A 139,760-nucleotide genomic window follows, 5' to 3' on the forward strand; every position below is an offset into this window, starting at 1 on the left:
ACAATCAAGCAAGCTCCTGGAAAATATACAAATAATTAACATGTACCCATTAACCATTTAAGTGAAAATGTACCTGACAGTAGTTTACTGAAGAAAGTCCTAGTACTACATTACCTGTAAGCAAAAGTTAGTTATCACTAAATATACAATTTACAACCAAATGTACATTCAGATCCAGTCAACTTTGTAAATGCAGTTCACGGATGGTCACAATTGCTCTTGATAAGCTACAGGTTTATGTAGGCTTTTTTGTTCAAGCCCAGTTCACCAACACCTGATTCTACTATTCATGTTCTCGATGAATGAACAGAAAATAATGCACAACACTGTGGATCATCAATGGCAATTTTGGTAACTCCCGATACAAGCACTGCAAAAAATAACAAACTGTCGAGAAACAGCTGTAATATAGTCATGAGACAAGTACAGAACTTTTTTACACATCTGAAATTGGATAGGTGCTCTAAATCCTTCAATATTAAACTTCAGCTACAAATGTCCTAAGTAATGGTGTACACAGCTGTCCTACTCCAGTAAAAGAGCCCTCATTTATAAATACCAGTATAAATATGAAAACAGATGGGAGTACTCAGATTTGGAACAGAACATACATTTTAAGTATTGATAGTGTGCAAAGTACCATGTGTACTGCGTGCATTTGAGTTGGTGTAAGCTGTTTGTCAGTTCCACATGGGCCAGCTTGCATTTCTCATTGACATGTGCATGCCCACGATCTGCCACTCTGCCATAAAGCACTGTGTCCCTGGGCAGTACTGTTCAGATGGCGTGCATCTCACCGATGAGGGCAACGACCTCTTTCTTCCTTGAGAGTCTGAGAGCTGGTCTCTCCTCTGTTCTAGCAAGACTCAAGAAGTTGTACACACCACCATTGTCACTTGCCTGCCATTCCACAAAGCCAAAGGCTATTTTAAGAGCCACCTAAGCAATGCAAATAAGCACTGTGTGTCAAAACTATACACTAAAGTGAGTGGTCAAAATGTATCCTCAGACAGGCAAACCCAGGACCTTCAGTTCCAAAGGCAGTGACACTAACTGTTACACTACAAACCTTGTTATAAACACAGCAACTTCACAGTATTTTAATGGGCAGTATGGTGATGACAGGAAGCTTTAATTGCACAATTATTTTGTTCATTCACTCAATAGTGACTACACATTTTATCTTGTTATCTTAAAAAAATGTCTAAAACAGTTCATTTGTTGAAAACAGACTAATTTCATTACTTTTTCATTTCATTTTTTATTTTGACTGATGCTGCTGCAACCTGATCTCATAGCATTTTGTATTGTTTGGTATGTAAATTGAAGACACCCTGTTAGTATAATATGTTATATTTCGTATGGTATGTATGCATTTGTGGATGTCAAGCATCCATTTCACATAATATGTTGCGAATTGCAATTCGTATGATATGTTGCAAATTTCAATTCGTAAAATATGTTATGAATTGTCATTACGTATGATATCTTATGAATTCCAATTCGTTGTGGCTAATGCTAACACTAATGTTAACTAGGTGGCTAAGGTTAGTTAGTCTAGGCCCGGGGTTAGTAATTGACCATGATGAGATCGGAACACTCAACCTTCGGGTTGCTAGACATTCACATTATACACCCATCCTTCCACCCTGACCAAGCACCCTTGTTTTTGCCTTAAGTAACCTTCTGTCTTATGTAACCTTACCAAACGTACATACTGTATCATACTAATTTCAGTGTCCTGGATTTACATTTACTATGTTACATCTAGTGTATGAGACCAGGCTGTAGCATGTGATCATCCTGGGAAAAAAATCTAAGGGAAGAGAACAAAAGAGAGCAAGGAAAGGAAAGAGATGATACAAATGAAAACATTTCAATCAAAGACAGTGGTGGGAAAAGTACCTAATTGTCAAACTTGACTAAAAGTAAAGATACCTTAATGGAAAATGAGTCAAATAAAAGTGAGTCACCAAGTAAAATACTACTTGATTAAAAGTCTAAAATAATTTGTTTTAAAATATACTTACGTATCAAATTAAAAGTATAAGCAAACAAGACGGCACGATTTTCTTGTTTTTATTTTATTTGTGTCTAGCCAGGGGCACACTCAAACATCATTTACAAACAAAGCATTTGTGTCTGCCAGATCAGAGGTAGTAGGGATGACCAGGGATGTTCTCTTGACAAGTGTGTGAATTGGAACATTTGCCTGTCGTGCTAAGAATTGAAAATGTACTTTTGTATTTGTATTTATTATGGATCCCCATTAGCTGCTACCAAGGCAGCAGCTACTCTTCCCGGGGTCCAGCAAAATTAAGGCAGTTTATATCATTTTAAAAACATTACAATACATTCACAGATTTCACAGCACACTGTGTGCCCTCAGGCCCCTACTCCACCACCAACACATACCTACAGTACTAAATCCATGTGTATGTATAGTGCGTATGTTATCGTGTGTGTGTGTGTGTGTGTATGTGTGTGTGTGTGTGTGTGTGTGTGTGTGTGTGTGTGTGTGTGTGTGTGTCTGTGCATGTGTCTGTGCCAATGGTTGTGTTGCTTCACAGTCCCCGCTGTTCCAAGGTGTTTTTTTATCTGTTTTTTAAATCTAATTTTACTGCTTCCGTCAGTTCCTTGATGTGGAATAGAGTTCCATGTAGTCATGGCTCTATGTAGTACTAGTCTTTCTGGACTTGGGGACTGTGAAGAGACCTCTTGACTGTGAAGAAATGTCTTGTAGGGTATGCATGGGTGTTTCCGAGCTATGTGCCAGTAGTTTAGACATACAGCTTGGTGCATTCAACATGTCAATGTCTCTCATAAATAAAAGTTGGGATGAGGTCAATCTCTCCTCAACTTTAAGCCAGGAGAGATTGACATGCATATGATTAATATTAGCTCTTTGTTTACATCCAAGGGCCATCCGTGCTGCCCTGTTCTGAGACAATTGCAATTTTCCAAAGTTGTTTTTTGTGGCACCTTACCACACTACTGAACAGTAGTTAACCTGCGACAAAACTAGGGCCGGTAGGACTTGCCTTGTGGATAGTGTTGTTAAGAAGAAAGAGCATCACTTTATTATAGACAGACTTCTCCCCATCTTAGCTACTACTGCATCAATATGTTTTGACCATGACAGTTTACAATCTAGGGTTACTCCAAGCAGTTTAGTCATCTCAACTTCCTCAATTTCAACATTATTTATCACAAAATGTAGTTGCGGTTTAGGGTTTGATGAGTGTTTTGTTCCAAATACAATGCTTTTAGTTTTAGAAATATTTAGGGCTGACTTATTCCTTGCCACCCACTCTGAAACTAACTGCAGATCTTTGTTGAGTATTGCAGTCATTTCAGTCGCTGTAGTAGCTGACGTGTATAACGTTGAGTCATCCGCATACATAGAAACTCTGGCTTTACTCAAAGTCAGTGGCATGTCATTAGTAAACATTGAAAAATGCAAGGGCTTAAACAGCTACCCTGGGGAATTCCTGATTCTAACTGGATGATTTTATTTGAGAGGCTTCCATTCTGTGTTCTGTTAGACAAGTAACTCTTTATCCACATTATAACAGGGTGTGTACAGCCATAACACATACATTTTTCCAGCACCCCACATGGTCTACGACAGTGTCAGCTATACTTTACTTTGTATGCGGTACAAATCACATTATTTTGGAAGCACCTTCTTTGAGTATGATTTAGGCTGTTTGATAAGTTTGAAATCATAAGTAACCTGCCTACACATACTTTGAAGTACAATACCAACATAGCTAATGTAGTAGGTCCAAGCTGTGTGCTGGAAAACCTTGGTAGATGATGGGTGGAATAGGCACTGTTGTGCTCATGTGAATTTCCTTTATTTTTCACCTTCAGACCAATGCCTATTCTCTCTTAAAATGTATGCAGTGGCTGGCTGGATATATAGCCTTAAAAGTCAACTATGTCCGACTCCCAACCTATGTATTTACATTGCTGTGAATGTGTTTATTACCAGGATGATTTGGGTTGTATTATTTTTCTGTATACTTAATCTCAAAGGAAGTGTCTTATGTAGGTGTGCATCCTTTTCAGACAAAGCTGCTGCTTGTTAATGTTTCCTCAGGAGCTCAAGTAAGTGGAAATTGTTCATCAAACATTTCCCTTGTATTATGTCGGCTGGGAACCCTCCCAACTCGCCTACGGGCCTGTATAAAGTGGATTCAGATGTTGGAAATAAGGCGTAATGCAGCAAGAGGTTAGAATAAGTGTTATGATTTATGAATAGGTCATTTATAGTGAGTATACAAAACCATGCTCTTTCCATGACATAGATTGACCAGGTGAATCCAGGTGAAAGCTATGATCCCTTAAAGATCTCACTTGTTAAATCCACTTCAAATCAGTGTAGATGAAGGGGAGGAAACAGATTGAAGAAGGATTTTTAAGCCTTGAAACATGGATTGTGTATGTGTGCCATTCGGAGGGTGAAGAGGCAAGACAAAATATTTAAGTGCCTTTGAATGAGGTATGGTAGAAGGTGCCAGGTGCACCTGTTTGTGTCAAAAACTGCAACGATGCTGGGTTTTTCACGCTGAACAGTTTCATGTGTGTATTAAGAATAGTCCACCACCCAAAGACCAGCCAACTTGACATAACAGTGGGAAGCATTGGAGTCAACATGGGCCATCACCCCTGTGGAATGCTTTTGACACCTTGTAGAGTCCATGCCCCGATAAATTGAGGATGTTCTGAGAGCAAAGAGGGGTGCAATTCAATATTAAGAAGGTGTTCCTAATGTTTGGTATACTCAGTGTAATTGATGATGATTGTGGTAAATTATCACTTCTATAGCGAATAGAGCCTCGATTCCACTTCATTTAAAGCTTACTACATTCACTCAAGATCAAGACTGCATTCACAGGCCTGGTCAGTGGCCTTTTATTTGCTTTTCCAGCTAGACTCACAGTGGCTTTGGGGCTTTTTAAGTAGGACAGTCTGGGATATGTGCCCCTGTGGTGATCACAGTAAAAGTAGAACAGTAATCATGGTGGACTGAAAATGGCAAAATTCCATTGTGCATCATCCTTTAAAGCTTTAATATGTCACTTTTTGGGCGACCTGACCAAATTCACATAGAAATGTGAGTTATAGATCTGTCATTCTCATTGAAAGCAAGTCTCAGACGCGGTACATCTGTCCTACTGTATGTGTGCTATTTCTATGCTTCCCGTTGTTAAAGTACGTTTTTGCATCTTTTACTTTCAGTTTTCTACACCATCTTCCAACATCTGAAAAAACAATATTTTGGGTTATCGAAAATATATTTCACAGCGGTTTAGATGGTACAATGACTTGCAACACTGTTTGTTTTGTCACAAACTGAAATTAGACAAACTATTAGAATTTTAGCAACCAGGAAATGGGGGAGAAATGTATGCATATTGCACCTCTAATACAAATTTCACTTGCCATCAAGAGCACTGGGCAAATGGGAATTTCCTCCGATGGAGATGAATCCAGAGGAAATGTGACTCCAGTGGAGTCTGCATTTGGGAGAGAGGGATGCCTTGTGTATGGAGGGGGTGTGTGTTACGGTGCGTGAATGAGGACCCAAAAGCAAATTAACGTAAACAGAGCTTCTTTAATGACAAAACATAGGTAGGCTCAGATGGACCGGCAGATTCCGACAGGACAGGACAAGGTTAGATGAACAGGCAGATTCCGACAGGACAGGACAAGGTTGCAGCAAACACGACGATAGTCTGGTTCAGGCATGAGTAACACAAACGAGAATCCGACAAAGACAGGAGCAAAAACAGAGAGAGATATAGAGGACTAATCAGAGGGAAAAAGGGAACAGGTGGGAAAAGGGGTGACGAGGTAGTTAGGAGGAGACAAGGAACAGCTGGGGGAAAGAGGGGGAGAAAAGGTAACCTAATAAACGACCAGCAGAGGGAGACAGGGTGAAAGGAAAGGACAGAAACAAGACACAACATGACAATACATGACAGTACCCCCCCACTCACCGAGCGCCTCCTGGCGCACTCGAGGAGGAAACCTGGCGGCAACGGAGGAAATCCTCGATCAGCGCACGGTCCAGCACGTCCCGAGAGGGAACCCAACTCCTCTCCTCAGGACCGTACCCCTCCCAATCTACTAGGTACTGATGACCACGGCCCCGAGGACGCATGTCCAAAATCCTACGGACCCTGTAGATGGGTGCGCCCTCGACAAGGATGGGGGGGGGGGGAAGACGAGCGGGGGCGCGAAGAACGGGCTTGATACAGGAGACATGGAAGACCGGGTGGACGCGACGAAGATATCGCGGAAGAAGAAGTCGAACTGCGACAGGATTAATGATCTGAGAAATTCGGAACGGACCAATGAACCGCGGGGTCAACTTGCGAGAAGCGGTCTTAAGGGGAAGGTTCTGAGTGGAGAGCCAAACTCTCTGACCGCGACAATATCTAGGACTCTTAGTTCTACGCTTATTAGCAGCTCTCACAATCTGCGCCCTATAACGGCAAAGTGCAGACCTGACCCTCTTCCAGGTGCGCTCGCAAGGTTGGACAAAAGCCTGAGCGGAGGGGACGCTGGACTCGGCGAACTGAGATGAGAACAGCGGAGGCTGGTACCCGAGGCTACTCTGAAAAGGAGATAGCCCGGTCGCAGACGAAGGAAGCGAGTTGTGGGCGTATTCTGCCCAGGGGAGCTGTTCTGACCAAGACGCAGGGTTGCGAAAAGAAAGACTGCGTAAGATGCGACCAATAGTCTGATTGGCCCGTTCTGCTTGACCGTTAGACTGGGGGTGAAAGCCGGAGGAGAGACTGACGGAAGCCCCAATCAAACGGCAAAACTCCCTCCAAAATTGAGACGTGAATTGCGGACCTCTGTCCGAAACGACGTCTGACGGAAGGCCATGAATTCTGAAAACATTCTCGATGATGATTTGTGCCGTCTCTTTAGCAGAAGGAAGCTTAGCAAGGGGAATAAAATGAGCCGCCTTAGAGAACCTGTCGACAACCGTAAGAATAACAGTCTTCCCCGCTGACGAAGGCAGTCCGGTGACAAAATCTAAGGCGATGTGAGACCACGGTCGAGAGGGAATGGGAAGCGGCCTGAGACGGCCGGCAGGAGGGGAGTTACCGGACTTAGTCTGCGCGCAGACCGAACAAGCAGCCACGAAGCGACGCGTGTCATGCTCCCGGGTGGGCCACCAAAAACGCTGGCGAATGGAAGCAAGCGTACCCCGAACGCCAGGGTGGCCGGCTAACTTGGCAGAGTGAGCCCGCTGAAGAACGGCCAGACGAGTAGGAACGGGAACGAAAAGAAGGTTCCTAGGACAAGCGCGCGGCGACGGAGTTTGAGTGAGTGCTTGCTTTACCTGCCTCTCAATTCCCCAGACAGTCAACCCGACAACACGCCCCTCAGGGAGAATCCCCTCGGGGTCAGTGGAGGCTACTGAAGAACTGAAGAGACGAGATAAAGCATCAGGCTTGGTGTTCTTAGAGCCCGGACGATAAGAAATCACAAACTCGAAACGAGCGAAAAACAGCGCCCAGCGCGCCTGACGCGCATTAAGTCGTTTGGCAGAACGGATGTACTCAAGGTTCCTATGGTCAGTCCAAACGACAAAAGGAACGGTCGCCCCCTCCAACCACTGTCGCCATTCGCCTAGGGCTAAGCGGATGGCGAGCAGTTCGCGGTTTCCCACATCATAGTTACGTTCCGACGGCGACAGGCGATGAGAAAAATACGCGCAAGGGTGGACCTTGTCGTCAGAGAGGGAGCGCTGAGAAAGAATGGCTCCCACGCCCACCTCTGACGCGTCAACCTCGACAACGAACTGTCTAGTGACGTCAGGTGTAACAAGGATAGGTGCGGATGTAAAACGATTCTTGAGGAGATCAAAAGCTCCCTGGGCGGAAACGGACCACTTAAAGCACGTCTTGACAGAAGTAAGGGCTGTGAGAGGAGCTGCCACCTGACCGAAATTACGGATGAAACGACGATAGAAGTTTGCGAAGCCGAGAAAGCGCTGCAGCTCGACGCGTGACTTAGGAACGGGCCAATCAATGACAGCTTGGACCTTAGCGGGATCCATCTTAATGCCTTCAGCGGAAATAACAGAACCGAGAAACGTGACGGAGGAGGCATGAAAAGAGCACTTCTCAGCCTTCACAAAAAGACAATTCTCTAAAAGGCGCTGGAGGACACGTCGAACGTGCTGAACATGAATCTGGAGTGACGGTGAAAAAATCAGGATATCGTCAAGGTAAACGAAAACAAAGATGTTCAGCATGTCTCTCAGGACATCATTGACTAATGCCTGAAAGACAGCTGGAGCGTTAGCGAGGCCGAAAGGAAGAACCCGGTATTCAAAGTGCCCTAACGGAGTGTTAAACGCCGTCTTCCACTCGTCCCCCTCCCTGATGCGCACGAGATGGTAAGCGTTACGAAGGTCCAACTTAGTGAAAAACCTGGCTCCCTGCAGGATCTCGAAGGCTGAAGACATAAGAGGAAGCGGATAACGATTCTTCACTGTTATGTCATTCAGCCCTCGATAATCTATGCAGGGGCGCAGGGACCCGTCCTTCTTCTTAACAAAAAAACCCCCCGCTCCGGCGGGAGAGGAGGAGGGGACTATGGTACCGGCGGCAAGAGCTACAGACAAATAATCTTCGAGAGCCTTACGTTCGGGCGCCGACAGAGAGTATAGTCTACCCCGGGGGGGAGTGGTTCCCGGAAGGAGATCAATCATACGACCGGTGTGGAGGAAGAGAGGTGGCCCTGGACCGACTGAACACCGTGCGCAGATCGTGATATTCCTCCGGCACCCCTGTCAAATCACCAGGCTCCTCCTGTGAAGAAGAGACAGAGGAAACAGGAGGGATAGCAGACATTAAACATTTCACATGACAAGAGACGTTCCAGGAGAGGATAGAATTACTAGACCAATTAATGGAAGGATTATGACAAACTAGCCAGGGATGGCCCAAAACAACAGGTGTAAAAGGTGAACGAAAAATTAAAAAAGAAATGGTTTCGCTATGATTACCAGAAACAGTGAGGGTTAAAGGTAGCGTCTCACGCTGAATCCTGGGGAGAGGACTACCATCCAGGGCGAACAAGGCCGTGGACTCCCTTAACTGTCTGAGAGGAATGTCATGTTCCCGAGCCCAGGTCTCGTCCATAAAACAGCCCTCCGCCCCAGAGTCTATTAAGGCCCTGCAGGAAGCTGACGAACCGGTCCAGCGTAGATGGACCGACAAGGTAGTGCAGGATCTTGAAGGAGAGACAGGAGTAGTAGCGCTCACCAGTAGCCCTCCGCTGACTGATGAGCTCTGGCTTTTACTGGACATGAAGTGACAAAATTACCAGCAGAACCGCAATAGAGACAGAGGCGGTTGGTGATTCTCCGTTCCCTCTCCTTAGTCGAGATGCGGATACCTCCCAGCTGCATAGGCTCAGCTCCCGAGCCGGCAGAGGAAGATGGTAGTGATGCGGAGAGGGGGGCAACGGAGAACGCGAGCTCCTTTCCACGAGCTCGGTGACGAAGATCAACCCGTCGCTCAATGCGAATAGCGAGTTCAATCAAGGAATCCACGCTGGAAGGAACCTCCCGGGAGAGAATCTCGTCCTTTACCTCTGCGCGGAGACCCTCCAGAAAACGAGCGAGCAAAGCCGGCTCGTTCCAGCCACTGGAGGCAGCAAGAGTGCGAAACTCAATAGAGTAGTCTGTTATGGATCGATTACCTTGACATAGGGAAGACAGGGCCCTGGAAGCCTCCTCCCCAAAAACAGATCGATCAAAAACCCGTATCATCTCCTCCTTACAGTCCTGATACTGGTTAGTACACTCAGCCCTTGCCTCCCAGATTGCCGTGCCCCACTCACGAGCCCGTCCAGTAAGGAGAGATATGACGTAGGCGACACGAGCAGTGCTCCTGGAGTAAGTGTTGGACTGGAGAGAAAACACAATATCACACTGGGTGAGGAACGAGCGGCATTCAGTGGGCTCCCCAGAGTAACACGGCGGGTTATTGATTCTGGGCTCCGGAGATTCGAAAGCCCTGGAAGTGGCCGGTGGATCGAGGCGGAGATGGTGAACCTGTTCTGTGAGGTTGGAGACTTGGGTGGCCAGGGTCTCAACGGCATGTCGAGCAGCAGACAATTCCTGCTCGTGTCTGCCTAGCATCGCTCCCTGGATCTCGACGGCTGAGTGGAGAGGATCCGAAGTCGCTGGGTCCATTCTTGGTCGGATTCTTCTGTTACGGTGCGTGAATGAGGACCCAAAAGCGAATTAACGTAAACAGAGCTTCTTTAATGACAAAACATAGGTAGGCTCAGATGGACCGGCAGATTCCGACAGGACAGGACAAGGTTAGATGAACAGGCAGATTCCGACAGGACAGGACAAGGTTGCAGCAAACACGACGATAGTCTGGTTCAGGCATGAGTAACACAAACGAGAATCCGACAAAGACAGGAGCAAAAACAGAGAGAGATATAGAGGACTAATCAGAGGGAAAAAGGGAACAGGTGGGAAAAGGGGTGACGAGGTAGTTAGGAGGAGACAAGGAACAGCTGGGGGAAAGAGGGGGAGAAAAGGTAACCTAATAACGACCAGCAGAGGGAGACAGGGTGAAAGGAAAGGACAGAAACAAGACACAACATGACAATACATGACAGTGTGAGCCTGGGGTGTCTCCTGTTCCTCAGTTGCACTGTGATTACACAGCGGACACACCCCTGACAAAGGCACCAAGACACACTCCCACATACATTGATACACCCATGAAACACAAACCCACAGTGATGGCCTAGATTCAGGCCCGTGCAGGAGCATGCGCATAAAGGCACAGGAAATATATTACACATGCCACATATCCAGACAGATATTCACATAGACATTCACACATAGCAAAATAGCGTTCATGCCAGATTCTCACACACACGTCATCTGCTAAAGTGCTTTGTGAGAATGAGAGTTCTGGTAGGTTATTTGAGAGACACACCCAGGTCACAGAAAACTGCCCGAGTAGGGCCCATGTGGCCATACAACAACACTCCTTTCCAATGAGTGAACTACTGTTCACAATATGACTTTGAGGAAACACTTGGTTCCTTTCTGACAAAAATAAATAATAGGTCTACCACTGGTCAAAAATGTGGGTCTGGTTTCAAGGTCTGACATGTCCCAGCTCAGCTCACAGCCCCACACATGATCACTGACAGACAAAGAGGCCAGACTGTCCAGACTGTCTCCCAAGTTAAGCTCTAACTCAACAACACTGGGCTGCGTACATAATCAGTTCCCCTATAACCTGAGAGAGAGACAGAGAGATGCTTTGATTATATATCATTCATAATTAGACACATTTTTGTATCCCAATTGTGAATGTCTCAATAGAATCATAGCTCGCTGTAGAAATTCAACAACATTCTCTACGTCCCTTTTCAGTCATCATAGACATAATTCCAAAACTTCACAAATGCTGAATTGTTTACCTCGTCTTAGCTGGTTGACTCTGATGTCAGGACACACCCCCATGGCACAGAGGCAGTTTTAACATGTGAATCTTGGTGGGGCAAACTTAACCTTTTTGCTTTTTAGATGCATGCCAGCAAAGCCACTACACAACATTTAACAACACATTAGTTGCACTATAACGGTGACAAACGGTTCCCACAAACTGTTAGGGCCTACCTAAAGATGGTCCAACAGCAGAGCTTTCTTTTCAGCACCATAGAGTGAATCCTTACCACTGCTACACCTGGTTATCAGCAGAGCCTTGTCTGGCAGTGAAACAGTTCATTCAGCCTCATTTACTGCCTTTTTAAAAACTATAGCTGATATGACTGACTTGCTTAAACAAATGTGGTTACTACCGACTCCTTGTGGATTTGTTTAAGTCGATAAGAACCGCATTCTCCTTCAATAATAACGTATGCCAACATGAGTTTTGTACCTTACACAATCAGTCAATTCATAATGTTTATTCTTATATCATTAACACTTAGCTGTAATTATAAGCAAGTGCAAGCAAACAAGCTGCGACGAGGTAGGCCTTTTTGTTCAGCACTTTCTAAATGGACACCCACAGAAATTCAGATAGGTGTTAGTTCAGATAAATTTAGCAAGATGTTGAAGCCTGAACTTTGCTCTTCTTGAAGTCACCGCACAGAGAGAGATGGAGGGAGGGAGAGGGAGAGGGAGAGGGAGAGAGAGAGACTCTGTTAGCCTACCATTTGAATAATTTTATTAGGCCTGTTTGGTCTAAAAAATAAGGAAAATACAAACATTGGGATACACTTTTATATACAATATACGCAAACAAAACAACCCTCGCAATATCAACTGGAAATGCATGGGTACTGAAATTCTGAACTTTTTGAGACTGTCACTGGCAAACATGGTTACAGACAGAACAACATCATATAGAATCTCCTCCTCATCAAGAAAAGTACATGAGCTAATTATAATACACAAAGTAAACAAAACAATGAAATCATTCCAACATTGCCTTAAATGATTAATAAGATATTAATGAGATAGACCTCTATAAGCAATAGGCCTCTAAAAATTGAGAGGTACTATCTGTTGCATAAGGGAATGATGAGCAGATAACAGGCAATCCATGACTTTGATTAAGACATTAATGAACGAGCTAAGATGGATGTAGTCAATATAACTATTTGTTCAGTACTTTTGAAATGTACAGCGACAGAATTCAGAACATGGGTCGTTCTTACAGTATTCTCCCTGTACACCAAGTCAGAACTGTAGGATCAATAAAGGGGGAATATAAGCAGACAAAGAAAGCTCTTACAATATTAGATTATTACATTTATCTAATACAGGCTATAGTCTACATGTGCGCCACCAAATCAGAACAGTAGTTTAAGTTATGAGGGGGAAAGGGTGAAAGGGTTATTAGGGTGAGGCACATGGGCTACTAACAGCTTGTTACACAACATACACTTAGTATTACTTTCTTAGCTACTGTATACATATCCCCCTGGCATATTATGTCATTTTTGCAGCAGGCTACAATATATTTTTGGACTTACCGTTGTTGTGGTGTGTTAATTTGAACAGGAAGGTGGCGCGGTGGTACTTGTCATCAAACTTTGTCATCAGTCTGGCATTCTCTTATGGTGCTTTCAAGACAACTGGGAACTCTGAAAAAACAAGGTTGGTGATCTAGAAAGAGGCCAGAGTTCCCAACTTCGAGTTCCAAGTTGGATGAATGTTCAAAATGTATTTTCCCAGTCAGAGCTTGTTTTTTCCCAAGTTCCCAGTTGTCTTGAATTCACTGAAGTCTGAGATTTCCCAGTCCCTAGTTGTTTTGAACACAGCAGAAGTCATGATGAATTGATGGATTTTCTGGGCCCCTGGTGTTGCGTGTGAAAGTTTATCCTTTTAAGCTTGGAAAAGAGATCCTTTCAGACAGATGTTTTATATCCTTAAACCCAGACTTGGACCACACACCCTCTCCACCGAATAGCAGGCAGGGGAAGCAAAATAGTGATTGCTTTGCAATGCTTGCAGTTAGCCACTGATTCCTTCCAAACCTCTCATTGTTGAATTTGCGATTTCCGACATGTTGTGTAATGTTTATGTCCAATGGCCAATGAGCATCAATACGTTTTATTTATAATTTCTCTTCATATGACAAGGATTTGCCAGTAGATTGTCGACGTGATTCATGATGATTTCTTGTCTAGCTTGATAGCTAAGATTTTGAAAGTATGACATTAACATGATCAGTCCAATAAAAGCTACCGGTGAAAAGTGTAAGAACACCTACACCTGCTCATTCAAGGGTTTTTCTTTATTTTTACTATTTTCTACATTGTAGAATAATAGTGAAGACATCAAACTATGAAATAACACATACAGTGCCTTGCGAAAGTATTCGGCCCCCTTGAACTTTGCGACCTTTTGCCACATTTCAGGCTTCAAACATAAAGATATAAAACTGTATTTTTTTGTGAAGAATCAACAACAAGTGGGACACAATCATGAAGTGGAACGACATTTATTGGATATTTCAAACTTTTTTTAACAAATCAAAAACTGAAAAATTGGGCATGCAAAATTATTCAGCCCCTTTACTTTCAGTGCAGCAAACTCTCTCCAGAAGTTCAGTGAGGATCTCTGAATGATCCAATGTTGACCTAAATGACTAATGATGATAAATACAATCCACCTGTGTGTAATCAAGTCTCCGTATAAATGCACCTGCACTGTGATAGTCTCAGAGGTCCGTTAAAAGCGCAGAGAGCATCATGAAGAACAAGGAACACACCAGGCAGGTCCGAGATACTGTTGTGAAGAAGTTTAAAGCCGGATTTGGATACAAAAAGATTTCCCAAGCTTTAAACATCCCAAGGAGCACTGTGCAAGCGATAATATTGAAATGGAAGGAGTATCAGACCACTGCAAATCTACCAAGACCTGGCCGTCCCTCTAAACTTTCAGCTCATACAAGGAGAAGACTGATTAGAGATGCAGCCAAGAGGCCCATGATCACTCTGGATGAACTGCAGAGATCTACAGCTGAGGTGGGAGACTCTGTCCATAGGACAACAATCAGTCGTATATTGCACACATCTGGCCTTTATGGAAGAGTGGCAAGAAGAAAGCCATTTCTTAAAGATATCCATAAAAAGTGTCGTTTAAAGTTTGCCACAAGCCACCTGGGAGACACACCAAACATGTGGAAGAAGGTGCTCTGGTCAGATGAAACCAAAATTGAACTTTTTGGCAACAATGCAAAACGTTATGTTTGGCGTAAAAGCAACACTGAACACACCATCCCCACTGTCAAACATGGTGGTGGCAGCATCATGGTTTGGGCCTGCTTTTCTTCAGCAGGGACAGGGAAGATGGTTAAAATTGATGGGAAGATGGATGGAGCCAAATACAGGACCATTCTGGAAGAAAACCTGATGGAGTCTGCAAAAGACCTGAGACTGGGACGGAGATTTGTCTTCCAACAAGACAATGATCCAAAACATAAAGCAAAATCTACAATGGAATGGTTCAAAAATAAACATATCCAGGTGTTAGAATGGCCAAGTCAAAGTCCAGACCTGAATCCAATCGAGAATCTGTGGAAAGAACTGAAAACTGCTGTTCACAAATGCTCTCCATCCAACCTCGCTGAGCTCGAGCTGTTTTGCAAGGAGGAATGGGAAAAAACTTCAGTCTCTCGATGTGCAAAACTGATAGAGACATACCCCAAGCGACTTACAGCTGCAATCGAAGCAAAAGGTGGCGCTACAAAGTATTAACTTAAGGGGGCTGAATAATTTTGCACGCCCAATTTTTCAGTTTTTGATTTGTTAAAAAAGTTTGAAATATCCAATAAATGTCGTTCCACTTCATGATTGTGTCCCACTTGTTGTTGATTCTTCACAAAAAAAGACAGTTTTATATCTTTATGTTTGAAGCCTGAAATGTGGCAAAAGGTCGCAAAGTTCAAGGGGGCCGAATACTTTCGCAAGGCACTGTATATCATGTAGTTACCAAAAAAGTGTTAAACAAATCTAAATATATTTTATATTTGAGATTCTTCAAAGTAGCCACCCTTTGCCTTCATGACAGCTTTGCACACTCTTGGCATTCTCTCAACCAGCTTCACCTGGAATGCTTTTCCAACAAACTTGAAGGAGTTCCCACATATGCTGAGCACTTGTTGGCTGTTTTTCCTTCACTCTGTGGTCCAACTCATCCCAAACCATCTCAATTTGGTTGAGATCCGGGGATTGTGGAGGCCAGGTCATCTGAGGCAGCACTTCCTCACTCTCCTTCTTGGTCAAATAGCCCTTACACAGCCTGGTGGTGGGTTGGGTCATTGTCATGTTGAAAACAAATGATAGTCCCACTAAGCCCAAACCAGACGGGATGGCGTATCACTGCAGAATGCTGTGGTAGCCATGCTGGTTAAGTTTGCCTTGAATTCTAAATAAATAATAGACAGTGTCACCAACAAAGCACACTCACACGATTTATATTATTTTATTTAGCCTTTATTTAAACTAGGCAACTCAGTTAAGAAGTTAAGAAGAAATTATTCTTTACACTGATGGCCTACCCAAAACCTAACCCGGACGATCTTGGGCCAATTTTGCGCCGCCCTATCCCAATCACAACCGGTTGTGATACAGCCTGGAATCGAACCAGGGTCTGCAGTGACCCCTCTATCACTGAGATGCAGTGCCTTAGACCACTGCGCCACTTGGGAGTCAGAGTGGTGCATAACACCTCCACCTCCTCCATGCTTTACGGTGGGAAATACACTTTATCCATTCACCCACACCGCATCTCACAAAGACACGGCGGTTGGAACCAAAAATCTCCAATTTGGACTCCAGACCAAAGGACAAATTTCCACCGGTTTAATGTCCATTGCTTGGTTTTCTTGGCCCAAGCAAGTCTCTTCTTCTTATTGGTGTCCTTTTAGTAGTGGTTTCTTTGCAGCAATTTGACCATGAAGGCCTGATTTACACAGTCTCCTCAGAACAGTTGATGTTGAGATGTGTCTGTTATTTGAACTCTGTGAAACATTTATTTGGGCTGCAATTTCCGAGGTTGGTAACTAGGGTTGCAAAAGGTCAGAAACTTTCTGGGACATTTCTGGAATTAATTAGGACATTTTCCATGGGAATTATGCATAAATTCATCAAAAAAGTTAGTTTATAACAGTGAACCTTTTTTGTTGGATACACATAAGGCAATTCTAGGTCTTGTGGCATATTTTGGTTAAACTATCCCCAATTCAATGGAATTGTAACCCTCTACATTAGAGGTCGACCGACGTCGATACCGATACCGATTATTGGAGGACCAAAAAAGTCGATACCGATAAATCAGATGATTTTTACATTTTTACATTTGCAATAATGTCAATTACAACAATACTGAATTAGCACTTATTTTAACTGAATATAAAACATAAATAAAATCAATTTAGCCTCAAATAAATAATGAAACATGTTCAATTTGGTTTAAATAATGCAAAAACAAAGTGTTGGAGAAGAAAGTAATATGTGCCATGTAAAATATGTGCCATGTAAAAAAGATTACGTTTAAGTTCCTTGCTCAGAACATGAGAACATATGAAAGATGGTGGTTCCTTTTAACATGAGACTTCAATATTCCAAGGTAAGAGGTTTTAGGTTGTAGTTAATATGGTATTTATAGGACTATTTCTCTCTATACCATTTGTATTTCATATACCTTTGACTATTGGATGTTCTTATAGGCACTATAGTATTGCCAGTGTAACAGTATAGCTTCCGTCCCCCTCCTCGCCCATACCTGGGCTCGAACCAGGAACACATACACAACAGCCACACTCGAAGCATCGTTACCCATCGCTCTACAAAAGCCGCGGCCCTTGCAGCGCAAGGGGAATAACTACTCCAAATCTAAAAGCGAGTGACTTTTGAAACATTATTAGCGCACACCCAGCTAACTAGCTAGCCATTTCACATCAGTTACACCAGCCATTAGGCTGATAGGCTTGAAGTCATAAACAGCGATGTGCTTGCAAAGAGCTGCTGGCAAAACGCACGAAAGTGCTGTTTGAATGAATGATTACGGGCCTGCTGCTGCTCAGTCAGACTGCTCTATCAAATCAGACTTAATTATAACATAATAACACACAGAAATACGAGCCTTTGGTGATTAATATGATCGAATCCGGAAACTATCATTTCGAAAACAAAACGTTTATTATTTCTGTGAAATACGGAACCGTTCTGTATTTTATCTAATGGGTGGCATCCCTAAGTCTAAATATTCTTGTTTTACATTGCACAACCGTCAATGTATGTCATAATTACGTAAAATTCTGGCAAATTAGTTTGCAATGAGCCAGGCAGCCCAAACTGTTGCATATACCCTGGCTCTGCGTGCAATGAACGCAAGAGAAATTACACAATTTCACCTGGTTAATATTGCCTGCTAAACTGGATTAGTAGTTATAACTAGTGATTATGATTGATTGTTTTTTATAAGATACGTTTCATGCTAGCTAGCAATTTACCTTGGCTTCTACTGCATTCGCGTAACAGGCAGGCTACTCGTGGAGTGCAATGGTTAGAGCGTTGGACTAGTTAACTGTAAGGTTGCAAGATTGGAACCCCTGAGCTGACAAGGTGAAAATCTGTCGTTCTGCCCCTGAACAAGGCAGTTAACCCACAGTTCCTAGGCAGTCATTGAAAATAAGAATGTGTTCTTAACTGACTTGCCTAGTTAAATAAAAGGTATAATATATATATATTTATATTTTTTAATAATCGGAAATCGGCGCCAAAAAATACTGATTTCCGATTGTTATGAAAACTTGAAATCGGCCCTAATTAATCGACCATTCCGATTAATCGGTCAACCTCTACTCTACATCCATCACATGTGCAGTGCACTCTTCCATCACATGTACAGCTGATTCTCAAAACCTTGCACACAAATTAGATGCTATTGAGCCCACACTACTACACTGTCTGAGCCAAGGACTACATGCTTTCTGGTAAGTTTTGATTATGATACTGGATGGGGTGAATATATGTTTTATGACATACATTATTTTTTTGTTAACTAGTAAATAGTAGTCTACAGCAAAGTGTGTTTAAATCATTTATATTTACTTGTTAACAATTTATGCTACTTAGTTTTTGCTACCATGTGGATTTTAGCTTGCTTGAACCTGCTAACTGAGGAGTGTTAATTCACCTGTTTCCATACATGTTTCATTTGAAAACATTTATCTTACTAAGGAGTTGTTTTCTAATCTTTACAGGAAAACGCCACAGGCATTATCTGATATGTGGAGACATGTCACTGCAGCTAATGTGGAAGGAAAAGCTGTGTACATTTGCAAATACTGTGCAAAATCTATTGTGAAGAATGCAACAAAGATGCAGAATCATCTGGCCACGTGCAAAAGTTTCCTCAGCGCTCACAAGAAGCAATCTCTGACAAAAGTCCCTCTACTTCTATTCGAGGTGGAAATGATGAATCAGACACCTTATTGATAGCAACAGCTCATGGTCCTCCTGGAATCAATGGAGGAACATAGTCAGATAAATGCTGATGAATGTCTTCCTCGAGCTGTGTATGCAACTGGTTCACCTCTGATGTTCACAGACATTTGCAGAGATTTCTGAATGTTCTTTGCCCAGCATACACCCCTCCAACCAGACATGCTTTGTCTACTAATTTGCTGGATGCAGAGTTCAACAGAGTTCAAGTGAAGGTCAAGCAAATCATAGAGAAAGCAGACTGTATTGCAATCATCTCAGATGGGTGGTTGAAGGTTCGTGGGCAAGAAATAATTAACTACATCATCTCCACCCCTCAACCAGTATTCTACAAGAACACAGACACAAGGGACATACACACTGGTCTCTACATTGCAGATGAGCTGAAGGCAGTCATCAATTACCTTGGTGCTTGCACTGGTGACAGACAATGCTGCAAACATGAAGGCTGCTTGATCTAAAGTGGAGGAGTCCTACCCTCACATCACACCCATTAGCTGTGCAGCTCATGCATTGAAACTGCTCCTCACGGACATTTTGGCACTGAAAACAATGGATACACTCTACAAGAGAGCCAAGGAAATGGTTAGGTATTTGAAGGGTCATCAAGTTATAGCAGCAATCTACCTCACCAAGCAAAGTGAGAAGAATAAGAGCACCACATTGAAGCTGCCCAGCAACACCAGTTGGGATGGTGTTGTCATCCTGTTTGACAGTCTCCTCGAGGGGAAGGAGTCTCTCCAAGAAATGGCCATATCACAGTCTGTCGATATGGACAGCCCCATCAAGAGGATCCTCCTGGATTATGTATTTTGGAAGAGAGTGGTAAGCAGCCTGAAACCTATAGCAGTAGCCATTGCCCGGATTGAGTGAGACAATGCCATCCTGTCTGATGTTCAGACTCTGCTTGCAGATGTAAGAGATGACATCCATACTGCCCTGCCCACTTCACTGTTGTTCCAAGAAGAGGAAACTGCAGTTCTGAAATACATCAAAAAGTGTGAAGACTTCTGCCTGAAGCCCATACACGCCGCAGCATACATGTTGGACCCCAAGTATGCTGGCAAGAGCATCCTGTCTGGTGCAGAGATCAACAAGGCCTATGGTGTCATCACTACCGTGTCTTGCCTCCTTGGCCCGGATGAGGGCAAGGTTCTTGGCAGTCTGGCAAAGTACACTTCCAAGCAAGGGCTTTGGGATGGAGATGCAATATGGCAGTTGTGCCAACATACTGTATCTCATTAGCCACCTGGTGGAAGGGACTTTGTGGATCTGATGCTCTTTCCCCTGTTGCCTCCATCATCCTCCAAATCCCACCAACATCAGCTGTCTCAGAGCTCACCTGGTCTTTGTTTGGGAACACACACACACCAAAGCACGCAACAGGCTGACCAATACAAGAGTTGAAAAAATTGGTGGCCATTCGGGCAAATTTGAGGCTTTTTGATCCTGACAACGAGCCATCCTCAACAAGGTTGGAAAGTGACAGTGAAGATGAGGCCTCAGAGTCTGATATTCAAGAGGTGGACATTGAGGAGGTCCAGGGAGAAGACATGGAAGCCTGAGAGGAAGACAACCAAAGCTTTAGTTTCTAGACTTTCATTTTACAGATGTATGTTGAAAACATTTTTGGGAGATGCGATGGATCATTGGGGATCATTCAATATTCACTTCAACTCATCTAATTTAAATTAAATTCTTAACTATTTTTTAAACTATTTTAACTATTTAACTATTTTAACTATTTGCAATTATGTCTACTTATGATAAGGTAAAAGGGTTGTTTCTGTCTCCATATGAGGTGTTAAATATATCCAATGCAAAAAACATCTACATTTAAATGGATGTTTAATATTCATATTCATTTGCATATATTCCCGTTAATTCCTAAATATTCCTATATATTATACATTAATTGCCACAGAAAGTTTCCACCTCTGAATTTTCCCCAAAATGTACAACCCTAATGGTAACTCTAATGAACTTATCCTCTGCAGCAGAGGTAACTCTGTATCTTCCTTTCCTGTGGTGGTCCTCATGAGAGCCAGTTTCATCATAGCGTTTGATGGTTTTAGCGACTGCACTTCAAGAAACTTTCAAAGTTCTTGAAATGTTCCATATTGACTGACCTTCATGTCTTAAAGTAATGATGGAATGTCATCTCTCTTTGCTTATTTGAGCTGTTCGTTGCCATAATATGGACTTGGTCTATTACCAAATATGCCTATGTTCTGTATACCACCCCTGCCATGTCACAACAGAACTGATTGTCTCAAATACATTAATAAGAAAACAAATTACACAAATTAACTTTTAACAAGGCACACCTGTTAATTGAAATGCATTCCAGGTAACTACCTCATGAAGCTGATTGAGAGAATGCCAAGAGTGTGCAAAGCTGTCATCAAGGCAAAGGGTGGCTACTTTGAAGAATCTCAAATATAAAATACATTTAGATTTGTTTAACACTTTTTTGGTTACTACATGATTCCATGTGTTATTTCAGTTTTGATGTCTTCACTATTATTCTACAATGTAGAAAATAGTAAAAATAAAGAAAATCCCTTGAATGAGTAGGTGTTCTAAAACTTTTGACCAGTAGTGTATAATGTGATTTGACGTAATTTTACCTGTGGCCAATGACCTTAAGCCTTCTTGGATGGGCACTTCTAATGTAAATCTATGGCAGCACCCAAGGGGGCTTGAACTGCCTTGCTCTCCCTGTAGATTCTGCAGCGACGTAGTGTCCCCATGATTGACAGAACACTGAGCCAATCGCAGCGCAACTAGTGAAGATTACCAATGCCTATGCTCTGTATTCTCTGCTGGCTGCCCCTCCACCACAGAAAGCACTGAGCTAGGCTGAAACACCTGCATGTTGAAGCTACCTTACTCAAGGAAGAAAGAAAGAGACCATGTTGGTGTGCGACTTTATTCCCTCAATAAATTAGTTGAACTGATATGTGACACAAATTAATGCCAAAATAACATGCAAAATAGGCCCCACCTGCCCTGAATGACAAGTCACCACTGCTATGGCGTCATCTTCAATGAATTCAGATGAGTTTTATCAGAGATACTTTGAGGAGAAACTCCATTGGAATAGTATTAATGCTCATTGTGTACGTTGCCCATAGTGCTGAGTGATTAGTGCTTTTGATGTCGTTTCGGATTCAGTTCGATTATGAAAAAATGATCACTTTTTACGATTTATTATTTTTAGAACATTAAATACATTTTGAAATATAGCATTTTAATGGAAATACCAAAAGCCCAAAATAGTGAGTGTCCACTTGCCAAAACATTGAAAATATTCCATTGTCTCTGTCAGGTCCACATTAGGTAGACATCAATACAAAAATAAGAAATTACTATGAAATAATAAAATATTTCAGTTGTGTATATTACTTCGTTTTTATTTAATGACTTAACTGATTTTCATTCTTTAAAGTCACTTCATCTCTGTTCAGGCAGTAGCAGTCTGCCAGCCAAACCTAACGCAAACTGGCACTAACCAGACTAGGAAAGAGTGATGCTGGCCTTGTAGGCAGAGTTCCTCTGTCCAATGTCTGTGTTCTTTTGCCCATCTTAATCTTTTCTTTTTATTGGCCAGTCTGAGATATGGCTTTTTCTTTGCAACTCTGCCAAGAAGGCCAGCTTCCCGGAGTCGCCTCTTCACTGTTGACATTGAGACGAGTTTTACGAATACTATTTAATGAAGCTGCCAGTTGAGGACTTGTGAGGCGTCTGTTTCTCAAACTAGACACTCTAATGTACTTGTCCTCTTGCTCAGCTGTGCACAAGGGTCTCCCACTCCTCTTTCTATTCTGGTTAGAGACAGTTTGCTCTGTTCTGTGAAGGGAGTAGTACACAACATTCTACGAGATCTTCAGTTTCTTGGCTATTTCTCACATGGAATAGTCTTAATTTCTCAGAACAAGAATAGACTGACAAGTTTCAGAAGAAAGTTCTTTGTTTCTGGACATTTTGAGCCTGTACTCGAACTCACAAATGCTGATACTCAACTAGTCTAAAGAAGGCCAATTTTGCTTCTTTAATCAGAACAACAGTTTCCAGCTGTGCTAACATAATTGCAAAATAATTTTCTAATGATCAATTAGCCTTTTAAAATGATAAACTTGGATTAGCTAACACAACGTGCCATTGGAACACAGGAGTGATGGTTGCTGATAATGGGCCTCTGTACGCCTATGTAGATATTCCATAAAAAATCTGCCGTTTCTCGCTACAATAGTGATTTACAACATTAACAATGTCTACACTGTATTTCTGATCAATCTTATGTTATTTTACTTAGCTGTGGCTAATAACAGCCCTAAGCCGTGGAATATTGCCCATATACAGTTGAAGTCGGAAGTTTACATACACTTTAGCCAAATACATTTAAACTCAATTTTTCACAATTCCTGACATTTAATCCTAGTAAAAATGCCCTGTCTTAGGTCAGTTAGGATCACCACTTTATTTTAAGAATGTGAAATGTCAGAATAATAGTAGAGAATTATTTATTTCAGCTTCTATTTCTTTCATCGCATTCCCAGTGGGTCAGAAGTTTACATACACTAAATTCTTATTTGGTAGCATTGCCTTTAAATAGTTTAACTTGGGTCAAACGTTTTGGGTAGCCTTCCACAAGCTTCCCACAATAAGTTGGGTGAATTTTGGCCCATTCCTCCTGACAGAGCTGGTGTAACTGAATCAGGTTTGTAGGACTCCTTGCTCGCACACGCTTTCTCAGTTCTGCCCACAAATTTTCTATAGGATTGAGGTCATGGCTTTGTGATGGCCACTCCAATACCTTGACTTTGTTGTCCTTAAGCCAATTTGCCACAACTTTGGAAGTATGCTTGGGGTCATTGTACATTTGGAAGACCCATTTGCGACCAAGCTTTAACTTCCTGACTGATGTCTTGAGATGTAGCTTCAATATATCCACATAATTTTGCTCCTCATAATGCCATCTATTTTGTGAAGTGGACCAGTCCCTCCTGCAGCAAAGCACCCCCACAACATGATGCTGCCACCCCCATGCTTCACGGTTGGGATGGTGTTCTTTGGATTGCAAGCATCCCCCTTTTTCCTCCAAACATAACGATGGTCATTATGGCCAAACAGTTCTATTTTTGTTTCATCAGCCCAGAGGACATTTCTCTAAAAAGTATGATCTTTGTCCCATGTGCAGTTGCAATCCGTAGTCTGACTTTTTTATGGCGGTTTTGGAGCAGTGGCTTCTTCCTTGCTGAGCAGCCTTTCAGGTTATGTTGATATAGGCCTCATTTTACTGTGGATATAGATACTTTTGTACCTGTTTCCTCCAGAATCTTCACAAGGTCCTTTGCTATTGTTCTGGGATTGATTTGCACTTTTGCATCAAATTACGTTCATCTCTAGGAGACAGAAAGTGTCACCTTCCTGGGCGGTTTGACGGCTGCATGGTCCCATGGTGTTTATACTTGGTACTATTGTTTGTACAGATGAACGTGGTACCTTCAGGTATTTGGAAATTGCTCCCAAGGATGAACCAGACTTGTGGAGGTCTACAATTTTCTTTCTGAGGTCTTGGCTGATTTCTTTAGATTTTCCCATGATGTCAAGCAAAGAGGCGCCGAGATTGAAGGTAGGTCTTGAAATACATCCACAGGTACACCTCCAATTGACTCAAATTATAAGTGAAATAATCTGTCTGTAAACAATTGTTGGAAAAATGACTTGTGTCATGCACAAAGTAGATGTCCTAACTGACTTGCCAAAACTATAGTTTGTTAACCAGAAATATGTGGAGTGGTTGAAAAACAAGTTTTAATGACTCCAACCCAAGTGTATGTAAACTTCTCACTTCAACTGTACCACAAACCCCTGAGGTGCCTTACTGCTAATATTAACTGGTTACCAACTTAATTAGAATAGTAAAAAGTAATTTGTCATTCCCGGGGTACACAGTCTGATATACCATGGCTTTCAACCAAATTAGGGCACAAACAACACAGTTTATAATTGTAAAGTAGAGATACTGGGGTGCAAAGGAGCAAGATAAATAAATACAGTATGGGGCTGAGGTAGATTGGATGGGCTATTTAAAGATGAGCTATGTACAGGTGCAGTGATCTGTGAGCTGCTCTGACAGCTGGTGCTTAAAGCCTAGGCAGGTCAATGAATACGGCTGCACAGTAATGTCTCTTATCGATGATGGTTATGATATCGTTAAGGACCTTGAGCGTGGCTGAGGTGCACCCATGACCAGCTCTGAAACCAGATTGCATAGCGGAGAAGGTACGGTGGTATTCGAAATGGTCCGTAATCTGTTTGTTAACTTGGCTTTCAAAGACCTTAGAAAGGCAGGGTAGAATAAATATAGGTCTGTATCAGTTTGGGTCTAGAGTGTCTCCCCCTTTGAAGAGGGGGATGACCGGGGCAGCTTTCCAATCTATGGGAATCTCAGACAATACGAAAGAGAGGTTGAACAGGCTAGTAATAGGAGTTGCAATAATTTCGGCAGATAATTTTTAGAAAGAGAGGGTCCAGATTGTCTAGCCCGGCTGATTTGTAGGGGTCCAGATTTTGCAGCTCTTTCAGAACATCAGCTATCTGGATTTGGGTGAAGGCTAAGTGGGAGAGGTTTGGGCGAGTTACTGTGGGGAGCGCAGGGCTCTTGAGCGGGGTAGGGGTAACCATGTGGAAAGCATGGCCAGCCGTAGAAAAGTGATTATTGAAATTCTCAATTATTGTGGATTTATCGGTGGTGACAGTGTTTCCTAGCCTTAGTGGGCAGCTGGGAGGAGGTGCTCTTATTCTCCATGGACTTTACAGTGTCCCAGAACTGTTTTGAGTTTGCACTACAGGATGCAAATTTCTGTTTGAAAAAGCTAGCCTTAGCTTTCCTAACGGCTTGTGTATATTGGTTCCTAACTACCCTAAAAAGTTGCATATCACGGGGGCTATTCGATGCTAATGCAGAACACCACAGGATGTTTTTGTGCTGGTCAAGGGCAGACAGGTCTGGAGTGAACCAAAGGCTATATCTATTCCTAGTTCTAAATGTTTTGAATGGAGCATGCTTATTTAAGATGGTGAGGAAGGCACTTTTAAAGAATAACCAGGCATCCTCTACTGACGGGATGAGGTCAATGTCATTCCAGGATACCCCGGCCAGGTCAATTGGAAAGGCCTGTTCACAGAAGTGTTTTAGGGAGCTTTTGACAGTGATGAGGGGTGGTAATTTGACCGCAGACCCATTACGGATGCGGGCAGTGATCGCTGCGATCTTGGTTGAAAACAGCAGAGGTGTATTTGGAGGGTGAGTTAGTTAGGATGATATCTATGAGGGTGCCCGTGTTTACGAATTTGGGCTTGTACCTGGTAGGTTCATTGATAATTTGTTTGAGATTGAGGGCATCAAGCTTAGATTGTAGGAAGGCCGGGGTGTTAAGCATGTCCCAGTTTAGGTCATCTTGCAGCACGAGCTCAGAAGATAAATGGGGGGCAATCAATTCACATATGGTGTCCAGGGCACAGCTGGGGGCAGACGGTGGTCTATAGCAAGCGGTAACGGTGAGAGACTTGTTCCTGGAAAGGTGAGTTTTTAGAAGTAGGAGCTTGATTTGTTTTTTGTACAGACCTGGAAAGTAAGATAGAACTCTGCAGGCTATCTCTGCAGTAGATTGCAACACCGCCCCCTTTGGCAGTTCTATCTTTGCGAAAAATGGTATAGTTATGGATGGAAATTTCAGGGTTTTAGGTGGTTTTCCTAAGCCAGGATTCAGACACGGCTAAGACATCCGGGTTGGCAGAATGTGCTAAAGCAGTGAATAAAGCAAACTTAGGGAGTAGGCTTCTAATGTTAACATGCATGAAACCAAGGCTTTTACAGTTACAGAAGTCAACAAATGAAAGCACCTGGGGAGTAGTAGTGGAGCTAGGTACTGCAGTTCCTGGATTAACCTCTACATCACCAGAGGAACAGAGGAGAAGTAGGATAAGGGTACGTCTAAAGGCTATAAGAACTGGCTGTCTAGCACATTCGGAACAGAGGGTAAAGGGAGCAGGTTTCTGGGCACGATAGCATAGATTCAAGGCATAATGTACAGACAAAGGTATGGTAGGATGAGAGTACATTGGAGGTTAACCTAGGTATTGAGTGATGAAGAGAGAGCTATAGTCTCTCGAGACGTTTAAACCAGGTGATGTCATCGCATATGTGGGAGGTGGAACAACATGGTTGGTTAAGGCATATTGAGCAGGGCTATAGGCTCTACAGTGAAGTAAGACAGTAATCACTAACCAGGACAGTAATGGACAAGGCATATTGATATTAGGCAGAGGCATGCGTAGCCAAGTGATCGTATGGGTCCAGTGAGTGGTTGGGCTGGCAGGGGACACGGCGATTCAGACAGTTAGCAGGCCGGTGCTAGCAAGCTAGCAGTTAGCAGGCCGGGGCTAGCAAGCTAGCATAAGAGCCTTAGAGGCGATGGGGAAAAGTCTGTTTTTGCCTCCTCGTGCGGTGACGTCGATAGACCAGTCGTGGAATTAGTAGGGTTTCAAGTAGCAGAGGGGTCTAAGTCCAATTGGCAAAATGGGTATAGTGGTCCAAGAAACCATCAGCTTACAGTTCAATATGCTATAGATAACTAATAGGCATTAGAAGTCGACATTAGAATGCAGTTTATTTTAAACCACCTCTGAGCGAATTTACCTAAACAGCTTGTGCACCTCAAGTCCTTTTCCAATGCTTTGCCGACTTAATATCAGTTTTAGCACTTTAATATATATATTATGGAAAATGGGTGTCTCCTTAACGATCAAACTAAATAGCCTACCTACAAATGGTAAAAGGTTATCACTAACAAATGTATTTATAAAGCCCTTTTTACATTAGTAGGTCGCAAAGTGCTATACTGAAAACCAGCCTAAAATCCCAAACAGCAAAGCAATGTACGGCTTGCGCTGCTCTGTCTCAGTAACTCAGCTGCCTCTCAATCAGTGCTCTCAACGTACGCACACACCCCTCCCTCTCCCTCCCCAGCATTCAGTCACCTACTCACACTGCCTGATAGTCAGCATCAGCAGGTCCCAGAGAATATGTTTTTTTATTTTTTTTTAAAGAGAAATGCCAAGACGGCTGCAGTGCAATTTAGAAGTAGGCCAAAAACCCGCTACCAAAACACTTTCACCCGCGACACCGTTTTCAAAGTACCCCAAGTCATAAAACTGCCAACATGGCAACCCTGGTCGTCAATGGGACGCGCGGTGCATTCAGGACAACATTAGCATGAATTTCGTGAACAAGAAGTACAACATCACACATATTTTCACTGTAATATCCTATCGTTTTGGAATCGTGACATTACGTACATAAGAGGAAAATAGGCAGATGAGACTCATAACTCGTTCAGATGGTAGTCGAAACAAATGAGCCACTCGGAAACGTCCGAGTTTCTTTGGTCCGCCTAGCACGTTAACCGAGCATCATCATACACTGGCTTTGGGAAGGTGTTGCGTGACGATAATTTAGCAACCTTGTGACGCACCATGACAACCGGAACGCGATTGGTCGACAGTCTGCAGGGTGGAGCGTTATACGCATTGAATTAGGATAGGAATTAGAATACTAGAATAAGTTATACGTTCTTCCATTCATTGCCCAATGGGATTTCCTTCTCCTCCTTTCTCTAATATCGCGGGTTCTATTCGACCAGAAAAGTGAGCCTGTAATACTCATGTCCAATTAAAATAAGATACTATTCTTACACGTTAGTTATGATTGGTTGCTGGCGGTGATATATGTATAGATGTGCAATTTCTGCTGAACTATGGGGCGGGACGAAGCAGAATGGTGTTTATTCAGGAATAGACTAAAGACGTACGTACCTCTTCGTACTGATGGATTACCGTGAGTTGTTTTGCGAATGAGTTTACCATTTGGCCTTGCACGTTTCAAATACATTTGATAACGATGCGCTGGCTGAGCAATGTGTTTTTGTTGCGTTTGAGACTGAAATGATTGGCTCGCGTAACGCTGTACGCTTGAACAGCGCGGCTAGCGCTCTTGCTAATGTTGACAGAATGTAGCTAACTGTCATTTTAGTGCGATCAATTTGGTTATGTTAAATTGTGTATTCTAGCATTGTAATATAACTACTTAGCAAATATGGTTATTGATGGGATATCAGAGTAATGTTAGGTAACTTTTGTTATTATACATAAATGTTGCTTTGATTTATCGTATCCTACTCCTAGCTAGCCGATTGACGTTATCTTTGTGTAACGCATTGCCATTTCTTTCACAGTTAAACACCAGAAAAGTTTCCATTGAACGAAGAATACGTTCACCAGATAACGTTACCAAACCTTTAGAGAATTCTTGAACTGGCTTCAAGTTTCAGTCACGATACCCAGCAAAGTAAAGGGCGATATGCCACATCAGGTAAGAAAATTGCTTTCAAGTTAGCTCGCCAGCTTGCATAAGGATAGCTAACGTTAGTTACTCAACTCGATTAATTCACAGCAGAGACTGCAAGCCAGCCACAGCTAGCTTTGAAGCTAGGACCCTTGGTAGCGCATGAAAAGCCTTCTGTATGTAGGGTTTTCAGTTGTTAGCTTCGCCCACCGTTGGCTGCGTGTGAACAACTTCTTCGTGTGGCTTTCTGGTAGACTAGACGCTAATTCTTCTTCTGTGGGTTTTTTGGCAGACTACAACCCCCAAAAGTTTATTACCTCCACCAACTGGACGGGGTTAACAAACCAATGTAAAAAGAAAACCCCCAATGTGATAAGGAACCTAATTTAATCCACCCAAAATAAAGCAATAAAAAAAAGTCCCTTCAAATCTCTCTCACTTCTCAGGCTCTATGACTTACTTGAGGGTGGTACTGCTTGTGACAATACTCCATGCAAATCCTCGGCCGAGAATTCTTTCAGTCCCAGGAACCGTTCCACTGCATCCAAAATGTATATATATTTCTTGGACTTTCTCTCCACCTTGGCAGTGCCATTAATCACCAAAGGCCACAAAGTCCACCTTCTTAACCTTGAACATATCTGGCACCTGCTGTTGGAAGGGCAAACAGTGAAGGTTTGTCTTTGGACTCTTCAGGCGCACCATTCGAAACCTCAACCATTTTAACAGCCTCTGCATATGAAATGCTCTGGACAGCCCTGACTTTGGCCACCTCTTCTCTTTTACCCTTGTTGGGCATTCCAAAGCCATGGCTTCATGGTTCCCACCAGAATTGCAACATATCACATTCATCACTTTTAAAATGAATGATATGATCTTTTCCACAACTTGGACATCTCGGCTTCTCCCTTCTGCAAAAACTTGAAACATGTCCAAAAGCGTTACAATGATCACACTACGTTGGTATTGGAACAAGTGCTCCGACTCCAGTAAATATTATTATAATATATATTTTTAACCTTTTATTTAACCAGGCAAGTCAGTTAAGAACAAATTCTTATTTTGAATGACGGCCTATTCAGGGGCCATCAGGGGCAGAACGACAGATTTATACCTTGTCAGCTCGGGGGTTTGAACTTGCAACCTTCCAGTTATTAATTAGTCCAACACTCTAACCACTAGGCTACTCTGCCGCCCCATATAACCCAACTGCACTTGAGTAGGGAGAGACTCCATATAAAAAAACAGAAGAACAGATACTCTTAACTTTTTCTAGATTCATCTGACAAACATGAATAACTCCAGGAATATTTTCATGTCTGCAACATCAAATTCCCACGAAACGCCAGATATTACCCCCCTGAGGGGTGCCCTGTTCCGAAGAGACACACAGAACACATCAAACTTCTCAAATCGGGTGAGACACAACACACTTCTGATACTCAGATTATTCATACCCCTTGACTTATTCCACATTTTGTAATAGCCTGACTTCAACATGGAAAAAATATTTCTCACCTATCTTCATGCATTACCATATAATGACAAAGTGAAAACAATTTTTTCATTTATTATTATTTTCTTCATTTATTGAAAATTAAATACAGAAATGTCTCATTTACATACCGTAAGTATTCACACCCTGAGTAAATGCATGGTAAAATTTCCTTTGGCAGAGATTACATCTGTGTCTTTCTAGGTAAGTCTAAGAGCTTTGCAGACCTGGATTGTACAATATTTGCCCATTTATTAGTTTCAAAACTCTGGCACTCTGGAATGTTCATTGTTTTCTTGGTAAGCAACTCCAGTGTAGATTTGGCCTGGTGTTTTTAGGTTATTGTCCTGCTGAAAGGTGAAATCATCTCTCGTGTCTGGTGGAACACAGACTAAACTGGGTTTTCCACTAGGATTTAGCCTGTGATTAGCTCCATTCTGTTAATTGTATGGCCTGTAAAACTTTAACTATTACAAGCATACCCATAGCATGACGCAGACACCCACCAATATGCTTGAAAATATGGAGAGTTGTAGTCGGTAATGTGTTGAATTTGCCCCAAACAGGACAACTCAGGACAACAAGTGAATTACTTTGCCATATTTCTTGCAGTATTACTTTAGTGCCTTGTTGCAGACATGATGCATGTTTTGGAATGTTTTATTCTGTACAGGCTTGCTTTTTTTCACTCTGTCTATTACATTAGTATTGTGGAGTAACTACAATGTTTTCACCTATCACAGCTATTAAACTCTTAACTGTTTTAAAGTCAGCGTTGGCCTCATAGTCAAATCCCTAACTGTTTTCTTTCTTCTCCGGTAACTGGGTTAGGAAGGATGCCTGTATCTTTGTAGTGATAGGGCGTATTGATACACCATCCAAACTGTAATTAATAACTTCACCACGCTCAAAGGGATATTCAATCTTTTTTTTTTTACCCATCTACCAATAGGGGCCCTTCTTTACAAGGCATTGAAAAACATCCCTGGGCTTTGTGGTTGAATCTGTTTTGAAATTCACTGTTCGACTGAGGAACCTTACACATAATTGCATGTGTAGGGTACAGAGATGAGGCAGTCATTAAAAAAAATCATGTTAAATACTTATTGCAAACAGTGAGTCCATGCAACTTTTTACTCCTGAACTTATTTAGGCTTGCCATAACAAAGGGTTTGAATACTTATTGACTCAACACATTTCACCTTTACATCTTTATTTAATTTGTCAATTTCAAAAAACATAATTTCACTTTGACATTATGGGGTATTGTGTTGATATCCTTGATGTTTCTACAACTTGATTGTAGTCCACCTGTGGTAAATTCAATTGATTGGACATGATTTGGAAAGGCACACCTCTTGAAATAAGGTTCCACAGTTGACAGTCCATGTCAGAGCAAAAACCGAGCAATGAGGTTGAAGGAATTGTCCGTAGAACTCCGAGACAGGATTGTGTCGAGGCACAGATCTGGGGAAGGGTACCAAAACATTTTTGCAGCATTGAAGGTCCCCAAGAACACAGGTTCCTCCAAGTTTGGAACCTCCAAGACTCTTCCTAGAGCTGAGCCAAACTGAGTAATCAGGGAGAAGGGCCTTGGTTAGGGAGGTGACCAAGAACACGATGTTCACTCTGACCGAGCTCTAGAGTTCCTCTGTGGCGATGGAGAACCTTTTTCAGAACGACAACCATCACTACAGCACACCACCAATCAGGCCTTTATGGCAGAGTGGCAAGATGGAAGCCACTCCTCAGAAAAATGCACATGACAGCCCACTTGGAGTTTGCTAAAAGGCACCTAAAGGACTCGCAGACCAGGAGAAACAAGATTCTGGTCTGATGAAACCAACATTTAACTCCTTGGCCTGAATGCAAAGCTTCACGTCTGGAAGAAACCAGGCACTATCCCTACGGTGAAGCATGGTGGTGGCAGCATTATGCTGTGGGGATGTTTTTTCAGCAGCAGGGGTTGGGAAACTAGTCTGGATCGAGGAAAAGATGAATGGAGCACAGTACAGAGGTCCTTGACGAAAACCTGCTCCAGAGCGCTCAGGACCTCAGACAGGTGAAGGTTCACCTTCCAACAGAACAACGACCCTAAGCACACAGCCAAGAACACTCAGGAGTGGATTTGGCACAAGTCAAAATGTCCTTGAGTGGCCCAGCCAGAGCCTGGACTTGAACCTGAATGAAGATCTCTGGAGAGACCTGAAAAAAACTGAGAAACTCTCCAAATACAGGTGTGCAAAGCTTGTAGTGTCATACTCAAGGCTGTAATCGCTACCAAAGGCGCTTCAACAAAGTACTGAGTAAAGGTTCTGAATACCTATGTAATATTTGTTATTTTTTTTGTGCAAAAATATCTAAATTGGTTTTTGCTTGGTCATTAAGGGGTGTTTATGTTGCTGAGGAATTTGTTTTAATTAATACATTTTAGGATAAGGCCTGTAATGTAACAAAATGTGGAAAAAGTCAAGGGGTCTGAATACTTTCCGAATGTACTGTACCTCTGCCAGCTAAGCCTTTGTAGTTAACATTTAATTGAGAAAACGAGTCATAAAGTATTTCCAGAAGCCCACGAAGCTTATCAAATCAACTGGCCACTAGTAATGGAGATTCTGTGTCTTTCTGCGAGCTGGATCATTTTGCTCCCAAACTGCTCTTTGCTAAGTTAATGCTTTGAAATTGACCATAAATCATGAAAAAATACTCACTCTAAATTTTAAAGCCTAAAACGTTGCCTACTATTTTTACCTTACCACATTATTAGATGGCATGCAAAAGAAAAAATGAAGACAATGAGTCTCTTCTCACTATATTGTTCCTGCGCTGAGGAATTACTATCTTGAGACTGTTTTTATAATTTATCTGTAGATAATTGATGTCTGGAGCTCAAACCGCAGTAGTAAAAGTATGCATATCAGGGTGCTAAATGAAGGGGTCTTTTTACTATGTGATTTGGTTCCCGTCTTTCACCAAAAAGTTGTTAGTTCAAATGACCAATCACTACTGGCTACACAGTCACAGACAAACGTCTGCAACACACAGACCAAAAGGGGCAATATTGCTGGAAATGATTAGCCAGATATTGTGTGCGGTTTGGCTTTTTAAGGCAATAGTGGCTAACCAGGGGGGGGACAAGGTACATTTTTGCATTGGTTAGATGGGAGCTTACGGTCTCTGATCCTTAAATTTGTTTATGACTCGTTTTGTTGGAACACATGAAAATTGCATGTACTTTCAGAATAGTTTGGTGGGCTACTCTTAGGTGGTCTGTGAGCTACTGGTAGCTTGTGATCGACCTGTTTGAGAGACCCCTGTTCTAGTGTTGGGGGTCAAAATGAAACTTTGGTTCTGGTGTTATACTTTGTATTCCATGTTTTCTAGAGAAGCTTCTCAGGAACACAGAACACTATTTCATGAGGATGAGTCTTTATTTTGTGGGGTAAAATGACTACGGTACCTGTAGTTTAAATAATTATGCATATTCCTAATTCAAGTCCTGGATTTTCACTCGCACTGGCCAATCTACGATTCATTCTGATCTATACTCCAACCCTCCGATGTCCACAGAGTAACCTGTCTTTCCCAGTATAAGGCCATTTTGCCATTTCTATTTACAGTTCATCCCTCCATTTTAGTATGATATCTTACGAGGGTCCTGAACCTCCCTAATTTGTAGCACTTCTACCAATATTGCTCTACAAATAAATACTTTACCCAAGTCTATAAAGATATTATGCCCTAACAACCATTCCTGGACCTGACTCTAAATGCAAGCCACTGATAGAACATCTTTAATGGTATTGTATATTGGGACTCCTGAGTGGGGCGTACTCCCTTGGTGACAGGCAGTGGCTGAGACCGCAGATGTGCAATGTATAAAGTCAGAACTTCTTGAGAGAGGTAGTTAGCAAACCAGGCCAGAGACCTGGTTTGAGACACCAATACTCCTTAGCCGGCCCACAAGAATGGAATGGTCTACCGTATCAAAAGCTTTAGCCAAGTCAATAAAAATAGCAGCACAACATTGCAATGGTGATATCATTTAGGACCTTTTTTGAGGTTGCAGTGACATCCATAACCTGAGCGCAAACCAGATTGCATACCTGAGAGAACTATAGACATCAAGAAAGCCAGTCAGTTGATTAGTGACTCAATTTTCTGGACAGAAACTGATAAATGTAACTAAGGCTGGGAATGTCAATACACTCAAACTTAGCAAGGGCAATGATCACAAGGCAGTCATAATGTAGCTAATAGGCTAGCATATCTATGTAGCAAGCTGATCACAGAGCCTAACGTTAGCTAGCAAGGTGTAAGGAGGATGTCATGCCATTGGAGTGGGTGAGTGAATGACTGACTTTTTCCACTCATTGTTTTTTCGGTGGCTACAGCTAGAGATGCCAGTTTCATTTGGTTAGCAAGAACTTGAATGACTGTTACAGTTAGCATGTCTTTTGCGTTAGCAAATTCACTCTGGCTATGTACTCCGATTTCAGAGAACTCTGGTCTGAATGTGCCAAACCACAGAACTGATGCATTTTACGACCTGCTGTGTCAGTAAACCTAGGTTTAAAAAAAGTAATAGTTAAGAACACTCTAGATAACATGTAACCAGCTCTGCTTCAGCAAGTAAAATGGCCAGAGTAAGGTGTTCTCTCATTTGTGACTGGAAGTAGCTTGCTAGCTAGCCAGTTTGTCTGGGTGCTTGGTTGGGACAAGCATGCAGAAGGACGAGGAGGCTACAATTCCCCATTGTTTATTAGTGCAATTTTGACGGCCAATTAGGTGAAAGTTTGGTTTGTCAAATGTTCCTTTTTTCTCCCCAATTTCGTGGTATCCAATTGTTAGTAGTTACTGTCTTGTCTAATCGCTGCAACTCCCATACGGACTTGGGAGAGGCGAAGGTCGAGAGCCATGCGTCCTCCGAAACACAACCCAACCAAGCCGCACTGCTTTTTGACACAGCGCCCGGCCAAACCCTGGGCCAATTGTGCGCCGCCCCATGGGCCTCCTAGTCGTGGCCGGCTGCGACAGAGCCTGGGCTCTAACCCAGAATCTCTGGTGGCACAGCTAGCACTGCGATGCAATGCCTTAGACCACTGTGCCACCCGGGAGGCCTTGTCTAATGTTCCTTTAATGAGAATTTAGCTCATCTTGCTCTAACATTAGTTAATCTTGTTGATATGCATAACTGTGGGAGAGAGCCTAACTTTTCATGTTTTTATCAATAGGACTGCAAAGTTCTCAAATATAAGAGGACTCCTGTGGTGACATATTTGCAGACATCCATTCAAGTGTATTTTGTGGCTTTTGGCGAATGCGTTCTAATGATCTAAAGTCGCACTGTTACAACTGCCTGTAAACACAGTCCAGTTCAAAGTGAATGATGGCTGGCCCGTGTGGCAAATGGCTTGTTGGTGTAAAGGTCTACTGTAGCTCTGATTGGCCATGGCACACTGGTCTGTGTAGACTCCAGTCCTGGACAAGACGGCTGTTTTATTTACTGCAGTGCCTAATTGTCCAAATGCACGACCGCTTTCCCACTCTATTGCGTTCACAAATGCCTTAGTATACGTAATTCCCAAACATTCTAAGAATTTATGAAAACGTGAAAATTACAATGTCTGTTCTCGTCTGAATTATTTTTTGTTGTCATAGTCATCCTGGGGCTGTATATGAATATATTTGAATAAGATTTAATGTTGCTAAAATGCTGTCAGTTGCCCTTTAAATGCAACAATTTTCCCAAGATATTTTAATAGAGATGGTTAACTGCAAGCGTGCTGCAATAAACGCATTTCCACTAACCAGTTGATGATCATTTGAAACTGAACTTCTTATTGAAAGTTATTCTTGAAAAGGGAGAAGTTAACAAATTAGCAACCGCATCCTCTTCGATAACACCTGCTGCAGCCGCTGCAAACTAGCCGACAACAAAAGCTAGCTAGCAAGACCGTGGGAAAACTACTGCTCGCTATTGCCTGTTGGCCTTCAAGAAGGCAGACGTTTCCATACGTTTTTGTAAAAACGGTCCTATTCATTAAGTCAACCTGATTGGTTGATTCCACTGTCACTCCAAAATGTTGCCCTAATAAAGTTGAATGGCAGATGCCTTTTATCTAGCTTCTGATGTTCTAGCCAATGGCTGACTTGGCTAGCTAGATTGTATCTCCCCAGAGACGGCAAAGAAAAATCCTGATTGGATCTTTTTTTCTCTTCAATCTTCAGTTTTTGTTGGAAAGTAAAGGATTAAGTCAGAACATCGTTGAAGATAATATTTCAAAAATATATATATATAAATCCTTAGCCCTTCTCTGAAGACTCTGTAGAAGGACTGAGAAGCTCACTTCTAGTGACTTTTTAAAAGGACATTCTACTCCAAAATGAATGAAAATAAAAGTATGGTGACAATAACACAAGTATGAAGTATGGGCTAATCATTAGCCAGATTCCAAATGTGATCTTTTAACTAGTTATTATGCTATTGATTTATTTTGGTCCCAATAAACACAGTGAATATAATGTAGGCCTAAGACGCCACTTGCTTGTACTAATTCGTGTCACTATTCCCCCCCCAACACTTTCCCTGGTTGCATTACTCGTTCTCAACTAAAATTGTTTCGTCACTCCTAAACAAATGTTTTTGAGGTAGATGGCGTTTTACCCTACAATTGACCGGTGTTACATTTAGCCCCACTCTCCCTTATGCACTAATTGTGGAGCGGTGATGTGCTTAACCATGCAGATGCTAAGACTATGGTATTAAAATGTTTTTAAAATGGTGCAGCATATTTAGAAGCATTTAGAAGCCTTTTGTTTTAAGAGGGATCCCCCATTTTAAAACCTGCTGTTTTCGCGATTGCTATAATTGTTGTGCATTGACTGCTTGTAAGAATGCATGTTTCCTTCCCTATGATACTCATTTATATTTTTCATGTTCTATATTTTTTTGTGTGGCGGCAATGATTTTGCCATGGCACAGCGCCACAGCAAAAATGAGTGCAGCAGAAACCGTTTGTTCCACACACAATATAGGTAAATGCATTATTCAATACTGTGTATGTTACCTTCGCTAAGAGCCACGGCTCATGACAACTCAGTTGGCTAGTTTAGCTATCTATCAAGACGTGGGCGGATTGTAATCCTACTGCTATGACTGGATAGAGCGAGGCTAACCGCTCACTTTCACATATCCCCTTGCATGTTTTGGTCAGATCACTTTCTGCTGCTACTACAGTGTTTCTGAACATACTAGCTACATACAGTGCCTTGCGAAAGTATTCGGCCCCCTTGAACTTTGCGACCTTTTGCCACATTTCAGGCCTCAAACATAAAGATATAAAACTGTATTTTTTTTGTGAAGAATCAACAACAAGTGGGACACAATCATGAAGTGGAACGAAATTTTTGGATATTTCAAACTTTTTTAACAAATCAAAAACTGAAAAATTGGGCGTGCAAAATTATTCAGCCCCTTTACTTTCAGTGCAGCAAACTCTCTCCAGAAGTTCAGTGAGGATCTCTGAATGATCCAATGTTGACCTAAATTACTAATGATGATAAATACAATCCACCTGTGTGTAATCAAGTCTCCGTATAAATGCACCTGCACTGTGATAGTCTCAGAGGTCCGTTAAAAGCGCAGAGAGCATCATGAAGAACAAGGAACACACCAGACAGGTCCGAGATACTGTTGTGAAGAAGTTTAAAGACGGAGTTGGATACAAAAAGATTTCCCAAGCTTTAAACATCCCAAGGAGCACTGTGCAAGCGATAATATTGAAATGGAAGGAGTATCAGACCACTGCAAATCTACCAAGACCTGGCCGTCCCTCTAAACTTTCAGCTCATACAAGGAGAAGACTGATCAGAGATGCAGCCAAGAGGCCCATGATCACTCTGGATGAACTGCAGAGATCTACAGCTGAGGTGGGAGACTGTCCATAGGACAACAATCAGTCGTATATTGCACAAATCTGGCCTTTATGGAAGAGTGGCAAGAAGAAAGCCATTTCTTAAAGATATCCATAAAAAGTGTTGTTTTAAAGTTTGCCACAAGCCACCTGGGAGACACACCAAACATGTGGAAGAAGGTGCTCTGGTCAGATGAAACCAAAAGGGAACTTTTTGGCAACAATGCAACACGTTCTGTTTGGCGTAAAAGCAACACAGCTCATCACCCTGAACACACCATCTCCACTGTCAAACTTGATGGTGGCAGCATCATGGTTTGGGCCTGCTTTTCTTCAGCAGGGACAGGGAAGATGGTTAAAATTGATGGGAAGATGGATGGAGCCAAATACAGGACCATTCTGGAAGAACCTGATGGCGTCTGCAAAAGACCTGAGACTGTGACGGAGATTTGTCTTCCAACAAGACAATGATCCAAAACATAAAGCAAAATCTACAATGGAATGGTTCAAAAATTAACATATCCAGGTGTTAGAATGGCCAAGTCAAAGTCCAGACCTGAATCCAAACGAGAATCTGTGGAAAGAACTGAAAACTGCTGTTCACAAATGCTCTCCATCCAACCTCACTGAGCTCGAGCTGTTTTGCAAGGAGGAATGGGAAAAAATGTCAGTCTCTCGATGTGCAAAACTGATAGAGACATACCCCAAGCGACTTACAGCTGTAATCGCAGCAAAAGGTGGCGCTACAAAGTATTAACTTAAGGGGGCTGAATAATTTTGCACGCCCAATTTTTCAGTTTTTGATTTGTTAAAAAAGTTTGAAATATCCAATAAATGTCGTTCCACTTCATGATTGTGTCCCACTTGTTGTTGATTCTTCACAAAAAAAATACAGTTTTTATCTTTATGTTTGAAGCCTGAAATGTGGCAAAAGGTCGCAAAGTTCAAGGGGGCCGAATACTTTCGCAAGGCACTGTATATACAATCTTTGGCTACTATGCACTTGGATTTGTTTTGGAGAGGGATAATATATTGTGTAAATATCGTCTCGTCCGATTTATCGGTCGTTCTGTCAGGTGGCAGCCAACTTGTCGGGTGAAGGAAGGACGGGGGAAAAATGACAGCTTGTAACACTGTGACATCGACATTCTAACAACGACGATGTGTTCAATAGGCTTATTTGTAGAAAGTTAAGGACGGGGGGACATGACTGACATGACATGACTTCTCTTGAGCTGATGGTCGTTGGGCCGGAACATAATTGTAAATCATTTGTAGACTGCAAAATTGGCCGCAAGAAGCCCAAACAGATGTAATATTTGACTAAAACTTAATCATTTCAAACCTTGCTTACATTTTGTATACAATCAGTCTCTTATGCGTGGGAACAGATTTCCATAACTCAAATCACGTGGAGCTGATTTCCTGGTGTTTAGTCTTATGCCCAAAACTTGGGGACAAATAAAACCACCCACCGGTCAATTCAGTTGGACGCTGTTGTGTGGTTTATGATTTGATTAGGGTTCCCTTTTGAGTGGCCATAATAGAACCCCATTCAGTCAAGTGTTCCCAGCTCATCGGAGTTATTTCCTAGTAGCTGTAAAAAAATCAGTAAGCTTAAGTTAGTTCAAAGTGTAGTACAAACTGTCAAGCAAAAATGTTTCAAACACTGTAAACATATCCATGTTCAGCCATCTTGGCTATAGCTGAGCTACAGCAGTTCCCTGGTTCTTGTAGTACAGATTAGCTTTCTCTTGAGAGCTCCTAGATGGTCAAGGCTTGTGAAATATTCCCATCTACATGCTTTGAAAACAGAACTGAAGGTGTATCATTCGTTGTGTTCCCTCTACCACACATTGGGGAAACAAATGGCATGCTGTACTGGCGTGCCCCTGACTCGCAGCGAGTGACATGGGAGATCATTTGACAAGATGAAAAACATTTTAAAAAACTATGAGTAGAGACCCATGCCATTATTAGTTCTACATGATTACCCTTTTGCCTCACTATCTTTTGCTATTTTCCTTGAAGATTGAGTTTAGGTATAAGTATTTCACTGTTGTTCAATCACTACACCCCAGTAGCCTTGCAGCCTTAGTAGTGGTACCATTTCTTTAAAGGTGCTAATGGTTTCCACAAGAGTGTAATTGCAATGGAACAACATAAGTGTAGGTATAATTCAGGCATTTAAGAAAAAGCGTGGATGTTATGGTTTTGTGATTTAGGCCTAAGGGGCTTTGTAAGGAGTTGCCGTGTTTGTAACAGGCAGGCCACGTGGCTTGCTGTGGTGGATCTGGACACCTTGACACTGTTTGTCCCCAAGCACATTGACAGAAGCCACATGGCTGGTTAATCATGTGCTAGCATTCAATGCTGACGAAAAAAGTTGAAGTACTCCACTGAGAACAATTGAGCCTTCACTTTGTCCAGCTTGGCTTAGTGATAGTTGACTTGACATCTTGAATCTTTTTTTCTTCTCTCACTATATACCTAAACTCAGCAAAAAAAAAAAAGTTATGTCCTCTCACTGTCAACTGTGTTTATTTTCAGCAAACTTAACGTTGAATCTTATGTTCATACAAATATTTACACAACTGAAACATCATAAACGGAACGAGTTCCACAGACATGGGACTAACAGAAATTGAATAAAGTGTCCCTGAACAAAGGGGGGGCTCAAAAGTAACTGTCAGTATCTGGTGTGGCCACCAGCTGCATTAAGTACTGTAGTGCATCTCCTCCTCATGGACTGCACCAGATTTGCCAGTTCTTGCTGTAAGATGTTACCCCACTCTTCCACCAAGGCACCTGCAAGTTCCCGGACATTTCTGGGGGGAATGACCCTAGCCCTCACCTTCCTATCCAACAGGCCCCAGACATGCTCAATGGGTTTGAGATCCGAGCTCTTCACTGACCAAACACCAACATTCCTGTCTTGCAGGAAATTACGCACAGAACGAGCAGTATGGCTGGTGGCATTGTCATGCTGGAGGGTCATCACATGAGGGAGGAGGATGTCTTCCCTGTAACGCACAGCGTTGAGATTGCCTGCCATGACAACAAGCTCAGTCCAGTGATGCTGTGACACACCGCCCCAGACCATGACGGACCCTCCACCTCCAAATCGATCCTTCTCCAGAGTACAGGCCTCGGTGTAACACGCATTCCTTCCATCACCCCTGGTGAGACAAAACCACGACTCGTCAGTGAATAGCACTTTTTGCCAGTCCTGTCTGGTCCAGCGACGGTGGGTTTGTGCCCATAGGCGACGTTGTTGCCTGTGAGGACCTGCCTACAAGCCCTCAGTCCAGCCTCTCTCAGCCTATTGCGGACAGTCTGAGCACTGATGGAGGGATTGTGCGTTCCTGGTGTAACTCGGGCAGTTGTTGCCATCCTGTACCTATCCCGCAGGTGTGATGTTCGGATATACCGATCCTGTGCAGGTGTTACACGTGGTCTGCCACTGTGAGGACGATCAGCTGTCTGTCCTGTCTCCCTGTAGCGCTGTCTTAAGCGTCTCACAGTACGGACATTGCAATTTATTTCCCTGGCCACATCTGCAGTCCTCATGCCTCCTTGCAGCATGTCTAAGGCATGTTCACGCAGATGACCAAGAACCCTGGGCATCTTTCTTTTGGTGTTTCTCCAGAGTCAGTAGAAAGGCCTCTTTTGGTGTCCTAAGTTTTCATAACTGTGACCTTAATTGCCTACCGTCTGTAAGCTGTTAGTGTCTTTACAACCGTTCCACATGTGCATGTTCATTAATTGTTTATGGTTCATTGAGTAAGCATGGGAAAGTGTTTAAACCCTTTACAATGAAGATCTGTGATGTTAATTCGGAAAAATCAAAATATCTTTGAAAGACAGGGTCCTGGAAAAGGGGATGTTTTCTTTTTTTGCTGAGTTTATTAGATTTCACTCACTCGGCCCGGTAACGCCGCTTCCTTCCCCTCATTTTTGTAGCTAACTCAGCCTGCTCTCTTTTACCATCAGATGTGCCCCAGCCTTCAATCTGTAAGTTTGCTTTTGATATGCGGTTATGTTGTTGGTTGACCAGGCTAAAAGCTAGTTTGCTCAATAGCTAACGTTAGCTGCCTGGCTCGCTGGCTTGGTAAGATCACTGCATATAGCGAACATTCTTTGGTAACTGGTTAGATGGCGTTATTTATTTCCAAAACATTGGTTTACTTTAATGCAGCTCTAGCTAGGTATTGATTGCAACTGGCTGACTCCTGCAGTGCTAATGTAACGTTAGAAGGCTAGATGGCCACCTTGCATGTTGATTTGTTATAATAAATTCGAAGTATTTGCTTGTAAGTTGGAAATGGGAGGGATTTGGCTTAATTTGAAGCTATACATTTGAAGTTATTTCAGTTTATAAAATAGGGAATAGGCTGGCTTTTCGGGCCCTTCATGTTACAACGCACCCGTAAAAAAACATTTTCTAACATGACTTAGGCTTTCTTTTGAATTCTGAGGTTTCATGTAGTGGCTCGAATATTTGGTGTAACTTTGCAAGGGGGACTTTTGATGTGTGTAGTAATGAATGAGGTTACATTTATTCTACCTACCCTTTTTTTAATGTTTTTACTGCAACAACAACCATTTCTGGTAGTGCTACTACTGCTCATTAAGCCGTAATGGACAGTGCTGATGTGTAAAGTGTCATTGTGGTCTGCAATGCAGTTGTTCACATGCGTTTCCCCTGCGCAGTGCTTTTGAAAAGGCCTCTTGGTTTAGCTCTCTCTGACCGGTTGTCATCTCTCTGAGGCCCAAGGCTTGGGGGCTATCCACTCCCCCTCCCTCCGCTTCCTCTCTCTCCCTTCTCTCTCCTCAGCTACTGCTGCAGCTCGTGGATCAGGGAGGGACTGGGTGTAAACCGAGCCCAATGGATGGGATTGGCTGAGAGACCACAAGCCCCCCATTGTAGCCCCCTCCCCTTCCTGTTTGTGTCCTATTCATCTGCTGTCATGCGCACCCTAGCCCCCTCCCCACTGCCACTGCTGCACAGAAGAGCTGCAGACTCCTGTGGAGCCTACAGAACACAGGGGTAAGCCCATGGGACAGGACCGAGCACGTTTGGTGTTTCCTTCCTCTCCGGTCTCCTCTCTTCCCTCCTTTTTTGAATGGTTCTGTTTTTCATTTTGTTTGTCTCAAATGGAGGTGTGCAATATGAGGTAGCTTGTGAAAACATTCTCACTCTCTTATTTATATATTTATGGCAAGTTCATTACTTACATTGTCAGTGTATATATAATAAATAAATGGTGGGACCAACAGCAATAATAGTAGTAGTTGAAATGGGATTCCCATTAACCGCAACTACAACAACAATATTGATGAGAATAACAATGCATCAAAGCAAGTAGTAGACCAGTCTCAACATGACTGAGAAGATGCATGACATGGTATGAACATGTTCAATTTGGTTTAAATAATGCAAAAACAAAGTGTTGGAGAAGAAAGTAAAAGTGCAATATGTGCCATGTTAGAAAGATAACGTTTAAGTTCCTTGCTCAGAACATGAGAACATATGAAAGCTGGTGGTTCCTTTTAACATGTGTCTTCAATATTCCCAGGTATGAAGTTTTAGGTTGTAGTTATTATAGGACTATTTCTCTCTATACCATTTGTATTTCATTAACCTTTGCCTATTGGGTGTTATTTTAAGTACTTTAGTATTGTCAGCCAAATCTCGGGAGTTAATAGGCTTGAAGTTATAAACAGCGCAATGCTTGAAGCATTGCGAAGAGCTGCTGGCAAACGCAATAAAGTGCTGTTTGACTGGATGCTTATGAGCCTGCTGCTGCCTACCACCACTCAGTCAGACTGCTCTATCAAATCAGACTTAATTATAACATAATAACACAAAGAAATACGAGCCATATGTCATTAATATGGTCAATTCCGGAAACTATCATCTCGAAAACAAGACGTTTATTCTTTCAGTGAAATACAGAACCGTTCCGTATTTTATCTAACGGGTGGCATCCATAAGTCTAAATATTACTGTTACATTGCACAACCTTCAATGTTATGTCATAATTATGTTAAACTCTGGTACATTAGTTCGCAATGAGGTTGGCAGCCCAAACTGTTGCATATACCCTGACTCTGTGTGCAATGGACGCAAGAGAAGTGACACACTTTCCCTAGTTTAATATAGCCTGCGAACATGAATTTCTTAACTAAATATGCGGGTTTAAAAAAAATCTACTTCTATGTATTGATTTTTAAGGAAGGCATTGATGTTTATGGTTAGGTCTTTCGCAAATGCGCTTTTGTTAAATCATCCCCCGTTTGTTGAAGTTGGCTGTCTTTTGTTAGGAAGAAATGGTCTTCACACAGTTCGCAACGAGCCAGGCGGCCCAAACTGCTGCATATACCCCGACTCTGTTGCACAGAATGCAAGAGAAGTGACACAATTTCCCTAGTTAAAATAAATTAATGTTAGCAGGCAATATTAACTAAATATGCAGGTTTGAAAAAATATATACTTGTGTATTGATTTTGAGAGGCTTTGATGTTTATGGTTAGGTACAAATTGGTGTAACGACGGTGCTTTTTTTGTGACTGCGCTTGTTAAATCACCTGTTTGGCGTAGTAGGCTGTGATTCAATGATAATTTAACAGGCACCGCATTGATTATATGCAATGCAGGACAAGCTAGATAAACTAGTAATATCATCAACCATGTGTAGTTAACTAGTGTTAAGATTGATAGTTTTTTATAAGAGATGTTTAATGCTAGCTAGCACCTTACCTTTGCTCCTTGCTGCACTCGCATAACATGTAGTCGGCCTGCGTCGCAGTCTCCTCGTGGAGTGCAATGTCATTGGCCGTGATCGGTGTCCAAAAATGCTGATTACTGATTGTTATGAAAACTTGACATCGGCCCTAATTAATCGGTCAATCTCTAATTTAGTCCTAGAAACGTGTAGTTTTTGGTGTGTTCTATTAGAATTTATATTTGTCATCCTGATTTCCTGACCTTTTTTATATTATCATTTATTTATTTTTAGATTAACGGTCAGAGCCCAGGTCTGACAGAACCTCTGCAGATGATCTAGGTGCTGCTGAAACTCCTCCTTAGTGGGAGACGGTAGCACCAGGTCATCTGAATACAGCAGACACTTGATTTCAGTGTTGAGTAGGGTGAGACCAGGTGCTGACTATTCTTCTAATGTTTTTGCCAATTCATTAATGTAGTTATTAAATAGTGTTGAACTTATTGGGCAGCCATGTTTCACTCCATGTCCTTGAGAGAAGTCTGTTTGCTTGTTGCCAATTTTAACCGCACATTTGTTTTTGGTGTACATTGATTTAATAACATGTTTCCCCTCCAATACCACTTTCTATTAGTTTATAAAAAAAATATCTTTCTGCCAAATTGAATCAAATGCTTTCTTAAAATCTACAAAACACAAGTAGATTTTGACTTTGTTTTGGTTTACTTGTTTGTCAATTACAGTGTGGAGGGTGTAAAAGTGGTCTGTTGTACGATAATGTTTGCTCATGCTGTTCGTTAAGGAAATTATGTAGTCTGCTATTTATAATACTGCAGAGAATTTTCCCCAAGTTGCTGTTAATGCAAATTCCTCTAATTATTTGGGTCAAATTTCTCTCCATTTCTATAGATTGGTGTGATCAATCCTTGGTTCCAAATATCGGAAAATACCTGCAGTGAGGATAATGTTGAAGAGTTTGAGTATATCCAATTTTAATTTGTGGTCTGTATATTTCATATTTTGATTTGAAATACCATCAGCACCACAGGCCTTTTTGGGTTGGAGTGTGCATTGTCTTTCCAATAATTATTTTGTAATTGGGGTATCCACAGGATCCTGATAGTCTTTGACTGCTGATTCAGGGATTTGTAATTTTTCTTGAAATCTTACTAGTTTATCTAGCTTGTCCTGCGTTTGATTCTATGGATTACTCAATTCCTTTGAGGGGTGGTCTGTGCTGCGCTGGCTGTGGTGGGTATTGAGGTTGGCGCTGTGGTCGTGGGTGGAGGGTCCGGGGTGTTTCGGTGATCTCGGAGGGGTGGTGAATGCTCTGATTTTCCTGGGTGGAGAGGTCGTGCTACGGTTTAAAGTAGAGGTTGACCGATTAATCGGAATGGCCCATTTTTAATTAGGGCCGATTTCAAGTTTTCATAACAATCGGGAATTTTGGACACTGATTTGGGCTTTTTCCCCCCCACACCTTTATTTAATCTTTATTTAACTAGGAAAGGCAGTGAAGAACACATTTTGTTATTTTCAATGACGGCCTAGGAACGGTGGGTTAACTGCCTCGTTCAGGGGCAGAACGACAGATTTTCACCTTGTCAGCTCGGGGGATCCAATCTTGCAACCTTACCGTTAACTAGTCCAACGCACTAACCACCTGCCTCTCATTGCACTCTATGAGGAGACTGCCTGTTACGTGAATGCAGTAAGCCAAGGTAAGTTGCTAGCTAGCATTAAACGTATCTTATAAAAAAACAATCAATCAATCATAATCACTAGTTAACTACACATGGTTGATATTACTAGTTTATCTAGTGTGTCCTGCGTTGCATATAATCAGACACACTCATTCAGATCTAGGATGTTATTTCAGTGTTCCCTTTATCTGCATTTATTGCAGATTTCATGTGTGCTATGTTATTTCCTACAAAACCCTCTAGAGGGCATAATTTGAAAAGATGATAACTATACCACACCACAGAAAAAAGAATGGAGAAGACTTTATTTTTTCCCCTGAAAATGTTCAGGTTTTTGCTCTCATCACATTTTTTTATTTAATTTTTAGAGCATAACTAAATTCGATGTTCTGTCGTTTTTCACCGCAGATGTGGAAGTGCGACATCGGCGGATTTGGCATCCAATGAAATTAAAAAATAAATATAATATTTAGATGTTAATTAGATTGACCAGTGCATCTGAATCTAGGGGGTTAAACCACATCAGGGGACCATTTTTTGAGGTGTGAAAAATCTGAGAAATTTCAACATTTTAGTGGTGGTTGCCCTTTAATTTAGGTGCACACCCGCCAGACTGTTCTGTTTAGCTAGCTGTGTTGTAGCACACTTGTGATGGAGTTTTCAAAAGAAATGGCCAATGAATTGACGAAAATCATGATTCCGCCTGGTATCTAGCTTTGTAGGTACCTTTTTTTAATTGCCTGAGCCTAACCATTTTTGGGTAGATGCAATCATTAGCAACGCTAATGATTGCGTCTCGACATTCAGATAAATTTGCCAGTAGCACACTGGGTCACGAAAGCTACTGGCCCGAATGGGGGAGGGGGTATACATGCTGTCTTGCTCATAATAACCACACACAGTTTTACCGCAACACTCTTCAATTGAAACGGCGGGAATCAAACAAAAGTGCCGACATCTCTCCATAAAACTGATCAGAAATTATTTATTTAACTGTTATTTTCTCCTGTATTTATTTTAATTTCACTATCTATGAACTAAATATACTTCCCTGCAACCCGCCTCACCCAATGTGGGATGAATCTGCTATTTGTATTCCTTATAACTGGAACCTCCATCAGGAGCTAGCCAGCTAACTAGCTACTAGCTATCAGTCTTTGTTAACCACGGCTAGCGGTCTTCACATTAAGCTCGGACACCAGCCAGCTTTAGCTCGGCAATACCTGCCAGTCTGCACAGCGCAATATCACCCCAGAGCATATTGGACTGCTTCTCACTACCACATCACCGGATTCCTGCCTCAAGCTCTGGACCATTACACCGGCTCATCTCAGCTAGCTAGCTGCAATCGAGTGGCTTCTGTTAGCCTAATGCCTCTGTCCTGAAGAAAGCACCAGATAGCCTTGAGCTAGCCTCAACCTAGGCCCATATACCAGCTAGCTTCTTGGCCTACAATGCCTCTTTTGCCAATTGTCCTGGACCCTTTATTGTCGACACAGCCCCGCCGTCGTAATCGTCCGATGTGGTTTCAACAGGCTTTTCTGTTGCGACGTCACCGAAGAACCGGCTCACTAGCTTTCTGAACACCGTGTCTCCCGCTCGCCTAGCATAGTTGTCTACCGAATTGCTCCCCAACTCACCCATTGCTACTCATTGGACCCTATGATCACTCGGCTACACAGCTGATGCCTGCTGGTCTGTTCATTAACACTGTACCTCATTTGGTTTTTCTGTTGGCCCCAGCCTCGAACTCAGGTCCTGTATGTACCCAACTGACCCTCTCAGCCCGTTCATCGCCATTTACCCGTTGTTTTAGCTCTCCCGACCAACACCTGTGATTGCCTTATTGCCTATGTCTTTGCGACTGCTTTTTCGGTTAGTTGTTTTATTTCACTGTAGAGCCCCCAGTCCTGTTCAACATGCCTTAGATGGCTCTTTTGTCCCACCCCCCATGTAGAGACCTCACCTGGCTTAACTGGTGCCCCCCAGAGACGCAACTGCTCATCGTCACTCAATGCCTAGGTTTACTTCCACTGTACTCCTATCCAACCATACCTTTGTCTGTACATTATGCCATGAATCTACCACACCCAGAAATCTGCTCCTTTTATTCTCTGTCCCAACGCACTAGATGACCAGTTCTTATAGCCTTTAGCCATACCCTTATCCTACTAATCCTCTGTTCCTCTGGCGATGTAGAGGTTAACCCAGGCCCTGTAGCCCCCAGTCCTACACCTATTTCCCCAGGTGCTCTCATTTGACTTCTGTAACTGTAAAAGCCTTGGTTTCATGCATGTTAACATCAGAAGCCTCCTCCCTAAGTTAGTTTTTTATTCTCTGCTTTTGCACATTCTGCCAACCCTGATGTCCTAGCCTTGTCTGAATCCTGGCTTAGAAAGGCCACCAAAAATTCTGAATTCTCCATCCCCAACTACAACATTTTCCGTTAAGATACTAACTCCACCCCCTTTGGTAGTTCTAAGACAGAGCTCTGCAGACGATCCTGGTCTGTGCCCAAACAGTTTGAGCTTCTACTTTCAAAAATCCACATTTCCGTAATAAATAAGTCTCTCACTGTTGCCGTTTTGTTATAGACCCCCCTCAGCCCCCAGCTGTGCCCTGGACACCATATGTGAATTGATTGCCCCCCCCCCCCCCCCCCATCTAGCTTCAGAGTTCGTACTGTTAGGTGACCTAAACTGGGATATGCTTAACATCCCGGCCGTCTTACAATCTAAGCTAGATGCCCTCAATCTCTCACAAATTATCAAGGAACCTACCAGGTACAACCACAAATCCGTAAACATGGGCACCTTCATAGATATCATCCTGACCAACTTGCCCTACAAATACACCTCTTCTGTCTTCAACCAGGACCTCAGCGATCACTGCCTCATTGCCTGCGTCCGTAATGGTCCGTGGTCAAACGACCACCCTTCATCACTGTCAAACGCTCAAAAAAATACTTCAGCGAGCAGTCCTTTCTAATCGACCTGGCCCGGGTATCCTGGAAGGATATTGACCTCATCCCGTCAGTCGAGGATGCCTGGCTATTCTTAAAAAGTGCTTTACTCCCCATCTTAAATAAGCATGGCCCATTCAAAAAAAAATTGAACTAAGAACAGATTCAACCCCTGTTTCACTCCTGACTTGACTGCCCTTGACCAGCACAAAAACATCCTGTGGCGTACTGCATTAGCATCGAATAGCCCCGTGATATGCAACCTTTCAGGAAGTCAGGAACCAGTATACACAGTCAGGAAAGCAAAGGCTAGTTTTATCAAACAGACATTTGCTTCCTGTAGCAGAAATTCCCAAGTAAGTCCATTGAATATTAGATCACCTCCTCCCAGCTGCCCACTGCACTGAGGCTAGGAAACACTGTCACCACCGATTTTTAAAACTACGATAATTAAGGATTTCAAAAGCACTTTTCTACAGCCTGCCATGCTTTCCTCCTGGCTACACCTACCTCGGCCAACAGCTCTGCAGCCCCTGCAGCAACCTGCCAAAAGCCCCTCCCCTCCCGCTTCTCCTTCACCCAAATCCAGATAGCTGATGTTCTGAAAGAGCTGCAAAATCTGGATGCCTACTTATCAGTTGGGTTAGAAAATCTGGACCCTCTCTTTAGAAAATTATCCGCTGCAATTGTTGCAACCCCTATTACTAGCCTGTTCAACCTCTCTTTCGTATTGTCTGAGATCCATAAAGACTGGAAAGCTGTTGCAGTCATCCCCTTCTTCAAAGGGGGTGACACTCTAGACCCAAACTGTTACAGACCTATATCCATCCTGTCCTGCCTTTCTAAAGGCTTCGAAAGCCAAGTTAACCAACAGATCACTGACCATTTTGAATCCCACTGTACCTTCTGCGTTATGCAATCTGGTTTCTGATCTGGTCATGGGTGCACCTCAGCCACGCTCAAGGTCCTAAACGAGATCATAACTGCCATCGATAAGAGACATTACTGTGCAGCAGTATTCATCGACCTGGCCAAGGCTTTCGACTCTGTCAAACACTGCATTCTTATTGGCAGACTCGACAGCCTTTGTTCCTCAAATGACTGCCTCGCCTGGTTCACCAACTACTTCTCAGAGTTCAATGTGTCAAATCGTAGTGCCTGTTTTCCGGACCTCTGGCAGTCTCTATGGGGGTGCCTCATGGTTCAATTCTCGTGCCGACTCGCTTCTCTGTATATATTAATGATGTCGCTCTTGACTTTAAGGGCAAATTGTCTATAGGAAGTATCTAATTTTCCAAGACTTAAATACCAAGTTTGCATCCCCATTCCTGCCTTAGCATTTAGTGGTAGATATAATAAATTAGTACTTCTCCTCCTACCCCTTCTGCTGTCGGTTTTCGCTCCACGCAAGAACCAGCTGCTTGAGAGCTGAGCATGCTCTCTTCCTGACAGATTATTTATAGGTTAAATGTGTGCAGCGCACGTGTGATAAATAATTAACATAACAAATAACTTCAGTAATCCATAAAAAAAAATGCATTATTACAAACGGGCCATTGGTGGGGATGAGGCCTGACAGACACCGACCGGGCATTCCCATGCCGTTGTTGCCTATTCAGAAAGTTGGTTGATTTTTGGTCAGTTGCTGTTTTTGAATAAATCATGATAAAATAATGGAATCCAAAAATTAACGTGACCAGAAAAAATATCACTGGCAACCTTGCGACCAATTACAAATGTGTGCCGCACTGCCAAGTCAAGCGGCTGCAAATGTGACTATTTTTGTTGCAGTATCAAACCCTGTGTGCTGCTTTTGCGTTAACAGACCATCAGTCAGACGCTTTGTTTCTGAGGGTGTCCTTTTACTGAAGGAGGGAGCAACACTAGGCCAATACCAAATAAAAGTGAGGTAATGATTTTCAGAACTGCCCCTCTCGTTCTTTTCCCCATATGGACTTGGTTGTTGTATTTCCTCCCTCAGTCGGTAACATGTGGGAGAGACTTCCTGGCTGAGGAATACAGAGTGAGAAACATCCAGCTCCACCATGGACTGGAGGGACAATGTAGCTGTGTGTGCTTTGCCAATTATCTCCATAAGGCCTTGTTTACACTTCCGTTCAATAGAGGTGGTGTACCAGATTGAGATTTGATAATTCAGCTTGACTGTTGAAATTTATTTTGTACTGTGACATGTTAAGATTTTAAATATGATGGATAAATCTGATTTAATGCTTCTGTTATAATTCTCAGTGATGGAGAACTTTGGCTCAGTGGCAGGCAGCAGTGTTAGGCCCTGTGGTCAGATCCACCTGTATGTGTAGTTTGGGGCCTGGATTTGTAGAGCAGATGGCAGCTTTCACTGCAGGTACCACCCACACTGTACACTACTGCTGACTCTGGCTGTGTGGGAGGTATTTTTCTGCTATACTAATCAAGTGTGGTAAGTGCAGTGAGTGGGTCTTGAATTAGTGGCGTTAATGTGCTCCCCCCACTTTTCCTCTTCCCAGTTCTGCTATAAATCTGCATGTGAGCTGGCATGTTGGCGTCTTGACTCGCTCGCACTTGCTGTTCGTTCCTAGAACAGGCTGTAGATTTGTGGCTTTTTTATTTAACAGATGTAAGGAGCGATGGATGAGTAATTTCCTCCGTTACACGTGAGCCTGTTTTCTACGTTACACGTGAGCCTGTTTTCTACTTAATTTTTGTCATTATTTGACACCATAGGGAGCGATGGATGAGTCATTTCCTCTGTTAAACGTGAGCCTGTTTTCTGCTTCTTTTTTGTCATTAATTGACACCATGGTTGCGTGGTGGAAGGGGGATTATTTTAGGGGTAATTATGTATTAGTGAAGCTGTGTGGCGGGAGTTTTAGGGCATGTTGAATCCCTGAGTGGCGGTGGTGTGTCTGGACACGTGACTCCAGGAAAGTTTAATATCAGAACTCTGCACACTGAGTGGAAAGCAAAGGGGATTAACCTCTCTGGGATATGTGGGACGCGTCCCACCTGGCCAACATCTAGTGAAAAATGCAGAGCACCAAATTAAAGCTACACTTGTTGTGAATCCAGCCAACGTGTCAGATTTTTAAAAAAATGCTTTACGGCGAAAGCAAACAGTGCTATTATCTGAGGACAGCACCTCCGTAAACAAAGAGAAAAGCATATTTCAACCCTGCAAGCGCGACACAAGGCAGAAATAAAAATATTATTAATGCCTTACCTTTGACGAGCTTCTTCTGTTGTCACGCCAATATGTCCCATAAACATCACAAATGGTCCTTTTTGTTTGATTTAATTACGTTGATATATATCCAAAATGTCCATTTTATTTGGCGCGTTTGATCCAGAAAAACACTTGTTCCAACTTGCGCAACGTGAGTACAAAATATCTCAAAAATTACCTGTAAGTATTGTCCAAACATTTCAAACTACTTTTGTAATACAACTTCAGGTATTTTTTAATGTAAATAATCAAAAAAAAATTAAGACTGGGTACACTGTGTTCAATACCGAAGGAATACAAAGTGGAGCGTGCTTTCAGGTCACGCGCATCTAACAGAGTACACTTCCCTGGAGCCTCATTCTGAACAGTGTTACTTCTTCATTTCTCAAAGGAAAAACCTCAACCAATTTCTACTGACTGTTGACATCCAGTGGAAGCGAAGGGAACTGCTGGAAAGTCTATTAGAAATCTGGATTCCCAATGAAAACCCATTGAAGAGTGGCCTAAAAAAAATAAAAAATCTGAACTGTTTGTCCTTAGGGTTTTGCCTGCCAAATAAGTTATATTATACTCAGACAGGATTCAAACAGTTTTAGAAACTTCAGTGTTTTCTATCCAAATCTACTGATAATATGCATATCTTAGCTTCTGGGTCTGAGCAGCAGGCCGTTTACTTTGGACACGCATTTCATCCGGATGTGAAAATACTAGCTCATCAGCATGCTTTCTGAAAAAGCTTTTCGTAAATCCAGATGCCCTGATTTTTATAAGTGGGGACAAGATCAATGAGGGCACCATTCAATGTACTTATGCATACAGCAAATAATTATATTTAGAAGAGAGAAGATTTGTATTCTTTTTTTTTTAGTTTGATTGAATCATTTAGCTAAGCTGTGTGATAACAAAAGATCCTCTAGACTACCACTCCTTCAGTAAACCAGGCAGAGAGAACCGGTTTTTCTGGTTGATCGTCACCGCTGGTGGGGGTTCCTGCTCAGCCCAAGCCGTGTTACAGCTACATACTTAGCTGTCTAGATGGAGGGTGTCATCATAGTGCTCCCACAATCATTACAGTGGTGATACTTAAGGTGATGTTGGGGCGGCAGGTACCCTAGTGATTAGAGCGTTGGGCCAGTAACTGAAAGGTTGCTAGATCGATTCCCCGAGCTGGCAAGGTAAAAATCTGTCGTTCTGCCCCTGAACAAGACAGTTTACCCACTGTTCCTAGCCCGTCATTGTAAATAAGAATGTGTTCTTAACTGACTTGCCTAGTTAAATAAAGGTTAAACATGTTTTGCCGTCATTACTCTCAGCAACAGCATTGGTAGCAATTGATGGGATTAATTATCCCGGCCTTCACACGGTGTCTGAGTCAGGTGAAAGAATCAGGAGGCAGGAATCTGCTGTGTGTGTGTGGTGTGTACCCATCCGTCCATGTTTGCGCCGTACTTATGTTTGTTGTATTTGGGTACCCAAATATGACTGTGCCTGAAGCTGCTCTTCTGTCCTCAATGTCCTTCCCAGTGTCTGTTCATTCAGATATATGGAGGAAAAACCTAAACCTTCTGACTGTTCCTTGGCGTTGCATAGCTACCCGTTGGACTGACAGTGGCACCAAAAAGTATGTGAACCCTTTGGAATTACCTGAATATCTGCATAAATTGGTCATAAAATTTGATCTGATCTTCATCTAAGCCACAACAATAGACAGTCTGCTTAAACTAATAAAACAAACAATTAAATGTTTTCATGTCTTTATTGAACACACCATGTAAACATTCAGTGTAGGGTGGAAAAAGTATATGACTTACATTTTAATAACTGGTTGACCCTCCTTTTGGCAGCATTGAACTCAACCCAATGTTGTCTGTAGTTGCGGATCAGACCTGCACAACGGTCAGGAGGCATTTTGGACCATTCGTCTTTACAAAACTTCAGCAAAAGTTCAGCAATATTCTTAGGATGTCTGGTGTGAACCGCTAAATCGGGTTGAGGTCAGGACTGTGACTGGGCCTCTCCAGAATGCTTATTTTCTTCTGCTGAAGCCATTCTGTTGATTTTACTACTGTGTTTTGGGTTGTCCTGTTTCATCACCCATCTTCTGTTGAGCTTCAATTGGCGGACAAATAGCCTTACATTCTCCTGCAAAATTAATTTTAAAAAGCCCCAAAAATTATGCTCCTGCACCATACTTTACAGTTGGGATGAGGTTTTGATGTTGGTGTGCTGTGCATTTTTTTTCTCCACACACAGTGTTGTGTGTTCCTTCCAAACAACTCAACCGTAGTTTCATCTGTCCACAGAATATTTTGCCAGAAGCGCTGTGTAACATCCAGGTGCTCTTTTGTGAATTTTAGACGTGTAGCAATGGTTTTCTTTCGGACAGCAGTGCCTTCTTCCGTGGTGTCCTCCCATGAACACCATTCTTGTTTAGTGTTTAATGTAACATAGACTCGTCAGCAGTGATGTTAGAATGTTCCAGAGATTTCTGTGTCTTTAGCTGACACTCTAGGATTTTTCTTAACCTCATTGAGAGTTCTGCACTGTGCTCTTGCGGTCATCTTTGCAGTACGGCCACACCTAGGGAGAGTAGCAAAGTGCTGAACTTTCTCCAATTATAGACAATTTGTCTTTCCGTGGTCTGATGAAGATAAAGGCTCTTATAGATCCTTTGGTAACCCTTTCCAGCATTATGCAAGTCAACAATTCTTAATCTTAGGTCTTTTGTTCAAGGCATGGTTCACATCAGGCAATGCTTCTTGTGAATAGCAAACTCCAATTTTCTGAATTTAAAAAAAAAAATGTATAGGGCAAGGCAGTTTGCACCAACATCTCCAATCATGTCTCATTGATTGGACTCCAGGTTAGCTGACTGGACATCAATTTAGCTTTTGGAAAAGTCATTAGCCTAGGGGTTCACATACGTTTTCCAACCACAATGTTTAAATTATGTATTCATTATGACAAGAAAAATACAATTTGTTATTAGTTTAGGCATACTGTGTTGGTCTATTGTTGTGACTAAAATGAAGATCAGACCAAATTTTCTTGACTAATTTATGCAGAAATCCAGGTAATTCCAAAGGGTTCACATTTTCTTGCCACTGATACTGTACTGTTGGCTTCCTCCACACAAGATGACCAACTCACCATAGCTCACCTGAGGTTATCTAAGTAGGTCATGTTTTCCCCAATACACAGTAGTCTGAAGTGGACTGATATATGGGTCTTGTTAACCAGGGTTATGTGTTTTTCACGGAGAAAGGGAAAGATAAAACACCGAAAAAAATCTTGCTGCGTCTTATACAGTTTTTAAATTTTTTTTATTTTACCTTTATTTAACTGGGCAAGTCAGTTAAGAACAAATTCTTATTTTCAGTGACGGCCTAGGAACAGTGGGTTAACTGCCTGTTCAAGTCGGAAGTTTACGTACACCGTAGCCAAATACATTTAAACTCAGTAAAAATGAATGTCCTAGGTCAGTTAGGATCACCACTTTATTTTAAGAATGTGAAATGTCAGAATAATAGTTATTTTATTTCAGCTTGTATTTCTTTCATCACAATCCCAGTGGGTCAGAAGTTTTCATACACTCAATTAGTATTTGGCAGCATTGCCTTTTTAAATTGTTGAACTTGGGTCAAATGTTTTTGGTAGCCTTCCACAAGCTTCCCACAATAAGTTGGGTGAATTTTGGCCCATTCCTCCTGACAGAGCTGGTGTAACTGAATCAGGTTTCTGGGCCTCCTTGCCTGCACACACCTTTTCAGTTCTGCCCACACATTTTCGATAGGATTGATGTCAGGGCTTTGTGATGGCCACTCCAATACCTTGACTTTGTCCTTAAGCCAATTTGCCACAACTTTGGAAGTATGCTTGGGGTCATTGTACATTTGGAAGACCCATTTGCGACCAAGCTTTAACTTCCTGACTGATGTCTTGAGCTGTTGCTTCAATATATCCACATAATTGTTTTCCCTCATGATGCCATCTATTTTGTGAAGTGGACCAGTCCCTCCTGCAGCAAAGCACCCCCACAACATGATGCTGCCACCCCCGTGCTCACGGTTGGGATGGTGTTCTTCAGCTTGCCTCCCCCTTTTTCCTCCAAACATAACGATGGTCATAATGGCCAAACTGTTCTATTTTTGTTTCATCAGACCAGAGGACATTTCTCCAAAAAGTATGATCTTTGTCCCCATGTGCAGTTGCAAACCGTAGTGTGGCTTTATTATGCTGGTTTTGGAGCAGTGGCTTCTTCCTTGCTGAGCAGCCTTTCAGGCTATGTCGATATTGGACTCGTTTTACTGTGGATATAGATACTTCTGTACCTGTTTCCTCCATTATCTTCACAAGTTCCTTTGCTGCTGTTCTGGGATTGATTTGCACTTCTTGCACCAAAGTACGTTCATCTCTAGGAGACAGAACGCGTTTCCTTCCTGAGCGGTTTGACGGCTGCGTGGTCCCATGGTGTTTATACTTGCGTACTATTGTTATGTAAATTAGCCTGTCAGAAGCTTCTAAGGCCATGACATTGTTTTCTGGAATTTTCCAAGCTGTTTTAAAGGCAGTCAACTTGGTGTATGTAAACATCTGACCCACTGGAATTGTGATACAGTGAAATAATCTGTCTGTAAACAATTGTTGGAAAAATGACTTGTCATGCAAGTAAATGACCTAACCAACTTGCCAAAACTATAGTTTGTTAACAAGAAATGTGTGGAGTGGTTGAAAAATGAGTTTTTCAAATCAAATCAATTTAATGACTCCAACCTAAGTGTATGTAAACTTCCGACTTCAACTCTGTAATGTCAGAAATTAGCACTGAATGCTGCTGATTCCTTCCTGTCTCTTCTCTTTCAGGAAGCTTTTTAGAAGTGAAGTGATGGAATGTAAGTTCTTTGCATCTTTAGTCTGTCTCTCCATTGATAGAAGCTCTGCAGATTTATTATTTTCAGTTTTCAGTTACATTTGAAGCTTTTCATTCCATAAAGCAAGCTTTTCCTCTCCCTTTGCACAGTTTCACTGCATTTGTGAGATTCATCTATTTTTATTCAGTTTATCAATACATAATCAAAAATCTGCACCTCTGCATGCATTCCTCCCCATTTGAAATGGGCTCCGCAGCAATAGTCCTGGAAAGAGTAACCTTGTCAGTGTCACCCTACCACTCCAGCTCAAAACCGCTAGTCGGGAAAATATGATTGATAGAAAAATGATTTATGACGAAGCCAAAGTGTCAAATGCCAAGGTCTCCAGAAGACTACTGTGGACATGTAGGACCGCTCAGTTCTCTGGGTCCTCATGCTAACCCAAATGCAGCCTACAGGATACAATGTAAATCTTCTATCAATGAAATAACTGCACATGACCTTTTCTTTTTTTTATACACTATTTTCATTTGAGTAAGACCTACAGTGCCTTAAGTATTCACACCTCTTGACTTTGTTCGTTTTACAGCCTGAATTTAAAATGGATGAATGTGTTTTTGTCATTGGCCTACACACACTACCCCATAATGTAAAAGTGGAATTAGGATTTATTTTTTTTTATTTTTTTATAAATGAGTTAAAAATGAAAGGCTGGAATATCTGAAGTCAATAAGCATTCAACCACTTTGTTATGGCCAGCCTAAATAAGTTCAGGAGTAAGAATGTGCTTTGTTATGGCAAGTAGATCACAAGATGCATGGATTTACTGTGAGCAGCAGTGTTTAACCTGCTTTTTGTATGACGACCTCGTCTCTGTACACCACACACAGTTATTTGTAAGGTTCTTCAGTCGAGCAGTGCATTTCAAACACCGATTCAACCACAAACTGAGGTTTTCCAAGGCCTCGCAAAGAAGGGTCCCTATTGGTAGATGGGTAGAAAGAAAAGCCGACATTGAATATCTCTTTGAGCGTGGTAAAGTTATTACTTACACTTTGGATGGTGTGTCAATACAAAGATATTTAGGCATCCTTTCTAACCAATTTGCCAGTAAGGGATTTCACTGAGACCAATGTTGACTTTAAAACAGTTTGAGTTTAATGGCAGTGATGGGAAAAGTGAGGATGGATCAACAACATTGTAGTTACTCCACAATACTAACCTAACTGACGGAGGGAAAAGAAGGAATCATGTACAGCAGGTATTCCCAAACTGGGGTAGGGGGTACGTGCGCATTCTTGGCATTTCTTTTCTTCACATTTTCAAACTGTACATTTTATATTTTACAACAGGGCTATACATTTGGGTGAGTTTTTTTTTCTTCTCTTGCCGTTGTAGCCTCTTTTTTTTAATTCTTCCTGCTGTTGCGGATATGGATGGGACAATGCTGGGGAAAGGCCCAAAAAAACTACAGACAATTCCTTCATCAAACAACACTGTTTCACGACGCGTCAGTGACATGGCAGGAGATGTTTTGAAACGATTTACTGCTTTGCATATAAGCCAGTGAATTATGTGTTACAGCTGGATGAGTCAACAGACTTGGCGGGCCTGGTACAGCACCTGGTATATGTCTGTTACGTTTATGGGGAGGGGGTCAATTAAGGAAGACATCCTCTTCTGGAAACCAGGACAACATGAGAGGATATTTACTGGACAGCTTTGTGACATCAAATGGACATTGGAGGTCAAGATGTGGTGGTATCAGTACTGATGGCGCAATCGCCATGACAGGGAGACACAGTGGAGTGGTAGTGTGCATTCACACTGTAGCATCCAGTGTACCCAAGACACTACAGTGAAAATGGTTAACTTTGTTAAAGCAAGGCCCCTGAACTCGTGTATTTTCTGTATTATGCAATGATATGGGCAGCGACCATGTAACGCTTCTACAACATACAGAAGTGTGCTGGTTATCAAGGGGCAAAGTATTGACACATTGTTTTGAATTGAGAGACGAGCTTAAAGTTCTCTTTACTGACCATTTTCACTTGTCTGACCGCTTGCATGATGACGAGTTTCTCACACGACTGGCCTATCTGGGTGATGTTTTTTCTCGCCTGAATGATCTGAATCTATGATTACAGTGACTCTCCACAACTATATTTAAATCAAATTCTGTGTCACATACACATGGTAAGCAGATGTTAATGTGAGGCTATGATTAAGAAGTTGGAGCTCTTCTGTCTGCATTAACAAGGACAGCACACAGGTCTTTACATCGTTGTATGATTTTTTTTTTTGTGTGTGCAAATTAACTCAAGCTTACGGACAATGTCAAATGTGATATAGCGAAGCACCTGAGTGAGCTGGTTGCGCAATTACACAGGTACTTTGTCAAAACGGATGACACAAACAACTGGATTCGTCATCCCTTTCATGCCCTGCCTCCAGTCCACTCACCGATATCTGAACAAGAGAGCCTCATTGAAATTGCAACAAGCGGTTCTGTGAAAATTGTATTTAATCAGACGCCACTGCCAGATTTCTGGATTGGGCTGCGCTCAGAGTATCCTGCCTTGACAAATCATGCTGTTTAGACACTGATGCCCTTTGCAACCACGTACCTATGTGAGAGTGGATTCTTGGCCCTCACTAGCATAACTAAATACAGGCACAGACTGTGTGGAGAAAGATTTAAGACTGAGACTCTACTATACAGAGTAATGTGCATCCTTTAAAGCACACCCTTCTCATTAACCTGTGGTTATTTGGTCATCAAAAATTGTGAATAACTCAAGTTTTATATGTAAGATGGCTAAATAAAGAGCAAAATTATTTATTGTTATTATTATTTTCCCAGGTCCAATAAGAGCTTTGTCACTTCCCACGAGCTGGATTGTGACGACAACTCTTCTCATTCTCATGTTTAGTAAATGTATTGTTTAGTGTGTGTGTGTGGAAGGCTTACAATGATGGTAAAACATTTGAGTCCACTGACCCTGGTTCTAGGGGGATTACACAACTGGAGGTTGAATGTTTGAAGGGGTACGGGACAATAAAACGTTTGAACCACTGCTATTCAGAATCAAAATATTCCAAAACATGTATTCTGTTTGCAACACGGAACTGACGTGATAATGCAAAAAAATGTGGCAAAGCAATGAACTTTTTGTCCCGAATACCAATACAACTCATTACTGAGTACTACTCTCCATATTTTCAAGAATGGTGGTGTTTGCATCATGTTATGTGTGTAACTTGCAATCATTAAGAAATGTCGTTTTTCAGGATGAAAAATAAAGGGTATGTGCAGGCAAAATCCTAGAGGAAAACCTTGCTAGTGGCAGGTAGCCTAGCGGTTAAGAGCATTGGGCCAGTAACCGAAAGGTTGCTGGTTCAAATCCCCGATACAACTTGGTGAGAAATGTCTCTATGCCCTTGAGCAAGGCACTTAACCCTAATTGCCCCTGTAAGGTGTCTGCTAAATGACTATAATGTAAAAATGTTGTCTGCTTTCCACCAGACGCTGAGATGAATTCACCTTTAATTTAAAACAATACTTAACACATGGCCACATCTAAGCTGGAGATGCTTACCACAAAGACGGGGTATGTTCCTGTGAATTGCTGAGTAACAGTTTTGACTTATCTGCTTGAAAGTATATGGTGAGACTTAAATGGTTGTTTTAGTAATGATCAATAACCAATTTGACAGAGCTTGAAGAATGCTGAAAAGAATAATGGGCAAATATTGAACAATCTAGGTGTACAAAGCTCTTGGAGACATTCCCAGAAATACTCACAGCTGTAATCGCTGTCAGAAGTGATTTTAACATGTATTGACTCCGAGGTGTAAATACTTATGGAAATTAGATTTCTGTATTTAATTTTCAATACATTTGCAAAAGATTCTCAAATGTTTGCATTTTGTCATTATGGGGAAAAATAATCAAATTTTCAATTCAGGCTATAGCACAACAAAATGTGCAAAATGTCAAGCGGTATGAATACTCTCTGAAGGCACTGTAACTAGGCCCCTACATGCAATGTACAGCAGATGGTGCATATCATGCCCTATAACAGTTCAAGACTCAAATTGGGTACATTTTGTTATGCTTAATGAAACTCAACCACTTTAGTAATTGTTCTATTATCACTAAAGATGCAATGACTGGAAATTCTTGAAGGGTAGGTAGCATAAACGTAACATGGATTTGCATTAGAATACGCATCAAAAGTCCCAATGCAAAGTTACACCTCATTTTTCGAGTTACTACATAAAAAGATCTGTATTCCAAAGAAGTCATATCGGAAAAGTTTTTTCCAGGTGCGATATAATATGGAGGACCCGGCAAGCCAGCCTATTCCCTATAATGCAAGTAGCTGATTTCCTGGTGTTAAATGAAAATTCAACAATTGTATTTATTTTTTTGCTTAAAACCGGCCCGGGGGTCGCCCGTTGGGGAACCATGTTATAATGTAAACTCCAAAAGAAATAACTTCAAATTAAACCAAATCGTTTGCACTCATGGTTTCAGTTGAATTTGCAGCCAACTTTGAATTTATTGTTAAAAATCAACTTGCGAGATTGTTAGCCAGTTAGCCTGCTAATGTTAGCCCTACCAGACTGCTAACATGACATTAGCGCTGCATGAGTCAGCCAGTTGCTGTCAACATCTAGCTTACAGCTACAATAAAATAAACCAACATTTTGGAAATATATTAAGCTATCTAACCAATTATCCAAGAATGTTCGCAATAAGCTGTTAGACTATATGACCAAAAGCTTGTCAAACATCTCATTCCAAAATCATGGGCATTCATTTACAGTTGGTCCCCCCTTTACTGCTACAACAGCCTCCACTCTTCTGGGAAGGCTTTCCTCTAGATGTTGGAACATTGATGCGGGGACTTGCTTACATTCAGCCACAAGACCATTTGTGAGGTTGAGCACTGATGTTCGGCAATTAGGCTTGGCTCGCAGTCTGCGTTCCGATTCATCCCAAAGGTGTTTGATGGGGTTGAGGTCAGGGCTATGTGCAGGCCAGTCAATTTCTTCCACACCGATCTCGACAAACCATTTCTGTATGGACCTCGCTTTGCGCATGGGGGCATTGTCATGCTGAAACAGGAAAGTGTCTCCCCCAAACTGTTGACACAAAGTTGGAAGAGCAGAATCATCTAGAATTTTTTTATTTATTTTTATTTCACCTTTATTTAACCAGGTAGGCTAGTTGAGAACAAGTTCTCATTTACAACTGCGACCTGGCCAAGATAAAGCATAGCAGTATGAGCAGACAACACAGAGTTACACATGGAGTAAACAATTAACAAGTCAATAACACAGTAGAAAAACAAAGGGGGGAGTCTATATACAATGTGTGCAAAAGGCATGAGGTAGGCGAATAATTACAATTTTGCAGATTAACACTGGAGTGATAAATGATCAGATGGTCATGTACAGGTAGAGATATTGGTGTGCAAAAGAGCAGAAAAATAAATAAATAAAAACAGTATGGGGATGAGGTAGGTGAAAATGGGTGGGCTATTTACCAATAGACTATGTACAGCTGCAGCTGTCATTGTAGGCTGTAGCGTTAAGATTTCCCGTCATTGTTCGGGCTAGGCTCCTTAGTTCCAATGACAAACATCCCCAGACCATTATACCTCCACCAAACTTTACAGTTGGCACTGCATTGGGGCAGGTAGCGTTCTCCTGGTATCCGCCAAACCCATATTTGTCTGTCGTACTGCCAGATGGTGAAGCATGATTCCTCACTCTAGAGAATGCGTTTCCACTGCTCCAGAGTCCAATGGCGGAAAGCTTTACACCACTCCAGCCAACGCTTGGCATTGCGCATGGTGATCTTAGGCTTGTGTGCCGCTGCTCGGCCATGGAAACCCATTTCATGAAGCTGACGTTGCTTCCAGAGGCGAGTTTGGAACTCGGTAGTGAGTGTTGCAACTGAGGAAAGACAGGCTTCAGCAACAACGCTTCAGCACTCAGCCTTTCAATTCTGTGAGCTTGTGTGGCCTACCACTTTGTGGCTAAACCGTTGTTGCTCTTAGACATTTCAACTTCACAATAACAGCACTTACAGTGAAATCGGGGAAGCCCTAGCAGGGCAGAAATCTTACCCCATTGAAGTTGACATTTTTAAATGGTTAGGGTAGGGTTTAAGTGTAGGGACGTCCCAAGGTTCCCAGATAGCATTAACCCTCGGTAAACAGTGTCAAGCACTCGTCATGGAAATGGCGGTGGTGAAACGTGATTTTTGGACCAGTCCCTGACAAGTGACAATCCATACACCAAAATGTTGCTTCAAAGTGCTATTTTGTAACCTGCCATGTTTTTTTGTGTCTCTGAAAATATTTAAATGATAGAGCTTGAGGAATACCCTACGCAAAGGTCAAATTTAACGCACCATATTTTGCGGCCTTCAATAAAGGGCTGTAGTCAACGTTACCACAGAGATGAACGTTTAGCACGGCACTTGCTTTTACATTTTGGCATAGCATCCATGGTTTGCTACGACACCCCACCATGACACTTCACCTAACTGTATATAGCCAGTGCACATTTTTGGCACTGTTGAGCTGTCAAACTTCTATCTACTCGGCACTCACTGTAGAAGCACCATCAGTTCGTTTGCAGTAGTTCACTCCTCTTCGACTGGGGTGATGTGAAGTAAGCAAACAATTCATTATTTTTGAATGACTACTGACTCGAGAATCCTAATGAGTTTTTTTCTGAGTGACTTGTTCATTTTAGTCATTTGTCTGACCTGCTGGTGAGCAATGCATTCCGCCAAAAGTCGTTCACAATCCAGTCCAGTTGCGGCCACTACTAGACCCAGTAATCAACAAATGTACATTGTTTTTAAATTACACTTTCACAAGTGTCAGCCACATGACAGCTCCAGTAAGCCCTTTTATGGCAGAGATATGTATATAATGATGAGATGGTCATGTCTCCACCCTAACAATGGGAGTCGTTGGCGGGAAGGCAGGCGACCAAGTTTATGTCCAAAATATTTTGGGCAGATTTTGGTGAGAATGAAAGCACTAGCTTCGCCTATTCCTCTCTGCTTATGGTGAACGAGAGGCTTGTAGAATCATGACTCTTTCGAGTTTTCAGTTCATTGTTTGCCGGTAAGGGGTCCTATGTTCATTACTTTCTCAAATTAGCGAGATTAGTCGAAAGATGTTATTTTGAGGAGTCTCAGATCAGTCAGTAAAAAGAGCCAAACTTCCCATCACTATCTGACTGGTGTAGTTGTGGTCAATGGTAGTGTCAGTCTTACTGTAGCGTGCCAAGACGAGATGTGTTTATAGTCATGTAAAGGGCGCGCTCTTAATGCAATTTCTTTTAAATTCTATTAAAGACAGCGTTTTCTACATCTTTATGTAGGTTATTTTTGGTGTATTAAACGCAGACAAATACATCCATAAAAGGCTAATATCAGCATATTTTGTGTTTTTTATTATGTTGGTCTACTGATAAATCGGTCAGGCTAGTTGAGATGAGCAAGATGCAAGTCTGCACTCACACAGTGTCTGCAACATGGGTTTGCTTCACGCTCTTCAGTGTGGAGCCACAGGACCAAAACAGTGGAGAAGTTGAGCCTCACTCTTCAACGCTCTTAGTTGTGGAAATTGACCCACTATGCTGTTTACTTTCTGCATCTACATCCTATCACGGAGTCTACCTTTTTGAGTGGCTGAAGTGAAGATGAATGTGTTCTTAATCATACATCTCATCAAGTTGTCTATAGGGCTATTACTGCCATATTAAGCATATTTTATTTCAGCAGGCTAATATGTTTGTTTGGCTTGGTGCCTTTTTTGGCATAACGTGAAGTTTTGGGAGTGCAAAGCTCAGATCTAAATCTGTTCCCCTTTTTAAACCAAGTAAACCTCAATGTTCTTGTTGGGTCCACCCCATTAGACAAAGTTTAGGTCTTTGTGCTGTCCAGAGAATGTGATGTTGGAGTTTTCCAAGTATGTTTATAAGAGACTCATCACCTGATTGTATCTTTTGAAGTGCTCATCCTCTGCCCCGTCTGTCTTGAGATGGTGTGCACTCCCCTACACTTTCCATAATCTGTTTTGTTTTTCTACTACTGTGCTGTAATAAAATATAAGCCTTCCTTTTTAGTGAATTTTTAGTACATGGCAGTTTTATGAGCATACGTTTGTACGGTCTTCCTATGTTATTAGCACATTTGTCGTCCTAGTCTCCTATGTTGGGGTAAAAGTGGGCCGCTCTCTTTTCTCCATGCCAGTTCTGGAGTTTGCCCTGCTGACCACATGAGTATGTTAAACATTAGCTATCACCACTCACCCCTCTGGCTTCACTATTGAACAGGTATAGACTGACATTACTGCAGCTGAGGGTAAAGAAGGAGAGCAGGTGAGGGTGGATAAGAAAGCCACTAAAACGAGGACGAGGGAGAGAGGAGAAGACAGGGATTTTTCTCTCTGACCTTGGGGTATTTTGACTGGAGTCTATCTGTATTTTCTAATTGAGGAAATGGATCCACAGACCCCTCTCTGAGTCGCTCAGGTCAGTGCTGCTTTATCTTACCCAGTTTGACGAAGTCTGACTGGCTTATCAATACTATCTTTATAGTATACGGAGCAAAAATATAAACATGCAACAATTTCAAAGATTTTACTGAGTTAGAGTTCATATCAATTCAAATGAATTCATTAGGCCCTAATCTAATTAATTTAATTTGACTGGGAATACACATATGCATCAGTTTGTCACAGATACCTTTACAAAAAAAAGGTAGGGCCATGGATCAGATAACCAGTTAATATCTGGTGTGACCACCATTTGCCTCATGTAGTGCGACACATCTCCTTGGCATAGAGTTGATCAGGCTGTTGATTGTGGCCTGTGGAATGTTGTTCTACTCTTCATTGGCTGTGCGAAGTTGCTGGATATTGGCGGGAACTGGAACACCCTGTTGTACACGTCAATCCAGAGCATCCCAACCATGCTCAGTGGGTGACATGTCTGTTGAGTATGCAGGCGCTGGAAGAACAGGGACATTTTCAGCTTCCAGTAATTATGTACAGATCCTTGCGACATGTGGCCGTGCATTATCATGCTGATACATGAGGTGATGGCGGCGGATGAATGGCACGACAATGGGCCTCAGGATCTCGTCATGGTATCTCTGTGCATTCAAATTGCCATCGACAAAATGCAAATAGGTTTGTTGTCCATTGCTTATGCCTGCCCATACCATAACCCCACCTCCACAATGGGGCACTCTGTTCACAACGTTAACTTAAGCAAACCGCTCGCCCACAAGACGCCATACGCATGATCTGCGGTTGTGAGGCCGGTTGGACGTACTGCCAAATTCTCAAACTATATATTTTTCTAGGCGGCTTATGGTAGAGAAATTAATGTTCATTTATCTGGCAACAGCTCTGGTGGACATTCCTGCAGTCAGCATGCCAATTGCACTCTACTCTAACTTGACATCTTGGGCATTGTGTTGTGTGACACAACTGCACATTTTAGTGTGCTTTTATTGCTCACAGCACAAGGGCACCTGTGTAATGACACACTTCTTAATATGCCACATCTGGATGGATTATCTTGGCAAATGAGAAATGCTCACTGATGAGGATGTACGCACATTTGGGCGCAGAATTTGAGAGAAATAAGCTGTTTGTATGTATAGATAGTCTCTGGGATCTTTCAGCTCATGAAACATGGGACCAACACTTTACATGTTGTGTTTATATTTTTGTTCAGTATAGTTTTAGGTTGTCTTGTGGTTTCTGCCTAACAGGGCCTATGTGAGGTGCTCTACCTTTATTTCAGCAGATTTATTTTTACGCTTGGTCTCTTCAGCAGTTTCTTTGGGAGCTTATCTTGTTTGTGCATTGGGCTATTAAACAAGCCTGTTTTAGATTCCCAGCCAATGAATGTGTGAACACAAGCTGTCGCCCAACAAAGACCACCCGGTGAGCTATGAGCGGTGAGCGTGGTGAGTGCTCATTGACAGCTCCACTCGCTGAATGCTTAGTGAGCCCTTCTAGTGCTGGAATGTAAGTGCCTAGCTCCTTGGGTTTTAATGGGCATGTTAAATGTGACTCTTCAAGGAAAAGTGATGGTGGCCAAAATAAAATCTTAGATTATTTTTATCATTGCCGGACTTTGCTGCTCAACATTTGCTTTAGTTCAGTTTATTTGTTCATGGACTGTGGCTGCCTGCTGGGTGTTTCATTGATGTTTGGTTCTATACTGCAATTCTATAATTGACAGAATTCTATGGATCTTTGCTGGATCTCCACTCAGCAGATGAGTTCTCACTTGGGTTGAAGTCTGACATGAAGAGACCCCACATGACTTTCCAGTTTAGGTGGTATTGTTGTTCCCCACAGGAGGATCACTTTACTACGACACAGGCCTATTTTTGTATTTTGGCAAATCCCTGTCAGGTGTTTTGTTTAACATACAGTGCCTAGTGAAAGTCTACACATCCCTTGCACAGTCTTCACATTTTGCAGTTTCAAATTAGGATTAATTGGGATTTTGTGGTTGTTCATTTGGATTTTTTCCTACCGTTCTACACAACCTACTCCACATTTTTTTACTTTTTTTTTTTTTAATAGAAAAAAGACTCCCAGCAATAAAATATTGTGTACAGTACCAGTCAAAAGTCTGGAGACCTACTCATTAAAGTTTTTCCTTTATTTTTACTATTTTCTACATTGTAGAATAATAGTGAAGACATCAACACAACACTATGAACTCGGACTTCAGGGTTGAATTGCTGCAAAGAAACCACTACTAAAGGACACCATAAGACGAAGAGACTTGCTTGGGCTAGGAACACAAGCAATGGACATTAGGCCAGTGGGAATCTGTCCTTTGGTCTGATGAGTCCAATTATGAGATTTTTGGTTCCAACTGCCGTGTCTTTGATACGCAGAGTAGGTGAACAGATGATCTCTGCATGTGTGGTTCCCACCGTGAAGCAGGGAAGAGAATGTGTGATGGTGTGGGGGTGCTTTGCTGGTGACACTGTCTGTGATTTATTTAGAATTCAAGGCATTCTTAACCAGCATGGCAACCACAGCATTCTGCAGCGATACACCATCCTGCCTGTCCTTCAACCCAAATATCTCCAAGCCTTATGAGCTCTTTTCTATGCTATATAAACAAATGTGTTGAAGGACAGGTGGAAACACATGAGGTTTGCCAGACTTTTACAGGATTGCACAGGCGTTATAACAGCAAAAACAAGTACAAATAAAAAGTCCTGTTCTAGGATGATGGTCTAGGATGTGAAGATTGGTGTACATTATTAGTCTGTATCTTGTTATACTATAGCTACCGTCTGGCAGATGTGAATCAGAAACAATAGAATTTAAATCAATAATATGAACACATTTAGAATGGGGCTATGAGAAGATAAAGGATTACTACAGTAGAAATGGTTAATAAGTTGTCCTAGGTTCCACACTACAGTATACGTTCCTATTTAAAAATCCTCAGCCTTTTTTGGGGATACTAAGCTAACATACAGTATGGAATTGTTTTAAGATCGTCATATTCTGGATTATTTAGGTATTTGATTTTGAATTTTAGGACCCCTTTACGTATCATTTTTCTTTTGGATTTATTTGATAAAACATTTAATTTGGCTTTTAGCCCATAGATACGCATTGAATTACATGCTCATAAATGGCTAAAAAGGCAGTCAAAAAATAAATAATAAGGAATATATTTTTGAAGTGTCTGTCCTATATCTAGGAGATATAAGAAAGGTCAGGATTTGTTATTTTTTTGTTGACATATTTAACCTCTTTTTTTGCGGGGACACAAAAACCCTAACCCAATGGGTTACCCTGAGATGACTCCCATGACACTTGTGGGGGTCGTAGAGCACAACGGAGAACACTGTTCGAGTCTTCCCTTTCCATGGTGAGGTCATATTAGTTGGTAGCTCAAACGGTTCAGATGCTACAGACCGAAGTTGGCACAGCATTACCAACTTCAGACGAGTCCTGTGACACTTGTGGGGATCGTAAAGCAAAATGTAGAACACCACCGTGTGGTCATATCAGTTTGTAGACCAAACTGTTCAGCCGCTACAGAAGTTTTCGTGAGAAGACCTATGTCTCATGGTCTGACAAACACTGCTGCAGCTCGGCGATGTTCCACTGCAGATGCTGATGGCAGACATAGGCGGATGCGGTGTATTGCAAATAACCCGATATCTGTAGTTTAAACTGACAGATTTGTATTATAGTATTTAGATTGACTCATGGGTGTGTCAATGGATGTTAAAGGATTAAAATTGCTGTCACTATTTTAACTTTATAAATGTAGTTTAGGAATGTAAAGGATTTCACATTGTTCCGACACGCTCGCTGCTGATAAATATGCACTGGGTTAAACTAATGGTAGACAAAAAATATATATAGAGCCAATATAATAACTGGCTTATGAAAACACTTCTCTCAGGATGCAATGTTTTTTTTTACAAATATTTTGTGATCTTAAAGATGTATCTATGCTCCCCCAAATCTTTCTACCCCAGGTCCTCATTTAAAAAAACAGCCCGAGCTATAGGTTGGCGACACGGGTGATTTTTAAAAGGAATGTCCTAGAAAAATAATAGAATTTGGTAAATTTGCAGTTGGCCTGAATATGTAGTTATATGTGCATGCATATTCACTGCAGTGTACAAAACATTAGGAGCACCTGCTCTTTCCATGATAGACTGACCAGGTGAATCCCGGTGAATGCGATTATCCCTTATTGATGTCATCTGTTAAATCCACTTCAATCCGTGTAGATGAGCCCTGCGACGTGGACTGTGTGCCATTCAGAGGGTGAATGGGCAAGACAACAGATTTTAGTGCCTTGAAAGGACTGGGGTGATTATCAGAATGGGACTAAGTGAACCACATGTTGTCAGTCAAACCTGTCTAAGATGGCTGACGTATCAGTCTTACTAGGAGTAACAAAATGGCTTGCTGCTCTAAAGGGGAGTTCATCTCCCTCCAATTTACCACACGCTATGATAATCTGTCAGCCCAATGGGCTATACCGTTGGACATGTCTCACGCTAGTTTTAATCTTAAAGGTTAGGTGCCAGTCTGTTTTTGTTAACTGTGTTCTGTGCTTATCTGGGATATCAGAGTTCAGTCAATAATTTCCACAGAGAGGGACTCTGTCTTTTACTGTGTGCTAATCTGATTTGCATGTCTGTGTGTCGATCCTCTGACCGCTGTTCTCCTCTGATGAACTTTGAACTATGAGGGAAGGCAAATAGAGGATGGGCTGAATGCACATTTTTGGAGATGGGACAGGATGGGAGATTAGATGTTGTGGTCCCAACTGTGATCTAGTTAGTGGTAACAGATGATGCACCTTGACCCCGGTCTGAACAGAGCTACCATACTTCATCCTGTCTAGTTTTGGAGACCATGAAGACTACAGTTCTGTTTTTAGTTTGCTCTTAAATGTATGTTATCTGCTAATGTAATGTAATGTCATAAAAGCTTGATCAAAGGGAGAGATCCTAATATATGTATGTACATAGTGGGGCAAAAAAGTATTTAGTCAGCCACCAATTGTGCAAGTTCTCCCACTTAAAAAGATGAGAGGCCTGTAATTTTCATCATAGGTACACTTCAACTATGACAGACAAAATGAGAAAAATATGGTTCCCAATCAGAGACAACGATAAACACCTGCCTCTGAGAACCACTTCAGGCAACCATAGACTTTTCTAGACAACCCCACTATACCACAATCCCAATACCTACAAAAACCCCAAGACAAAACACACCACATAATTAACCCATGTCACACCTTGGCCTGACCAAAATAATAAAGAAAATACTAAGACCAGGGCATGACAAGCCTAGCATAGCATTATGCCTTGCTAGCAGCAGGCAAACTTGTCACGGAAATCAGAAAAGCAATCAAATTAAATTGTTTACCTTTGAACATCGGATGTTTTCACTCACGAGACTCCCAGGTAGACAGCCAAAGTTCATTTTTTTTCCCCAAAAGATGATTTTTGTTGGCAAAATAGCTCCGTTTGTTCTTCACGTTTGGCTGAGAAATCGCCCGGAAATTGCGGTCACCACAACGCCGAAAAATATTCCAAATTAGCTCCATAATATCGACAGAAAAATGGCAAACGTTATTTAGAATCCATCCTCGAGGTGTTTTTCTAATATCTATTCGATAATATATCCGTTGAGACAATTCGTTCTTCACTAGGACCGATTGGAATAATGGCTACCTCTGTATTTTACGCGAGAATCTCTCTCGGAGCCACCATGTGACCACTTACTCAATGTGGCCGCCTATGCCTATTCTTCAACAGAAATGCGTAAAACTACCTCACAATGCTGCAGACACCTTGTGGAATACGTAGAAAGCGTAAGCTCGTTGATGGTACATTCACAGCTGACTAGGGAGTCATTGGAACGCAGCGCTTTCAAAACCTGGGGCACTTCCGGATTGGATTTTTCTCAGGCTTTCGCCTGCAACATCAGTTCTGTTATACTCACAGACAATATCTTTACAGTTTTGGAAACGTTAGTGTTTTCTATCCAAAGCTGTCAATTATATGCATATTCTAGCATCTTTTCCTGACAAAATATCCAGTTTAAAACGGGAACGTTTTTTTTTCTTCAAAAATAAAAATACTGCCCCCTAACACCAAGAGGTTAAAGATGTTGTTACAGGTCTGTGAGAGCCAGAAATCTTGCTTGTTTGTAGGTGACCAAATACTTACTAAATTCATAAAAAAATCCTACAATGTGATTTTCTGGATTTATTTATTTTTTCTCATTTTGTCTGTCATAGTTGAAGTGTACCTATGATGATGATAAATTACAGGCCTCTCTCCTTTTTAAGTGGGAGAACTTGCACAATTGGTGGCTGACTAAATACTTTTTTGCCCCACTGTACATGCATGCACTACCGTTCAAAAGGTTGGCGTCACTTAGAAATGTCCTCGTTTTTTAAAGAAATGCCTTTCCCCCCCTTTTTAATGTCAATTTTAAAATAAGATCAAATGGATCAGAAATACAGTGTAGACATTTAATGTTGTAAATTACTGTTGTAGCTGGAAATGGCTGATTTTGTTTATGGAATATCTACATAGGTGTGTAGAAGCCCATTTATCAACCATCCACTTTGTTCCAATGGCACGTTGTGTTAGGTAATCCAAGTTTATCATTTTAAAAGGCTAATTGATCATTAGAACCATTTTGCTGTCATGTTAACACAGCAAAATGTTCAACTGAACAACAGCACAACTGTTGTTCTGATTTAAAGAAGCAATAAAACTGGCCTTTAGTAGTTGAGTATCTGGAGCATCAGCATGTGTGGGTTCGATTACAGGCTCAAAATGGCAGGAAACGAAGAAGTCTCCTTCACTGTTGACTGGTGTTTTTGCAGGTACTATTTAATGAAGCTGTCAGTTGAGGACTTGTGTGGTGTATGTTTCTCAAACTAAACACGCAAATGCAGTTGTTCACCGGGGCTTCTCAATCTATTCTGGTTAGTGCCAGTTTGCGCTGTTCTGTGTGAGGGAGTAGTACACAGCATTGTACGAGATCTTCAGTTTCTTGGCTATTTCTCACATGGAATAGTCTTCATTTCTCAGAACAAGAATAGACTGACAAGTTTCAGAAAAGTTATTTTGTTTTTAGCCATTTTGAGCCTAATCGAACCCACAAATGCGGATGCTCCAGTTACTCAAATCTAGTCTCACTTTTGTCAGCCTGCCAAAAACACAAACACGTCTTATTAATTTCCAGCCAATGGCAAAAACAAGGTCTAAAGTTCAGTGGCTCCAGTAGTTTGGATCTGGGGCAAGGGCTTTTTTTCCCCCAGGGATAATGCAGACTTACATTTTTTAAAATAAAATGTATGAGCAAGATGATAATTCAAATTATCCAGTTTCAGATGCCCATATCCAGGGCTGCTTAGGGAAGCCTGGTGATTTCATTAGTATATCTGTTTGTACAGCTGGGCATGTGTTGAACCCTGCCCACTGTGCCCATGGCTAAACAACCATGTCTCTGCTCCAGAAGTGCCCATGATTGATGACATGGCCTGTATGCTAGGTTCTGCACAACTAATCTATTTCAGATCGAAATTGCAGTATTGGCATGTGCAATATCCATATCACGAGGCTGTGATTTTTATTTGACAATCCGTTAAAGCTGCAGTATGTAACTTTGTGGGCAACCTGAACAAATTTACATAGAAATATGTTATAGATCTGTCACTCATTGAAAGCAAGTATAAGAAGCGTATAAGAATCTGTTCTTAGTGCGTTATTTCTATGCTTCCCGTTCTTTAGTTTTAGTTTTTGCATTTTTTACTTTGGGTTTTGTACACCATTTTCAATCAGTGGGATCTACAATATTTTGAGTTATGGGCTCGGTATTTCACAGCGGTTTAGATGGTACAGTGATTCTATACACTATACCTGCTTGTTTTGTCTCACAAACTAAAATTAAGCTAACTATTGCAATTTTAGCAACCAGGAAATGGCAGAGCAATTTCCGCATAGTGCGTCTTAATACATCAAAAACTATACTATGGTAACTCCTCCAATGAGATGCGCTACTAGACTCTGTTCATTCACTCTCTACATGCACAGAGGATGCTGACCAATCACAAGCGGGCACTCACTCTGCATGGCACGCAAATGCTGGCCAATCACAAGTGTCCCTGCATGCTGGTGAGAGAGAAAGGGCATTGGTCGTGTTGGAAACATGAGTGCTGCTAGTACTAACGAGAAGTCGATTTGGTGCCAATGAAGGGCGCATCTTCATTGGAAATAGCAGTATTTCGGCTACAGGCCGATGTCAACCAAATGCAAGTGTTGTGCTTGATTGATTGCCGATACATTTTCAGACTCAAGTAAAAGGGTCTGCAAAAACATTATTTTGCCCGCGCTACAGACTGATATACCGGTCCGCTAATACAGGACTAGTAACGGCCCAGTGCACGACTTTAGTGAAGAAAAAATTCAGGAGGTGCTGCAACACCCACAGCAACCCTACTTCCTGCTGCCGTGCAAGTCTCCATCCCAACGCTGTATAACAAAATTAAGGGAGAAGTTGAAACATGCTACTTTGAAGGAATGGACCAGACTACAATGTTTTGGACACAGGCTGCATCTTGCAATCAGTAGGCTACATATTACATGTTTTTCAGGTATTTTGATTTATTTCAATTATCATAATGATTGAGCCTACAATCATAATCTTCCTATTCCATCTACAGCCTGAATAAATAATTAACCCTCCCGAGTGGTGCAGTGGTCTAAGGCACTGCATCCCAGTGCTAGCTGTGCCACTAGAGATTCTGGTTCGAGTCCAAGCTCTGTCGCAGCCGGCTGCGACCTGGAGACCCATTTGCCCAGCGTCGTCGGGATTAGGGGAGGGTTTAGCCGGCAGGGATTGTGCGCCCGGCCCGCCATAGTCGCTCCCCTCTTTTCCCATCTATTAGATCTTTGGAGTGACATAATGGTAATGTTGACTGTCTTACTGATACAAACTATATTATGTGTAAGTATTTCGGGCCGGGCGCAATGCACTCTGACACGGTCGCCAGGTGTATGGTATTCCCTCCAACACATTGGTGCGGCTGGCTTCCGTGTTAAGCGGGCATTGTGTCAAGAAGCAGTGCGGCTTGGCTGGGTTGTGTTTTAACCGTGTCTGATGGTATTACTAAGTGTTTGAAAATCGACCTTTGCCTCTCCCGAGTCCGTATGGGAGTTGCAGTGATGGGACAAGACTAACTATCAGTTGGATACCATGAAATTGGGGCAACAGTGTTTGTTAATATGTAGTAATAATATACAGCCGATAACGATGTTAGAAAATATTTGTTTCATTTGGTTCTGTGTTCAGTTAGCACAGTATGTATTAATTTGTTGATCTCATTTTAGAAGTGATGTTCTCTACCCTGACACTTGTTTTAACAATGTCTGATGGAATTACTAAGTGTTTGAAACTTGCAAATTCACTATCTGGCCCAAAAAAATCACAATTAGATATTTTGTCTAAATCATGCAGCCCTACCCTATGCCACCATGTGTTTTTTACCTGACCTGTCACACGTGTGCATCTCACCCTGTCTTACCCTCGCCTGCTCTTACCTCTGTAAGAATAGGATGCTGCCCACCTGCTTTTTTTTGTTGTTGGGGCCCTTCAGCTCACTTTCGCCCCTATGATTGTTGCTTTGATAACATGCAAAACAAGGAGGCACAACATGGTGCATTGACCTGATGTTTTTTGGAGAGTGTAACTAGTGTGCTGTTTCCCAGACCAATCAGAGCAATGCATCCACGGGGTGCGCGTTAGCTGCATTAGCTAAATAAGTGGAATTTGACAGTGCAGGTGATGACTGGCTCCAAAGTTGTGTCTTTACACATTTAGAGATGTAAAAAATAGTTGACAAAAATATTTAGCTCAGAAAAACAAATTTACTTGGCCTACAGCAAGATGACCTTGACACAGGCAAAACGTCTCAATGGCAGAGCTAGTAACATCCTGTTACCTGAATGGGGAGACCGAGGATCCTGTAAGGACTTGCCCCATCCTGGCAGAAACCATGCACATTCTCATTGCGTTAAAGGTGCAGTCAATCTACACAGGACCTTCTAATAAGCCTGTTTGCATGGGCAGGAGTTTCGGCCTGGCTGGTGACATCACCAGGTGGTAAATTGGTTTATAGACTAATAACGGACATCCAAACCTCTGCCAAAAAGAGCTAGTTTTCAGTTTTCCCCTCCCCACTCAGACCACTCCCAGACAGTCATAGCAAAATTAATCAGTCATAGCTAAAAATCTATTTTTGTCCATTTTAATGGACAGCTATTATGGTAAGATAATTGTTACCAATAAATTATTTGATATTGATATAAAAATGGCTGCATTGGCCATTTAATGCAAACAAACATTAGCCTAACGTTTTAGATAAACAATGAAACACCCCTTAACCGGGATAAACCAATTACATAAAGGAGTGTAACCTGTGTCTTAATCTGTGTGGATTTTTTCGCTCTCATCCAGGGTGGCACAGCGTTGGGCCAGTAACCGAAAGGTTGGTGGTTTGGATATCCGAACTGACTAGATGATCAAAAAAAATGTATGTACCCTTGAGCACGGCACTTAACTCTACTTGCTCCAGTAAGTTAAATACGAAGCCTAAACATTTTTTAAGTCAATTATTACCAGACTCTGGCGTTTGTTCTTTACATGATACAAAGCATAATATTAGAAGGGGTTAGCGTTTTTTTTTTAAATCTAGCAAGCCAACGTTTGTACCAAACAATCAGTCCTTTTTGTGTGGAAAGAAATGGAGGGAAATGTTCCGACTTAGCGATGGCTCACAGGCACATCGTCAGTGACTTAACGCGGCTCACATGGCCCCCTCTCCTACGGCTCCCCCATCTTTAATGGTTTCTGGGTCGTTTGCTCTGTGTGAGTGCCCGGTTAGATAACGTCAACACTTTCTTCCCTTTCATTTCATGTCCTGTAGCTGTGCTGTTCTGTGGAGGCTACTGGTGGTTGGTTGATGTTTCTCAGGTCTGGAGGGACAGACAATGGGAACAACTTGCACTTTCAGTGTCGTGACTGGTGGCAAAATGAATAATTCTGATTATTAGTTGTGCCTGAGGCACTGAGGAGCAAGGTCTATTGCACAGCAACGTGACATGCAACCAGACTTTTCATTCTCTGAGTGAGGCTCCAGGCAGGCAGTCTTTTACTGTCATATGTCTGTGTTGGAACAGATTTGTAATGGCAAGAACTCACAAAGACAAGAAGGTCACAGCACTTTAGTGTAGGGGGTGTGTCTGACCAGACGAGGACATGGATGCAGTCGAAGCAAGGGTGGCGGATCCTTGACCTGGGTAGATCACATGAAACTTCTGTAGCTTAATAGTGTAGCTTAATAGTGTACTTGTTCCATTGTTTTACATATGCTTCCATCCAGTGAAACTTGCAGAGCATGCATTGTTGCTTCACGTGTTGATACAGCTGTCTATTTACCGGGTCTTGTTAGTATCTGCCCAATGCCTAAATGGTATTGACTGGACTGAGATTTGTGTTCAATGCACAGCATTGATGGTGGGTGGATCATGTTTAGAAAGAAAGCGAATATCCCCATGTTGTGTAGAGTTCAAAGAGAGAATTGTTTTATGGGACAACTGGTTCTATCCTTGTCAAAATTACAATTAGACCAAGCTACAAGGCAAACCAAAATACAACAGATGTTGAAAGTGTATGCTCACTACTACACAATTAGGAATGTTAGTCCTAGTTTCCATTTAGGTCTCTGTGTTTTGGGGTGTGATGGTGATCAGGAGCCCATGTTTCAGTGATTGGCACAATGACGTGAGACTGGCAATGTGCGACTTGTCTAGCGTTGGGGCAGCCTGGCCTTTTTATTAGGCATTGATCTTTATGCAACTCTTAGCCAGTCAAGCAACAACCTGATGTTTCCTTCCAGAAATGGAGGCTCCCTTGTCTGTATACATTGTTTTCAGCTTCTTGCTAAGCGTGCAATCATCACTATTTAATGGAAAAACAAGTTGTTTTTCTGCTCTTGCCCTGTCGTGAACCATGGACAAACACACTAAATGCTCCAACCAACCAGCGCCTTTGTCAGCAGAAATGGATAACAGCTGTTCAATTATTCAAATCTTGGCTAACTCTTGTTGGTTTCTCTAGTACAATGATGAATAATGTTATGGCCTGTGGTAGTTCTGATTTTGATTTAGCTATGTCTATCAATCAACACCCATTATTGAATCCCCCTCCCCCCAAAAAATAATATATATATATATATATTCATTAAGAAGGAAAGACATTTCACAAATTAACTTTTAACAAGGCAATTCAAATGCATTCCAGGTGACTACCCCATGAACCTGGTTGAGAACTCGGGAGTGGCTTCGGGACAAGTCTCAATGTCCTTGAGTGGCTCAGCCAGACCAGAATCAAACATCTCTGGAGAGTCCTGAAAATAGCTGTGCAGCAATACTCCCCATCCGATCTGACAGAGCTTGAGAGGATCTGCAGAAAAAATGGGAGAAACTCCCCAAATTCAAGTCATACCCAAAAAGCCTCGAGGCTATAATCGCTTCCAAAGGTGCATAAACAAACTACTGAATGTTAAAGGTCTGAATACTTATGTAAATGTAATATTTCAGTTTTTTTGTAATATATATGTTTGCAAAATGTTTTTTTAAATCTGTTTTTGCTTTGTCATTATGGGGTATTGTGTGCAGATTGGTGAAGGGGGGAAAAACGATTGAATCCAATTTAGAATAAGGCTGTAACATAACAAAATGTGTGGAAAGTCAAGGTGTCTGAATACTTTCTGAATGCACTGTACATGTAGGTGAAAGGCAGTAAATAGAACAATTTCGGGCAAGTGATCATCATCATTGGGCAACCCAAAAATACTCCTGACTTGAACTGCCCTTCAGTACTTAATTTCAATCGCTGCAACTAGGATATAATTTATTCTGCTCTGGTCTGTCCAGACGATGCCAGAGGGTCTTTAGCTGTCAAAGGAAATGAGAGGCAGAGTGAGATTGAAAAGGCTTTAGGCGTGTTACCTCTGGTGTGCATTACTTCGCTGTTGTTTTTTTCATTGACAGGGCCAGATGGTGTGTTTGTATTGACTCACTACATAGCCAATAACGGGCAGAATCATGGGGGTGTTCTTTTTGTCTTATGCTAATTTCTCCAACACCTGTCCCTATAAAATTAGATGCAACAAATGCAACCTGTCTGATACACGTGGGAAGGACAAAGACCTGTACCAGAGCACTGATCACCAACTACTCTCTCTCCTCTCTCGTTGCAGTGATGGAGCCCATGGCTGTGAGCACCTCAGTGGTCGGGCCGGATGAGTTCAACCGCAACATGCCGCGCATCTGTGGCGTCTGCGGCGACAAGGCCACCGGCTTCCACTTCAACGCCATGACCTGCGAGGGCTGCAAGGGCTTCTTCAGGTGGGTACTGACCAGGATGGGGCATACTAGGAATGGTGGAGCAGGAAGGGTGGTCCAGGGTTGTGTTCATTAGGCACCAAACAGATGAACACAGGGAGGGACTACCTGGACTTGTCTAATAAGAAACGCAAATTGTCCAGTGTTATCTGAGGGATGTGGCTGGAGATATGTAACCACTCAAATTTCCATAGACCGAGCTATCGATGCAAGTTCTGACCTTTCATGAAATCAACATTATAGTTTTAACCATGTTTTGAGGCCGCACAGTGTTTGTTTACAATTGCATCGTTTACAAACAAAACCCCCCAAAATAGCTATACTTTGGGTTGTCATTGTGTGCAAAATTTGATTCAAGCTCATGAGGCATTTATAAGTTATGTTTGTCAAGAATCAGTGGGGGTGGGGGGGGGGGGGCGCTAGAGAGCGTGCTTTGCTAGAGCTCTGCTCTATTTTGAAACAAATGAGTATTTATCTTAACCTCTCACGACCTATAACTTCAAACAAATATGACAAAGGGAAAAGGCACCAAAAAAGGGGGCACAAGATAATTTGAATGAGATAGACAACGAACCAATTTTAACGTCGCCGACCCACGAGGAGTTAGCTGAAGAGCCTAGCTTCCAAGAGTTCCCCACAGAGCCCACTCAAAGTGACATACTGGCTGCCATAAACTCACTAAGCAAGAAGGTGGACACAAGGTTGGCTGATATCTCAAAGAGTATTGAGACTTTGGCTGAAACTGTGAAAGCAACTACAGGAATGGTGCATGAGGTTGAGCAGACGACAGTCGATCACGAGGCCAGGCTACAGGACATAGAGAAACATTGCGCAATGTTCAAAAATGACAACAAAACCCTGAAAGCACGACTGGAAATGCTTGAGTCGCATTCAAGACGCCAGAACATCCGAATATGTGGGATCCAGGAGGACACTGAGAAAGGGAAACCCACTGAATTTGTCTCTGAGCTGATACAGGCATTGCTGGTGAGTGTACACTTCAAAACGGCCATCCTGATCAACCGCGCACACAGATCTCAGGCAACGAAGCCGGCCAAGGGCGGGCCACCAAGGCCATTCATTGTACGGCTGCACTATCCCCAGACCAGGGATCTCATCCTCAAGCTGGCTTGTCAAATGTTCCCCCTTAACTACAATGGAGTCAGGGTGTCTTTCTACCCAGATCTTACCTTGGAGGTGAGGAACCAACGGAAAGAGTATAATGAGGTACGCAACAAATGCAGGGTGGCCAACATCCGATATGGATTCCTCTTCCCAGCCCGGTTTAAGGTGACAGTCGAAGGATCAACACGTACGTTTGACAACCCAAAAGAGGCCGATCTGTTCTTGACAAGCAAGCTCCCTGGCTGAGGATACAGAACGGGTGTGTCAGCCGGCTAAATGACCAAATACAGGCCAGGAATGTGTTTGAATTTCCGGCATATGTCTTTTCGATTAGAAGATCAGAAATTGGGACTTACAGTGGGGCAAAAAAGTATTTAGTCAGCCACCAATTGTGCAAGTTCTCCCACTTAAAGAGATGAGAGGCCTGTAATTTTCATCATAGGCACACTTCAACTATGACAGACAAAATGAGAAAAAAAATCCAGAGAATCACATTGTAGGATTTTTAATGAATTTATTTGCAAATGATGGTGGAAAATAAGTATTTGGTCAATAACAAAAGTTTATCTCAATACTTTGTTATATACCCTTTGTTGGCAATGACAGAGGTCAAATGTTTTCTGTAAGTCTTCACAAGGTTTTCACACACTGTTGCTGGTATTTTGGCCCATTCCTCCATGCAGATCTCCTCTAGAGCAGTGATGTTTTGGGGCTGTTGCTGGGCAACACGGACATTCAACTCCCTCCAAAGATTTTCTATGGGGTTGAGATCTGGATACTGGCTAGGCCACTCCAGGACCTTGAAATGCTTCTTACGGAGCCACTCCTTCATTGCCCGGGCGGTGTGTTTGGGATCATTGTCATGCTGAAAGACCCAGCCACGTTTCATCTTCAATGCCCTTGCTGATGGAAGGAGGTTTTCACTCAAAAGCTCACGATACATGGCTCCTTTCATTCTTTCCTTTACACGGATCAGTCGTCCTGGTCCCTTTGCAGAAAAACAGCCCCAAAGCATGATGTTTCCACCCCCATGCTTCACAGTAGGTATGGTGTTCTTTGGATGCAACTCAGCATTCTTTGTCCTCCAAACACGACGAGTTGAGTTTTACCAAAAAGTTATATTTTGGTTTCATCTGACTATATGACATTCTCCCAATCTTCTTCTGGATCATCCAAATGCTCTCTAGCAAACTTCAGACAGGCCTGGACATGAACTGGCTTAAGCAGGGGGACACGTCTGGCACTACAGGATTTGAGTCCCTTGCGGCGTAGTGTGTTAATGATGGCTTTGTTACTTTGATCCCAGCTCTCTGCAGGTCATTCACTAGGTCCCCCCGTGTGGTTCTAGGATTTTTGCTCACCGTTCTTGTGATTATTTTGACCCCACGGGGTGAGATCTTGCGTGGAGCCCCAGATCGAGGCAGATTATCAGTGGTCCTGTATGTCTTCCATTTCCTAATAATTGCTCCCACAGTTGATTTCTTCAAACCAAGCTGCTTAGCTATTGCAGATTCAGTCTTCCAGGCTGGTGCAGGTCTACAATTTTGTTTCTGGTGTCCTTTGACAGCTCTTTGGTCTTGGCCATTGTGGAGTTTGGAGTGTGACCTGTTTGAGGTTGTGGCCAGGTGTCTTTTATACTGATAACAAGTTCAAACAGGTGCCATTAATACAGGTAACGAGTGGAGGACAGAGGAGACTCTTAACTTCTTGCGTCGAGCAATCCCGTATCCGGGAGCGTAATCATAGCCTCAAGCTCATTAGCACAACGCAACGTTAACTATTCATGAAAATCGCAAATGAAATGAAATAAATATATTGGCTCACAAGCTTAGCCTTTTGTTAACAACACAGATTTTCAAAATATTATTTTCAACCATAGCTACACAAGCATTTGTAAGAGTATTGATAGCTAGCATAGCATTCAGCCTAGCATTCAGCAGGCAACATTTTCACAAAAACAAGAAAAGCATTCAAATAAAATAATTTACCTTTGAAGAACTTCAGATGTTTTCAATGAGGAGACTCTCAGATAGCAAATGTTCAGTTTTTCCAAAAATATTATTTGTGTAGGAGAAATCGCCCCGTTTTGTTCATCACGTTTGGCTAAGAAAAAAAATGAAAATTCAGTCATTACAACGCCAAACTTTTTTCCAAATTAACTCCAGAAACATGGCAAACGTTGTTTAGAATCAATCCTCAAGGTCTTTTTCACATATCTATTCGATGATAAGTCATTCGTGGCAGTTGGGTTTCTCCTCTGAAGCAAATGGAAAAATGCACGCAGCTGGAGATTACGCAATAATTGCAACGGAGGACACCAAGCGAGCACCTGGTAAATGTAGTCTCTTATGGTCAATCTTCCAATGATATGCCTACAAATACGTCACAATGCTGCAGACACCTTGGGGAAACGACAGAACGTGTAGGCTCATTACTTGCGCATTCACAGCCATATAAGGAGACATTGGAACACAGCGCCTTAAAAATCTGGGGCATTTCCTGTTTGAAATATCATCTTGGTTTCGCCTGTAGCATCAGTTCTGTGGCACTCACAGATAATATCTTTGCAGTTTTGGAAACGTCAGAGTGTTTTCTTTCCAAAGCTGTCAATTATATGCATAGTCGAGCATCTTTTCGTGACAAAATATCTTGTTTAAAACAGGAACGTTTTTTTATCCAAAAATTAAGAGCGCCCCCTATATCGAAGAAGTTAAAGAACAAGTTACAGGTCTGTGAGAGCCAGAAATCTTGCTTGTTTGTAGGTGACCAAATACTTATTTTCCACCATAATTTGCAAATAAATTCATAAAAAATCCTACAATGTGATTTTCTGGATTTTTTTTCCCCTCATTTTGTCTGTCATAGTTGAAGTGTCCGAGTACTCCGAGGGCCCTCACCTCCTCCCTGTTGGCCGTCTCGTTGTTGTTGGTAATCAAGCCTACCACTGTTGTGTCGTCCGCAAACTTGATGATCGAGTTGGAGGCGTGCGTGGCCACGCAGTCGTGGGTGAACAGGGAGTACAGGAGAGGGCTCAGAACGCACCCTTGTGGGGCCCCAGTGTTGAGGATCAGCAGGGTGGAGATGTTGTTACCTACCCTCACCACCTGGGGGCGGCCCGTCAGGAAGTCCAGTACCCAGTTGCACAGGGCGGGGTCGAGACCCAGGGTCTCGAGCTTGATGACGAGTTTGGAGGGTACTATGGTGTTAAATGCTGAGCTGTAGTCGATGAACAGCATTCTCACATAAGTATTCCTCTTGTCCAGATGGGTTAGGGCAGTGTGGTTGAGATTGCATCGTCTGTGGACCTATTTGGGCGGTAAGCAAATTGGAGTGGGTCTAGGGTGTCAGGTAGGGTGGAGGTGATATGGTCCTTGACTAGTCTCTCAAAGCACTTCATGATGACGGAAGTGAGTGCTACGGGGCAGGGCGGTAGTCGTTTAGCTCAGTTACCCTAGCTTTCTTGGGAACAGGAACAATGGTGGCCCTCTTGAAGCATGTGGGAACAGCAGACTGGGATAGGGATTGATTGAATATGTCCGTAAACACGCCAGCCAGCTGGTCTGCGAATGCTCTGAGGGCGCTGCTGGGGATGCCGTCTGGGCCTGCAGCCTTGCGAGGGTTAACACGTTTAAATGTTTTACTCACCTCGGCTGCAGTGAAGGAGAGTCCGCATGTTTTCGTTGCGGGCTGTGTCAATGGCACTGTATTGTCCTCAAAGCGGGCAAAAAAGTTATTTAGTCTGTCTGGGAGCAAGGCATCCTGGTCCGTGACTGGCCTGGTTTTCTTTTTGTAATCCGTGATTGACTGTAGACCCTGCCACATACCTCTTGTGTCTGAGTCGTTGAATTGCGATTCTACTTTGTCTCTATATTGACGCTTAGCTTGTTTGATTGCCTTGCGGAGGGAATAGCTACACTGTTTGTATTCGGTCATGTTTCCGGTCACCTTGCCCTGATTTAAAGCAGTGGTTCGCGCTTTCAGTTTCATGCGAATGCTGCCATCAATCCACGGTTTCTGGTTTGGGAATGTTTTAATCGTTGCTATGGGAACGACATCTTCAACGCACGTTCTAATGAACTCGCTCACCGAATCAGCGTATTCGTCAATGTTGTTGTCTGACGCAATATGAAACATATCCCAGTCCACGTGATGGAAGCAGTCTTGGAGTGTGGAATCAGATTGGTCGGACCAGCGTTGAACAGACCTCAGCGCGGGAGCTTCTTGTTTTAGTTTCTGTTGGTAGGCAGGGAGCAACAAATTGGAGTCGTGGTCAGCTTTTCCGAAAGGAGAGCGGGAGAGGGCCTTATATGCGTTGCGGAAGTTAGAATAGCAATGATCCAAGGTTTTGCCAGCCCTGGTTGCGCAATCGATATGCTGATACAATTTAGGGAGTCTTGTTTTCAGATTAGCCTTGTTAAAATCCCCAGCTACAATGAATGCAGGACTATTTCTCTCTATACCATTTGTATTTCATATACAAATGTAGAGCGATGGGTAACGCTACTTCGAGTTTGGCTGTTGTCGATGTGTTCCTGTTTCGAGCCCAGGTATGGGCGAGGAGGGGGACGGAAGCTATACTGTTACACTGGCAATACTATAGTGCCTATAAGAACATCCAATAGTCAAAGGTATATGAAATACAAATGGTATAGAGAGAAATAGTCCTATAAATACTATATTAACTACAACCTAAAACCTCTTACCTTGGAATATTGAAGTCTCTTGTTAAAAGGAACCACCAGCTTTCATATGTTCTCATGTTCTGAGCAAGGAACTTAAACGTTAGCTTTTTTACATGGCACATATTGCCCTTTTACTTTCTTCTCCAACACTTTGTTTTTGCATTATTTAAACCAAATTGAACATGTTTCATTATTTATTTGAGGCTAAATAGGTTTTTATTGATGTATTATATTAAGTTAAAATAAGTGTTCATTCAGTATTGTTGTGATTGTCATTATTACAAATAAATAAAAATCAGCCGATTTAATCGCTATCGGCTTTTATTTGGTCCTCCAATAATCGGTATCGGCGTTGAAAAATCATAATCGGTCGACCTTGTATGTCAATCTATGATTGCTACATTCACTTTAGGCCTTTAAATGAATCAATCATGCCCCTTTAATACTCTGTACTTACCACACATAGGAAGACAGACCACATTATCCAGGGATTAAAAAGGTAGCCGATTAGCCAGTTTTGAAACGCGCAAAAATAATTGACAAGTGGTTGATACTCTGAGAGCCAAGCCAAAACAACTCTACTAATGTTGCTTGTCCACATGGAAGCTTATTATCTGAAATCCTTTATCTTTTTAAAGATTGTGTAAACTGGTGTTTTTGAGCAGGAACAAGATCATTTATTTTTGTTTGACACTAGAACCGCTAAAGCAGTCATTTTCACTGCTCATGATTTTGAAGAAATATCCGCCATTTTTTAAGTCATGCCCCCCTCCATCCTTGACTTTTCCTGAATAGGTTTATGTAACACTGTCGGTGTTAGAATCTTAATATCACAAACAGAACTGGAGTTAGAACCAGTTTTAGGTGGGCATATAACAGACTAAGTAAAGTATCAAATCATTAATTGTGAATGAAGAACAGGAATGACCATGGCTACTGAGTGACGCAGTGGTCTAAGGCATTGTAAATAATCATTTGTTCTTAACTGACTTGCCTAGTTAAAGGTTAAATATATATATTTTTTTGATACTGTATTGATCCATTCTAATTGTAATCTTAAAATGGTATGTACCCTAAGTCAGTTCATCAAAGCAGTTTTATCAATCTACTCTGGCCTACTTGGAGTAGGATACAGGTAACATTTATTTGTCACATGCGCCAAATACAACCTAACCGTGAAGTGCTTGCTTAACCAACAATGCAGTTTAAAAAAGTAAGAACAATGTGCTAAATAAACGAAAGGGTAAATGGTCACACAATACAATAACAAGGCTATATACAAGTACATAGTCTTAAGTGCAAGGGTACGGGTTAGTCGAGGTAATTGAGGCAATATGTAGGGGTAAAGTGACTGACTATATGCAGAGATGATTAACAAACCGCTTGTGTGGGGGAGTGTATCATGTGTGAGTGTGTGGTTAGAGTCCAGTGAGTGTACATCGAGCCTGTGCAAGAGTCGGCGCAAAAAACATAATAAAAGATGTCAATGCAAATATTCTGAGCAGCCATTTGATTAACTGTTCAGCAGTCTTATGACTTTGGGTAGAAGCTCTTAAGGAGCCTTTTGGTCCCAGACTATGTGCTCCGGTACTGCTTGCAGAGAGAACAATTGATAGCTTGGGTGGCTGGAGTCATTTGACAATTTGTAGGGCCTTCCGTGACACCGCCTGGTAGGGCATTATTTTACCAAAGACCAGTATTGATGCACGGACGGGTTTTACTTTACCTGTATAACTGTATTTTAATGTTTGGTTTGTTAAATGTGATACACATTTTCATAGTTTACTTCGCTACTTTCTCTCTCTGCCTCTCTCTCTCTCTCTCGGTCTCTCGCTGTGGGTCTCTGCCGCTTTTCACACAGACCCCGCCCCCTGTCACTCAAGGAGCACAATTGTTGTCAATGCAGCACATGCAACAATGTTGACAACTATGCTGTTTTCACTTTTCTTCTTAATATAAATCCACTAGTGTTCTATAATTACACTGTTTGTGTTTCTTAAATCTGCAAACTGCCCAAGCAAGTTGGGCCTAAATCTTGTTAGCTGCTAATAGCTAGCTAATAAATGTATTGAGTCAGCGCAAACATAATTAGCTATACAGCCAGATAATACCAGTGATGGTGTAGACCTAAATCAGCATGTTTGTGTAACAGTATCTTCTAAATCAAAGAGGAATACTCAAAGCAAGAATATGTTAACTTTAAGTAGCTACTAGAAAACATTCAATGTAGCCAAAGATTATAGGGTCCCCCTGCAAACACTTATCAACACTTTGGTTCCTACCCTGTCACAATTTCCCCTGGAATTTTCATTCATTGTCAAGTCAAACAACACTATTCAAAGTGCCCACTTATTTACTTGCTATAGAATTTAAGTAATCTTTCTATTTACATGATTTCAACAGTTCACCCAAGTGTTTTGCTCTAAATCACAATGCAAATTGCAACATTTGGTTAAAAGTAAGGTCTAGATTGTTTGCACATATCGTGCAGCCCTACGTGGCAGTGTGGAAATTATCTCTGAGTGCAGAAAATGCAGAAGTTGATAAAAAAAATATTTTTTAACTGAGCAGTATAAACCAATCAGAATGGAGAAAGCACCTTTTAAAGCCACTTAGAATTCATGTGTTGCCATCCTAGGGTCATTCACTACTCATAAAGCATATTTAGAACTTTTATTATTCAAAAACATAAAATAGTCACACCGCTCAATTTTTATTTATAAAAAAAAAAAAAGACCCTGATATATTTTGGCCATGTCGTCCAGCCCTACCGCCTGGTATATAGGTCCTGGATGGCAGGGCTGTACGCACTACCCTCTGTAGTGCCTTGTGGTTGGATGCCGAGCAGTTGTCATACCAAGCGGTGATGCAACCAATCAGGATGCTCTCGATGGTGTAGAACTTTGAGGATCTGAGTGCCCATACCAAATCTTTTCAGCTTCCTGAGGGGGAAGAGGCAATGTTGTGCCCTCTTCACGACTGTTGGTGTTGTTGGAACAGGATATGTCCTTAGTGATGTGGACACCAAGGAAATTGAAGCTCTCGACCCTTTCCACTACAGCCCCGTCGATGTGAGTGGGGTGCATTCTCAGCCCTCCTTTTCCTGTAGTCCACAATCAGTTCCTTAGTCTTGCTCACATTGAGGCAGATGTTGTTGTCCTGGAACCACACTGCCAGGTCTCTGACCTACTTCCTATAGGCTGTCTCATCGTCGTCGGTGATCTGGCCTACCAGCGTCGCGCCATCTGCAAACTTAATGATGGTCTTGTAGTCGTGAGCGGCCACAAAGTTGTGGGTGAACAGGAATACAGGAGGGGACTGAGCACGCACCCTTGAGGGGCCCCAGTGTTGAGGGTCAGCGTGACAGATGTATTGTTGCAGACCCTCACCATCTGGGGGGTGTCCTTCAGGAAGTCCAGGATCTAGTTGCAGAGGGAGGTGTTCAGTTCCAGGGTCCTTAGCCTAGTGATGAGCTTTGTGTATACTATGGTGTTGAACGCTGTGCTGTTGTCACTGTGGAGTGGGAAGTGTGGAGTACAAAAGAGATTGTGCGGTATGCAAATTGAAGTGCGTCCAATATTTCTGGGATGGTGTTGTGAGCCATCATCCTCCTTTCAAAGCATTTCCTGGCTACAAATGTGAATGCTACGGGGCAGTAGTCATTTCTTGACGACACGGACTATGGTAATCTGCCTGAAACATGTAGTTATTACAGACTGAGTAAGGGAGAGGTCGAAAATGTCAGTGTAGACCTTTGCCACTACGCGTCCTGGTAATCCATCTGGCCTTGTGAATGTTAACCTGTTTTAAAGGTCTTACATTGGCTACGAAGAGCGTGATCACATAGTTGTCCGGAACAGCTGGTGCTCTCATGAATGGTTCAGTGTTGCTTGCTACAAAGTCAGTATAGTAGGCATTTAGCTTGTCTGGTAGGGTCGCTTCACTGAGCAGCTCACGGCTGGGTCTCCCTTTATAATCCGGGATAGTTTGCAAGCCTTGCCTCATCCGACGAGCGTCAGAGCTGGTGTAGTTGGATTCAATCTTAATCCTGTATTGACACTTAGCCAGTTTGATGGTTTGTCTCGGAGTGGGTAGCAGGATTTCTTATAAGCGTCTGGATTAGTGTCTCGCTCCTTAAAAGCAGTAGCTCTAGCCTTTAGCTCAGTGCTGCCTGTACTCCATGGCTTCTGGTTGGGATATGTACATGCAGTCACTGTGAAGCCTGTGACTGATGAGGTAAACTCCTCAATGCCATTGGCTGAATCCTGGAACATATTCCAATCACATATTACCCTGAGAAAGCGTGTGTAATTTTACATGCTGAACACCTTTTTAAAATCTGGGAAAATATCCACCATGGGCAGCAGGTGAGTGAGTGTCGGAGAATGTGGTGATGAGCCTTGTGGAACTTTACATTGGCAAGGGGAGAAAGGTCACCATGGACGATAGAGAACCTGAGACTATTATGCTGTACTGACAAAGGTATGTCAGTGTTTCAAGCAAGTGAAAGTAAAAAAAAAACAATTGTGTCAACTGTTAGGACAAGGAATAACCGCTAAATGAAATCCAACTGATTCCATTGCATGAAGATGCACACAAGCACGACCTGACGACTGACTATTTTTGACTGCTGTCATATCGACACTTACAGTGCATTCGGAAAGTATTCATATCTTCACTTTTTCCACATTTTGTTACGTTTCAGCCTCATTCTGAAATAGATTTTTTAAATACAAAATGTGAAGGGGTCTGAATACTTTCCAAATAGACTGTGCTTCCAACACCTGTATATGTTACAAGTAAAGGGAAAATAGTTTGCCATAGACAAGCTATTCCCGCTGAATTTAAAGCTGAGCTGTTCCCCTTCGATTATTTTTGTTCCCATTTGTTTTTAAACGTCAAGAAAATGTCTTAACATCTAAAAACCTATGGGGGTTGTAGCTACAGAGTTCATAGTGATGGAAGTAGTTATACTGCAGGGCAGAAAGCACCCCAAATAGTTTCATCATAATACCGTCAAGACTACTTGACGCAGCTTGGGAAAATGTAACCGATGTATGTGGATTACAGAAAGTGCCGACAGGAAAGGAGAAAATGCCAGGCTGTGTCTTTCTCAGACATCATGTTCTCATTAAACAAAACTCTTAGTCTGTGGTCCTCTCATGTCTGCCATGCTTAATTTGTTAACTATTTGGGAGAAAGGGCATCAGACACCCTTTGAAACCCCTGTGTGTGTTTGGGGGGGGAACAAGAGGGACTCTAGTGCTCTACTGATCTGTGTGTTTTATCTATCATTTTTGTGTGTTAATCTATTTCTAAACTATGTGCCTCAGGTGCTTGCTGTATGTCAAGGCTGTATTTCTGTTTTCCTGTTCGAATGGAACACTATGTGACTGCTCATGAAGTGTTTGTTTTTACTGTGAGGGGGGGTAGTGTAACCCAGTTGCGTAATAATCCCACCTGCCTTCCATTTCCTGTAAAATAGCAATATTAGCAGCATGGTTTTAATGCATCTTCCTCTTTTAATGTGCTAGTGAGCCAGCTCTGTCTCTATCTGCCCCCACCAGACGCAGCATGAAGCGTAAGGCCAGTTTCACCTGCCCCTTCAACGGCAGCTGCTCCATCACCAAGGACAACCGTCGCCACTGCCAGGCCTGCCGGCTCAAATGCTGCGTGGACATGGGTATGATGAAGGAGTGTGAGTACTCAGACACCTGATTTCTAACTGGTCATAAATACAGTAACTACAGTAACTTCAGCCCTTTAAGTGCTTGGCTCATTCTGGCTGAAGACTGTTTACATCATGTGAAAGAGCAATACAGACATACAGTACACTCTCTACTGAACAGTTTGTTACCACTGTCTGTTTTACATAATCATCTTTGCCTGGACATGTTATTTTTTTATGTCTGTATTTCTGTTGCTTTAAGCCAGAAAAATAGACCAGGGTTGTACTGTATTTTACATTCTGAACCGACTAAGAAAATATGGTTGTTTCAAAAATATTCCCCAGAATTAGCTGGCTACGGTCATAGAATCCTTCTTTATAAAATGCCCTCCAGTTTACCATGCTTCAACACCAACAAGTCAGCAGGGTTATGAAAATAAACACGCTGTGCATTTTGAGGTAACAGAGGGGCGAAGGAGGGGAGAGCGAAATAAAGACCAGTCCAACAATGCTCCGGCTGCTTCTGTGGAGCCTAGCCCACAAACAGTCACAAGCCTAAATGAGGCCCCTGGAAAAGGATCCAGACAGCTAAAATGGCCTCTTTGTCTGCACCAGCGCTAAAGCTCCAGGCCACAGTGCTGCCTGGCACAGCATGCCCCAGTCATGTGGGTACTCACTCATGTGAAAACAATAACTAACATGTGGCATGCCCTGAAATATTTCAGACGGGTGTGGCATGGAGTGAGACTTGCGATTGGTTGCCGAGTTGCCGCTCTCATCCAATCGAGCTAGATGTGGACACAAATGCAGGCGGTTATGTAAAGTAGAATGTTGATGTTAAATGCTCTTTGAAGTTTGCCTGTTGGTCCTCTTTTTTTTTTTTTTTGGAGTGATAGTTACCGTATGTGGCTGATATAGTACTATGTTCACATGTATAAATCATGTTGAATGCTACACAGAGGTGTTTTGCACAGCTAATGACGGTAATGAGAGTTGAAGGTCATAACCAGTGGGTGTCGTAATGCTTTAATTGGTCAATCCAAGGCCTCGCCCCTAGTTTGTTGCCTTTTCAAAGCATCGCTGCCTTGCTGAGGATCCAGCCACATTGTCCGCAGTTGATAGTGTGTGCCAAGACAACAGAGCAGTCCTGCCCACTCTGCCGCCTGCCAAATCAGTGAAGAGTACACAATTATCCACAGTCCCTTATGCTACAGGGTTAACAGGAGGGCAGCCAGAAATAGCCCCTCTGTGCTCATTCTGCAAAGAGGTGAAATTAAATTACTACAAGACAAAACGGCTCACTCAATCAAGCCTGATGGTCCTGGAATTTTAAAATCAAAGCTTGCTTTCATATAATTGAAAAGAATGCTTGAAAAGGTAGTGAAATGGGATAATGTCTTAGTGTGGGTAGTGCCTAAAGAATCCAATACTTTACCTTGTATGCAGTACAAATCACATTGTGGGAGCACCTTTGAGTATTAATTAGGCTGTTTTGAGAAGGTTTGAATCCTAAGCAACCTGCCTACACATTGTTTGATATACAATAGACTGACATAACTACTGTAGTAGGTCAAAGCTGTGTGCTGGAAAACCTTGGTAGAGCATGGGTGAAGTATGTATGGTCGTGCTTGTGCATTTATTTTCCTTTTTGGCTTCAGATCAATGCCTACTTCTCACTTAAAACATTTCTTTGTTTCTAGTTAATAATAGCTGGGGAAGGTTATTGTGATATTAATGATATTCTGACCCAGAGTATTACGATACCAAACTACTACATTCAGTAGTGACAGTCAAGGCAAATCAAGTGGCCCTTAATTATGATCCTTTTAAAATATTTTCTATGGACTTAATCTTTTATGATTAGTCTTTGAATTCCCTTCGAGGATCGCTCTCCCTGCATCTCAGTCCTCCGCCATGGCGATCCAGGCACTAGACTAATTACTAAATGTGGACACATTCTGTGGTAAACAGCTCGATTTTTCTGTCCTCAGCCAGCTGTCTGTCACCTCAGTGCTGTGCCAGCAATACAGAAGGCACTGTGAAATACTATCTAGACAGCGCAGCAGACAATAGCTGGCAAATTCTGGGAAATCACCATTGTTGGCTAGCTTGGGTGCTTCGGCAGTCCTTTTGACTATGCCATGCTAGATGGGCTACGGAGTGTCCCATTCTGGCTTGATGTCAGCCCAGTCAACCAGCCAGTAACAGTAAGACGGTCTACGATGGAGTAAGGGTGATCCACCTCTAGTTCTGAACATTTCTCCATTGTGGATAATCCATTGTGGATAATCCTTAAATATGGCAATAGATTAAATCAAATGTTGGCGACAGCAGCATAGTTAAATAGGTAGCTACTAGCTAGCATACAATGCATTCGGAAAGTGTTCAGACCCCTTCACTTAGTCCACATTTTCCTACATTACAGCCTTATTCTAAAATTGGTTAAATAAAATGTTTTCCTCATCAATCTACACACAATACCGTATGGTAACAAAGCAAAAACAGGTTTTTAGACATTTTTACTAAGTTATGTAAATAAAGTAATTCAGTTTTTTATATATAAGTATTAAGACCCTTTGCCATGAGACTAGAAATTGAGCCCAGGTGCATCGTGTTTCCAATTATCATCCTTGAGATGTTTCTACAAGTTGATTGGAGTTAGAGTTCCTCTGTGGAGATGGGAGAACCTTCCATAAGGACACCCATCTCTGAAGCGATCTACCAATCAGGCCTTTATGGCGGAGTGGCCAGACAGAAGCCACTCCTCAGTAAAAGACACATGACAGCCTGCTTGGAGTTTGCCAAAAGGCACCTAATGGACTCTTAGACCATGAGAAACAAGATTCTCTGGTCTCATGAAACCAAGACTGAACTCTTTGGCCTCAATGCCAAGTGTCACACATGGAGGAAACCAGGCACCGCTCATCACCTATAGCATCCCTACGGTGAAGCATGGTGGTGGCAGAATCATGTGGGTATGTTCTGTGGCAAGGACTGGGCGACTAGTCAGGATTGAGGGAAAGATGAACAGAGCAAAGTACAGAGATCGGTCTAATTTCATTGTTTATTTTTGATAAAGTTGCAAAGTATTATTTTATTGCTTTGTCATTATTGGGTATTGTGTGTAGATTGGTGAGGGGAATTTGTTTTTAATACATTTTGAGGCTGTAACGTAATAACATGTGGAAAAAGTGAAGGGGTCTGAATACTTTCTGAATGTACTGCATAACACGAGCCAGCTGCCTGGTTGTGGTTACGGTCAGCTCCCAAAACTGTTTTATGAACTTCTTTTCATTCAATTTGCTGTTCACAGTGGGAAGACTATTGGCAAATAATAGACAAAAACATCAAATGCATTCTACCACAGGCACAGCTGCTGTTAACTTGATCTGTCAGCATGTGAGCATGAAACAGACAACATTTGTTTTACAGTTGCGTAATACCTTTTCTGACAAGGGTAGTCCGGAAAGCTTTTGCATGAATAACGCAAATGCCATTTTGTGCAAATGAAGTGAGCAGAAGTTTCTAGAAAGCATCAGTCAAGACAGGAATGTCCTGCCGTGAAGCTGATTCACGTGACTCACTCAGATAAGGCATTTAGTTGCTATGTATCTACAAGGCTAACGTGTAGCAGTTACATGACTATACCTACCACGTGCATATTGATTTTGTTCATCCACATCGTATGCCATCATGACATGCAGGTTCAAATATCAACTACACTGAACAAAAATAGAAACTCAACATGCAACAATTTCAAAGATTTAACTGAGTTTCTATAAGGAAATCAGTCAATTTAAATTAAGCCCTTATCTATGGATTTCACATGACTGGGAATACAGATATGCATCTGTTAGCCACAGATACCTTGAAAAAAAGGTAATGGTGTGGATCAGAAAACCAGTCAGTATCAGGTGTGACCAACGTTTGCCTCATGCAGCGCGACACATCTCCTTCACATATAGTTGATCAGGATGTTTGTGCTCTGTGGAATGTTGTCCCACTCCTATTCAATGGCTGAGCGGAGTTGCTTGATATTGTCGGGAACTAGAACACGCTGTCGTACACATCGATCCAGAGAATCCCAAACAGGCTTAATGTAGGCCACTAAAACAACATTGGTGGTGGCATGTGGTAGAGAAATTATCTTCCAACTGCGTGCTCCCTCAACTTGAGACAACTGTGGTGTTGTGTGACAACATTTTTGTGGCCTTTTATTGTCCCCAGCCATCACAAGGTGCACCTGTGTAATGATCATGCTGTTTAATCAGCTTCTTGATAAGCCACACCTATCAGGTGAGTGGATTATTTTGGCAAAGGAGAAATGCTCACTTACAGGGATGTAAACAAATTTGAACACAATTTGAGAGAAAAGCTTTTTGTGGTTTTGGAATATTTCTGGGATCTTTCATTTCAGCTTATAAAACATGGGACCAGCAGTTTACATGTTGCTTTATATTGTTGTTCAGTATAGTTTTAAGATTTCTTGTGCTTTCTTCCTAATTGTTCCTATGTGGGGTGCTCTACCTTTAGATGTTTCTTTGGGAGAATATCTTGTGTTTGTGCATTGGGCTATTAAACAAGCCTGTTTTAGATTCCTAGCCAATGAATGTGTGAACACAAGCTGTTGCCCAACAAAGACCACCCGGTGAGTGCTATGAGCGGTGAGTGCTATGAGCGGTGAGTGCTATGAGCGGTGAGTGCTATGAGCGGTGAGTGCTATGAGCGGTGAGCGCTGTGAAGCGCGGTGAGCGCTCACTTGACAGCTCCACTCGCGAATTGCTTAATGAGCCCTTCTAGTGCTGGAATGTAAGTGCCTAGCTTCTTGGGTTTTAATGGGCATGTTAAATGTGACTCTTCAAGGAAAAGTGATGGTGGCCAAAATAAAATCTTAGCTTATTTTTATCATTGCGGACTTTGCTGCTCAACATTTAGTTCAGTTTATTTGTTCATGGTCTGTGGCTGCCTGCTGGGTGTTTCATTGATGTTTGGTTCTATACTGCAAAATGAAAGGGAAATGCAACTTTTCAGGGAAGTTCGAAACCAATATACACAGGCAGTTAGAAAAGCCAAGGCTAGCTTTTTCAAACAGAAATTTGCTTCCTGCAACACAAACTCAAAAAAGTTCTAGGACATTGTGAAGTCCATGGAGAATAAGAGCACCTCCTCCCAGCTACCCACTGCACTGAGGATAGGAAACTGTCACCACCGATAAATCCACTATAATTGAGAATCTCAATAAGCATTTTTCTACGGCTGGCCATGCTTTCCACCTGGCTACCCCTACCCCGGTCAACAGCACTGCACCCCCCACAGTAACTCGCCCAAGCCTTCGCCATTTCTCCTTCTACCAAATCCAGTCAGCTGATGTTCTGAAAGAGCTGCAAAATCTGGACCCCCACAAATCAGCCGGGCTAGACAATCTGGACCCTTTCTTTCTAAAATGATCTGCCAAAATTGTTGCAATCCCTATTACTAGCCTGTTCAACTGCTCTTTCATGTCGTCTGAGATTCACAAAGATTGGAAAGCAGCTGCGGTCATCCCCCTCTTCAAAGGGGGGGACACTCTTGACCCAAACTGCTACAGACCTATATCTATCCTACCATGCCTTTCTAAGGTCTTCGAAAGCTAAGTTAATAAACAGATCACCAACCATTTCGAATCCCACCGTACCTTCTCCGCTATGCAATCTGGTTTCAGAGCTGGTCATGGGTGCACCTCAGCCACGCTCAAGGTCCTAAACGATATCTTAACCGCCATCGTTAAGAAACAATACTGTGCAGCCGTATTCATTGACCTATCCAAGTCTGTTGACTCTGTCAATCACCACGTCCTTATCGGCAGACTCAACGGCCTTGGTTTCTCAAATGATTGCCTCGCCTGGTTCACCAACTACTTCTCCGATAGAGTTCAGTATGTCAAATCTGAGGGCCTGTTATCTGGACCTCTGGCAGTCTATGGGGGTGCCACAGGGTTCAATTCTTGGGCTGACTCTCTTCTCTGTATACATCAATGATGTCACTCTTGCTGCTGGTGAGTCTCTGATCCACCTCTATGCAGACGACACCATTCTGTATACTTCTGGCCCTTCTTTGGACACTGTTAATAACCCCCCAGACGAGCTTCAATGCCATAACTCTCCTTCCGTGGCCTCCAACTGCTCTTAAATACAAGTAAAACTAAATGCCTGCTCTTCAACCGATCACTGCCTGCACCTGCCTGCCCGTCCAGCATTACTACTCTGGACGGTTCTGACTTAGAATACGTGGATAACTACAAATACCTAGGTGTCTGGTTAGACTGTAAACTCTCCTTCCAGACACACATTAAACATATCTAATCCAAAATTAAATCTAGAATTGGCTTCCTATTTCGTAAACAAGGCATCCTTCACTCATGCTGCCTAACATACCCTCGTAAAACTGACCTTCTTACCGATCCTAGACTTCGGTGATGTCATTTACAAAATAGCCTCCAACACCCTACTCAACAAATTGGATGCAGTCTATCACAGTGCCATCCATTTTGTCACCAAAGCCCCATATACTACCCACCACTGCAACCTGTACGCTCTTGTTGGCTGGCCCTCGCTTCATAATTGTCGCCAAACCCCCTGGCTCCAGGTCATCGACAAGACCCTGCTAGGTAAAGTCCCGCCTTATCAAAGCTCACTGGTCACCATAGCAGCACCCACCCGTAGCACGCGTTCCACCAGGTATATCTCACTTGTCACCCCGAAAGCCAATTTCTCCTTTGGCCGCATCTCTTCCAGTTCTCTGCTGCCATTGACTGGAATGAACTATAAAAATCTCTGAAACTGGAAACACTTATCTCCCTCACAAGCTTTAAGCACCAGCTGTCAGAGCAGCTCACAGATCACTGCACCTGTATATAGCCCATCTATAAATAACCCAAACAACAACCTCTTCCCCTACTGTATGTATTTATTTTGCTCCTTTGCACCCCATTATTTTTACTTTGCACACTCATCTGTCAAATCTACCATTCGTGTCTGAATTGCTATATTGTATTTACTTCACCACCATGGCCTATTTATTGCCTTTACCTCCCTCATTTGCTCACATTGTGTATATATACTTATTTTTCTGCTGTTATATTGACTGTATGTTTGTTTTACTCCATGAATAACTCTGTTATGTGTCGAACTGCTTTGCTTTGTCTTGGCCAGGTAGCAGTTGTAAATGAGAATTTGCCTACCTGGTGAAATAAATGTTAAAGTTTAACTACGACACAGGCCAATTTTTTTTATTTTGGGAGATCCTTTACATGTTGCGTTATATTTTTGTTCAAAATATATTAATTTGGGGGCATGTTCAACACATGACACATTCATGGACATTTAGCTAGCTTACTATTGCTAGCTAGTTTGTCCTGGTAGATGAACATTGGGTTGTTATTTAAACTATTTGTTGCTGGATCCTTGTAGAATTTTGACCCATGTCTGGGCATCGAACATCAAGCTGTGCATCTAGCCATCCTATTTTGAGTTCATTTATTCCAACAGTCTAATAATGTTTTTATATATGCTATTGCAAAAAATAGAATTTGACAATTTTAGGTAGGCACTCCATTATAAAATCAAAAAAATATATAATTTGTTTGTTACTGTAGGCTATATGTAAAAATGAAAAACCCCCTACCTCAATCACAAAGAAGTGTGTGTGTGTGTGTATATATATATATATATATATATATTTCAAAAGAACAGAGTATCATATTTGACCTTTTTTATGTTACTAATCTGTGCTTAATAGCCTATATACCTCCACAAGTGCTCACATGTAGAACATTTTGAATAGCGGTAATGCTTTACATAAAATATAGATTTTGAAAAATAGAGCCCATGCCGTAATTTGATATTTTTTGCAAATGTTTTAGAAATCGTAGAGCCTGTTCTTTCCAATATGTTATGAAATCAAAACGTCTTGCCTTCCTGAAGGATGATTTGGAAAAAGTAGCTTTTTTGGTGAGCTCCGTTCCCTTTGTCATTTACCTGCACTGCAGCCTCTTCAGAAGGCAATTAATAATATTACCACCCATCAGACTATAGTCAATTTCATCTGGTCTTTTAGGCTACATCTATTATTATAGGGCTATGTGTGAAATGAGTTTTGATATAGTTTAGGTGTAGACAACTTGTGAAGGAAAAACTAACAACAGTGTGTTGAATAGGCTTATTTAGGAAAAGGCAAGGACTGGTGTTTAAAATGTTAAATTCAGGACCTCAATGATGCTCTCTGACTTTAGTTACTGTAGTTATCTATCATTAATCTCTCTTCGTTCATCTTTCAAATACCCATGTGGGGTCGTATGAGTAGATGGGAGAAGCGGGACTTGCAGCGTGTTTTGTGTCTCACCTAGATCCAAGTTCTGTTTTAGTGCTAGGCTACGCAGATGCTCGGTCACACGCGTGACTGGTGTGGGTGAAATTATTGGATAACATGCGTATGTACATTTTTATTTTGTAATGCTCGCAAACGCAATGTGTCCGGTGAGGTTTGCATGTTAGCCTCTGTCTGGTACATTTGATATGATTATTTGTTTTATCCGTTGAAACTAAAATTAACTTCTAGTTTAGTTTCAATGTATTTACTTATGTGTAGTTGATAGCCTCTGTCTGGTACATTTCTATATTTCTACATTGCTTTGTGTATCATCTTGTAGTGGTTTACCGCAGTATGGAAAATTGGCATTATGTTTGTTTGAGAAACAGAACAGTTCAGATGACACTTGTTGGTGCTAATGGTGGTTCTCCTTGGAAGAACATAAGCCTATATGCATTCTACTGAGTCTTGTTTCAACCCTCTCTCATAGCTGCTGTTTGTGTGAAGAAAGCTATCAGCTAGTGATAGAAGCTCACTTAATTGACCACGGTTGTCAGGGGATCTGAGAGAGGCTCCTGTGAAAGGCAATCAGGCTAGCTGTGTTACTGGTTTCCCACCACTCCTCTTCTCACCTGTCTCCCCTTCGCCTCCCTCTCCCCCAGTCATCCTGACAGATGAGGAGGTGCAGAGGAAGAAGGATCTGATCCAGAAGAGGAAGGAGGAGGAGGCGGCGAGGGAGGCCCTGAGACCAAGGCTTAATGACGAGCAGAGCCAGGTCATCGCATCATTGGTGGAGGCACACCACAAGACCTACGATGACTCCTACTCCGACTTCTCACGCTTCAGGGTCTGTACTGATCTAAATATGCTTAGCCACTCACGTTTTAACTTTTTTTGCTATATATATATATATTTTATTGCGATATGAAATCACAGCTATTGCATGACATGCATTTTAATGTTTTAACATTTTCACTTCAAGTGATTCTGCGTCTGTTTTGTCAATCACTCCCATGTGCACTTTACAAGATATAACAATAATACTTTTTGTCTATGCTAAATGCATGTGTTGTGTGTTTGCAGCCCCCGGGGCGAGACGGGCCAGTAACACGCAGTGCCAGTCGTGCAGCCTCCCTTCACTCGCTGTCAGATGCCTCCTCAGACTCCTTCAACCACTCACCAGGTGAGGGACACATGCTCACGCTAAGGCACACAGTATACATGCACCACAATCGCATGTTCCATTAACCTTTTACGACTAGGGGGCGATATTTAAATTTTTGGATAAACGTTCCCGTTTTAAACAAGATATTTTGTCACGAAAAGATGCTCGACTATGCATATAATTGACAGCTTTGGATAGAAAACACTGATGTTTCCAAAACTGCAAAGATATTGTCTGTGAGTGCAACAGAACTGATGTTACAGGCGAAACCCAGATAAAAATCAAATCAGGAAGTGCCGCATTTTTTAAAACCGCCTCATGCCAATGACTCCTTATATGGCTGTGAATGAGCTACGAATGAGCTTACGTTTTCTACGTATTCCCCTAGGTGTCTACAGCATTGTGACGTCTTTTTACGCATTTCTGTTGAAGAATAGCCGTAAGGGACCACATTTAGCAAGTGGTCACATGTCTCCCGCAGAAAATCTTGCGTAAAATACTGAGGTAGCCATTTTCCCAATCGCTTCTTATGAGAAACCAATTGCCTAGATGGATATATGATAATATATCCGTCCGTCTGTCCGTCCGTCCGTCTGTCCGTCCGTCCGTCCGTGAGGATTGATTCTAAACAACGTTTGCCATGTTTCTGTCGATATTATGGCGCTAATTTGGAAAAAAGTTTGGCGTTGTAGTGATAGCATTTTCCGGTCGATTTCTCAGCCAAGCATGATGAACAAACAGGAGCTATTTCACCTTAAAAAATAATATTTTTGGAAAAAGAACATTTTGCTATCTAACTGGGAGTCTCCTGAGTGAAAACATCCGAAGTTCTTCAAAGGTAAATGATTTAATTTGATTGCTTTTCTTATTTTCGTGAAAATGTTGCCTGCTGCCAGCAGAGCCTAGCAGGCATTATGCCATGATCAACACAAATGCTTGTCTAGCGTTGGCTGTAACGCATATTTAGAAAATCTGAGATGAGTGTGATTAACAAAAGGCTAAGCTCTGTCTCAATATATTTAATTTGTGATTTTCATGAATAGGAACATTTTCTAGGGGTATTTATGTCCGCTGCGTTATGCTAATTCGTTTGAGGCTATGATTACGCTCCCAGATCCGGGATTGCTAGTCACAAGAAGTTTAATATGATGAGGAGGACTACCCTTGTCGTCATTGACAAGTCTCTCCAAATGTCTTGAGTAAATAAGTATTCAACCCCTTTGTTGAGACAAGCCTAAATAAGTTCAGGAGTAAAAATGTGCTTAATAAGTCACATAATAAGTTCCATGGACTCTGTGTGCAATAATAGTGTTTTAAAACGACCTATTCTCTGTACCCCACACGTACAATTATTTGTAAGGTCCCTCAGTCGAGAAATGAATGTCAAACACAGATTCAACCACGAAGACCAGGGAAAGTGGCGGCAGGGTAGCCTAGTGGTTAGAGCGTTGGACCTGTAACCGAAAGGTTGCAAGTTCATATCCCCGAGCTGACAAGGTACAAATCTGCCGTTCTGCCCCTGAACAGGCAACCCACTGTTAACCCACTGTTCCTAGGCCGTCATTGAAAATAAGAATTTGTTCTTAACTGACTTGCCTAGTTAAATAAAGGTAAAATAAATTTAAAAAGAAGGGCACCTATTGGTAGAAGGGTAAAATAAAAAATCAGACATTGAATATCTCTTGGAGCATGGTGAAGTATATTACTTATACTTTGGATGTATCAATACACCCAGTCACTACAAAGATACAGGTGTCCTTCCTAACTCAGTTGACGCAGTGGAAGGAAACCACTCAGGGATTTCACCATGAGGTCAGTAGTGACTTTAAAACAGAGTTTAATGGGTGTGATAGGAGAAAACTGAGGATGGATAGTTACTTCCACAATACTAACCTAAATGACAGAGTGGACAGGAAGCCTGTACAGAATACAAATATTCAAAAATTGCATTCTGTTTGCAATAAGACACTAAATGTGGCAAAGAAAAATTTCACTTTATGTCCTGAATACAAATTGTTTAGGGCAAATCCAACACAACACATCCCTGAGTACTGTTCTTCATTTTTTTCAAGCATGGTGGTGGCTGCATCATGTTATGGGTATTCTTGTCATCGGCAAGGACTAAGGAGTTTTTTTAGGATAAAAATAATCTGAATAGAGCTAAGCAAAGAATATCCGGAAGGGAAAACCTGGTTGTCTGCTTTCCAAACACACTGGGAGACATTACCTTTCAGCAGGACAATAACCTCAAACACAAGGCCAAGTCTACACTGGAGTTGCTTACCAAGATGACGTTGAATGTTCCTGAGTGGCCTAGTTACAGTTTTGACATAAATCGTCTTGAAGATCTATGCATAGACTTAAAAATGGCTATCTAGCAATGATCAACAACCTTCTTGTGGGAGAAGAATTTTAAAGATAATAATGTGCAAATATTGCACAATCTAGGTGTACAAAGCTCTAAGAGACTTACCCAGAAAACTCACAGCTGTAATTGCTGCCAAAGGTGATTGTACCATGTATTGACTCAGGGTGGTGAATACTTATGTCAATTAGATTTCTGTATATACACCGCTCAAAAAAATAAAGGGAACACTTAAACAACACAATGTAACTCCAAGTCAATCACACTTCTGTGAAATCAAACTGTCCACTTAGGAAGCAACACTGATTGGCAATACATTTCACATGCTGTTGTGCAAATGGAATAGACAACAGGTGTAAATTATAGGCAATTAGCAAGACAACCCCAATAAAGGAGTGGTTCTGCAGGTGGTGACCACAGACCACTTCTCAGTTCCTATGCTTCCTGGCTGATGTTTTGGTCACTTTTGAATGCTGGCGGTGCTTTCACTCTACTGGTAGCATGAGACGGAGTCTACAACCCACACAAGTGGCTCAGGTAGTGCAGCTCATCCAGGATGGGACATCAATGCGAGCTGTGGCAAGAAGGTTTGCTGTGTCTGTCAGCGTAGTGTCCAGAGCATGGAGGCGCTACCAGGAGACAGGCCAGTACATCAGGAGACGTGGAGGAGGCCGTAGGAGGGCAACAACCCAGCCGCAGGACCGCTACCTCCGCCTTTGTGCAAGGAGGAGCACTGCCAGAGCCCTGCAAAATGACCTCCAGCAGGCCACAAATGTGCATGTGTCTGCTCAAACGGTCAGAAACAGACTCCATGAGGGTGGTATGAGGGCCCTACGTCCACAGGTGGGGGTTGTGCTTACAGCCCAACACCGTGCAGGACGTTTGGCATTTGCCAGAGAACACCAAGATTGGCAAATTCGCCACTGGCGCCCTGTGCTCTTCACAGATGAAAGCAGGTTCACACTGAGCACGTGACAGACGTGACAGTCTGGAGACGCCGTGGAGAACGTTCTGCTGCCTGCAACATCCTCCAGCATGACCGGTTTGGCGGTGGGTCAGTCATGGTGTGGGGTGGCATTTCTTTCAGCCCTTCATGTGCTCGCCAGAGGTAGCCTGACTGCCATTAGGTACCGAGATGAGATCCTTAGACCCCTTGTGAGACCATATGCTGGTGCGGTTGGCCCTGGGTTCCTCCTAATGCAAGACAATGCTAGACCTCACGTGGCTGGAGTGTGTCAGCAGTTCCTGCAAGAGGAAGGCATTGATGCAATGGACTGGCCCGCCCAGACCTGAATCCAATTGAGCACATCTGGGTGGCGGATGCTTTAGTCCAGGTCTGGGAGGAGATCCCTCAGGAGACCATCTGCCACCTCATCAGGAGCATGCCCAGGTGTTGTAGGGAGGTCATATAGGCACGTGGAGGCCACACACACTACTGAGCCTCATTTTGACTTGTTTTAAGGACATTACATCAAAGTTGGATCAGCCTGTAGTGTGGTTTTCCACTTTAATTTTGAGTGTGACTCCAAATCCAGACCTCCATAGGTTGATCAATTTGATTTCCATTGATCATTTTTGTGTGATTTTGTTATTATTTTTTTTGAGCAGTGTACTTTTCATAACATTTGGTCAAATTTATATTTTTAAAAAAATCCAGTGAAACACGACAATTTGTGTCAGTCTAGGGGTATGATTACTGTTACTGCAGTACTGCAGGCCTATTTCAATCATATTGAAATGCATTTAATGTTCAATAAATTTAGTTCTGTTTTGCTACTGTCTGAAGATATTTCATAATGTGCGGTAAGCATTAGAATTTTATTGGAGAAGCATTAGAGTAAGCTACCTCAATATTTGCAGCCGTAGGTGGTAATATCTCTCTGGGAGCTGATCTATTGTAGGTAATGTGAATAATACAAATGTTAAGATGAGATTTTAATTGAGAAAGATGATCTGAGAGAAGCACTGCCTTTCTTTCGATCCAATCAGTATCGACACATGCTCCAACAACGCACTTTTAGTGTCCTCTTTGCGTGGTGTTTTGGGAAACGCATGTTATATCTTCGGCTGTTGTAGGAAAGATGTGTCGTTAAAGCGTTCATAAGCCTAAGTTACATCACTTTCGGGAAACTGGGCCCTGGAAGAGTTGAATGGCCTTTTGTACCATTTCATTGTCACCCTTTTGCTTCCTTTAGCAACCATTTATTGCCACTGACATCTCTCCCTCGTTCACATTCCCCATGAACTCTAACATTTATCCTTTCTCTTTATTATTGAACACCTCTCTTTCCTCCATCTCCATTAAACACCTTTATTCTCTCTCCCTGTGTAGAGTCGGTGGACACCAAGCTGATGAAATTCAGCAGTCTGTTGATGATGTACCAGGACAGTGCAGGCAGCCCGGACTCCAGTGAGGACGATGGCTCCAAGCTCTCCATGTTACCTCACCTGGCTGACCTGGTCAGTTACAGCATCCAGAAGGTCATTGGCTTCGCTAAGATGATCCCTGGCTTCAGGTGGGTGTCTTTGCATATCATGTGCCTTCTGGTCTGGGGTCAGTTCTACATTTTGCCCACTAATGGTTCAAGTTAGGATTGTACGTAGTAGAAAATTCACCCCGGAGCCCAACAATAGTACATTAAAGGGCTCCACCATCTTCTGTATCTTTTAATTAGGCAATTACACAACAACATGTTGATCTTTTAGGCTCCTTCTGTCCATTAAGCCTTTAGTAGTTATTTCTGTGGGTGGACGACTTCATTAATTGCATAGCTACAAGCTTTGGTACAGTGTGTGTGTGTGTGTGTGTGTGTGTGTGTGTGTGTGTGTGTGTGTGTGTGTGTGTGGCATTTTCTAAACACGTAGGGCCTCCGGCGAGTACTGCTCAGTGCTCTTCCTGGAATACGCTGGAACAGAGTGATTGCATCACATGATGTGTTCAAATAAGGCTCCTGATCCATCCCCAGATGTATGCAGTCAGTGAACATGTTGTACAGAACATGCCGTGAATACATATTCACAACAAGTTGTTTCATGTATAACATGCGGTTCTGACAAAGCCGTAATGATGTCCTCGGCATGGGGAAGGGTGTGCCAGATAAATGTAACATTCATAGAGTCACTAGAGAGTTGATTTACTGCGGGTATGAGTTCTCAAAATGATTAAATGTGGAAAGGCCAAAGTCAAATATGCATAGGGAAATGGTAAACTCTCATACTGTGGAAAATTGTACATTTTACTGACCTGCGTTTGAGTCATTCATGCACCCTCTCCCCAATAGTTGATCTCCATGAACTATCAAAGCTTATGCGCTGTGCTTACAGTACTTATTTGAACTTCGGTCTCAGAAAGCATTCAGGCAAATGGCTGAAACCTGTATTTGTGAGGAAGGGTTAGCTCACAGGTGTAAACGGATCTCTCTCACCAGCCATATCAGTTGGTGTTGCATGTATTCAGGATTCCCATTCAGTTACAGGATCTGTTTAGAATGACCCGGCTGACTGTGTTTGCCTGGCAGCCTGTGTTAGTGTGGCTCATGACGTCAGTCGTTGGCAGGGAGACTGCCTGTTCCCCAGCAGTCAGAGGTGCTGTACGGCACAGCGGATCAAGATTCCCTGTAATTAGGTGTGTGTCCTTAAAGCAAAACAACTTAATAAATCAGACATACTTTATCTTATTATTTACCTTCTGCTGGCACCTGTAGCACCAAAACAACTGTAAAAGCTACCCGTCTTCAGTTTGCGAGGGGAAAAAAAGTTTTGTTACCACTTTACGCACAACAACGTTTCCCAATGCAAATGTTGGTTTGAATGGGAAAAACTCTGCTCGCTTCTAGTGACTACTCACTACTTTGCATTCACATTGCTGTGTTTAGAAAGGGACCAATGTCTTTAAAAAATTCTGTCAATGCACTGGGTCTTTACAAAGTGCAGGACAAGCTATTCCATCAGAACATGTTATCGGACAGATGCATATACCTACTTGCATTTTGGAAGCTATTAGATTGAATAAATAATGCTGTTATTGAAAAATGTAAACCCAATGTAGTATACTACCACTTTAAGTGCTAGAATAGATTTTGTAAAAACACACATGGCTTATGATGCTAGTAGTATTCACTCAAGCTTACTAAAATAGCCCGCTATAATATCTCCACATCTACAAACCACCCCCAAATTGGCTCACTATAACCAGAGAAGAGGAGGCAAAGTGACAATCTGTCTATGTGAAAATACAAGGTTAACCTGTGGAACTGGGGATTTTTTTTTTGTATGGAGGTTAATGGGCAACATAAAATTGAATTGTTAATTTGCTACGCAAGGTTTATTTGATCGAATAGAATTTAAGGTTTTTGTGACTGTGCGCACGTGGCATTACGGCAACTTTGAGACAAACTACTTTATATCGGAGTTGTGCATGTTGTTCACGCGTGTATCTGCCCTCTCATTGGCTAGAATGTTCCCGACTAATCCTGCCGTCTCCCACCTGCCTTCCGCCTTTGCAGACGTATTCCCATAGTTAGAGCAGTCAGTCCAGTATCCTGTTAGTATATAGATCTTTGCCAATACTAACCAGTTGGCCTATGAAAACCATAGTACTGCTGCAGTCACAACCACTTTAGTGTGACCATTTTAGGTGCATATGTGCCTAAATATTTTGGTGTTTGACCTGATATTTAAATTTTGGAGCACCAGTGTGCCCGAGAAAAAGGAAGGATTCTAGCTTTATTACCTCAAATATTTTCATTGTGCCCCTAAATTTCTTGGTGTGTGCCTCCATTTTCTCACTACCACTACTCTTTCACAACCATATACTTCAAGACTAGCAAGTACACACATTTACCTCAGGTAATGTCATTTTCTAGTTTGGTGTTAACCTTGGTATGGGTATGTGAATATGGATGGGGAGAGATGTGGGTGGAGGGGAAGAACAGCATGCCACTGTGTGCTCATGCTCAAAAGAAAACAATGGAATGCCGTCGTCCTGGTAACCATATAATCCATTGTACATCTTGTCCTTCCTGTTTCTCTCCTCCCTTAGAACATTCTAGGGAACAGTGCTGATTCACTCATCCTGTCAGAAGACATGTCTGTGGGTATAAAAAATGAGTATGAGATGGAAATAGTTTTTTTTTGTTTTCAGACAATCCTGCAATTCCAGTTTCAAGGATAAGAACTACTTTGTTTTGTTAGGAAGTAAAATACAGGCATTATCCAATGGGCTTCAAGATTCCAGCCTGGGTATGGTGTTATGCTGATTCCCCCATCTTTTGCTACCAATGGAACCCAATCTTTAAATCTGGACTGAATTGCACAATGGGAGAAACGGGTTCCTATTGCCTCATTCTTCAGCTGGTATAATCGAATCCGACAAGAGGCCCTCTGTGTGATGTGGTGATGGGTAAGGGCACCCTGTCACACTGCATGTTTGGCTCATTACATGTTATTGTGTTTCCAGAGGGCTGACTGCTGAGGACCAGATCGCACTGCTCAAGTCAAGTGCCATCGAGATCATTATGCTACGCTCCAACCAGTCTTTCAACATAGAGGATATGTCCTGGAGCTGTGGTGGTAGCCCTGACTTCAAGTACTGCATCACCGACGTCACCAAGGGTGAGACAGAGGCACACACACATATGTATATGTAGAGTGCTGTGAAAAAGCATTTGCCCCCTTTCTGATTTCTTATTTTTTTGCACATTTGTCACACTTAAATGTTTCAGGTAATCAAACACATTTTAATATTACACAAAGATAACCCAAGTAAACACAAAATGCAGTTTAAGTGATGATTTTATTTATTAATGGAAAAAAGCTATCCGAACCTTCATGGCCCTATGTGAAAAAGTAATTGCCCCCTAAACCTAATAACTGGTTGTGCCACCCTCAGCAACAACAACTGCAATCAAGCGTTTGCGATAACTGCTAATGAGTCTTTCACATCGCTGTGGACGTATTTTGTCCCACTCTTCTTTGCAGAATAGTTTTAATTCAGCCACATCGGAGGGTTTTCGAGCATGAACCACATTTTTAAGGTCACGCCACAGCATCTCAATTGGATTCAAGTCCGGACTTTGACTAGGCCACTCCAAAACCCTCTTTTTTTAAATTTCTTTTTTTTTTAAGCCATTCAGAGGTGGACTTGCTGGTGTGTTTTGGCCCATTGTCCTGCGGCAGAACCCAAGTGCGCTTCAGCTTGAGGTCATGAACGGATGGCCGGACATTCTCCTTCAGGATTTTTTGGTAGAGAACAGAATTCATGGTTCCATCAATCACAGCAAGTCGTCCAGGTCCTGAAGCAGCAAAGCAGCCCCAGACCATCATACTACCATCACCATATTTGACTGTTGGTATGATGTTCTTTTTCTGAAATGCTGTTACTTTTACAGCAGATGTAACGGGACGCACACCTTCCAAAAAGTTCAACTTTTGTCTCGTGAGTCCACAGAATATTTTCCAAAAGTCTTGGGGCTCATCAAGATGTTTTTTTGACAAAAGTGAGACAAGCCTTTATGTTATTTTTGGTCAGCAGTGGTTTTCGCCTTGGAACTCTGCCATGGATGCCATTTTTGCCCAGTCTCTTTCTTATGGTTGAGTCATGAACACTGACCTTAACTGAGGCAAGTGAGGCCTGCAGTTCTTTAGATGTTGTTGTGGGTTCTTTTGTGACCTCTTGGATGAGTCGTCGCTGCGCTCTTGGGGTAATTTTGGTAGGCCGGCCAATCCTGGGAAGGTTCACCACTGTTCTAAATGTTCTCCATTTGTTGATAATGTCTCTCACCGTGGTTCGCTGGAGTCCCAAAGCTTTAGAAATAACTTTTTTAACCATTTCCAGACTGATGTCAATTACTTTGTTTCTCATCTGTTCCTGAATTTCTTTGGATCGCGGCATGATGTCTTGCTTTTTGAGATCTTTTGGCCTACTTCACTTTGTCACACAGGTTCTATTTACGTGATTGATTCAACATGTCTGGCAGTAATCAGGCCTGGGTGTGGCTAGTGAAATGTGATTAACCACAGTAAATTCATGATTTAACAATGGGGAATGTGATTTTCTGGATTGTTTTTCTCATTTTGTCTGTCATAGTTGAAGAGTACGTATGATGAAAATTACAGGCCTCATCTTTTTAAGTGGGAGAACTTGCACAATTGGTGGCTGACGAAATGCTTTTTTGCTCCACTGTGTGTGTGTGTGTGTGTGCACTCATACTCTTCACACTACATAAAGTGCATTCAGAAAGTATTCATACACCTTATTCCACTTTTTGTTAGTCAGAATTCAAATTTGCTGAAATAAATTTTGTTTCTCACACATCTACACACAATGCCCAATAATGACAAAGTGAAAACATGTTTTTAGACATATTTGCACATTTATTTGAAATAAAATACAGATCTCTTTTTTAAAATGTATCCTTTATTTAACTAGGCAAGTCCGTTAAGAACAAATTCTTATTTACAATAATGGCCTACCAAAAGGCCTCCTGTGGGGACGGGGGCTGGGATTATAAAATAAATACAATATTAATATAGGACAAAACACACATCACAACAAGCGAGACAACACAACACTACATAAAGAGAGACCTATAAGACAACAACACAGCATGGTAGCAAAATAACAACAACATGGTAGAAACACAAAATGGTAGCAACATAAAACATGGTACAAAGATTATTGGGCACAGACAACAGCACAAAGGGCAAGAAGGTAGAGACAACAATACATCACACAGTACCAGTCAAGTTTGGACTCCTACTTATTCAAGGATTTTTCATTATTGTAGAAAACAAATCAAAATATATTTGAGATTCTTCAAAGTAGCCACCCTTTGCCTTGATGAGCTCTGCACACCCATACAGCCAAAACAACTCTGGAATGGCTTCAAAACAAGAATATGAAAGTCCTTGAGTGGCCCAGCCAAAGCCTAGACTTGAATCCCATTTGTAAATCTATGGAATGACTTGGAGATTACTGTTCACCACCGCTCCCCATCTAACTTCCGGCGCCGACAGAGATGGCCGCCTCGCTTCGCGTTCCTAGGAAACTATGCAGTTTTTTGTTTTTTTACGTGTTATTTCTTACATTAGTACCCCAGGTCATCTTAGGTTTCATTACATACAGTCCAGAAGAATTACTGAATGTAAGAGCAGTGTCAACTCACCATCAGTACGACCAAGAATATGACTTTCTCGCGAAGCGTATCCTGTGTTCTGCCTTTCACCCAGGACAACGGAATGGATCCTAGCCGGCGACCCAAAAAAACAACTTCGTAAAAGAGGGAAACGAAGTGGTCTTCTGGTCAGACTCCGGAGACGGGCACATCGTGCACCACTCCCCAGTATACTTCTCGCCAATGTCCAGTCTCTTGACAACAAGGTTGATGAAATCCGAGCAAGGGTAGCATTCCAGAGGGACATCAGAGACTGTAACGTTCTTTGCTTCACGGAAACATGGCTCACTGGAGAGACGCTATCGGAGTCGGTGCAGCCAGCTGGTTTCTCCACGCATCGCGCCGTCAGAAACAAACATCTTTCTGGTAAGAAGAGGGGCGGGGCCGTATGCCTTATGGCTAACGAGATGTGGTGTGGTCACAAAAGCATACAGGAACTCAAGTCCTTCTGTTCACCTGATTTTAGAATTCCTCACAATCAAATGTCGACCGCATTATCTACCAAGGGAATTCTCTTCGATTATAATCACAGCCGTATATATTCCCCCCCAAGCAGACACATCGATGGCTCTGAACAAACTTTATTTGACTCTTTGCAAACTGGAATCCATACATCCTGAGGCTGCATTCATTGTAGCTGGGGATTTTAACAAGGCTAATCTGAAAACAAGACTCCCTAAATTGTATCAGCATATCGATTGCGCAACCAGGGCTGGCAAAACCTTGGATCATTGCTATTCTAACTTCCGCAACGCATATAAGGCCCTCTCCCGCTCTCCTTTCGGAAAAGCTGACCACGACTTCATTTTGTTGATCCCTGCCTACAGACAGAAACTAAAACAAGAAGCTCCCACGCTGAGGTCTGTTCAATGCTGGTCCGACCAATCTGATTCCACACTCCAAGACTGCTTCCATCACATGGACTGGATATGTTTCGTATTGCGTCAGACAACAACATTGACGAATACGCTGATTCGGTGTGCGAGTTCATTAGAACGTGCGTTGAAGATGTCGTTCCCATAGCAACGATTAAAACATTCCCAAACCAGAAACCGTGGATTGATGGCAGCATTCGCGTGAAACTGAAAGCGCGAACCACTGCTTTTAATCAGGGCAAGGTGACCGGAAACATGACCGAATACAAACAGTGTAACTATTCCCTCCGCAAGGCAATCAAACAAGCTAAGCGTCAGTATAGAGACAAAGTAGAATCTCAATTCAACGGCTCAGACACAAGAGGTATGTGGCAGGGTCTACAGTTAATCACGGATTACAAAAAGAAAACCAGCCCCGTCACGGACCAGGATGTCTTGCTCCCAGGCAGACTAAATAACTTTTTTGCCCGCTTTGAGGACAATACAGTGCCACTGACACGGCCTGCAACCAAAACATGCGGCCTCTCCTTCACTGCAGCCGAGGTGAGTAAAACATTTAAACGTGTTAACTCTCGCAAGGCTGCAGGCCCAGACGGCATCCCCAGCCGCGCCCTCAGAGCATGCGCAGACCAGCTGGCTGGTGTGTTTACAGACATATTCAATCAATCCCTATCCCAGTCTGCTGTTCCCACATGCTTCAAGAGGGCCACCATTGTTCCTGTTCCCAAGAAAGCTAAGGTAACTGAGCTAAACGACTGGGTCTCGACCCCGCCCTGTGCAACTGGGTACTGGACTTCTTGACGGGCTGCCCCCAGGTGGTGAGGGTAGGCAACAACATCTCCACCCCGCTGATCCTCAACACTGGGGCCCCACAAGGGTGCATTCTGAGCCCTCTCCTGTACTCCCTGTTCACCCACGACTGCGTGGCCACGCACGCCTCCAACTCAATCGTCAAGTTTGCGGACGACACAACAGTGGTAGGCTTGATTACCAACAACGACGAGACGGCCTACAGGGAGGAGATGAGGACCCTCGGAGTGTGGTGTCAGGAAATTAACCTCACACTCAACGTCAACAAAACTAAGGAGATGATTGTGGACTTCAGGAAACAGCAGAGGGAACACCCCCCTATCCACATCGATGGAACAGTAAGTTCCTCGGTGTACACATCAGACAAACTAAATTGGTCCACCCACACAGACAGCATCGTGAAGAAGGCGCAGCAACGCCTCTTCAACCTCAGGAGGCTGAAGAAATTCGGCTTGTCACCAAAAGCACTCACACACTTCTACAGCCACTAACATTGAGTGGCTGCTGCCAACACTGACTCAACTCCAGCCACTTTAATAATGGGAATTGTTGGGAAATGATGTAAAATATATCACTAGCCACTTTAAACAATGCTATTTAATATAATGTTTACATACCCTACATTACTCATCTCATATGTATATGTATATACTGTACCCTATATCATCTACTGCATCTTTATGTAATGCATGTATCACTAGCCACTTTAACTATGCCACTGTTTACATACTCATCTCATATGTATATACTGTACTCGATACCATCTACTGTCTTGCCTATGCCGCTCTGTACCATCACTCATTCATATATCTTTATGTACATATTCTTTATCCCCCTACACTTGTGTGTGTATAAGACAGTAGTTTTGGAATTGTTAGTTAGATTACTTGTTGGTTATTGCTGCATTGTCGGAACTAGAAGCACAAGCATTTTGCTACACTCGCATTAACATCTGCTAACCATGTGTATGTGACAAATAAATTGGATTTGAGCTTGAGAAAATCTGCAAGGAAGAATAGGAGAAAATCCCAAAGCTGATGAATACATACCCAAGGCGACTCAAAGTGGTAATAGCTGCCCAAGATGCTCTTACAAAGTATTGACACACGGTATGAGTAGGTCTACTTATCTAAATTTGATTCCTGCGTTCATTTTTCTGAACATGTTTTCACTTTGTCATGGTGGTTTTGTGTGTAGATGGTTGAAAAAATTATGAATATATTTAATTGTTTTTGTATTCAGGCTGTAACACAACAAAATGTGGAGGTATGAATACTTTCTGAAGGCACTGTAGTTCAATCACTATGTCAAACCACATGAACACACACTCACCCCCTGTCTGCCGCTCCCTGTAGCGGGTCACACTCTGGACCTGTTGGAGCCGCTAGTGAAGTTCCAGGTGGGCCTGAAGAAACTCCAGCTCCATGAGGAGGAACACGTGCTGCTCATGGCCATCTGCCTGCTGTCTCCAGGTATCCATCTACCATCTACCTGACCGCTGCCATCTGTGCTTGTTTGTGTTTGTGTGTGTGTGTGTGTGTGCTTGGTTATACTGAGTGCACAAAACATTAGTTTTCACCTGGTCAGCAGGTGTTCCTAGGATCCCTTATTGATGTCACTTGTTAAATCCACTTCAATCAGTGTAGATGAAGAGGAGGAGATGGGTTAAAGAAGGATTTTGAGACAATTGAGACATGATTGTATTTGTATGGCTTTGAAACGGGTATTTTTATTTATTTTTATTTAACCTTTATGTAACTAGGCAAGAACAAATTATTATTTACAATGACGACCTACTATGGGCAAACCCAGACGATGCTGGGCCAATTGTGCACCGCCCTATGGGTCTTCCAATAACGGCCGGTTGTGATACTGCCTGGAATCAAACCAGGGTATGTGGTGATGCCACTAGCACTGAGATGCAGTGCCTTAAACCACTGTGGCACTCGGGAGCCCCAATGGTAGTAGGTGTCAGGTGCACCGGTTTGAGTGTGTCAAGAACTGCAATGCTGCTGGGTTTTTCACATTCCACAGTGTCTCGTGTGTATCAAGAATAGTCCACCACCCAAAGGACATCCAGCCAACTTGACACAACTGTTGGAAGCATTGCAGTCATCCAACATGGACCAGCATCCCTGTGGAACGCTTTCGTCACCTTGTAGAGTCCATGGCCCGATAAATTAAGGCTGTCCTGAGTGCAAAAGGGTGTGCAACTGAATTTTAGGAAGGTGTTCCTAATGTTTTGTACACTGTATGTTTGTATGGTGTGTTTGTGTGCATTCCCATCTCTTCTTAACTCCTTTTGACAGCCTCTCCCTCCTCCCCTCAATGTAGATCGTCCAGGGGTGCAGGACCACGCTAAGATCGAGGATCTCCAGGACAGTCTGTCAGAGGTGCTCCAGGCCTACATCAGGGTGAACCACCCGGGAGGACGGCTGCTCTACGCCAGAATGATCCAGAAGCTGGCCGACCTGCGCAGCCTCAACGAGGAGCACTCCAAACAGTACCGCTCGCTGTCCTTCCAGCCCGAGCACAGCATGCTGCTCACCCCGCTGGTGCTGGAGGTATTTGGGAGCGAGGTGTCCTAGCAGCCACGCCGACCCCCACCACCACACCTCTGATTGGAAGATATGGACAGACGATCCCTCCCGTGAGGACCCCCGGGAGTTAATTTGTTGAGTTGCTGGATAGAGGGCTCAGCGATGGGGGTGATGGAAGGGTCTCTGAGAGGGAATAGCGGAATGGACCGGAAAGTCACACTGTCACAGAAAAGGTTTTGTTGGGTTAATCAGGGTATTATGGATAAATAGAGGAGGAAGGGGCTTCGATAAGGTTGTAATTTCCCGTTCATAAGAAAAAGGCAATTTCAAACAGAATGTATTTATAACTAAACTATAAATATACAGTACCAGTCAAAAGTTTGGACACACCTACTCATTCAAGGGTTTTTCTTTATTTTTACTATTTTCTACATTGTAAAACAATAGTGAATACATCAAAACCATGAAATAACACATATGGAATCATGTACTAACCAAAATAATGTTAAACAAATAAAACATATATTTTATTCTTTAGATTCTTCCAAGTATTCAGGTGACCCTTTGCCTTGATGACAGCTTTGCACACTCTTGGCATACTCTCAACCGGCGTCACCTGGAATGCTTTTCCAGCAGTCTTGAAATAGTTCCTACATATGCTGAGCATTTGTTGGCTGCTTTTCCTTCACTCTGCGGTTCAACTCATCCCTAACCATCTCAATTGGTTTGAGGTCGGGTGATTGGGGAGGCCAGGTCATCTGATCCAGCATTCATTATTCTCCTTGGTCAAATAGCCCTTACACAGCCTGGAGGTGTGTTGGGTCATTGTCCTGTTGAAAACAAATGATAGTCCTATTAAGTGCAAACCAGATGGGATGGTGTATCGCTGCAGAATGCTGTGGTAGCCATGCTGGTTAAGTGTGCCTTGAATTCTAAATAAATTACGACAGTGTCACCAGCAAAAGACCCCCACTCTATCACACCACCTCCTCCATGCTTCACGGTGGGAACTACACATACGGAGATCATCCGTTCACCTACTCTGCGTCTCACAAAGACACGGCGGGTTGGAACCAAAAATCTCAAATGTGGACTCATCAGATCAAAGGACAGATTTCCGTTGTATGTCCATTGCTCATGTTTCTTGGCCCAAGCAAGTCTCTTCTTCTTTTAAGTGTCCTTTAGTATTGGTTTCTTTGCAGCAATTTGACCATGAAGGCCTGATGTTGAGATGTGTCTTACTTGAACTCTGAAGCATTTATTTGGGATGCAAATTTAAGGTACAGTTAACTCTTATGAACTTATCCAGAGGATAAGCAGAGGAAACTCTGGGTCTTCCTTTCTTGTGGCGGTTCTCATGAGAGACAGTTTCATCATAGCGCTTGATGGTTTTTGTAATGATGGACTATCGTTTCTCTTTGTTATTTGAGCTTTTCTTGCCATAATATGGACTTAGCCCTATTTGGTAAAAGACCATCTTCTGTACCACCCCTACCTTGTCACAACACAGCTGATTGGCTCAAACGCATTAAGAAGTAAAGGAATTTCACAAATGTACTTTTAATAAGGCACACCTGTTAATTGAAATGCATTTCAGGTGACTACCTCATGAAGCTGTTTCAGAGAATGCCAAGAGTGTGCAAAGCTGTCAAGGCAAAGGTTGGCCACTTTGAAGAATCTCAAATACAATTAAAAAAAAAAAAAATTATACACTTTTTTGGTTACTACGTGATTCCATATGTGTTATTTCATGGTTTTGATGACTTCACTGTTATTCTACAATGTAGGAAATAGTCAAACAAAGAAACATTTGAATGAGTAGGTGTGTCCAAACCTTTGACTGGTACTGCATATACATACATGCAAGCTAATGTCTATATTTAAGGTTGTTTCTACTAAAACAAGTGGTTGAGTAGTCCTCTGTGTATATATGTAGGCCCCAATTTGTGTGCATATGAATGTGTGTATGTATTGACGTAGGGTTTTTCAATTGCACGCACACACAAATACACCCCGAGTAGAGTGCAAGGGACCTTTTTTTTTAATTTTTTTTTTGTTTCTGTATGAGAATAGTGAATGACCACAAAAGGGTGTTGAGTACAGGCTCTGACGAAGTGTTTAGTAGTGGGACTGACATCTGTTTAAGGCTCCATTAATGTATTGTGGAAAGTGTCGGCTACACACAGGATATATGTGGATCATTTGGTAACAATTTGGTTCTGTTGCCCCCTTTCAAACTTCAAAATATACACATTTAGCATTTAAAACCTCTTTCCTTCATAAGAGTAAAGAGAAACATGTTTTATTATTATTGGTTAAACTAGCTAAAATAAGATGGCTAAACTAACCTGTTAAGGTGACAACTGCCCTGCCTCAGGGAGAAGTTAGCCTGATATTGTTAATTGTACAATATACATTTTGAGTAGTACGTACGCAAGCTTACAATCAAGAGGGGGAGTCATCGCTGGTCAAACCTGTTTGTAATGATGTAATAATTACTGTAGTAACTACTAAAACCTTTTTAATCAAATCTGCAGATGCTCTTCATGCCTGATCAAATTCTATTCATGCAATACAATTACAATGTCACCCCCACCAGTTTCTGTTTGAGAGCCATGTTATGGCCTTAGTGGGTTGAAGGTTCAGCACATCACGAGTGTGTTTCTGCTCACGCCGTCTGCAGGTCTTGGTCACCCTCTTGTGGTCGTTGTCTGTAAATACCACTTGCTATTTCTGTACATAATAAGGAAAGAAATAATTCAGTTGTTGGGAAGAATGCTCTGGTGATATATGCAAATATGAGATGTGCTATTTTAGTATATAGTGTGTATATATAGCTATAGTATATATAGTATATATATATATACACACACACACTTTTTTGGGTGTGTGCAAACTCATTGGTTTTATTCAATTTGAGATTGTGTTTCCTGACATCAGCGTTCATGCCGCTGCACCAAAATCTTTCCACATACTGAGGAGACATTCTGACTCAACCTGCTGCTCTGTAAAGCTGCTCTGTAAAGCTACCATACCGTTAGAACCAGGAAAAAGACAACACAATCTTGTTCATGCTCTTTACTACTAACACTGCTTCAACTCAAACAGGCAAGGATAAAGGCCAATCAGTCGCCGTCGTGGCGGACATGCCTCTCTCTCCAACACGCCAGCCAGCCTGGCAGACACTCTTCATAGCTTTAATGCGACGGCATCCATTCAGGACCAACTCAACAGCTGTAGTGCATCAAGAGCTGATGGGACGGAGTTTGTGAGCAGCGGCTTTGGATATGTCACACCGATGGAAGGTGTGACGTCTCTTACCTGGGAAGTGATTAACACTGAACTGATCCAGTGATGAGAGTTTGGGGAGGTGGGCTCAGGTGTGAATAAAGGAGTGACTGTATAGAAGTGTATAGAAAGTAAGAATCACAGAAGTGCAGTGTACAGAGCTCCTGAGCCAAAGTCTGATATTTTCTCCCATTGCAGCAATGTCCAGACCCCACTGTGTGTAGACCAGGTGTTGTGGAGAAAGAATGCAACAACAAAAGAGTATGCTATCACATATACATAAATCAGTTTAAAGGAATGCAGGAAAGATCGGGTCAGGGGTTCTGATGGGAGGAACTCCTCCAAGAGCTCTCTCTGCCTGCTGCCAAGCTGGCTCAGAAAGACCGGCCCAAAAACTGCACCCCTCTCCCAATGCAGGTCAGCAACTCCACCTCAGTAGCCTTACAAAACCCTGTTAAACATTTAACAGATACCTCAATGAAACTGAACACTTTCATAATAGAATAGAAGGGAACCAAACATGTGACACACACACCATGATGTTTCTTCAGCAACTTCTGCAGTGTTCTGTTTTTTATCAAGCAAAAAGTTGCCAGGTTCTTTTGAAGAAAAACTGCCTCGAGGGCTGTGTTGCAGGCCATGTATAGGGATGCATTGTCTGTTTTTCTAATCGCAGCGCGATAATCATGTGTAAAAGAGGCAGGCGATATAAACGGTCCACAATGTAAACAAAGAGTCCGTTAATCTAAATCTATGGTTCCCGCTGTCACAGTCAAAAGTCCTGTCCTAATCAATATTTTAATTTTTGAGGAATAAGCGAGGCCGAGGAATGACTCCGTAATAATATGTATATCATGTAGTCACCATGGCTGAGTTCAGGCAGGGCTTCTGTGATCATTACCTTTTTAGGTTTACTTTGACGTCACCTGGATTGGCTAAAATAATACATGAAGGTAATACATTTTCTTCTTTCAATGTATTGTTAAGATCAGTCGATTATTGTAGACAGGTTCCTGATGAGGCACTGATCACATATTGCCTATATTTTGGCCTGTATGGTTGCTGCTGCTGTTGGTGGCTTTGTTGTATTGCTCTGGTGATGTGGGAAGCAAGCTGAATCCTTGTTAGTTCATTGTATAGAGCCCTGTTTTAACCAAAACAAACTACCTCTCCCTTTGCACATGTATTTTTGGCATGATTGTGTTTCATCTTTTCTTATTTTAATACTAATTCATTGTATTTATTCATTTTACTTCTCAAATGCTGGATGATTTATCTCAACACACCTCAAAATAAGCCTCCAGATCAAGAGGAAACGGTTGTTACTCCACGTCTGTCTGTTGGGGGGGGAGGAACCGGGATATTTTGACATCACTTCCACGCTAGAGGCCTCAGTTAGCGATCTGCATAGTGTGTGTATGATGTCGTAGTGTCAAGATTGATGGATTTTCTTATGAACCGCTTATCATGTTTATATCCTGTCTTGATGGTTTCGATGTCTGCTTTGCAGCCAGCTGCTCAGTCACCGGCTCGGTCTGCCCTCAGCTCTGTGTTCTACTGCCCCTTTTAGCTCATGGTTCTGCAATCCAGGGCTTTTTTGTATCACGTGGATGTAAAGGACACAGCCCCATGGTAGCACAGTGCTTTACCAACTAAGCATACCGTTTTAAATGGGTTTCTGTAAAGGATTCAATGAAAGTGTGTGTGTGTGTCAGTTTTTTTGTGGTGATGGTTGAAGAGGCTGGGCAGTTATCTACCTACGTTCTTGAGAAACGTGGAAGTTTTTCTTTATGATCGAGAGAGATGAGGAAAGATTGAGTAATCGCATGAATGTTGTGCACTGTTTGGAGTCTTTTTATTTTTGCTCTGATTATCCTCTGCTACCTCTTTTTAGTATGCGCTTGCTCACATGCACACGCACGCATACAGTACTACAAACGCATACAGTACTACAAACGCATACAGTACTACAGTATGTGCACAGACTCAATATGCACTTCTATTTCACCAGCAGTTTTTGCCAATGATGCACTTGTTTGTCTCCTCTGCTCTGGCTTTTGTCTGAAATCTATTACTGATGATCACTATAGCAAATCACCAGTCGTTTAACATTGAATGCACATTATAGCTCAGTTACCTTGGTGTGCCTAGAAACCAGAGCCTTATTTTGGGACAATAAATATCAGGGGTTTATTAATGAAACACATTTAAAATTTTAAAATGTATTTAAGACCATGTTCAAATGGCTTTTCACAACTCAGTTTTATTTTATTATCAATCTTCATGGGTTAGGAGAACATGCCATCAGCTCACCCCTACCGGGAAGCACATTTTAAATGAGGATCCACCAGACGCAAATATGCTTCACATCTTTAAAGCTGAGGTGACGCTTTAGTTTCAGGGGTGGGGATGTACAGAAGGCCAACATAACACGTCTATACACTGTCTCACCTGACAGGTTTTAGTCCATTCATGTCAACTGCGTTGCTCTGTGGAGAGGATTTGGTTGAGTATATTTGTGTGAAATATAACAGATGGACATTTTTTACTCTTATTATATTCAGGGCCGTGCTATGCTAATGTAGTTGTTATTAGGTTAGTTATTATATTCAGGGCTATGCTAATGTAGTTGTTTTTAGGTTAGTTATTATATTCAGGGCCGTGCTATGCTAATGTAGCTGTTATTAGGTTAGTTATTATATTCAGGGCCGTGCTATGCTAATGTAGTTGTTATTAGGTTAGTTATTATATTCAGGGCCGTGCTATGCTAATGTAGCTGTTATTAGGTTAGTTATTATATTCAGGGCCGTGCTATGCTAATGTAGTTGTTATTAGGTTAGTTATTATATTCAGGGCTATGCTAATGTAGTTGTTTTTAGGTTAGTTATTATATTCAGGGCCGTGCTATGCTAATGTAGTTGTTATTAGGCTAGTTAATTATATTCAGGGCCGTGCTATGCTAATGTAGCTGTTATTAGGTTAGTTATTATATTTAGGGCCGTGCTATGCTAATGTAGTTGTTATTAGGTTAGTTATTATATTCAGGGGCGTGCTATGCTAATGTAGCTGTTATTAGGTTAGTTATTATATTCAGGGCCGTGCAATGCTAATGTAGTTGTTATTAGGTTAGTTATTATATTCAGGGCCGTGCTATGCTAATGTAGCTGTTATTAGGTTAGTTATTATATTCAGGGCTATGCTAATGTAGTTGTTATTAGGTTAGTTATTATATTCAGGGCCGTGCTAATGTAGCTGTTATTAGGTTAGTTATTATATTCAGGGCCGTGCTATGCTAATGTAGTTGTTATTAGGGCCTATGTTTTCTCCTGCCTAACGGATGTAGCCTAGCGGTTAAGAGTGTTGGGCAAGTAACTGAAAGGTCACTGGTTCGAATCCCAGAGCTGACTACGTGAAAAATCTGTCTGTGCCCTTGAGCAAGGCACTTAACCCTAATTTCTCCTGTAAGTCGCTCTAGATAAGAGCATCTGCTAAATGACTACGATGTCCATGTCGGGAAGTATTACTGGAATGGAAGGAGGTGTGAGCTGTTATGAATCTGGACTGCTTTATTCCTGTTGGAGGACAGTACATAGTAGTTAGCAAGGAGTGTGTGTCTTTGAGTTTTCTGTATGTTGGCTTTTAATCCCCACTGCTCTCCTTGATACATTTTCTTAGGTCAATATTATTGTATTTAGTTGATGATGAAGCATCAGTTGATCTTGTGACTGGTCCAAAAAACACAACATACACTGGTGTACTTTGTTGGACATTTTTGTTGACGGACTTCTGGTAGCCAGACCATTTCTCATTTAGTAATCAATCATTGTAATTAATCTCAAAGTCCCAAGATAAGTCATTTTTTATACATGCACACCATGTCATTCTCATGACTCAATGCTTCACACGGTCTTTCAACGATCTTGGTGTTTGTTAATGATATCAATGCTCTAGTTGATAGTAAAACCATTGTCTTTGTTCAATCGCCGGCTGTTTTTGTGTTTCTCTTATTCTTCTGAAGTTGATCATTGATTTATGTGCATTGTATATAATGTTTTGAAAAATCACAAATAAACCTCTGTACATATTGATGCAAAAATCAATGTCTTCATATATTCTCAAAAGGAAACCATACTAGATTTGCTACCCTCAAGATGGGCCTGTAAAAGTCATGAACGTGGAAATGATTTGTATATATGCAAACAGCTCTTGCTGTTAGTTTATCATTTGTGTACCATCCCAACAGATCCACAGATGACACCATTTCTCTCACTCCACACTGCCCTTTCCCACTTGGACAAAAGGAACACCTATGTGAGAATGCTGTAAATTGATGACAGCTCAGCGTTCAACACCATGGTACCCTTGAAGCTCATCGCTAAACTACTGACCCTGTGACTGAACACCTCCCTCTGCAACTGGATCCTGGACTTCCTGACGGGCCGCTCCAAGGTGGTGAGGGTAGGCAACACCATTAAGTGTGCCGATGACACAGTGGTGGTAGGCTTGATCACTGACGACATTGAGACAGCCTAGGGAGGTCAGAGACCTGGCAGTGTGGTGCCAGGACGACAACCTCTCCCTCAATGTCAGCAAGACAAAGGAGTTGATCGTGGACTACTGGAAAAGGAGGGCCGAGCACAGCCTCATTCACATCGATAGGGCTGTAGTGGAGCGAGTCAAGCGTTCACGTTCTTCTGTGTCCACGTCACTAAGGATTGATCATGGTCCAAATACACCAACACAGTCGTGAAGAGGGCACATTGCTTCTTTCCCCTCAGGAGGCTGAAAAGATTTGTCATGGGCCTTCGGTTCCTCAAAAGGCTCTACAGCTGCACCATCGAGAGCAACTTGACTGGCTGCATCACCGCTTGGTATGGCAACTGCTTGGCATCCGACCGCAAGGCACTACAGAGGGTATTGCGTATAGCCCGTACATCACTGGGGCTGAGCTCCCTGCCATCCAGGACCTCTATACCAGGCTGTGTCAGAGGAAGGCCCTAAAAATTGTTAGACTCCAGCCATCCAAGTCATAGACTCATTACGCTGCTACAGTCTTATCTATCCTGTTAGTGGCTTGCCTTGTTACTTTACCCCTACCTATATGTACATTACATGGCTACCTCATACCCATGCGCATTGACTCAGTACTGGTACTCCCTTTATATATATATATGCCATGTTTTTTTTTTACTGTACATTTAGTCCTCGTGTCACTATTTTTTCAATTTCATCTTATGTTTAACTTTGCGTTGTTGGAAAAGGACCCGTAAGTAAACATTTCACATTTCGTCAAATACCTGCTATCTACGAAGCATGTGACCAATACAATTTGATTTATGCCTTCCTCTCGTAAATAATTGCCGCAGTAGAGGGAGCTATTCCCTACTCAGTCAATCTTCCCTTTATTAAACTGTCCTGCCTCCCCAGTCATGGGACTAATGTGAATCGTCCATATGTGAATTGGTTATAGTGATCAGCAAGAGACTGAGTGGGGTGCACGAATTAGGATTTTGTTAGCTAGTTCAAGCGTAGTTTGGTGGTGATTATCATATGACTTGGCTTGTGAATGTTTAACGTGTGAGACTGTTTTCTGTTAAGTATGTTTTCTTATTCTCTTCATACTTTACACTTAAATTGGGACCCATTATAGCTGAGCAGATGCTCTGACGGAGGAGGAGAGCGGCTGTGTGGTAAATCTCTGAAGTCATCCAAACATCACGAGGCCAAGCTCCTCTCTTTGGCATGTGACCCACTAGAATGCATTCCATGTACTGGAGTCTGCACATTCTGGAAGAGACTGACATACAGTTGGAAAGGAGATAAACGCCCAGAGCGGTCTCTTCTTCTGAGGTATGACAGAATCGTTTCTAGCCCTCGACTTCGGTTCCCTGAAAGTGTCGGATTTAAGTTGAAGTTGTAGATGCAGTGAGTTTTAGTGTTGTGTTAATTGCTAATTATCTCTGTGTGCCTCAATATTTTTTTAAGCAACATGCAGGAATGTGATTTAGCAAAAGTCTCCTAGTCAAGTTAATGATTCAGCCCCCTTCTGAGATTATTAGTCATATTAGTCATTTTCCTTCCTGGAATAGCGCTAAGTATAACAGCATAAATATGTCCAGCATACCTTCGCAGGGCAAGGCTACAATGTGAAAGTAATTTTGTAGTGACAGCCAAAATACACTATATATACAAAAGTATGTGGACACCCCTTCAAATTAGTGGATTCAGCCATTTGAGCCACACTCGTTGCTGACAGGTGGACAAAATTGAGCACACAGCCATGCGATCTCCGTAGACAAACATTGAAAGTAGAATAGCCCATACTGAAAAGCTCAGTGACTTTCAACTTGGCACCGTCATAGGATGCCACCTTTCCAACAAGTTTGTTAGTCAAATTTCTGACCTGCTAGAGCGTGCCCCAGTCAACTGTAAGTGCTATTATTGTGAAGTGGGAGCGTCTAGGAGCAACAACGGCAGTCCGACGGATGAATCTGGGTTTGGCGGAAGCCAGGAGAATGCTACCTGCCCCGATGCATAGTGCCAACTGTAAAGTTTGGTGAAGGTGGAATAATAGTCTGGGGCTGTTTTTCATGGATTGGGCTAGGCCCCTTTAGTTCCAGTGAAGGGAGATCTTAACTCTACAGCGTAGAATTACATTCTCTAGACCATTCTGTGCTTCCAACTTTGGCAACAGTTTCAGCATGACAATGCCCCCGTGCGCAAAGCGAAGTCCATACAGAAATGGTTTGTCGATCGGTGTGGAAGAACTTGACTGGCCTGCACAGAGCCCTGACCTCAAATTCATTGAATGCTTTTGGAATGAATTAGAGCGCCAACTGCGAGCCAGGCCTATTCGCCCAATATCAGTGCCCGACCTCACTAATGTGGCTCTTGTGGCTGAATGGAAGCTTGTCCCCGCAGTAATGTTGCAACAACTAGTGGAAAGCCTTCCCAGAAGAGTGGAGGCTGTTGTAGCAGTAAAGCGGGGACCAACTCTATATTAATGCCCATGATTTTGGAATGACATGTTTGACGAGCACATGTCCACATACTTTTGGACATGTAGTGTGCTTCTGAGGAGAATGGGGCCTAAAGGCTGTGGCTCCCCCTCCTGATCGCTCCTCTTGGATGGGCTAGTTTTAGTTTTTCAGATAACTTGGCAGGTCTGAGCAGAGAGGAGGAAGGAGGGAAGTTCTCCCTGGACCTGAGCTGGGGAGAGGGGGGTGCTGGAGGGTTTGGTTCAGCTGAGAGGGGAGGCTGTGACAGTTTGGGCTAGACTGTTATGAGAGAATGAGGAGGTTAACAGAGAAAAAGGCCTGTGGTAACAGTGCTGACGCACGAGGGAAACATTAAGGGAGGGCAAATGGAATCCCTTGCAGGAGTCTCTAATCCCAGTGTTGACGGGGTCATGGAGCTGCTGGCGACAGCATGAATGTACTTTGCAACCCGCTGAAGGGGGAGAGAAACTAGCACTCTGATTGACGTAGTTAAGTAATTCATAGGTAACTGATAGTTATCAGCTAAGTGCCGGCCTCTACCCAAACAAAGTGTTCCATGGACCAGGGAAAGGGATAGAATCTAGCTCTTTTTAAAGGTCTGATAACTATCAATGTCTTATGAATGATTTACCTCTCCATATGTGCTAGTGACCCTCAACCCAGAAGAGCGTTCCATGGAGGGTTTATTAAGCTGCCGCTCCAGGAAGTATGATAGGTGGCCAAGCAGCAGGAGCTAAGGAGACAGACTCAGCAGTGGAAAGCAATGGAACTTTGATTTCCTACCCCACAGCACAGCAGCCCCCCGTCTGCCTTTCCCCTCTGTAGCTTGGGATGGCAGGACGCTGCTTGGTGGAAGAGTCTCCGAGAAATCGTTCCTTTAGAGGGAAATGCTATCAGTCACACTATCGACTGTGCTCAACACTTCCTTGCTTTACTATTGTGTGTGTGTGTGGGATCCATCACATATGGGTAGATCAATTTAAATTCAATCACTTTTTGACAGCATCCCGTTTGACACGAATGGAACCTTCTTCAATACTTGTTTGCCCATTGTAAAAGTGATCAGAAAGTGACGTTTTGGACCTGAAGGCCAAAACAAACAGTACCAGTCAAGTTTGGACACACCTACTCATTCAAGGGATTTTCTTTATTTTTTACTATTTTCTACATTGTAGAATAATAGTGAAGTCATCAAAACTATGAAATAGCACATATGGAATCATGTAGTAACCAAAAAAGTGTTAAACAAAATCAAATAATATTTTAGATTTCTGATTCTTCAAAGTAGCCACCCTTTGCCTTGACAGCTTTGCACACTCTTGGCATTCTCTCAATCAGCTTCACCTAGAATGCTTTTCCAACAGTCTTGAAGGATTTCCCACATATGCTCAGCACTTGTTGGCTGCTTTTCCTTCACTCTGCGGTTCAACTCATCCCAAACCATCTTAATTGGATTGAGGTCAGGTGATAGTGGAGGCCAGGTCATCTGATGCAGCACTCATCACTCCTTATTGGTCAAATAGCCCTTACACAGCCTGGAGGTGTGTTTTGGGTCATTGTCCTGTTGAAAACAAATGATGGTCCCACTAAGCTCAAACCAGATGGGATGGCGTATTGCTGCAGAATGCTGTGGTGGCCATGCTGGTTAAGTGTGCCTTGAATTCTAAATAAATCAGACAGTGTCACCAGCAAAGCACCCCCAGGCCATCACACCACCTCCATGCTTCACGGTGGGAACCACACATGCAGATATCATCTACTATGTGTCTCACAAAGATATTTTTGAATTCAAAAATATTTCATTTGGACTCATCAGACCAAAAGACAGATTTCCACCGGTCTAATGTTGATTGCTTGTGTTTCTTGGCCCAAGCAAGTCTCTTCTTATTTTTGCTGTCCTTTTAGTAGTGGTTTCATTGCAGCAATTTGACCATGAAGGCTTGATTTCATGCAGTCTCCTCTGAACAGTTGATGTTGAGATGTGTCTGTTACTTTAACTCTGAAGCATTTATTTGGGCTGCAATTTCTGAGGTTGGTAACTAACTTATCCTCTGCAGCAGAGGTAACTCTGGATCTTCCTTTCCTGTGGCGGTCCTCATGAGACAGTTTCATCATAACACTTGTTTTTTGCGACTGCACTTGAAGAAACGTTCAAAGTTCTTAATGTTACGGATTGACTGACCTTAATGTCTTAAAGTAATAATGGACTGTCGTTTCTCTTTGCTTATTTGAGCTGTTCTTGCCGTAGTATGGACTTATATATTATTATATACTATATTATGTATACCACCCCTACCTTGTAACAACACAACTGATTGGCTCAAATGCATTAAGAAGGAAAGAAGGCACACCAGTTAATTGAAATGAATTCCAGGTGACTACCTGATGAAGCTGGTTGAGAGAATGACATGAGTGTGCAAAGCTGTCATCAAGGCAAAGGGTGTCTACTTTGAAGAATCTAAAATTATTTGTTTAAGACTTTCGTTACTTCATGATTCAATATGTGTTATTACAGAGATCTGTTCTTTGGTCTGATGAGTTCAATTTTGAGATTTTTGGTTCCAACCGATGTGTCTTTGTGAGACGCAGAGTAGGTGAACAGATCTTCTCCGCATGTGTGGTTCCCACCGTGAAGCATGGAGGAGGTGGTGTGATGGTGTCGGGGTGCTTTGCAGGTGACACTGTCAGTGATTTATTTAGAATTCAAGGCACACTTAATGCAAAGAGTGTGCAAAGCTGTCATCATGCAAAGGGGTGGCTACTTTGAAGAATCTCACATTTCAAATATATTCTGATTTGTTTAACACTATTTTGGTTACTACATGATTCCATGTGTTATTTCATAGTTTATGTCTTCACTATTATTCTACAATGTAGATAATAGTAAAAATAAAGAAAAACCCTTGAATGAGTAGGTGTGTCCAAACATTTGACTGGTACTGTACAAAATAAAGGTGTTCAACGTTGAGCCATTTTGCATACCCCACCATACCACGAGACATCCATGTTTTCCTCACTGGAAAAGATAAACAGTTGAGATTGATAGCATTTTAAAGCTTACAAACAGGGTTGTCAAACTATTTTATAATTTCTTATATATGTGTGTGTGTATGTGTGTGTGTGTGTGTGTATATACACACACACAACAAATAGTTTTTAACCTTTTAAAGTCACATCAAATAATGTGTAAACTCAATATTTTACTTATTCACATACTGTATGTTGTATTTTAGACATCATCTAAGGTGTTTGTGCTCTGCCCGCCATCGGTTGAGACACAACATGCTCTTGAATACAGGGTGGGTGTCATGTTTTGTAGGATAAATGTACTAAAGTGGGAATAACATTTGATATGGTTCCACACATCCGAGAAGGTTGACTTGAATAGGAATATCAGTTTTAATTGACACTATCAATCCTCCCTAGTAAACCTATTGAAATCATAGAAATATAGATAATAGAATAGACATGACCATTTAAGTTGACATTCAACAATGTGTGGACTGGTGGTCATCTTTGTAGTAGTAATTAGAAGTAAAAATGTCAATCCAATGTAATTTTCAATGTGGTACGAGCTAAATTGCAGTGGTCTCAAGAAATCGGTCCATTCTATGAATTATATTTCTATGATTGAAATGACAATCATTCAAAAGCATGCCTCGACCAATGAGGGGGACAACACAAAACCTCAGATGTGAAATTGGGTTTAAGCTACAACATATGCGAATGTGAAAAAAATCGGAGTTTCCTTGTTTTTAGATAATCAACCGTTTATCTTTTCCAAATGATAAAGACATGGATGTCTTGTGGTGGAGTACGCAAAATGAGTCAACTTCATCACCTGAATGTTTTGGCATTTCGGTCCAAAAAGTCCCTTTCGGACCAATTCTTCCATGGACAAACATGGGATGTTTTGTGCTGTCAGAGTGATTCAATTCAAATATCTTGAATTATCTTGAATATTCCCCATATCTTATTGTTTTATGTTGTGCTCATGTTTATGCATTGTGAAACTGATCCGTCTGTATATAGTGTTTTAAGTGTGCTGGTTTATGTTGTATGTTTGTGTCTGTCTGCCAATATGTTGGTGCGCGTACGTGCCCACTCTGGATTGGGTCCAGTGGCTGGTATTTATAACCCTGCTGTCAGGGCCTGGCTACAGTCAGACCGTGGGAATGTGGTAAAGGATTTCTGTGGTATTTTTAATGTTTGTTATTAAATATCCCCACACGGGACCATGACCAAACTCTCTGCCCCCTTCTATCTCTCCTCCTTTGCCGCCTCCTCCCCTACACATTTTTGCGTCCCGGAGAGAAAAAGCACCCTGGATCCGATAACAGCATGGCTCACATTACCGTGGAGATCCGGGAAGAGCAGCAGACAACTGTTGCTTCAGCTGGAGAAGCGAAGCGGCCATTGTTACTGCCAAGAGGCAGACTGACTGTACTGTATACCGACCCCACCCTAAACACAAGCTACAACATAGCTGCTATATCACTGGCTTGCAGTGGGGCGGAAATATTTCTGAAAATGAATGGCCAAAAGACACCCTCTGTCTGTGTTTGTGATACCATAGTTTGTTATTTCAGAGATGTTTCCCAGATTACCTAGTGGCATTCTCAGTTAGATATGGAGCGACAGGTGATACTGTGTCCGTTAGCCAAAGCTGAGAAAACATAATTTAACACACATCAGCGGATTAGCAAGTGAGAGAAAACCCTCGGACTCTTTCTGATGCTCACAGCCAGCATATAGATTTAGTCTTATTTTCTTTTCTTTTTTTTTTTAGGGCTGTCACACGATCATTTTTTTTGTTAATTGCAGGATTTGCTGTGATTTAATCACATTCTGAATTTGCTCAAATTAAACTGCATTTCAAGATTCTTTTCCGTACATTAAACGTTACAAGAATATTGATGTCATTTTGTCTGAAGTAATGGTTAGCACAATTTGGTGAAATGAGAAAGCACACGAACTTCAATGTCAACTTGGTTTTACATTGTTGTTTTTGGCTGTATAGATGATGTATTTGAATGCCTTCAGACAATGCGATTAATCACGACACGAAAGGTGTGCACTACAATTCCAATACGTTGACTCTAGTTATTGAAGTCTGACTGCCCTACGTTTCTTGCATGTGTATATTAGTATGACTTCTCTTTCTATCGTTTGCATCACACTTTTTATGATTTATGATCTTCATATGGTGGAACTTGTTACTTGGCTTTTGAGTTTTTGGATTTCATTATATTATAGATTTCGTTCTGGGTGATCGATGCTTTTGCAGCATTCATCCCTCCTCGCATGTTTACAAACTAAATTACAACCATCTCATCCTTTTCTCTGCTGACACTCAATTCCAGGAAGTAATTTACTTCATCATCCACTAACTTTAAAAAAATGTTATTTCCATCGTTTCCCGTGACTGCCCCTCAACTACCAATTTGTTTAGGAAGCACAATCACAGAGACAGAAGAAAAGCTTTTCCACACAAGCTGCCAAATGTATCCTTGTGGTTTTCTGTGTGTTTATGTTAATTTCTAGAGGGACAACATATCTGTGGAAAACCAAAAGCTCAGGGCTGGTGCTTTCCCTCTAGGGAGTGTAATGGTGGTAAAAATAGGAAATCTGTTTTTGGGACTGGAATTGCGATTGAAGTGTGTATCCCAGGGGTTTATTCATATTGCATGATGGGGAATCAATCATTCTCCTCTCACTCCACATAAGGAAAGCACACAACAATTTACCCCTCTCTTAAGAAAATAGGACCTGGCACATTGTAATTGCCCATTTGATATACCGTGTAACTGTCCAATACTGTATATAACTTCAATATGGAAGTTGTGGCTCTTTTTCTCAGTTCCACACTTGCACTGCTCTCCATACCTCCAGCTGAACACATGTTGGTGGCTGTAACTGTAGGAAGTGTGTGTGGGTGGAGGAGAATTCTGGCATTGGAAAATCCTCCTCTGCACTGACTTTTGGTTTGAACTATGTTAAACACAATCTGCTACATAGATCCACATGTTACTACTGCATGAAAATTATTCATTTTAGCTCCTACTTCCTCTCATAAAATAAATCCTCTACCACCGTACTGCCGGAAGTCGTCTTTTCATTCATTCATTTCATTCATTCAGTCTTCCATGGCCAATGCAACTAGGGACACAGCGGCACAACAAATACCAATTTACCCTGGCCTGGATAACTGGAAGTCTGGGACTGGCCTACTGTACCACGTGAACCTGAGTTAACAAAGGTGAATTCTATAGGAATCAGAGGCCCATTCTACTACAAGGTATTCCTAATTACAATGTCTGTAGTCAGTCTCTCGGTCACCCTGTCCACTCTCTATCGAGGTCCAGGTTGCAGACATGGCCCAGCCTCCACAGCCCATCATCATTTCACTGCAGCAGCCTGAGGGAGTGGAGAGAGATGGTTGTCACCGCTGGACCGGTGACTGGATGTTCTGTTGAAGTCGCTCTGCTGCTCCTGGATGGGAGGAAGACCTGGCTGTGGATGAAAGGTTTGTAATTGGCTCAGTGTAACATGTAAAGCCTTGTCTCCGTTAGTGACAGTAGTTCCCTCTGACTTTTCATCTTCCTCAAAGATAGTTTTTGGCAGCAGTCCGTTGTCCGTCAGGGTGTGGTCGGTCCTCTGCAGGGGCCAGATAGGGTAGCTGTGACTAATAGAAAACAGGGAATCATCCAGCGTGCACAAACAGAGATGTGCCTGTATGTCGCCAGCGCTGGGAATGGCCCAGATGATTAGCTACAGGAAGAAATAATTGCCAAATTTGCACCTCCATTTCATATAGAAAGGGTTTGTATGTGTGTTTTTTTGTTCTGCATGTCCTTATTTTCTCCAGTTGTAGGCCTATACTGCCTATGCTGCCCTAGCAAAAAGGCAGTAACTGCTCATTTGTTTGAAATTGAGTTAGTCATTTTTGCTACATTAAATACAAGTTTAATCATGTGGACAAGTATCTTGCCTCTTGTGTTTTGGAGAAAATGGGTGGTCATGTTAGCAGTAACTGCATAAAGTTAAATAAAAGCTATTTTTCTCAGTTCCACGCTATGAGCAGTTACTGCCTTTTTGCTTGGTAGGGCAGTACATCTCTTTCCATTAGGTCAATTGGAGAACATTAAAAGGAAGGGGGGGTGCTGCTGCTACTACTGAAGAGGAGGGTGCTACAGTATGGAGTCCTGCAGTCATGACTGCAACCAGGCAGCAGGCTGCCACAGAGTCAGGGCTGTGCTGTGTTTCTTAGAGGAAATGACTTCACGAGGCGCTGGGGCCTCCACGCTGCCCCAGGGTTGGTCTCTCGGGTGCCGGCCACCTCCCTCAGCCAGCCTAAGTGTGTTATTTATTTTAGTTTGCCTGTGAGAGTTAAAAATGGAATGTTTCAGCAACATAAAACGTTTCCTGTTTTGACGACTCCCCCTCGGAAAGCATTCCCTCTGCAGAAAGTTTCCTCAAAAGGGAGTGGTGATAGTCTGCGAGAAACCGTATGCACGAGTACTGTGTATTTTTGTTCTTAAAATGCCCATATCTTGCAGTTGCAGAATTCCTCCGACTCCAGAGAACCCACTATAATTCATTTTCTCAGAATGTGAGAGTGAAAGAGAGGTGTGAGAGGAGGAAGAAATACAGAATGCTAGAGAGGCACAGATCAAGAAGATAGTGGGAGTGAAGAGATGAGCGTTACAGCATGCATTAGAGTGACGAGAAGAGGATGGGGGTCTATGTTGACAATGTGTTGGCTTCCGGCTGTGTGCAGGTGCATTCTACCAGAACTCTAAGCCCCACCACCCCCTGCCGTCCGCCTCCGCTCACCTGACCACACACCACAAAGATCCTTAGATATGCATCCACCGCTCAATCTGAAGGTTGTTACGTTATGATGCTCCTACCCTCTGTTTCTTTGTAATAGAGTTGTCATAATGCTGCACACATGCAACTGCTCTTTGTGTTCATGCAGGTGGGGGTGGTGGGAAGAGAAAGGTATTAGGGTAAATGAGACCGAGGGAAGATCTCAATTGCATACTACTCACATCCTCTCTCCTCATCTACAGGCGTTATGTGCTACCTTTGTCACTCAAGGGACAGAAGCACAATATTGTCAGTGATGACTCATGGATCCACCCCCCCCCCCCACTCCAAGTTTCCCCCAGTGTAACACTGTAACTCACCTCTCCAACACCATCACCTCTACCACCACTCATTCCTTAGCTCTGACCCCTCCACACCCTTTTTCCACTCTGTGATGAGTTGTTCCTCACCCCACTCAGCATATCTGTCTGTGTGTGTTTGCGTGCGAGCGTGCGTTCGAGAGAGTGAGACGGGAGAGAGTGAGCGAGACAGGGAATTTAATATAATTTGGGGGGATTGGACGGAGGTTGTTATATATGCTTAATTTGTTGAGGGTACTGTACATTATATTTTGTGTGTGTTCATATGGCATTTACCAACTGTGCTAATCTGCCAAATCTCTTAAATATCCATGTTTGCTTGATGTTTTGATCATTATTTTTGAAAAATCAATGTTTACTTAGCTGAGGCCCTGAAATGGCTGTCTCTCTGACAGACAGGCCACAGCTGACTGGAACAGCAAATCTCCCATCAACCCCCAAACCCACGCACACACACACGTACACTCACAAATGTCTTACTGTGTCTAAAGCACATTTGTCTCCAAACCAAAGCATATTCTGATGCCTTCGTAAAACCCTTCCTTTTTCCTCCTCTATATTTAGTCATGGCTCGACCGGACGATGAGGAGAACACGTCCCAATCAGCCACCACATTCCCTGAGACAACTGGCCTTACTGGCCCCTGTTGGCCCCTGTAAAACCCATCCTCTGGTTCCTGGCTGCCATGTTCCTTCCTCTATGATCCCCTGTTTTTCCCACATTCCCTCTCCATGGGAATTTCAGTCACAGGGAAAAGGGAATTTCTCCCTGACCAGAAGTAGCCTACAGCAATGTCTACTGGGATAACATAATGAAAGCTAATGTGCACAGACCTAAGCAGGTGATCACAATCCAGGTGAATTAATAGCGTGTTGATACATCAACGATAGGAGGACAGTAGGACCAGAGAAGAGAATGGTGTGTTTCTGCTCCCCAGAGTGTGGTGCCCCCCACCCCAACACATCCCCGGGGGCACACCGCCTGCCCTCCAGTACCCCTACAGCACCCGATATCACAGGAAGGACAAAAATATCATTGACATCAACCCCCCTAGCCACGGCCTGTTTACCCCGCTATCATCCATAAGTAGAGGTCAGGTGCATCAAAGCTGCGACCGAGAGACTGAAAAACAGCTGCTATCTCAAGGCCATCAGACTGCTAAATAGCCATCACTAGCCAGCCTCCACCCAGTACCCTGCCCTGAACTTAGTCCCTATCACTAGCCGGCAACCACCCGGTTACTCAACCCTGCACCTTAGAGAATGCTGCCCTATGTACATAGACATGGGAATCATTTATCACTTTAATAATGTTTACATACTGTTTTACTCATTTCATAAGTATATACTGTATTCTATATCCTATTCAACTATTGCTGTATGTATATATACTATTCTATCCTATGTATTCTAGATATACTACATATTCTATCCCCATACTGTACATACTGTCTATACTTCCCATCACACATACTGTATATGCTCCAGACTCTGACATTGCTCGTCCTAATATTTATACGTTTCTTAATTCTTTTACTTTCAGGTTTGTGTGTATTGTTGTGAATTGCTAGATATTACTGCACGGTTGGATCTAGAAACACAAGCAATTCACTACACCCAGCAATATCTACTTAATGTGTATGAGTCCAATAAAATGTGATTTGTACTGTGTGTGTGTGTGCTAGAGAGAGTATATGTGTAGACAACCATACGCTCTAGTTGAGCTCGACCCTGTAGGGGAGAGAAAAACATGACCTTTGTGGCCCACTACTCCCTGAGAGGCCAGAGTCAGTACTTAACCCTTGGGGCCGACCAGTCAACATGGAGTCATTCATCACATAACGCCAGACCCAAACACTCCTCCTCCAGGTCTGTCTGAGAGCTCACTTCCCCCACAGCCCCTAGTCCCAAACCCTTCACATACATTATGTGAGCCAATCAAATATATTCATAGCTCCTTACATAATAATTTTGACCTTCATCAAGTGGTTATTCTAGTCTGCTCGTCCACAATTGGTGTCTTATTTAATACTGGAAACCAAGGTAACCTCACTCATAAGACAACCTATTTGTCATTGATACAGTGACGAATGTTGAGAAACCAGAGAATTGAGCACATTCACAATCTAAAAGTAGGTCAAGATGAAGTGTGTCTTAAGTCTTTTCCATGTAATGGTGACCTACAAAAGCAGATGGGGTTGGGGGCCCTCTGCGGTGGCCTGGCTGCTCCAGCCCAAGCGCCTGGTGGCTCTACAGGAGGAAAGGAGCACCGGCCCTTTAAGATCGCCTTCTCCACACAGCTTTATGTTTTATTAACCTTTTTCTTCTGCTTGAGTTCCAGTTCCGGATGTGCCAAAATAAAAAGTGGACGAAAAGTATTTCACAGCAAATTCCTCCTGCTTCGTGAAACAAAGCCATAATAGAATTAAATGTGTATCCAATTGTTATTTTTTCCAACAGCAGGCAGATGTGTTCCATTTGATGTAACAGAGTAGCTCTCCTCTGAGTGAGCAGCAGCATTGTTACATTACTAAGTTCAGAGGGTAATGTTTGCTCTTACATCACGACCAGGACTATCCGGCGTTGTCCACCATGACTTTCTAAACTCTCAGGACCAGACCAGGTTGATCAGACCTGTGGTCAACCATGGTTTGACCATGTGATCGGGTTTATGACATCAGAGGGGACATTGTATACCAGATTTTAACCCAAGAATCAGTCCTGTGGAGATGTTAAACATCCTCTTGTGTGGGTCATCTATTATGGCCTCTCAAACAAGGTGCAGAACCATCCAAGCATGCTGTTAAACCCACGACTATGTCCTTGAGCTAAGAGCTCTGTCTGCTACAATCATTGGATATGGCCTCAAAGAGAGAGATTTGAACCCAGGCCCAGGCAAGCATCTGCAGCCTGGGCAAAAGGCAGGGGTGGATGGAGAGAGGGAGGTGAATTGGACATGGAAGAGAGCTTGCATTCTTGCTCTGTTCTGGTTGCATGTGAATCTGAAAGCTACATAGCATTACTGTGGGTCTGCGTGCTGTGGTGAGTTAGGCCTGTTTCCCAACAGCACCACATACAAAGCCGGACCAGACCAGACCACACAGATACCAGGACCCAGCTGGGGCTCTCAGCCCTCCTCTCACAGAACTTCACTCTCACTCCACTGCTCTATCCCTGACTCGCTTTCTCCCCCCTCTCTCTTCTCCCTTACATACCGGTCTCTGTGTCTCTCCCTCTCTCTTCTGCTCTATCCCTGCTTCATCTCTCTCTCTCTCTCTCTCGCTCTCCTCTGTCTCCATGTACTTATCTGCCTCCTCTCTCTCTCTCTCTCTCTCTCTCTCTCTCTCTCTCTCTCTCTCTCTCTCTCTCCTCTGTCAACATGTACTTATCTGCCTCCTCTCTCTCTCTCTCTCTCTCTCTCTCTCTCTCTCCTCTGTCTCCATGTACTTATCTGCCTCCTCTCTCTCTCTCTCTCTCCTCTGTCTCCATGTACTTATCTGCCTCCTCTCTCTCTCTCTCTCCTCTGTCTCTCTCTCTCCTCTGTCTCCATGTACTTATCTGCCTCCTCTCTCTCTCTCTCTCTCTCCTCTGTCTCCATGTACTTCTCTGCCTCCTCTCTCTCCTCTGGCTACATGTACTTATCTGCCTCCTCTCTCTCTCGCTCTCTCTCTCGCTCTCCTCTGTCTCCATATACTTATCTGCCTCCTCTCTCTCTCTCTCTCTCTCTCTCTCTCTCTCTCTCTCTCTCTCTCTCTCTCTCTCTCTCTCCTCTGTCTCTCTCTCTCTCTCTCCTCTGTCTCCATGTACTTATCTGCCTCTTTCTCTCTCTCCTCTGGCTCCATGTACTTATCTGCCTCCTCTCTCTCTCTCTTTCCTCTGTCTCCATGTACTTATCTGTCTCCTCTCTCTCTCTCTCTCTCTCTCTCTCTATCCTCTGTCTTTCTCTCCTCTGTCTCTGTACTTCTCTGCCTCCTCTCTCTCTCTCTCTCTCTCCTCTGTCTCCATGTACTTATCTGCCTCCTCTCTCTCTCTCGCTCTCTCTCTCGCTCTCCTGTCTCCATGTACTTATCTGCCTCCTCTCTCTCTCTCTCTCTCTCCTCTGTCTCCATGTACTCATCTGCCTCTTTCTCTCTCTCCTCTGGCTCCACGTACTTATCTGCCTCCTCTCTCTCTCTCTCTCCATGTACTTATCTGCCTCCTCTCAATTCAATTCAATTCAATTCAAGGGCTTTATTGGCATGGGAAACATGTGTTAACATTGCCAAAGCAAGTGAGGTAGACAACATACAAAGTGAATATATAAAGTGAAAAACAACAAAAATTAACAGTAAACATTACACATACAGAGGTTTCAAAACAGTAAAGACATTACAAATGTCATATATATATATATATATATATACAGTGTTTTAACAATGTACAAATGGTTAAAGGACACAAGATAAAATAAGTAAGCATAAATATGGGTTGTATTTACAATGGTGTGTGTTCTTCACTGGTTGCCCTTTTCTCGTGGCAACAGGTCACAAATCTTGCTGCTGTGATGGCACACTGTGGAATTTCACCCAGTAGATATGGGAGTTTTTCAAATTTGGATTTGTTTTCGAATTCTTTGTGGATCTGTGTAATCTGAGGGAAATATGTATCTCTAATATGGTCAGACATTGGGCAGGAGGTTAGGAAGTGCAGCTCAGTTTCCACCTCATTTTGTGGGCAGTGAGCACATAGCCTGTCTTCTCTTGAGAGCCATGTCTGCCTACGGCGGCCTTTCTCAATAGCAAGGCTATGCTCACTGAGTCTGTACATAGTCAAAGCTTTCCTTAATTTTGGGTCAGTCACAGTGGTCAGGTATTCTGCCGCTGTGTACTCTCTGTTTAGGGCCAAATAGCATTCTAGTTTGCTCAGTTTTTTTGTTAATTCTTTCCAATGTGTCAAGTAATTCTCTTTTTGTTTTCTCATGATTTGGTTGGGTCTAATTGTGCTGTTGTCCTGGGGCTCTGTAGGGTGTGTTTGTGTTTGTGAACAGAGCACCAGGACCAGCTTGCTTAGGGGACTATTCTCCAGGTTCATCTCTCACCTCTCTCTCTCTCTCCATGTACTTATCTGCCTCTCTCTCTCTCTCCTCTGTCTCATGT

At 42.4% G+C, this 139,760-nt stretch overlaps 1 protein-coding gene across 7 annotated transcripts; it reads left to right on the top strand.

Moving 5' to 3' along the window:
* Positions 1-28,691: 28,691 nt before the first annotated feature.
* On the top strand, positions 28,692-121,134 carry LOC100136219 (vitamin D3 receptor A). 7 transcript variants are annotated; one of them, XM_021566307.3, is made up of 11 exons: positions 28,699-28,945; positions 29,343-29,479; positions 58,343-58,371; positions 80,254-80,401; positions 91,773-91,903; positions 100,882-101,066; positions 101,303-101,402; positions 106,082-106,265; positions 109,208-109,362; positions 114,964-115,080; positions 115,943-121,134. In XM_021566307.3, the coding sequence occupies exons 3-11, from the start codon at positions 58,365-58,367 to the stop codon at positions 116,194-116,196; spliced, it is 1,281 nt and encodes a 426-aa protein (XP_021421982.2). In that variant the 5' UTR covers positions 28,699-28,945; positions 29,343-29,479; positions 58,343-58,364; the 3' UTR covers positions 116,197-121,134. The 7 variants fall into 7 exon arrangements, with proteins under 7 accessions (XP_090059371.1, XP_021421982.2, XP_090059370.1 ...); XM_090203244.1 differs by lacking the exon at positions 58,343-58,371 and adding an exon at positions 79,293-79,530 and having other exon boundaries at positions 28,740-28,945; XM_036947165.2 differs by having other exon boundaries at positions 28,793-28,915.
* Positions 121,135-139,760: the final 18,626 nt, after the last annotated feature.

This window comes from Oncorhynchus mykiss, chromosome 16 (genome assembly GCF_057628025.1).
Source record: "Oncorhynchus mykiss isolate SJ-2025 chromosome 16, ASM5762802v1, whole genome shotgun sequence".
Taxonomy (NCBI): domain Eukaryota; kingdom Metazoa; phylum Chordata; class Actinopteri; order Salmoniformes; family Salmonidae; genus Oncorhynchus; species Oncorhynchus mykiss.

Bases quoted from the DNA above. Each gene is read 5' to 3' on its own strand.
- LOC100136219 (XM_090203246.1), top strand. From the start codon at position 79,466: ATGGGAGAAACTCCCCAAATTCAAGTCATACCCAAAAAGCCTCGAGGC. The intron at 109,363-114,963 runs GTGAGACAGAGG...CGCTCCCTGTAG, and splicing joins CATCACCGACGTCACCAAGG to CGGGTCACACTCTGGACCTG. The intron at 115,081-115,942 runs GTATCCATCTAC...CCCTCAATGTAG, and splicing joins CATCTGCCTGCTGTCTCCAG to ATCGTCCAGGGGTGCAGGAC.